At 46.2% G+C, this 123,112-nt stretch overlaps 2 protein-coding genes and 8 non-coding genes across 10 annotated transcripts; 1 reads left to right on the top strand and 9 right to left on the bottom strand.

Moving 5' to 3' along the window:
* Positions 1-3,609: 3,609 nt before the first annotated feature.
* LOC147863351 (proline-rich receptor-like protein kinase PERK15) lies at positions 3,610-26,600 on the bottom strand. Its single transcript, XM_087321798.1, has 10 exons — positions 26,306-26,600; positions 12,430-12,541; positions 11,466-11,827; positions 8,605-8,997; positions 7,821-7,907; positions 7,663-7,733; positions 7,507-7,583; positions 6,940-7,087; positions 6,202-6,363; positions 3,610-4,315 (listed from the first exon to the last, which is right to left on the bottom strand). The coding sequence occupies exons 1-10, from the start codon at positions 26,598-26,600 to the stop codon at positions 4,070-4,072; spliced, it is 1,953 nt and encodes a 650-aa protein (XP_087177924.1). The 3' UTR covers positions 3,610-4,069.
* On the bottom strand, positions 18,574-18,647 carry TRNAT-AGU (transfer RNA threonine (anticodon AGU)). The gene has a single exon. It is a non-coding gene; the product is annotated as a tRNA-Thr (tRNA).
* Positions 24,568-24,641, bottom strand: TRNAT-AGU (transfer RNA threonine (anticodon AGU)). Its single transcript has one exon. It is a non-coding gene; the product is annotated as a tRNA-Thr (tRNA).
* Positions 26,601-59,568: 32,968 nt separating the features above from the next.
* TRNAK-UUU (transfer RNA lysine (anticodon UUU)) lies at positions 59,569-59,642 on the bottom strand. The gene has a single exon. It is a non-coding gene; the product is annotated as a tRNA-Lys (tRNA).
* A 524-nt stretch (positions 59,643-60,166) lies between these two features.
* On the bottom strand, positions 60,167-60,240 carry TRNAT-AGU (transfer RNA threonine (anticodon AGU)). The gene has a single exon. It is a non-coding gene; the product is annotated as a tRNA-Thr (tRNA).
* Positions 60,241-60,579: 339 nt separating this feature from the next.
* On the bottom strand, positions 60,580-60,653 carry TRNAT-CGU (transfer RNA threonine (anticodon CGU)). The gene has a single exon. It is a non-coding gene; the product is annotated as a tRNA-Thr (tRNA).
* A 34,649-nt stretch (positions 60,654-95,302) lies between these two features.
* On the bottom strand, positions 95,303-95,376 carry TRNAT-AGU (transfer RNA threonine (anticodon AGU)). Its single transcript has one exon. It is a non-coding gene; the product is annotated as a tRNA-Thr (tRNA).
* A 6,931-nt stretch (positions 95,377-102,307) lies between these two features.
* Positions 102,308-104,158, top strand: LOC147863346 (uncharacterized). The gene is made up of 2 exons (XM_087321797.1): positions 102,308-102,498; positions 103,138-104,158. Exons 1-2 carry the CDS (start codon positions 102,308-102,310, stop codon positions 104,156-104,158), a joined length of 1,212 nt encoding a protein of 403 aa, XP_087177923.1.
* A 2,486-nt stretch (positions 104,159-106,644) lies between these two features.
* Positions 106,645-106,718, bottom strand: TRNAT-CGU (transfer RNA threonine (anticodon CGU)). Its single transcript has one exon. It is a non-coding gene; the product is annotated as a tRNA-Thr (tRNA).
* Positions 106,719-120,595: 13,877 nt separating this feature from the next.
* Positions 120,596-120,669, bottom strand: TRNAT-AGU (transfer RNA threonine (anticodon AGU)). Its single transcript has one exon. It is a non-coding gene; the product is annotated as a tRNA-Thr (tRNA).
* Positions 120,670-123,112: the final 2,443 nt, after the last annotated feature.

Below are 123,112 nucleotides of genomic sequence, written 5' to 3'. Positions count from 1 at the left end.
ATATTTGAACTCGAGACCACGAGAACAAATACATTAAACACTTGAGCCAACCAAGTAAGTTGCTCTTCTCGAATGCTTAATGTTTGATGCGTATAAGAGATATGCGAGGCAATTGATCATATATGTTTTTTTAAAAGAACATATATGTCAAGGGTCCTTATTTCGCCCTCATTTACCAAAACTATGTTGGTACGTTACCTAACCTCAAGTCTCGTAATTACGATGGCATACGCCAAAGTGCAACCTAATGGTCAAGCCAAATGAGCCCTTGTTTCGTAGTAGGCTCACGTGGGCCATCACATGGTCACGTCATTACGAATGCCTCTCGTAAGAACGAGCTCATGGTGGCATCGTATCCATGTAACGAGGGGGGGATGTTGGATACGTGCGTCATTGGAGCGACCTCACTTGAAGTGGGTCAAGCCCTACGTACTCAACATCATTTTGGCTATTGGCGTTTCTTTACGTAACGAAATCAAGGTCGTCAACGGGGTTATCAACAATAAAAAAATGTTGAAAAAGGGATGGTGACAACGCCATTCTCACAAAAATGTGAGGATGGCCACCAACATCCTTTTCCCGACAAGGACAACTTTCGATATAATCACGTAATAACGAATATACACATATGTTTACTTATCACATATATACGATCAAATACGTATATATGTGACCACATATGCCTATATTAAACATATCGTTATATTAAATAGCCACAAATGATGTGATCGAGATACGTAATCGAGGTATATACCTCTACGCACACGAAACATCCACAAATAAGAGATCATCGTAATACGCAATGGAGGTATTGACCTCTTACGCATACAAAACCAAACGCATATCGTTTACAAAAAATCAAGGTATTAAACTCATACGCAAACGTAACATATGTTCGTGAACGTAATACGTAATTGAGGTATTAACCTCGTACGCATACGACACTCATCACATATTATTAATATGTCAAACGAGGTATTGACCTCGTGCACATATGTAAACGTTTTAGATAATCAATTAAAGACCACTACAACATCATTGCTTAATGAAAAAAATTACATATAAACTAAACACATGATTAGATGGGAGAAGAGAGAATACAAAGAAAAATTATGGAAAGAGTTACCGAAGTTCTTTGTTGATCGTTGTCTGGATCAAGGCCAACCGCACAACGATCGATCAGCATCAATCAAAAGACAAATGAAAAACAAAGAAACATTAGTACAAAAATCTGATACCAAATATTATAGATCTTAGTACTAAAGTAAGCTTAAGATAAGGATAAAGAAATGAAAGATAGAAAGGAGAAAGAGAAAGAAGGGTGCCGATCCACCCGACCACCCCTGAGCGAAGGGATCGAGACGGACTCGAGCCTCGATCGGCGTCCCATACCACCGCCGTGGCGTTGAGTCGTACCTAGTGCTGGCGCGCTCGCTACAAGAGTTGACCCACCACACGAGCAGAGTCTCGATGTAGTCAAAAGATGATCAAATGAGGGTAGCTAGGCCTCTTATTTATAGCGATACCCAAGGCCCCCAGGCAAGTTCACACTTGACCTAATGGGTTGTCTCAATCCCGAGGATTAAAAGTAATCCTCCCCTTCTTTACACTCTCATTTAACCCTCACACTTATCCACGTGTATAGATTACTACGGTAAATTCTTACCACGGGATATTATATGGTCATGCCCGTAACATATCCGAAACCAAACTGACTCGGGTTCAAATCGACTAGAACGATATCGGGTGAGCTGACCGGTTGCACCCCACTAAGGTTCATAGTCAACTCCGAACCGAGTCTTACCAACCGAAACCGAAGCAAATAGCATCAACATCCGGCTCATCGGAGATGAGTCTAAGGAGGTTCAACGGTTCAAACTTCAACTTCTAGAAGGAACAAATGCAGGACTATCTCATAGTCAAGGGTCAGATAGACCCGATTGAGAATGAAAATCCTCCAGAAGCATACAAGGCAAACGAATGGCTAAAGCTGGACAGAATCGTCCGCGCCACGATTTAGATGCACTTGTCGGAGTCAGTGTACTTCACAATGCAATCGTGCTCGACAACTTTTGAACTTTGGAAAACACGGTCGGAAACTTATGAAAAGGTCGCCGCAACGAAGATGTATCTGATCCGGCGCCTCTACAACTTGCGGATGAAAGAATTTGATTCGGTTCAAGCACACCTCAACGAGTACGAAAGCATAAGCTCCCAAATCACGTCTCAGGGGACGGCAATCGAGGATGAACTCAGAGCAATGATACTTATGAGTAATCTCCCCTCTTCATGGGAAACTTTCGTTAGAACCGTGTGCAATGCTTCAACAAATGCCGTTAAGTACTCCGAAGTCATGAGCGCAATCCTGACTGAAGCAACTCAGAGAAAGTCTTTCGCCAAAGACTTGGCAGATGAAGCTTACGTAGTACAAGGTTCGATCGACCGATTGAACAACCGGGGAAGAAGTTCTTCCCGACCACCGAACAATCAGCGAAGTTGGAGCAAGTCCCGGGACAACCGAATTTGCAATTACTGCAAGAAACCGGGACACATCAAAGCCGATTGTCGGGCACTCAAAGCAAAAACTGACAAAGCTCAGAGAGCAGATCAAAAGAGTAGCCGGCATGAGGAGGTCAACTACGTCGGCTCTTCAACCGAAATTTTGATGACCGACCCGAACATATTGTCCATAGAGAACCCAGTCAAATCAGAAAAGTTCTGCTTACGATTGAGGAATCGAGCACATGGCTCCTAGACTCTTAGGAATTGGATTCGATTGACAATGTGTAGAAAGCAAGCTCAAATGTGGTCAAAGGTGGAGAATTATAGCAATGTATGATACTCAAACTCATGACCTAGTTCAAGCCAAGTATGCATATCCAATTAGTCTCCCAACTATATTACACAATACATAGTTTATTTGTATGTTGAGTCTTCATGTGTGTAACCCTTTGTTTTAGAGCTATTAACATTCAACTTACTCAAGAAAAAGCTTTCTACTAGCATCACATCACTTGTATGTACGAAAAGAGTCCAATAATTACATTCCTAATGGTAATTTCTTGAATATCGTCTTGCTTCATAAACTCAAGAACTATTTATTTCAATTAAGGAATGCATAAAGTACACAGAGTTGGTGGACCTTGATTAACACCAATAGCGCTCATGAGAAATTTTTTAATTCCATCTTCCACATGCACATGAGATATTTCTCATACATTTGAAAAATTGCAAGCATGTATTCATGTCCATAGATACTTCAATTTTTTCAAAGTCTCTCCAAATATGTCTACAAGCCACCATAAAATAGTTTCCATCTCAAAGAGTGAGAAGGTGATTGATGTGCTAAGGTATGTTCAGAATACCGGCTTATTACCTCTTACCATATTTTCAACCCACATGATGTGCTATGATATCTTCAAATACCAGCTTATTACCTCTTACCATTTTTTCAACCCAGATGATTGATCCAATTTGTACTCAATTATGGGGCACATCATGTTGCAATCTATGATTAAACATACCACTTATCATAGAGGAAGGACTATTGAAAACAAATAATCAAAAAATTACCAAAGATTATTCATAAAGTCTTTGTTAAGAACTTACAATCATAATCTCTTGCCAAATTATCAAGGATAAAAAACACAATAAAATTTAAAGAATTTTCAGGTCTACCACCTCATAATGTACACATCTCATGAATGGCACAACAATACCCATGAAATGATTCAGTTTTCTTCTTTGTTTTACCAATTTCGCTTATTTCATTTGTTTTGCTCCTGATTTTGGCATTTCTATGTGAAGGAAGAATATACAATAGAAGTAAATTCGTCGAATTCCCAATCCATAATCTGGCCATTGTTTCACAATCACTCACTCTTATATACAGAAACAAACAGCAAGATTCACTCCAATGAGTCATATTGCATCATTTGTAATAGTTCACCAACAATGCCTTTGGATTGTATCAAGCATAATGAGGTAAGGAAGAAAGCTCTTACCCAAAGAAAACTCTTACCCTCGCAATACAAACTCATTTCTTGATTTCTTGTCATTTCTTTTGTGGTTAATAATGCTCACTACTTGAGGTCAATGGATTTGCTCCATAATCACTTGTTGCTCCACCACTATATTCACTACTATAGTCGGGACCTTCAATATGGGTTCGTTGAGGTTTCTTCATGTCAAAATCAAAGGGTGAACTATCAAATTCTGTGCTTGCAAAGGATGAAGTATACATATGACTGTATCCAGGCTTTACACCTTGATGGAGATCTGAAAGAGCAACATCATCTTCCAGTGCTCTCAAAGCCTTGCCAATCCATATTGAAACAAAAGTCAATACTGGGATAAAATCTTAAGCACAAACATTAATAGCAAAACATTATTGAAATACCCCTAACATTTTGCATGTTTACCAAGATATTCCTCAGTTTTAATAGCTTGCAGACTACTTTGAGTCTCCAAAATTACCAGAATACCCATGTAGTGCAAAAGTTACAACTACAAACCGGGGTGTTCTTGTGACTTTCTGTGCTCTCAAAGTCTTGCCATTACATAATGAATCAAAAAGTCAACATTGATGAAATCTTAAAGATAAAAATTAATAGCAAAAAAATTACTGAAATATCGTTAGCATTTTGCATATTTACCAAGATACCAGTTTAATAGCTTATAGAATACTCGAGTTCTCAAAAATTACCAGAATACACATGTAGTACAAAAGTTACAACTACAAATAGGGGTGCTCTTGTGACATTTTGAAATTCGTTGTTATTCAGTGAAATGTCCATTAAATTAGGGTGTTTTGATGTGTGATTTCTCATTTAAAGTTACCCCTCAAATTTAATTGTGCATACATATACGCATCATACATCAATAACCAGCCCATGTAAACCATGCAGCACTCAGTGCCCTTGAGAGACACTGGACACAAATATGGTACGTAGAACCACAGATAAAATTATGAGTGTTCAATGTATTTATAGCACCATTTCTTCTATATGATGTTGAAATTGGGAGACCCAATCTTTGGAGGACACATTACTTACAGATATGGAGAGGCTAGTCTCAGTGATTGCCTACATGACATAGATCAACGCATCATAACCCCATGGGAGACTCTGTGCTGACACAAAATAGTGACCGAGTCACTTGAATCTAACAGAGTTGAAAGCTCCCAAGGAAAATAGATCAAGGTTGGAACTTATGTCATTATTTTCTTTTGGATCCTGAAAGGCAGGAACGGTTCAAGCCACATGACAAAAAATTAAATGCATTATGCTCATTCAATAAAGTTCCATTCATTAAGTTTGGATGGTTCAAACTTGGACACAAAGCAAGCAGAAGAGAATGGACTGACAAAGCAACTTGGAATGAAGATGGTACAGTGTAAGGCCCTACATTTACATGTGTCACCTGATGGATTAATCCAGCTCACACTGATGTGCTACATCGTGTGATGGGGGAGGGGCAGCTCAGCACCTTTTTGCAATTGTAAGAGATAAAGATAGGCAGATATGCATGAAAAAGCTATGGACAAACGGATATGACAATTGTGTCACTAGGAAGTGGAATTAGAGGAAAATCGCATTTGTCATTGTACTGTCCCTTCATACAAAGCTTTAGTCAACTTCACAACCAATGGAACATGGAGACCAATGATACTTGTGATTGTCATTGCGGGGAATCAACAGATTTAGAGAAATGTTGTGGGATTAATACTTAAGTGGATTAATAATTTATCTTGTTTGATTTGTCACTTAGTATTTCACCAGTGATCACACTCCATATTTTGAAGTCAAATTTCAGTCCATCTAATCTCATAATGTTATATGCTTAGCATGGAATTTCTATGTGTATATCTCTTAATCAAATTAATAGCCAGACGCCGTTTTCCTAGTTTACATATATCAATTTGGTTTCATCATTCGTCAAGCGAAGACAATTATTCAGTTGTAATCACACGTTAGGTCTTGTTGGCCATTTTTGTCATATTATGATACAATAATATTTCTTTCTTTCTACTATTCCTTACAATTTAGGGCAGACATCATCATGGCATGTCAGGGTTTGTTTCATCTTATTAATTTGAAAGTTCTGTTGCCATTTATTCCATTGCAATCAAAATAGTTATGCATCAAAACACAGATTAATAATTTTATAACCAGTTAATTACACATTTATTGTAAACCTCACCTGTCCCATTGTCGGGCGCTTGGCAGCAGAATGACGAATACATGCTGCAGCAACCAAAACCATTCGTAACATTTCTTTTGCGTTATAAGCACCATTGAGAAACGGATCAGCAACATGCTCTAAATCACTTTCTTTATTCATCCTTGTAAGTATCGGGCGAGCCTGAATCAACAAATAAAACATCAATATGACTATTAAGGAAATGTTCCGAGAAATATGCCTTCATTGGTTACTTAGTCAAAACATTCTGAATAAGATATATGATAATTCCATATTTTCTCTGTGATAATGCTAATAAAGATTATCGTTAATCAATTAAGTGGGTTAAAAAGAGATTAATGAAGGGGTTAAGATGAGATAACTGAATTAAAAAGCGAGTAATGGCCATGTTGCTAGAAAGTTGGATTAGAAAGAGATTATGATAAATATAGAGTTCTATTAACGATTAAGGGCCCAATGAGGGATTTTAATGAATGCAAATGATTTTTTTGAGTTTCTTGCAATTAATTGTTTTCTGTTATTTCCAGTTAGCATGGTTCTGGCAAAATAATTTTTCGTTCATGAAGCTCTTCCACTTTTTCCAGATTCGAATCTTCAATCCCAACAGAATTTAATCTCTTTGTTACATAAAATTTTCATACCTCATCATATTAAAATATCCAGAAGCATTTTCAGACATATTTTCAAAAAGATTCCAATATAATATTACACTTCTCCTTGTGCACTTATCAGACATACCCACTCAACCAAACTTTCTTCACCGGCAGACTGTTTCATATCCACAGGCTTTCGTCCTGTCACCAACTCCAGAAGAACAACTCCAAATGAAAATACATCTGACTTATCTGTGAGCTTTCCACTTGCTGCATACTCGGGAGCCAAATACCTGAAACAAACCATCACATGTTGTGGAAGCATAAAAGCCACTGATCAGCAATATGATATATGTCAAACAGGGGAAAATACTCCAAAATATCACCAAGGTTAACTTTATTCCCCAAAATGCCCTTGAGTTGAAGAGAGAAAATGCAGCAAAAATAGCTCATAGAAGAAGGGAATGAATTGACCATATAATTAATCAAATAGCATCATATAATTGCTCTTTTGGGGGATGACCAAGGGAATTTGGGGAGAGTAAAAACACAGGGCATTTGGTAAATAAAGAAAAATGTGTGGTTACTTTGGAGGTTTTCCCTGTATGGAAAGGGAACTGTCGCTATACAATAAATTGCAAAAACAATGTCTATGAAAAAGAATATGATCATCATGTGTGATTGCATTGTATATAATGGATCCAAACTTTACCCAAATGTCCCAACAACCCTGGTTGTCACATGAGTCATTGCGTCTTGAGTTGGTTTTGCAAGACCAAAATCTGACACCTGATACATAGGTTTTTCGCAATTTACTAATGATGAAAGGAATGGTGAACATAAGAGATCAACTACAAGGACACTTTACTTGTGCATTAAAATTCTTGTCCAGGAGTATATTGGACGTCTTTATATCACGGTGAATAATTCTAGGATGGCCTACAGGGTAACATCAGAAACTTAAGCGGCATGCAGAACTAGTTAAACAAGAAATTATGGGTGTTATGTCATCCTGAAGTGTATTACAATCTTCATGAAGGTACGCTAAACCCCTCGCAGCCCCTAGCGCAATTTTCATTCGTGTCGGCCAAGGCAAAATGTTACGCCCTTTCCCTACAGAGAAAGAAAAACATGACATCTTGTCCCAATCAGATACTGAACACACTATATGCTAAAGCATATTGCTTTTATACATCATAAGGAGATCTAAACATCTCCCTCAACTAGGTATAGAGTAATCATTAAAACTAAACATATAAGCATGATGGTATAATGGTAGAACTTGTGCTTTGCAACATCATATTTTCAGTTTCTAATCAAGCACACTGAAAGTTTGCTCCTGAAAATATGGCTTTACAATACACAAAAAGTTTGCTCCTTGGATTTACAAACATTTGAAGCAACCCTCAAAATGATACCATTACCTAAACAATGCTTATAGAAAAAGTGAACCTTCTCGAGAACAAATATGACACAAACCATGTAAACTTCAATAACAATGGTTGAAGTGAAAATATAAAATTACAAGACAAATTCTAATTTAATTACATATGAACAAATATTTTTCTTCTTGAGCAAAAAAATGCCCCTCAATTTTCATTTTTCCCCAAGACCCTGGTCAGCCTCTGAAAGAGAGAAAAAGGGACCATATAATTGCTCAAATCACACATATAACTGAGAAAAAGGAGGAATCAACTATATATTTATCAAATAGTCCATGTAATTGCCAGGGAGGGGTTGTGTCCTAACAAAGTCATTTTACAAATAGAAAAACTTATCCTTCTTAAAAATCAAATGGGCATATACGTACCATGTAAATGATAAGAAAGGTTGCCATTTGGAACATAGTCATATACAAGCATCCTCTGACTATCTGAGATACAAAACCCAACTAAAGTCACTAAATGCCGATGATGAACTCGGCTAATAATCTCTATCTCTGCTTGGAACTCTTTGTCTCCTTGACCTCCTCCCACTCTAAGTTGCTTCACAGCCACAACTCTTTTATCAGTTAAAATTCCTCTGTATACACATCCAAACCCCCCTTCTCCTATAAGATTATTTTTCGAAAATCCATCAGTTGCTATTGCCAACTGATTGTAGCTGAAATTCATTTTTGAGAAACCAAGGGAATGTGACCCTTCATTCTTATAGTCGCTGTCATACAAGGGAAAAAATGCCTTAGGTGAATTTGGAGATTTTCCTGGCCATAGTTAAAAAAGCAAATAGTTAGAGATCATTTTGTGCACAAATGAATTTGTATATTACCATCTTCAAAAGGCTAAAGTGACCAATGAGACCAAAAGTTACATCCTTGTGAATCTAGCCAAGAAATTTAGGCTGGCTACAAAAGTTACAATGCTTGATACATCACAAGATAGAATTACATGCGGACATGGAATAGAAACAGCACTTTCTAGAAGAGCGAAAAGAAACTACAAAAGCCACTATTTTGGTGAACAAGAATGAAATCCTTGATACACCACAAGATAGTATTACATGGGTACATAGTGTAAGAGTAGTAATTTTCTAGAATAAACTCCAAGCAAAAATAATCTATCAATATCCAGATGTTTGTATGTGCACAACTAGATCTTCTTCAGAGAATTTGTGCAAAATCTAGCCCAAAACAAACTAAACAAAAAATAAAATAAAAAAGATTGAAATTATTGATACATCACAGAATAGAATCATATGACAACCTTATGGAAAGTGAATACGCAGATTTTTGTATCTGCATTATCATTGAGCTCTTAAAAGTGAATGTATAGATCTTCCATGATTTCTGATTTTCTTTTATAGGATAACGAACATTATCAGGCACATGTGCACCTCATCTATTTTCACAAGATTTTAGCCTCTATTTTGTGAACATCGAGGAAGAATTAGGTGGTATGATTTCTGATCTCATTATAAGCAGTCTTTTATTTGTGAACATCAAATTAAACCAAGCTAATGGACATTTTCCCTGTTCAAAAGTAGGTTTTTAGTCTTTTACTTGTGAACATCCAGGAAAACCCAGTATAAGCTCTAATGCCCAATTCCTGTTGAATCCTAAATTTTTTGGGCTTTATTTGTGCACATTTTTAAGGAAGACTCCACAAACTCTTGTTGGACATTATTCCTGTTCAAAACAAGATTTCTGATCTTTTATTTGTGAACATAAACCAAGACCTAGTAAAACTCCTCTTTAAAGGCCACTTACATCTTCAAATCTATTGTTTTTAGTCTTTTCAACTGGCAGGACCGTCGCGCATTAATAGGATTTCAGCATTTACTCACTTTGTGTCTGGACCAAGTTATAATACCCATGCTTTTTATCTGTTTAGGTCAAGGCACATCATAGGAGCAATTCTCTAGGTCAAGCTGTGGTTACTTATCCCTAGCAATCCACTTTATTGGCATCTCATATCGGAAAGCACCAAATGTGGAATTAGATTTTGGCAGGTAGACGTCTCTCTAGGAACGAGGTTGATTCTCGCAAATACAAGAGTGATGCCACCGATGATCAGGCAGCCTCTACCTCCAAGCACAATGATTATAGAGGAGTAGTATGTTAATGCACTACAAGACCAGCTCCATGACAGCAAATGCTCATTGCTTGTGGAAGTTTTACCATCTAACACGAAGTTGTTTAGCCTTTCATTTGTGAACATCAAGCAATACCTATTAAATGCATATTGATACTTTTCCCCTTCAAATCTAGTTTCCTTGTGTAACAACAGAGATACAAAAAGAAAAACATCCAAAACAAACATTTGCATTTAAGATCAGATTGACAGAAATAAAACACTTGAATTTCTAACAAACGATTCTGCACTATGTGCATATGAACCATGACTTTCTTATTCAAGAAAACTAATTTCTTAGTATATCATACAGGTAACAGAAACGCATGCAAATTGAATCGAAAACAAAACCAGTTCTACCTGTGGACATCAACCAAGAATAAGATGTTCAAAGAATGGACTCTTTCATAAACAGAAACAAATCTAACCAACCCAGACAAATTTAAAACAACATAGAGAGTATCAACAAAAAACAAAACAAAGATAGAACTTGGAATGGATTACATGTCCAAAAGTCCCCCTTCTTTGTATACAATCAAATTTGAATCAGCGCAGATGTACATAAAAAAAGCAAGAAATCTAATCAAGGAATGTAGAAAGAGAAAGATTGACAAATACTAGACCAAGATACAAATTCAAATCTGCATAAAAAATGAAAGATTCATGTCTGCATCAATATATTTGATGATACTTACAAATTGAAAAAGAAGAAGATAAGGAGACTCCATCTATTGATGGATGAATATAAGAAAGAATAGAAAGATAGAATCGACGGATAAGAAGGAACCAGAACAGAAGAAAATCCAACAGACCTAATCCAGAGAGAGAGAGAGAGAGGGAGCGGGGAAAGATACATTCAAATCTGGTTACAAAATGAATATAATATTGGCGAGTCGATTATTTAAGACTATAAGAATTAAACAAAGAAGAAAGAATCAATGTTAGATTGGTTCATATGGTAAAAGAACAGAAAAACAATCGAAAGGTAAGAAGTCAAGTGGACGTATCCGCCAAAGAAGAAGGAGAAGGAGAAGAATGGAAAGATCTATTGATATGAGAGGAGAAAAGGAAAAGAATAAAGGAATGTTTTTTTTTTTTTGACCTGTTAACGTCGATGGATAGTTACTAGAATAAGGAGGATTCTGGAGTGGAGACTGATTATAGTGGGAGACATAACGATTTCTCTTCTTCTTTTGGTTGGTATTGCAAGGACAGAAGATGCAGATGATCAAGGTTAAGATCGTAGCTATGGCGACCACAGCTGCAGCTGCGATTCCGATCAGACCAACGGTAGGGATATCAGATGAAGAAGAAGAAGAAGACGAAGGAGGAGGAGGAGACGAAGAAGAATTTGAAGATCCGTCAGTCGTCGTCGTTGATGACGATGACATTTCTGCACAGAGCGAGAGCGAAGAAGAAGAAGCAGAAGAAGAAGAAGAAGAAGAAGAAGACGAGTTTCTCTCTCTGTATTTTTGTATTTTCTTTGCAGAAACAAAAAACAAAGAGCATTTTATCCTTTTGCTTTTTGCTTTTTGCTTTCTGCTTTTTGCTTTTTGCTTTTTGCTTTTTGCTTTCTGCTTTTTGCTTTTATCGTCCTGTCTTTTTTTTTCCTTCTTTTCTGTTTTCTGGCTGTCTAGGCTTTCCATTTCGCATAGCGAATACACAGTGTCTTCTTCTGGGTTTGGGGACTTCTATATGTATGTATGTATGTATGTATGTATGAATGAAAGAATGGATGTATGTACATGTATGTATGTGTGTATGTATGTATGTATGTATGTATGTATGTATACGAGTCCCATGTGCGAGCTTGAGTTGGGTTGGGCTCGACTCCAATGGTACCGCTTGCCCATCCTCTCATAAGTCTCAGAGGTTCAGGTGCGAGTGGTCTCCACGTAAACTTAGAGGCTAGCGAGAGGTGTCAAACCGAGTGCACACTTACCCGAGGATCAGTTAGATTTAGGTGTGAGTTAACTCCATGCATTATAGGTTATCGGCTGTCAGGGCTCCCCCAATCCTAATGTCGAGATAAAGCTCTTGCACACTTACCTAATGATAAGTCTCACTTGAGGTAGAAGTTGTATTCCACCACACACATGGGTAGGAACACAATTGCTTGTTTTTTCTCATTCTTGTGTTCCTTTTGACCCTTTTCACACTCATTTTCATATAAAATGACTATCAAACCAAAAACGAACTGATGTTTCACCTATGCAGGAGTATTTTATATCAAGGGCCTTCCCTAAGCACGAGACCCATCGGCCAAGGTACAAAAAGAAAACAATAAAGAACTTTCCTCTTTTCTCGTATCCAGAACTGCACGTACGTTCCATGAAGGGTTTTTTTAATGCCTTATACATTCCGGCCTAATTTTATTTTTCCGAAGAAAAACAATCCAGTTTGTTTTTGTTGCATCATACGAAGATGAAATTCAAGAGGCTCACGAGTCACTACCTCTCCGATAACAATAAAAAAAAATCTATAAAGTTCACAATTGGCATTTCAAGGACTTAAAGTCAAAGAGCAAATCCTTATTTAATATTCAACATTTATTATAAAGTGTTTACAAATGCTATAGATTTTATGATTCTTGTGTCATGTTTGATGGAATTAGTCTCACTGCATCACATGGCAATCGAAGAAAAGTCCTTGCATCTCTAGTATGTGAGGTGAACATCTTTGTGCAAGCTACCACTCAAGTCAAACTATCGAGTCACTAATGGTGTTTGAGGGATTGGACACTAATGCAACACCCAAATAATTGCCCCTACTATATAAAGAGCGTTTACCTACAAGGTTCCTCGGTGATGTCAATCCTTTGTTTCTTACATGTTATAATTTACAAGTATTATTGCATTTTCATATAGTTCTTCCTCAATACAAAAGAGGGCATGCTCATGCTTCACTAGCTTCAACTAAGTATGACAAGGAATTGTACTAATCATTAAATTGAGGATGGTGATATGGTGAGATAAAAAGGTGCAACCAAGAATTTGGTAAATTTTAAGTGGTTTGAGGAACAATATCAAAACCTTGAATCAATACAAACCTTCTAACAACTAACTTTCATATAAATTGGAAAGATCTCAGTCAACATTTATCGTAAAGAAATGATGCTTAATGTGGGTATAAGAATGCATGTATAAATGTCATGGGCTCATGATGGTAACCATAGAACATAATATTCGTGTTTGTGCAAGCATTCACACGTTTGGAAACGAACACGTTTGAAAAGGAAAAAATACGTGCTCCTTTTTCTTCTTCTTTTTTCATTTATTGTCATTATAAATATAGCTCACCTTAGTGGTAAGGAGTCATTGTTGTTTATGTCTTCGGATCTATTCCTAATTTTCTCATATCTCTCTCTCTCATTACTACCATGTCATAGCAAAATTTTATGTTAGTGTTATAATAGTTTTTTTCTTTGTTCTTATTATTAGAATTAAGCACAACCTAGTGGTAACTTGTAAATTTTTGTGCTACTATTATGTACTTGTGTCTTGGGTTCAATTCCCAATTTTCTCATATCCTCTTGTTAGTGTCATGTTCCTTTTTCTTCTTTTTCGTTCTTTCTTTGTTATTAGAAATTAGCTCACCCTAGTGGTAAGTTGTTATGCTACTACCGCCTATGTCATGGCAAAATTTTATGTTAGTGTCATGTTCCTTTTTTATTTTTCTTTCTTTCTTTGTTATTAGAAATTAGGTTACCCTAGCGGTAAGTTGTTATGCTACTACTGCCTATGTCATGTTTTATTCATATTCTCGAATATACGTTTTATGAGTTTTTTATCGTTTCTTTTTTCTTTCTTTCTTTGTTATTAGAAATTGGGTCACCCAAGTGGTAAGTTGTTATGCTACTACTACCTATGTCATGTTTTCTTCATATTCTCGAATATACGTTTTATGAGTTTTTGAACATTTGATTATAATTTACAATGACATATTTTGATTCAATCTCTATAGTTCATACTCATTTTTTTGTAAAGTTCTAAAGTGAGGATGATAGAGATGTCTTGATTCTTAAGAAGCATCCCAAAACTATGCATGTGATACAATGCAAATATTGCAACCATACTTATGTTGGGGGTTCACAATGGATTAGAGTCCACTTATTGGGATTGAGAGTGAATCAATATATAATATAGACCATAGTCAATCCAATTCAACTTTGAGATGATTTACCATACATGTTTGATTGAATCATTCTCGAATGCGAATGCACGTATGATACGTATGGTTCATTCTATGATGGTAACCATCTCGTAATCTTTCAAGATTCTTGATGTGAGCACCTTCTTATAAAGAAAATGTATGTTAACAATGCACATTGATGAGATATGTTGTCACAATCAACTACTTTATGCAAATATTATCCATAATTGTTAGTCAGTGTATTTTGGCAATGTTAAAATATATGCGTGCTTCCATCATATGTACAATTCAATGTTTGAAATCTTGACTAGAATGTTACGTTTGCACTCGAGTTAAAACTATGTTCAACGCTTCATTGAAACATAATCCATCATATGCAAATCATATTCAATGCGCCTCTTTTCACGTACTATGTCAATATCTACTTTTTGTCAATGTTATGAGAAATCGCTTAAGTCTTAAGCGTTTTTCAAGTTGTGATTCATCTCATGACTTAGAAGTGGTCAAAAATTGGAATCTCCAATGTGGAAGAAAATATATATGTTTTTCTATTAAATTTTCGAGGTGTATTATGCCAATCCCTAGCGGCACTACTCAAGGGTGCTTTTATAGGAACATAGTTTTTGAAAAAGGACTGAGAAGCTTGTTTGAGCAAACAAGACAAAAGATTTGCATGGTTTACTGCTTATATAATTCAACGTAGTGGCGCTAGAAGATGATAGAAATGAAACAAATTATTGTAATGAAGAGAGAAACAAAGCATGGTTTTAAGAGGTGACCATAAAGATGATGGGGGCATGAAGAACAACACTTGAAGGCAATTTTCTAGAGAAACCTGATTACATTTGGTGTTCCTAGTTAGCGTCCATATATGTAATGTCTTCGTGATACATTTTGCTAGGAACTTAGAAAATAAAGTATGTCACAAAGACGTATGAGAGAGAGAGAGGAGAGTAATCTATACCTATAGAGAAATGTATACATTGTTGTTTGATATTGATTTAAAAAAAGCACATTGTGAATTTGTATACGAGGATTTCATTTTCTATTCTAAAATTGGACCCATCTTGTGAAGCTATGCCAAAAATGTTTCAAGGATTTGGATGTACTAAGATGGAACGCGACAATTAAAATATATAAATACTGCTCCTCTATTGATATTTCGTGAACCTTAACTAAAAGCTAACAAATGCATAAAATGGAAAAACTACAGAGCTTTGATGGTCACCCCAAACCGCTATTATGCATGCAATTTGTAGGCATCAATCAATGAATAATAATATCACCTTAAAAGCCCTCTTTACAGTAGACATCTCTTTTTTCATAAAACTTTAAATGTGGAAAGATTTAGGGTTACTACCTTGATTATTCACATCAAATAATAATACCACATTAAAAACCCTATGTAGGGTGGACATTTCTCTCACTATAAAACTTTAAATGGGGGAAATTTGAGGGTTAACACCTTGATTTTTCAAGACTCCTCTCGTTTGTATAATTTTCCTCCGAATTTACAATTTCTATGTAGAAAAAGAGGTGTTTGGGCCATAGTTGAGATGGTTATGTCAATATGTAGTTTGAGCAAATGACATGTGGCACGGTCTTGAATTATGTATATGATGAATCCTTTTTCTCCCTTTTATAGAAATGAACTAGGATTGTGGTTTCCACATGCTAGTGTATGTAGAGATAATTACATAGATTTTATTACCATAATTGGAGATCAAATATGGCTTATGGGACCAAAATTGGATCATCTTTACACATTTTATATAAATTCAAGCAAAAGTGCACATGTGATTGTCAAACGGATGTGTAGTGAGTAGACTAGATTGACAACCTGTGGAAAGCAAGCTTGCTTGTGGTTGACAAAAGTATGCATGGTCGATGAGTTTCCTCACTTCTTGTTGCGAGAAGGTTGTGAAAGATGCAAACATACTGGCATGGTTTTGAACTAGGTGAGACAGATTTGGTGGCATTGTTGATGAAGGTTTGTGTCAGTCAAACGTTATATTGACACATGGTTGTGCTCTTGGTATTTTTTTCATTCTTAATTCTCAAGAGTAATCTTGTAAAAATGTATTCTAGTCCAACCATTTGTGGGCAAGATCTTACGTCTTCGAGTTAGCCTATTCTTTTTGAAGAATCTTAATGTACTCACGAGCATACAACTTAGCAAGCCTTCAGTTTCCAGAGTTTCATGGGTGTTACGGTTTACCCTAGTTTCTATGTATGGAAAATGGTGGGCTTTCCATGTAGCAAAACCATAGCCTTAAACTATATGCAAAAACCATGGTCGTAATTGACAGTTTTTTTTTTCTAAAAGTTTGTGGTTTAATATTATCATTATATTGTGAAATGCACATAAGAGATCAAAACCAACCTAGTTAGTTTCTTACTTCTTACTCAATTTATAGTTCATACAAAGGTACCCATTTGGGTTGGTTTAGCTAAAAAGGGTGTCCTAAAAGGGTGGCATAAAGGCACACATGCACACCACATTTTCCCCTTGAGAGAAACAAGGAGGTTTACAACATGGGGAAAGGACGAGGGTCAGAAGATGGGCCTAGGGTGGCATGTTGGCAAGTTTTGGAATGGACATCAATGGACGATTTTGGTGGGAGGCGAGGATCACCCCCATAGAGTGCTCGGAAAGTGCTGATTCGTGTTACTTGAGGGTCTTGTTGAGGCGTTCGGTGAGGCCATTTTTCTGAGGATGGTATGGGGACGTAAACATCAGTTGGACATTGAGTTGAGCTGCAACAATGTTGAGGACATCCCCGTGGAACTACCGGCCCTGATAGTTGGACGGGGCTAGTGATGGAAAACGAGCTAGCAATCGGTGATAAAGATCAATTGCTCCTATGGACTGAGGGCCACTTGGACTTGGTTGAGGTGGGGGACAGGAGGGCTACCGTGTATGAGCTAACAATCAGTGGCGAAAGATCAATTGCCCTTGTAGACTAAGGGCCACCTGGACTGGTTGAGGTGGGGGACAGGAGGGTTATATGTAGATAGAGATCAATCGCTCCTGTGGGCTGAGGGCCACCTGGACTTGGTTGAGGTGGGGGATAGGCGGGCTATAGGAAGATAGAGATCAATCACTCCTGTGGACTGAGGGCCACCTGGACTTGGCTGAGGTGGGGGACAAGAGGGCTATCGTGTAGGAGGGGGATCAGGGGAAGATCAATTGGCGGAAAAAGATAAATCGCTCTTGTGGACTGAGGGCCACTTGGACTTGGCTGAGGTGGGGGACAAGAGGGCTATCGTGTAGGAGGGGCATCGAAGAAACTCGTGGGACAAGAAGTTAGTGAGAAACCTAAGGTGAGGGGGAAACCCCACCAATATACCAACTATGCTCTAAACGCTTATAAATAAAGTATAGGTAATCAGATGAAACGAGTTATAAAAGCTTTTAAATATTTCATATGCTCAACACTTCTAACTAGATTCTATCTAGGTAACTACGAAATTACATGGTTGACTAACTAACTAAACTAAGTTGAGCTTGATCTCTCAACAACTACTTTCCATTGAATAGGTTAGATATTAACTAAACGAAGTGTTTGCATTCATTGAGAGTTCAACTCAAGACCTCATGTTTACGAAACAAGTGCTCTAACCAACTGAGCTATGAAAACTTACATTTAACGTTACTCAGTAACATTCCTCTCCAAAGGTGCAATAAAAGCTTACATTCAAACTTCTTACAAAACAAATTTGTTTACCAACTATGCTATGACAGCTTATAAATAAACTATAAGTAATCAAATCAAACGAGTTATAAAGGCTTAAAAATATTGCATATGCTAAAAATCTATGTTTAAGCGCAATGTCAACTATGAGATTAGAATAACAATTGGATTACATCTATTTTCTAAAGTGGACTAATTTAGATATCACGTAAACAATGTTTTTCCTCTCATGTACTGCTGAACTCAAGACCTCCAGCGAAAATATATGTTTTAGTACTATGTCAAGTATTTAATAACATCAATAATTGGATTTTGTCCATTTCCTTCTATGCACTAATTTAGATATCAAGTAAAGAAAGTGTTTGCTTTCATTGAGAGTTGAACTCAAGACCTCCCACTTACTAAACGGGTGCTCTAGCCAACTGAGCTATGAAAGCTTATATTTATGTTAATACCAACTAGCTTATTCATCAGATGTATGCGATCAAAGCTTACATCCGAACTTGTTACTAAATAAGCTTGCTTTACCAAAAACAAGTGCTCGAACCAACTAAGCTATGAAAGCTTACATTCAAGGTAATTACTAAGTAACCTTATTGATCAAATCAGCTATATATCAATTATGCTATGTGTTGAGAATCAAGCTCAACTTGGTCTAGTGTGTGAACTCACCTTGAGAGTGAATAGACACTCCAACGGTCAAGAGTCACCATTATGTCACCATGAATTCGAGAAACCCATGGGCCGACATGTACGATGCCTTCGATCAGATGGCGGCAAGGAGTACTTCTTGGACGATTTCACGGTGTCGTGAAGATTTTCGGCAATGGTGTGAAAATCACATAAGATGTACGAAATCAAGTGTCAATCATATAAAACAATAATAGTGAATATACTGATTCTAAGTAAGTTTAATATCTTAGTACAAAAGACGAAGATCTTGAAGAGATACACTTTACTACATAAGAAACGAACATCTAAGTGACAAGTTATGTGGGAGTGAAGTATGAGAAGTAAGAAGAGAAAAATAAAACTGTGAGATATCCCACATAGACAGGAAATAAGGATCTCACCATATATAAGGTAGAACAAAAACTATTATCTTTGTGTCTATGTGTGGAGCATAGAGAGTTCAAGGTGACTTGAACTAAGCTATTGGATGAATGGGTGTGGCCTAGTACTTGCAAAGGTTTTGCCCAACCAAAACCAGACCGACAACGTAACCGGGACCCGGACCTAGTGACCGAATGGTAACCGGCGTCATCCCGCAACCGAATAGATATATAAATAAATATATGTATACATATATATATACACAAGGAGTGCAAGTGTGGATTCAAACCTTGTACCTCCTAGTTAAGAGTCAGTAGGCTTACCACTAAGCCATTACATTTAGTTGAATTTATATTTCTATCATTGTACTTTTATATGTAAATTCTCATACATGAGAGCTAAAATGAGTGACATGGTTATCATGCACCACATGTAATACATGAGCGCCAAATGGCAAGCATGCATTTTATGCATGTCTTGTACCCTCACATGCATCATATGCATGAGAGCATTTATAAAAGAAGGGGTGGAAAAAGAAGAAGGGTTAGGCTCTTTTGGTTATGAAATTAAGAAGAAGAAAATTCGTTATCGAATTAATTGTGTAACTTGTTTCTTAAATCTAAAGATAAAAGTAATCTCAATCTCTCTCTCTCTCTCAATCTCTCTTAAATACTTTCTCGCTAAAGCTTGTACCGTCTTCGAATCCTTCTGGTCTAGAACCCTGGCGGTTTTGCCTCACGATCCGCGCCTAGTGACGGATCTTCACGACAACGACGTATGTCCAAAAGGAAGGAATTCGGCGAGAATTCACTTGCGGACACACTCCGCAACAAAACGGAGTAGCCGAGCGCAAAAATCGGCACATCCTCGAAGTAGCACGAGCCATGATGAACGAGAAGCATATGCCCAAGTCTTATTGGGCCGAAGTTGCAAATACGGCCGTCTACCTAATGAACCGGTGCACAACATCCGGCATGCATGAGGTCACTCCGCATGAAAAATACTTCGGAAAGAAGCCGGACTTATCGCACATCCGGATATTTGGTGCGATAGCGTATGTGCACATCCTCGACGAGAAGCGTCAAAAGCTTGACCCAAAGTCGGAGAAATGTATCCTTGTAGGATACTCATTGGAGCAAAAGGGGTACAAGTGCTACAACCCCTCAACTCGAAAATCTCGCGTAAGTCGAGACATCGTTTTTGATGAGTTCGCATCCTGGTACGCACCAGAGGCAACTTCGACTCGGAATCTGCCGAACAAGAGATAGAGGATGAAGATCGCCTTATGCGCATGTTCGAAGAAAGTCCGATCACGACCTGACTGAGCGGACCACAAGAGCCTTTGAGTGATCAAAGCACATCACGGCCTAGCAGGAAGATGGACAAAGGCAAGGCGAAAATGTCGGACTACGAAGACGATCGCTTCGACGACGACGAGTCGACTCACTCACTCGACAGTGAGTTCGGCGGCTTCGATGTACCAATCGGGGCTAAGAAAGCCCTCATCTTTGCAAATGAAAAGCTCCGTCGCTTCACCCATGAAAAGAATCCGGTTAGCCGATTCGGCTACAACGACTACATGGCATATCACTATGCCTTTATGATGAAGGTGGCGACAGTACGCAAGCCAGAAACTTTTTCCGAAGCAACCAAGGATCCGTGATGGATCGAAGCCATGAATGAGGAGATGTAAGCACTATGCAAGAACGAGAATCCGGTTAGCCGATTCGGCTACAACGACTACATGGCATATCACTATGCCTTTATGATGAAGGTGGCGACAGTATGCGAGCTAGAAACTTTTTCCGAAGCAACCAAGGATCCGCGATGGATCGAAGCCATGAATGAGGAGATGCAAGCACTATGCAAGAACGAGACGTGGGATCTTGTTCCCACCTCACCGCACAAAAAGGCAATCAGATGTAAATGGATTAACAAAGTGAAGTACAACGCCGACGGTTCCGTCAACCGCTACAAAGCGCAACTCGTAGCGAAAGACTACGCCCAAATGCACGGAGTTGACTACGAGGAGACCTTTGCCCCGGTGGCAAGATGACGACGGTACAGACCGTAATTGCACTTGCCGCAGCGAAAGGGTGGCACCTCCATCAAATGGACGTCAAGAACGCCTTTCTACAAGGCGAATTAGAAGAGAAGGTGTACATGATACAACCACTCGGCTTCAACTCGAGCACCCATCCGAAAGTTGTATGCCGACTCAAGAAGCCACTCTATGGCCTCAAGCAAGCACCATGTTCTTAGCATTCAAAGATAACGCAATATCTTCATCAAATCGGCTTTCGTATGTCAAAATCAGACAACTCCCTTTACATACGACGCGATTTTGCAAGTCCGATTGTCATCATCTTATATGTGGATGACCTAGTCATTGGAGGTGAGCACCTCGTCGAAATCAATAAGGTCAAATCCCTCCTTTCCGACAAGTTCGAGATGACGGACATGAAGGAGCTCCACTACTTCCTCGGCATCGAGGTAATTCGGACTCTGGCCGGAATCATGATCTCTCAACGACACTACATCCTCAACTTGTTATACAAGTTTGGAATGGATGAGTGCAAATCCGCAACAACCCCGCTCGATTGCAATCTCAAACTAGATGCGAACTCCGGCACCAAAGCGTGTGAACCGACTCAGTATCGGCAACTCATCGGGAGTCTCATCTACCTCACGATCACTCGACCCAATCTCAGTTATCCGGTCGGTCTCCTTAGCCACTTCATGCAAACACCGTGTGATACTCACTTGGATTGCGCTAAGCGAGTTCTACGATACGTGAGCGGCACAATGGATTGTGGCATCCTCTACAAGACCGCGATGCCAATACGACTCGAGGGGTACACAGACGCCGATTGGGCCGGCTACAAAGCCCATAGAAGATCAACCTCCAGATTTGTTTTCTCCCTCGGCAGCGGAGCAATATCCTGGAGCAACAAAAAGTAACCAACTGTCGCTCTTTCGAGCACAAAGGCGGAATACAGGGGCACGACAGTGGCCACATGTAAAGTCGTATGGCTCAAAAGAATACTCAAGGATCTGGGTGTACCCATCAAGGATCCGACTTCCCTTTATTGCGACAACATGAGCAGTATCTATCTGGCTCGGAACCCGGTGTTCCACGCGCGGACAAAGCACATCGAAGTGCACTATCACTTCATCCGAGAGCGCGTTCTAGTTGGCAATGTCGACCTACAACACATTATCACAAATCTTCAAACGACCGACATCTTCACTAAAGCCTTAGGAGCCGACAAGCTGTGGCAATTCATGAACGATCTTGGATTGATGATCCCTGACTTGCCAAACTTGAGGGAGAGACTGAAGACACTACGCAATAACACGTAGATTCCGCAACCGCGCACTACGCAATAACGCGTGGATTACGCAACCACGCAACGAAGCCGCGAACGCAATAATGCGTGGATTACGCAACCGCACAACGAAGACGCAAAGAGCCGATCTACCGCGCAAAGCCGCGAAGAAAGATGCAAGCCGAAGCACAAACTTCGCAACTACGCACAACGCAAGCTGGAGAACGGATTCCGCAACTCTGCATAAACGCGAGTCGACGCAGACTCTGGAACGCGAGTTGAAGCGGATTTCGGATACCGTCTGAAATCGACCCAACTTGAGCTTGAGGGGACGTGTTGAGAATCAAGCTCAACTTGGTCTAGTGTGTGAACTCACCTTGAGAGTGAATAGACACTCCAACGATCAAGAGTCACCATTATGTCACCTCTTTGTATTCTAGCATTTAGTATGAGTCATAGAATCATATTCTATGACACATAACTTATGAGCTTTCACATTCCCCATGCTCCATGAGTCTTGTAGTTAATGAAGAGAGAGGGTGACTATATAAAGCACCCTCCTCCCACCTTGTATTAAGTTAAGTCTTTCTCCTTTGTTAATATACTTTTACCTTGCGTATTCTCTGTGTCTTACTCCTTGTCTCTCTCACTCTCTCTCTCTCATACACACACATAACTCACATCTCTTCCGCTTCACAAGAATCATATCTGATTCTTTACACTATGAAAACTTACAAATAAAGTATAGGTGATCTGTGCAAACAAGTTATGAGCGTTTACAATATTTGGATATGCTCATAAGATAGGTATGACACCTTCATCAAGTTTCATGTAAACACAACAATTGGCTTCTATCGACTACTTTCCATGGAATGAATTAGATATTAAATAAAAGAAGCATTTGCGTTCATTGAGAGTTAAACTCAAGACCTTTCGCTTACGAAACAAGTGGTCTAACCAACTGAGCTATGAAAGCTTACATTTAAAATTACATAGTAACAATCCTCTACAAGTGTGCAATAAAAGCGTACATTCAAACTTGTTACTAAATACGTTTGTTTACCAAATATGCTATGAAAGCTTATAAATAAAGTATAGGTAATAAGATGAAATGAGTTATAAAAGCTTACAAATATTGCATATGCTCAAAACCTGTGTTTGAGCGCACCGTCAAATATCAGATAAACATGAATGATTGGATTAGGTCTATTTCTTACCAATTTAGATTACAACTAAACAAAGTTTTTGCTTTCATTTAGTGATGTACCCAAAAACCTCCCGCAAAAATCTATCCTTTAGTGCAATGTCAAGTATTTAATAACATCAATAATTGGATTTTGTCCATTTCCTTCTATGCGCTAATTTAGATATCAAGTAAAGAGAGTGGTTGCTTTCATTGAGAGTTGAACTCAAGACCTCCTGCTTACTAAACAAGTGATCTAACCTTTTGAGCTATGACAACATTTATTCAGTTTATTACCAACTATTTTATTCATCAGGCATACCATCAAAGGTTAGAACCAAACTTAGTACTAAATAAGCTTGTTTACCAAAAATAGGTGCTCGAAGCAACTATGCTAACTATGTTATCTCCCAATGTGCAATAAAAGCTTACATTCAAACTTGTTACGAAATAAATTTGTTTACCAACTATACTATGAAAGCTTATAAATAAAGTATAGGTAATCAAATCAAACGAGTTATAAATGTTTAGAAATATTGCATATGTTGAAAATATATGTTTGAACGCAACATCAAATTTGAGATTAGAATAACAATTGGATTCGATCTATTTTCTGCAATGGACTAATTTAGATATCACGTAAACAATGTTTTTCCTTTCATTTAGTGATGAACTCAAGACCTCCAGCAAAAATCTATGTTTTAGTACCGTGTCAAGTATTTAATAACATCAATAATTGGATTGTGTCCATTTCCTTCTATGCACGAATTTAAATATTAAGTAAAGTGAGTTTGCTTTCATTGAGAGTTGAACTCAAGACCTCCTGCTTACTAAACGGGTGCTCTAACCAACTGAGCTATGAAAGCTTATATTCAAGTTAGTACCAACTAGGTTATTCATCAGATGTCTGCTATCAAAGCTTACACCCGAACTTGTTACTAAATAAGCTTGCTTACCAGAAACAAGTGCTTGAACGAACTAAGGTATCAAAGTTTACATTCAAGGTTATTACTAAGTGACCTTAATAATCAAATCGGCTATATATCAACGATGCTTTGAAAGCTTACAAATAGAGTATAGGTGATCTATGCAAACAAGTTATGAGAGCTTACAATATTTGGATATGCTTAGCAGATAGGAGTGACACTTTCGTCAAGTTTTATGTACACACAACAATTGGCTTCTATATACTACTTTCCATGGAATGAAATAGATATCAAATAAAAGAAGCCTCTCGCTTACAAAACAAATGCTCGAACCAACTGAGCTATGAAAGCTTACATTCAAACTTGTTACTAAATACGTTTGTTTTGCAACTAGGCTATGAAAGCTTATGTTGAGAATCGAACTCAACTTCCCATAGAAATAGGATTCACACTAGCCATGGACATACCAGGCTAGTTTTGTAAATAGTCAAAAGGGCCCTTTCCCTAATTTAGTTGGTATTTGAACCATCCCTTTGTAACTTTGTTATTGTTGGATGTAATATATTGTTATCTCTGTCTTAAGCTGTCTCTCACTGTGTCTCTGTTTTTCCTTACGTACACATAGTCCTTCCGATGCATCTCACCCACTTGCTCCTCGTTACATAGTATCAGAGCGTGTGGTTGCTTAATCATCCTCCTCATTTCTTGTGTGGTGCTACACGCCGAAGAATAATAGAACCGGCTCATCAACAGAGAAGAAACCACCATGAATTCTCATATGGGAAGCACTCTTTCAACGGAGAAGCTCGACAGAACGAACTTCGCATCTTGGGAATACAAGATGCATCAATACCTTGTCGGGCAAGACTACTGGAGCTACATTGAAGGAGCTCACAAAATGTGTTAATCCTTAGGGCCGGACAATGGCCTAACACAGGGTGTCTTTGGAAGACACTTCACCAAAGGGGTGTTACAGCGAGATAACTTAAGACACAACGATTAATCAGACTTAATTGGTTACTTAGCAATATGGCATTAAACTCGATACACGCGTACGATAGAACAATTAGTACAGAATGGTAATCAACAGTTAAAGATAAAACAAAAAGCTCTAGTAATTATCTGTCAAAGTTTTACATTGTAACTGGGCCTTTATATAGGTCACTGGTGCTGAGTACAAAACGGTGCCAACCGGCACCTATTCGGAACCGGTCCGGATTCGGATCGGTATACCGATTCTGGTTTGTCCGTTCACGTCTCATAAACTACTTAATGAAAATAGATTCCGAATAAATAATCCGTTTCATATTCTGGTCTTTAACTCCTTTGCTGGCGGGTAACACATGGCACGCTCGTGGGACAATACCTTGTATATCAAATCCCACTATCGGGCCCTTAGCCTTCGTCCAAGATATCCAGAATACTTTGCTCCAGGGTGTCCAATGGTTATTCGGGAATCTGTTGTTGTTGCTGTGGTTGCTGCTGCTCCGGCTCCGGCTCCTTCGACTGTTACTCCTTAGGCGGCGTCTGTTCGGCTCCCGGTACCGGCGGTTGTGGCGGTGATTCCTCTGTCAGCTGCTCTGCCGGATTTGACTCCGGTTCACTCGCCCCGGCCTTGTTCCCGTCCAGTCCTTGCCCTGGCGATGGCTCCTCATCGCTGAGGTTGACGGTCGTCGCCTGCTTTGCTCCTTCTTGCCGTAGCCTGGTCCGCTCATAGCTTTCAAACAGGATTTGAGCATCCAGTTGATCATCGTCCAGCTGTGCTACCAGTTGCCGGACCACTGTTGACTGTTCCTCCGCCAGAGTTACAAAGTCTTCTGCTAACTCATCTCTTACGGCGGTGAAGTCCTCCTTTGTTAGCATGTAGCAGTCGTCGCCATCCTTCTGCCAGTTTTCCATGTCCGCCCTCAGCAATTGGAGCTCGGCTGTGTGCTTTGCCCATTTGTCCCACCATTGCATGGAGCTTTCGTCAATCAAGCGTTTTGTCTTGTTCCTATATGCCCGGACAATGAACTGGATCCACTCAAGTCCCATCTTCGCTTTGTCCTCTGTGGCTTGCCGTTCTTCCTTCAATTGCTTGATCAACGCCACCGTGTCCGCCTCCTGCTCCCGGTAATGTGACAATTGGTTTTGGTAGGTGGTCAGCAACCTCTGCAATACCATTGTCGCTCTTTCCTTTTCTTCATAATGTTGATTATGGAGCTCCATACGTTCCAGTGCGGCTTCCTCTAGTAGCGTTGTTCTTTCCGCCCGTTCTTCAGCCAACACTGTCTTGGCCTGATGAACTTCCTACCGGAGCTCTGCCATCTTCTCCTACTGCTTCTTATGATTCGTATCCAGGTGTTTATAGTCCTGGTGTAGGTGCTCAAAATCGTCAGTCTTCAGCTTCAGCTTCTGGGTGAGTTGCCTGCGAGCGCGGTCTTCCTGATCTTTCTGTTGATGGAGTTCTTCCTTAAGTCTTTCAATCTCCGTTTCCGCCATTTGTCGCAGCTTATCCTTTTCTTGTAGCACTCTCTCTTTCTTTTCCTTAAGCCGGTCATATGCCTGATGTCCTTTCCGCAGATTCTCTTCTGCCCAGCGGAGGTTCTCAACAGTCTTTCTTAGTTCTTCTTCTGCCGCTTTCTTCAAGTCCCTTTCGCGGGTGCGTAATGCTTCTTGTGCCGCCAATTCATCTTTCAACTCGGCAAGCTCTTTTGCTTGCGTTGCCACTGTCTCCGAGACTGGTTCCGTCTTCGGGATCTTATTACTATGTACAGGTGCTGGTGTGTCTTTATTCCGTACATCTACCGGAGTCACCCGTGCTTCGATCTATGGTTCGGGTAAGGCCATTTTGGCCAATTCTTCTGTGGTTAGGTCTAAGTGTTGTTCTAGGCTCCGGATCCTCGACCAAGCCGTCTCTAGTTGTCCGGTTGTGACTAGCAACCAGTCCATATGCGCTTTCTCTTCCTCCTCTATGTAGTGCACCACTCCGGCAATCTGTTCCCCAATCCATCGGAGCCATTGGCTACCGGTACCCTGTTGTTGCGTCTGCACGGAGGGTTGGCTGTTGGTTCCGCTAGCCAGTGGTCGGTCTTGTCCGGTTGCGTCGAGCTGCAACTCTAGCTCTGGCTAGTGACCACTTTGCCGTTCTGGTTCTGGTTGCACCTCCGTTAGCCGCTCCGCCTCTGATTGCTCTTGACCTGCCGATGCGGGAGGCAACTGTACTACTGACGCTTGACTTTCGAGTCTTGTCGTATCCTGACCCGCCGGTATAGCTTGTTATCTAGGGAGCTCTATGACCGGTTCTGTCCAAACCGGTTCTGGTTCCACCCTTGGTGCGGGGTGCTCAGTGCGGGGTAGAGGCGTTCCATCCTTCTTTGGGTCCGAACGCTCCCCCACCTGTTCTAAGGTGCTTGCCTTCTGGCGCCGCTGGAGGTGCTCTAACGGTTGCTCCTCCGCTTCCTCCTCTTGAGTTCCGATGTTGATTTTTGCTGCCAAGGGGTCTGGCTCTTGTTGCACCGGTCGGTGAAGTCTGATCTTGGTTGGCTGTGCCGATGTCTCCTCCTGCGTTTCCGTCTGCCGCTTCCGATTGGTGCGCTCTTTTGCCGCCTTGTCCATGTCGGCTGCCTTCCCTTTCGATGCCTTAGAGGCCATTAACTACTGCCGTTTCGAAGCCGTTTTTGGGGTGCCTTTGGTAGTTCTCCCCCACTTTGTGGTCTTGGCGGGCTCGATAGGTGGCGCCAGTAGGGTGAGCCATTGCGCCACGACCATCCATATTTTCCGATCCTCCTTGCCTCTTACAGAGTCGATGGCCGCACAGAGGCCATCCGCAATTAGTACCGCCCAGTCCACCTTCACGTCTTCATACGTTGCTATGATTAAGCTGGCTCGGTTCTGAGGCATGCACGGGGGTCGAGGGTATACATGTCCAAATTCATGGAGTACACGGGCAATTTCCCGAAATAATGTATCTTCGCCGCCCTGTGTCTTGTAGGCCTTGTTGGCCAGAGAGTATTCGCCAAAATATTTTCGGAGCTGCTCCGGGGTAGGGTTGTCGATCGTGAAGATGCCCCCCTCCGGAAGGCCGATCAACGCATGGATGGCCTGCTCCGTGATCAGTTCTGTGTTGATTTCTTTTACTATCTTCTCCGCCTCCCGATGTGGTGGCGCCTCCATGATCGTGAGGAACCCTTCTAACCCGTGTTGCCTTAGCCACTTCTTGGCTGCTTCAGAGAGTGCTTGGCAGTCCATGTCTTCTTCGAGGTCGGTGAGCGTTGGTGAGGGGTGTGTGTGAGGAGGCTCTGTATGCGTGGGCTCGCGTCTGATGATCTTCAATCGCCTGTCTGCGTTTGTGCTCCTCTGTTCGCGAAATGTCAAGACATCTATGCGGTGGGGGTTTTCTTGCTGCATGTTAGCGCCTGTTTTTCTTACCCGTGCGTGTGCACGTCGTGTACTAAAATAGAATGTCGTGCCATGTGGCGGCGGTTTAATACCCTATTAATAGTCCACTACGTTGTTGTGTGAATCTTCACACACTATGTAAAAAAATAATGAAATAATTATTATAGATTAGATTAGTAGCTTACTATAGAAAGATGGATATACTCAAGAGCTTCAAAACGTTTTTACTATATACAAAATGGAGAAATACATATCAAGTTATGTGAAAATAAAGTTTGAGAAGATAGGGAAATTAGAACTATCCCACATAGATAGGAAAGTTAAGGCCCTGGCTATATAAGCACCTTGAGCTCCCTCATTTTTCATTTGTGCTAAGAGCACTTTGGCCACTTTGTCTTAATGGATGATGGTGGCCAGATTCCCTAAAATCGGAAACCGGTCGGTAAACAAATCCGGAAACCGGCCGGTAAGCAAATCCGGAAACCAGTCCGGTAAGCAAACCCAGAAACCGACCGGTATGCAAACCGGAAACCGGCTGGTAAGCAAAACCGGAACCGGAACTGGCAAGCAAACTAGCACTGGAATCGGCCGGAAAGCAAAATCGGAACTAGAACAGGCAAGAAAACCAGAATTGGAACCGGCAAGCAAAACCAGAAACCGACCGGTAAGCAAAACCGGAACCGGAATCGGCCGACAAGCAAAATCGGAACCGGTCGGCAAGCAAAACCGGAAACCGGCCGATAAGCAAAACCGGAACCGGAACCGGAATCGGTCGGCAAGCAAAACCAGAATCGGAACCGTCTGGCAAGCGAAACCAAAAACCGACCGGTAAGCAAAACCGGAACCGCAACCGGCAAGCAAAATGGAACCGGCTGGCGAGGGATTCGGCGATCGGGCGGAACCGGCTACCGGACGAGGTTGGACGCGGACGGACGGAAGATTAGATCATGCAACAAACTAAAGTAAAATGAAGAGAACTAAAGTAAAGGCCATGTGGACGCAAGCAACTAAAGTTGGAGTGCATGCAAAAAGTAAAGGTCATGTGGACGGTCACATGCAACTAAACGAAAAAGCCATGCAACTAAAAATAGATGCAACTAAAAGAAAAAGCTAAGCAACTAAAAGTAGAGGCCATGCAACAAAAAGTGGAAAGGCTATGATCAAGGGAGAACTCCATATAAAATTCCATTTTTTTTCCTACACTCAGGCTCTCCATTATTTTGCTTTTCCTTCTTCGTTCCCTTATCTTAGGGAAGCCATAACACTCAAAAACGCTAATCCATAACTCATATAACCTAATCCTAATCTTCCCTACGGAAGCCATAACACTAAAAAACGCTAATCTTCCCCACGGAAGCCATAATACTCATATAACCATAATCTCTTATCAAAGCCAAGAACCCTAAATCTCTATGGAATCCATATCTTAGTTTCTTCTAATATATTATTCTAGCAATCTCCTTAAGATAAAACTTTTGTAATCTCAATCTTGAGATTGATTGTAATCTTTCTTTCCCTTTATTAATGAAATTAGTGAATCTTTATCATTTTGTATTAATTGTTTAATATAATCATACGAATCTGATATCTTCCGGTCGGAGGCCCCGGGGTCCTGCCTCAAAGTTCACGTATCCTCGTTGTATTTCCGCGACATCTTTGGTTACCTCGACGTGGAAGGCGGCAATGGAGGATAGAGTCCGAAGACGATGACCTCGCGGCGATGGTGGTCGAAGTGGTGTTGGAGTCGGCACGAGTGGTGATGAGGCGAGAAGCAGCGCAACAAGCAGTTGAGCGAGTGGTCGAAAGAGTCGTCCGTTTCAACGGGGACAAAGTCCCATCTTACTTGGAAGCCTACAACATGGAAATGGAGGAGCGAGACGTGGACGAAGCGTTGAGGCTGGAGTTCTTTTGTCGGGCTGTCGCCGTCTGTACGCACGCGGAAGTGAAGGAGCTCCGACAAGCTCATAGTTCGTGGGAGGCCTTTGAAGAGGCGCTCCTACAGGCATATGGAGGATGGCGGAAGAGCCGGGGACGGCACGACTTCGACCAGTGGGTAGCATTGGCAAAGACCCACCGGGGAGCGACGAAGGCGTTCTGAGAGTTCAAGCGACGGCTTGCTCGGCTCCCGAAGCGGGAACAAGGTTTGGTGGGGGCAGACAAAGTCCTATTGTTCGTCAGGTCGATCGATCGAGCGGAATGGGAGGCCACCAGGATAGAGCTCGAAGACGATGACGGAGCGAATGGGCTTACAGAGGACTGGTCGAAGGTCGGAAGGGTGTGCCAACGGCAAGAGTCGGAAGAGTCGAAGGTCGGAAGAGTCGGCAAGAGTCGGTGTTGGGGCCAGGATTGCGGAGGTGTACGCAGCTCTCGAGGCGATGCTCGAGGAAGAGGAAAGATCGAGGCCGCAAGCTGAGACTGAGGAGACGGACTTGCCCCACGCGATGATGGAAGATCGGTACGACGGTACCACGGGAGAGGGTGCGGAACAAAATGCCCTCTCAACTTGCGGAGATAGAACGGTCAAGGAGGAGGCCGAGATACCGATCGCGGGATCGGAACGTTGGAACTAGCGGTGTCGAACGTGTCAGACCGAAACTCCGGTCATTGGAGAAGCAAGCCCAGACGGGGCTTGCGCGATCGGTAAGGAGACGACCGCCGACCACGAAGAGCCGGTGGCTACGGACAAGGGCGTAAACCGGATGGGCGATTCTTTGAGCCTTCCCACACTTGCTCCCGAGACGATGGCAGTCGGGCCCGAGTGCCCACGTGAGTCCCAAGCAGAGGAAGGCGACGGCGAGAGACCAAGAATCACCGACGAGACGATACGGGGAAGGAGCGGACGAAAGCCCCCAGACCCGATTCCGGAGAACTCAGCATTCGAGCCCGTATTCCCATGTAAGACCGAGGAGATGGATGGCGGTACTGAGGAGTCCTGGCACGATGTCAGCGAAGATGGATTGGAGATGGCCAGCGACTAGGTCGACGAAGAGACCAAGGAACGACCCGACCGGGGACCGAACTGCGCGATGCTCCGATACGGGTGGAGCGTAATCCGGTCGTGGATTGTTTGATCGGGGCCGGATTCGGCATAAAGGTGCCAATACGGGAGAGGGTGTGGGATGAGCCGCCCTCTTTTACATGGGGAGAAAGACCGATCGAGCGAAGGTCGGGAATTGGAAGGAAGGTGATCAAAGGTTCGGAACGAGTCTGGCAAGGTCGGCATCGGAGCTGAAACTCCGGACATTGGAGAATCAAGCTCAGGTGGGGCTTGATTGATCACAGAGCGGATGCTATCCACCGACACCACTAAAAGGGGCGGTGGCCCGGATGAGTCGCCGAAAGACGTTGAGAAATTAGTTACGACCACATCCTATCCAGAGACTTCGGCAGTTCGGCCGACGTGGCAACGTGAGACCGAAAGAGATGGAAGATGGAGGCGGGAACGCAGCAAGGAGAGTGCCGACGAGTTCGGGAGAAGTACAGGGGATGAAGAGGAGAATGAAGGCCGGTCTACGAAGTTCCTTACACCGATCTGGCTGTCGGCCCGAGTGCCGGCGTGAGTCCTATAGGAGAGATCGGTGGCGACAGGAGAACGGGACCCGGCAATCCAGAGAATGACGGACGGACCCGGACGAGAACCGGGGGGAGCGGACTTCCGGAAAACCATTCCGGGAGGGAGTAAGAGAGCAGGCCCACGAAGAGGCTGGGAACACGGTATGTCGGTACCACAGGAGAGGGTGTGGAGCGAGCCACCCTCTCGACTTGCGAAAGAAGGAAGACTCGGATAAGGGTCAAGGATACGACGAGCCCGAGGAGGATCCTTCACACCGGATCCAGAGACTCCGACGGTTGGCCCGAGAGCCGGTGTGAGACCTAGAGTGACGATCGGTGGTAGCGAGGGGACGAAGGCAAAGGGCTACGAATGGGCGGTCTACGGAGATCCTCACACCGATCAGGTTGTCGGCCCGAATGCCGGCGTGAGTCCAATAGGAGAGATCGGTGGCAGCAGGTGGACGTGACCAACAGAAGAGGACGACGAACGCAGAGCGGTGCAATTGCGACCTTATACACACCGGTTCTAGAGACTCTGGCAGCCAACGACAAGAGGAGGCGTGAGACCTAGAGTAAGGAATGGTGGCGGCGGCAAGGTGGGCAACCGAAGCCAGAAGGTTGGAGGTCCCACGAAGATCCTCACACCGATCCGGCGGTTGGCCTGAGTGCCGGTGTGAGTCCTATAGGAGAGATCGGTGGTGGCAGGTGAACGTTATCGGACGACAGGAAGCGACGAACGACAAGGAGGTATGAGGCCGGCGAGGCAGCTACGGACCATCTCAAATCTTCCGGCAAGGTCAGTGGGCATAAGGAAGTCAAGTCCTACGGGATCCCCACACCGAACCGGAGACTTCGGCAGTTCGGCCAACATGGCAACATGAGACCGAGAGAGAAGGTTGGTGGCGGCGGGAAACGGGACCCAGCAATAGGAAGGCGGGACCCGGCTACGCGGAAGACACGAGGAGAGTTGCGAAGGACTCTGACAGAAGACACCCGAATTTCGGCAAGCAGAGAAATGGAGTCCGGTCCTATGGGACCCTCACACCGATCCGGAGACTCCGATAGTTCGGCCAACGTGGCAACGTGAGACCTAGGGAGAAGGACGGTGGCGGTAGGGAACGGGACCCGACGACACGAGATAACGGATCGGGAGTCGGTAAGACGGGGGGCAGACAAAGTGCGAAACCCTTACCGGCCGGCTATGGTTTCGGAAAGAGCCAGATCGAAGCGTGACTACGGGACGGTGTTCGGCACGAACGGTGCCGAACGAAGGAAGCGGAAGACTCAGGACCTGTTGCAGCAGCGCAAAACGGGAAGGGCCAAGCGGGCTACTACGGGGTGTTCCTCGGATGCGGAGGACACCGGTATGCGGATGAGCAGCAATGCACGATCTGGCCGGGAAAGGGGCCGACAAGGCGTGCAAAGAACCGGAGTGCGACACAGGCAGTGCCAAACAACGGAGGAGGATATGTGGCACATGGAGGTGCCGGATCGGAAAGACGAGCGTGAAGATGGGTAGCGCGGTTCGAAGGTAGCGCGTAGAAGGCCAAAGAAGGATCCTCTACACCGTTCCGGAGACCATGGCGGTTCGAGCCGACACGACGACGTAAGACCATGGAGAAGGAAGGTGGCGGCGAGAGGACGAAGGCAACGTGAAACAACATGGGACGGCAATCAGGACAACACGAATGGTCAACGGAGGCCATGCGGGCCACCACAGGCGTTCCTCAAGCGGAGGACATCAGGCATACGACGGAGAACGGAGCGTGCATACGGCCAAACAAGGGCCAGCGGAAGTACACGTACTACAGAGATCGCGGTGAAGGACCCATCGACGGGTCGAACGAGCCTACGGGGAGGTAAGCGTGAAGGGAGAACCGAAGCCGACGGTTCAAACCGACAGCGAGCCGGGATGTAGATTACGGAAGATCGGTTTCTCACCGGCCGAAATCTCTTACCCTTCACCAGATTTGGCACGTACCGGTGGACGTGCGGTTAGGTGGGGGTGGATGTCGTGAAGAATTTCGTCCAGAGGCAGAAACTGGGAAATATTGGCTACATCGGCGAGGTGCACCATGTGCACTCACCCTCGTGTAATTGTGTGAATAATAGGAGTTAAGTCGGGACGAAGAATCCCATGTAAATCGGGATTTATCCCACATTGTAACGCATCCCTCTCCTTATTCTATAAAAGGAAGGGATGGTCCCTTGTAGAAGGGTTGCCCATTTTGTATTAGCAGGGTATACCGTTAGACGGAGAGACATTCTCTCTTTCTCTCTCTTGTTTTAGGGTTTCTTCTTCTTCTTCTTCTTCTTCTTCTTCGTCCTTCCGTGCGTCGAGCCTTGGCATCTAGCGTCTAGTTTTCTGCCCTGTACTCTGTGCAAGACCCCGCTCGGCACGACAAGCCCGAGAGCTCCCCGACCGGCGGCTTGGCAGTAGACAACGGTTGTATCTCATGCGACCTAGGTCCGGCTTGAAGTCGGTGTTGAATCTCGTGGTCTTGTAAATACATATACATTTGGTTGTGCATATTCGGGTCTCTGTTGGTGTGCGTGTGTGTGTCTTAGTGTTTCTCTCTTGCTTATGTACATGTTCGTGCGAGAGTCAATGTTGCCTGCCTGCTCACTCACTCTCTCTCCCTTCGGTTGCTTCCGGTGTGCTCCTAGGGTGCCTCGGAAAGGGTGAAGCATGACTTCCTACGCTCCGTCACTCCCTAGTCCAAGACCCCCATGGTCTCGCCTTTCTACACGCACGCGCGTAACAACGCGACAACGTACCTTTTCAAAGTGCATGTTCACTCCTTGTTCTTGCATGTGTCCGTTCACACCTCGCCCTTACATGATTTACTTTGATTTGATTTGATTTTTATTTTTTTATTTTTAACAACTGTTTGGTTAATTTGCCTCCGGTCCCACCGGACCCCTATCCGAATTGTGGGACTTGTTGGCCTCTGGACTACTCGCCGTCGCGTCGTTCTTGCCGTTTGTCGGCTCATGCTCCCTCTTACCGGCTTCGCGCTTGCCGATTGCTACACGTGTTGTCGTCTCTTCTGACTTACCGGTGTTCGGTTCTGTTTCGGTCTTTACTTGTTCAAATGGGTTTCTAGGCATGGGTCCCTTGTATGGTTTGAGTCGGAACCCATTGACCCATTTACCTAGAACCTCGCCGACGAGTGTCCCTAACTGGTAGGAACCGTTGAACTCACGCGTGATCTAGTATGGTCCGGTCCACTGAAACCGTAGTTTCCCCGGGAATACTAGTACCAGCTTACTGATTCCGAACATCTTTTCGTTCCTTTTTCGGTGACGATCCACGAACGCTTTCCTTCGCCGCTGCTCAAGTTCTAGGTGCATGATGCTGGCTAGTCGGCGTTCTTCCAATTCGCACAATGCGGCTAATCGGATCGCTTCCGATTCCTTCTCATTTAGGCGTTCCCGAATCTATATTCGTAAACTCGGTACCTGGAACTCGACTGACATCACTGTTTCCAAACTGAATGCTAGGCGAAACGGTGTTGTGCGGATACTTGTCTTATATGCCGTTCGATAGGCCCAGAGTGCATTGTGTAGCTTTGTATCCCAATCCGTCCGGTTCTCAGTGACGATTTATCGAAGGATGTTCTGTAGTGTTTTATTTGTTGACTTGGCCAATCCGTTGGCTTGCGGATAATAGGGAGTGCTCCGTTTGTGCACCACCGCATAGAATGTTGTCAAACTTTCCACTACTTGCCCTAACAAGTGCCCACCTTGGTCACTTATTAGCTCTATCGGACATCCATACCGGCACCAGATGTATTCATGTAAAAATTTTGCCATGGATGCCGTGATGTTGTCGCGTAGTGCTTTGGCTTCCACCCATTTTGTGCAATAATCCGTAGCGACAATCACGTACTGGTTGCCGGTTCTCACTTCTGGTGGTTTGAATGGACCGACAAAATCCAGCCCCCATTTTTGAAATGGTTCTAATGGTAGCACGGGGTGGTGAGGCATCCTGGCTTGTTCGGTTGGTTGGCCCATTCGCTGACATAGGTCGCATTCTTTAGCGTACCGGACTGCATCCTTCAATGTTGTTGGCCACCATAGTCCACTCTGCCATATTTTCCTTGCCGTAGCGTCTTTGGCATAATGTCCTCCAGCCACTCCGAAGTGTGCTTCACGCAATATTATCTCCTTTTCGTCGCTGCGCACTGCACGCCGGCATATGCCATCTGCGCCTTTGTGGTACAATGTGTCCTGTAATAGACAGAAGTGCCGGCTTTGAACCGCTAAGCGTTTCCTCTCGTCTCTGTTCATCTGCTCCAGAGGTAAGCCGGTGCTCAGAAATTGGTGCATGTTGGTGAGCCACTTGTCTTCCTCTGCGACCGTACCATCCGTTGTCGTTTCTGTTGTGACTCTAAACATCTCTGTATCCGGGAAGTCGTCTGGCATGCTGTCACCGGTTTCGCCAGAATCTAACCGGCTCAAATAGTTTGCTACTGCATGTTGTATGCCGGGTCGGTGGAATATCTCGAACTCAAATTCTTGTAATAGTAACGTCCACCGGGCTAGCTTACCGGTGAGTGATGCTTTGGACACCAAATAGAGGAGCACCGAATGATCCATGTGAAAGGAAAATTTCCTTCCCAATAGATAGTGTCTAAACTTGGTGACACTGTAGATCATACCCAATGCCTCCCTTTCCGTTGTGGAATAATTACGTTCTGCATGGGACAGCTTCCGACTTGCATAATACACTGGCCGGTACCACTTCGGTACCTGATTGTGATGTGGAACGCGTCAACGAACACATGGAATTCTTTAGACCAATCCGGAGGTTGCACCACCGACGCTTGTGACAACAATACCTTTAGTGCCCGGTAAGCCTAGTCTTCTGTGTCCGTCCATCGGAATGGTGTCCGATGTACCGCGGCATGCAATGGTGTAGCCAAGTCTGCCAAATACCAGAGCATTCGGCTATGCCACTGAATTTGTCCTAAGAACCGGCTTAATGCCTTTGCCGTGGTTGGTGCCGGTGCCTCCAAAATAGCTTTGACCTTGTCCGGATCCATTGCAATACCATCCTTGCTCACGATGTGGCCAAGTAACGCTCCGGTGGACACTCCGAACACGCATTTCGCCGGGTTCAGGCTTAGTCAGTAAACCCTACATTTCTCCAAACATAGTCAGAGGTGCTGAAGGTGATCCCCTTTCCGGCTATAAACAATGAAGTCGTCCAAGAACACCTGCATGAATGCCGGAATGAATTGTTCGAAAATTTCCATGATGATCCGCTGGAAGGTTGCCGACACCGTTTTCAGTCCGAACATCATAACTATGACAACAAAGACTCCCCATTCGGTGACAAAAGCAGTTTTCTCCTAGTCCTCGGGGTGCATCCGGATCTGATTATAGCTGTTGAAACCGTCTAGAAAACTGTACACCTCATGACCGGTGACCGCATCCAGGACTCCATCCGTGAATGGAAGTGGGAAGGCGTCCGTTACCGTAGCCGCATTCAATTTCCGGTAGTCGATGCAAACTCTTATCTTAACGTTCTTTTTCGGTACTACGACTATCGAACTGAGCCATGTGGCTTTCTTTACCGGTCGGATGAAGCCAATCCTTAGCAACTTGTCGATTTCTTCTTTGACTTTTGCTGCGTGCTACCGGTTTGGCGTCTTTACTTAGATGTATCTGGTGTTGATACAACTGAGGATCGAGTCCCCGCATGTCCTCACAGGACTAGGCGAACACATCGTGAAATTCTTTTAGGAGTGCGAGCATTGCCGTTTTGTTCTCCGGGGTCATTTCCTTGGCGATGTGAACCGGTCTTGCGTCCTCTGTGGTACCTAGGCTTAGCTCTTCAAGTTGGGATGCTTTTATGCGCTACGGCACTACCATTTCTCTTTCTAGTGCCTCTTGTGCTTGATGTAACTCCCGAGTCGCTTCTTTATCCGGTTTAGGGTCGGTCCCGTCCGGTTGTAGTATGTACCGTGATACTGCTTCTGCTACATCAATTTCGAACAGAGGTACAATCTTCAGATTTTCCTGTAAGTATTGATCGACCTCTTCATCCGCCAATCCTTCCAGCATGTTGACACATTCCGCATATAGTGGCGTGAATTCCTTGCTGGCACCCGACCGTGGTTGAGTCGGTACTCGCACTTTCGCTTTTCCACGCCGGAACGTAATTATATTCTTCATCCAGTTTTGCTTGATGTGTGCTGTTTTTAACCAAGGGCGTCCCAACAATAGTGGGTACACTCCCTGAGCCTATAGTTGGAGAACTACTACGGAAATGCGAAATGTGTGACCCCCGATGGTCACTTCCAGATCATGTATTAATCCGGTCAGCCGTACTGAGCTTGTGTCCGCCATCTGAAGCCAAAATGGGCATGGTTCCCAGTCATGGATTCCTAGAGTGTTACACGTTTGGAGGCTGATCACGTTCACGCCGGATCCTTCATTGATAATCGTGCCAGGTAGCTCTTTTCCTTTCATAATGGCTGTGATTGCCGGACTGCTCGTGTCTACTACCGCCGGTCCTTCCTTCAGATTTGAAAAGAACGCCGGAGCCAGTGGTGTGTCGGCTACCGTCCTTCCTGTCTTCAGTCCTTCCGTGAAGCGTGGTACCAGTAGCAATAGCCGTCCTAACGACAATGTTATTTGGCATTCTTGTAACGCCTGCCATGTTGGGTTTTCGGGCTGCCCTAAGCCGATGAGCTCTTCAGCATTCTCCTTTTGTTGTTCGAGCTCTGCCGCATTCCGCTCGTTTGCCTTCTTCACCCATTCGGTTGCCTATTTCCCGATGGCTTCTTGAGTTTCCCATTCCGTGGCTTTGCCTTTTGATCTTATAGTGACTTGTTGTAAGTCCGCGACTTCCGCGTCTACCATGTTCACCGCTGGTTGCTTGTCGTAGCTCTTCGACAGACATTGGTTACTATAGTGGCCTTCTTTCCGGCAATAATAATAGTACGCCTTCTGGGTGTTGCTGGATTCGATGTTTGTGCCCACACCTGGTTGAGGTCCTGTGGTAAGTGCTTGGTTTTGGTCCAGTTGGCTGCTTGGGGCGCCCTTTTCCGGTTCTCATGGATGACCCCCTTTTTTGTTGAAATGTTGTTTCTTATTGAAATGCTTTTTGTTTCGGTAACCGTGACGGGGCTGGTCGTCATACTTGCCATAGTTGTCCCGTCGTTGGTTGTAACCAGGGGAGTGATCCTAGTTGTATCTCTCGTACAATCCATTATGGTCCTGGCATCTATCCAGTCTGTCATACCGGTCATAAGTGTCTCTTCGATCGCTGTGCCATACATCTTGTGCCGGCCGGTAGCGCTCCTCTCGCCGCCATCATTCTTCTTCTTCTTCCCGGTTGTTTCGTGGTTCAATTTGCCGGACCGGTGGTGCTTGCCGATTTAACAAGTTATACTCACACCGTTCCATTGTGTGACTTCTGGAGTGGCAGAGCAAGCATTGGTGAAAAGAATGGCGTGCGGAAGCAATATAGGAAACAGAACAACAGAAAATGCAGGTTTAATGGAAAGCTTAGGTTTGCACAGTACGCACGAGAGAGACAGAGAGTAAAGACAAGAACTTAATTCAAAAATAATACTCGATGTGTACATCGTGTGTTCAATGAACACTTTTATACAAGTCCTTTTCGGACTGACAGAAGTACTGACAATACTTCAATGCTCATAAGGAGCCCCTATACTAACTCCTAAATATATTCCTTGCGGAATATCTTTCCGATGGCCTCCCGGTTTCTGCACTGATCCGGCCTTCCTACACACCGGTCTGCATAGTGGTTTCCAACCGATCGGTCCCCACCGATCCGGTCCTCGGCTTGCTCAGCCGATCCGGCCGATGTTGAGCTTGTCTCTCAACACTCCCCCTCAAGCTCAATTTCAGGCTCTTCGGGATCTTCCGGATCATCGCTCCGGTTCCTCCTAGCTCCACGCCTCGCTCGTGCTCCTCAGCCTGTTTGACTCCGCGCGTTTCGACCCTTCCAGTCGGCTTGTCTGCTCCCATGGCCCTTCACAGCTCCCTTGCTGTTACGGTGTTGGCGCTTCTCCTGCTGCCTTCTTTTCCGCTTGGCCCTCGGTTGATTTAGTGTATCCGAATCAAACATTCGAACTGACTCGGCTACCTCCGATCGGTTTTCGCTGTCGTCCGAGTTGGCTGTCTCCAACTCTTCTTCGGTCTTCTTGCCCTTGACGGTGTCATCTCCCCCATGCTTGGTTGGCTTCGGCTCTTTCTTTTGGCTGCTCCCCTTATGTCCGCTTTTGGACCCTTCCGCGGATCCTCCCTCGTCTTCTTCAGCCGATCCGAAGTTGAATTCGTCATCCGACTCATTGTCGCGGCCTCTTCCGCCCCCTTCTTGCTCCCTTGCTTGGTCTTTCGAGACTGTTCTCCGCCTCAAGTTTGGCACGTCGAGGTGACGCAACCCAAGCGCACCCGAGAATTGCTGCAATTTGTCCAGACCAAGGGGCTTGGTGAAGATGTCGGCAGTTTGCCGATCCGTCAGAACATACTGAAGTTCGACTTCACGAGAAAGGACACGCTCACGAACAAAATGGTAGTATACCTCAATGTGCTTGGTCCGTGCGTGGAAAACGGGGTTCTTCGTGAGCTGGATGCTGCTGAGGTTGTTGTAGTAGATCGTCGTCGGATCGGACACCTCCTCTTGCAGGTCCTTAAGTAGTCGCTTCAACCATATGGCTTTGCATGTCGCGACAGCCGCTCCTCGGTACTCAACTTTGATGGTCAACAGTGCAATTGTCGGCTGCTTCTTACTGCTCCATGCTATCGTGGCACTCCCAAGAGAGAACACGTATCCGGACGTGGATCGGCGATCGGCGGTGTTGCCAGCCCAATCAACATCGGTGTAGCCGACCAACTGCGAGGCTGTACCGGTCCGATAAAGCAGTCCCTGGTCCTTTGTGCCGCTTACGTACCACAGTACGCGTTGCGAACACTGAAGGTGCTCCTCAGTAGGTCGCGCCATAAACTGACTGATCACCTCGACCGGATAACTGAGATCGGGTCGGGTGATTGTGAAGTAGATAAGGCTTCTGACGATCTGTCAAAACCTCGTCGAGTCGCATACCTTTCCGGAGTCGGGGCGAAGCTTGACTGTTCTATCCAGAGGAGTCGAGACAGACTTGTAGTTTGCCATCCCGAATTTGAAGAGCATACTCGGTACTTAATGCCGTTGGCTGATCAATATGCCTTCGGGGTTGCGGATCACTCTAATCCCGAGGAAGTAATGAAGGTCCCCCAGATCCTTCATTTCGAACGATGCCGCAAGCTGAAGCTTCGCGCGGTCGATTTCACCTAGGTCGGCGCCGGTGATGACCAAGTCATCAACATATAGTAAAATACTGACCGGACTGAGTCGACCTTTCCGGATGAACAGTGAGGAGTTCAATTTCGATGTCGCAAAGCCCAGCCGACGCAGTTGCTGCGTGATCTTTGCGTTCCAAGCACGCGGGCCTTGCTTCAATCCGTAAAGGGACTTCTTCAATTGGCACACTACCGACGTGTTCGTTTCGGAGTGAAATCCGGGGGGTTGTACCATGTACACCTGTTCCTCAAGCTCACCTTGCAGGAACACATTCTTTACATCCATCTGATGTAAGTGCCACCCCTTTGCTGCGGCTACTGCGAGCAAAACACGGACGGTCGTCATCTTCGCGACCAGCGGAAACGTTTCATCGTAGTCGATGCTGTGTTTCTGCGCGTAGCCTTTTGCCACTAACCGGGCCTTGTATCGGTTGACCGAGCCGTCGGTGTTGTACTTGACTCTGTACACCCACCTACATCCGATTGGCTTCACACCCGTCGGTGCCGCTTCCACAACCGACTGAGTTTTCCTCTCGGCCACGCCGTTTTGCTCTCGCGTCTATCTACAACTGAATTCGCGCCGACTTCCCATCTGTTGTAGATAACCGTTGAATTGACCGGAAAAGTATTCTTTTTCGCCATCCGACCGTAGGCACTTGATCTTTCTTCCTGTTTCCGTTTCCACGAACTTTTTGAGGTCCCGGAAACAGTCGAAGACTTCATTCTTCCTCTCGATGAGGTAGATCCACGTGTGCCACGTGTAGTTGTCGATGAAGGAGACGAAATATCGGCTCCCGCCAAGACTAACGTTTTGTGCCAGCCCCCACACATCGGAGTGTATCGTGTCGAGCTTGTTCCGGCTCCGGTTACGCTCGTTGGGGAATTCGGTGTTGCTTCCCAAGCTGGCAGGGTTCACAAATTTGTGCCTTCCGGCCACTAAATTTGGGCAATCCGAACACCACTTGTTTCGATTGCAGGTCTTGAAGCCGCTGGTAGTTGATGTGGCCTATCTGCTTGTGCCATAAGTCGATGTCCGACTCGACTTTTTGTCCCTTCGCGAACATTGCGGTGCCACCGTTAGTAGAGTCGAGGATGAACATCCTCCCATCTTTGTGCCCTTGCGCAATAACCCGACCTTCTTCCTTAATGAAGCACCTGAGGTGTGTAAACCGAACCTGCATCCCCTGGTCCATGATCTGACTGACTGACACCAGATTCTTCGTGATTGTCGAGACGTGTAACAAGTTCATAAGTTTCCCTTTCTGCCCGACATGGCTCAAGGGAACTTCACCGACATTCGCGATCGGATGAAGAGTGTCGTCTCCAGTTGCGATTACTCCTGGTTGCGTCGGTTTCTCAACGTATGAGAACCACTCCTCGTGGCACGTCATGTGGTTTGACATGCCGTAGTCAACATACCACACCTCCTCTGACTTCGGGGTGATCTTCATTGAGTTTGCTTCGTGTCTCATCACGAAGACTGACCCTTTTCCGGCTTCTCTGGATCCTTCGGCGTAGTGTGATTGTTGCCCATTTCCTTTGTCGGTTTGTCCGAAACCTGTTCCGGACCCGGTTCTCTCCGAATCAGCGCGCTTTTTCCAGCACTCGCTCTCCCTGTGGCCTTTCTTGCCACAATACTAGCATTCCGCGGCCGATTTCCCTTGCCGGTTCTCGTCGCCTTGACTCCCCCTGTTTCCCGAGGGTCCGGAATTGCTATCGACATCACTTCGGTGCCTCCTTCCTTGATCTCGTTGGCCGCCTCCATCGCGCACCGACTCGCCTCGTCCTCCATGTCCACAGGGCCTATCTCCCTCTGTGTACAACATCTTGTTGTCGGCGTGCGTGATCGTTTATGCACCCGCGTGGTTCTCCTCTACCAGGAGCATCAACTGTAAGTCGAAAAAGCACGGCGTATTCTCTCGGGTACACACAACAGTTCGGAACGCTCCGAACTTCAACGCCAAACCCCTGAGATAGACTTGGACCATCTCGCTTTCCTCGATGTTCACATCGATGGAAGCTAAGGAGTCGCATATGTCCTTGATCTTCGAGGTATAGTCAACCACCGACAAATCGCGTTGTCGTAGGTTGCTCAACTCCTGTTGGAGCTGAAGCTTCCTGGTTATGGTGCTCGCAGCCAAGATCTTCTTCAGATTTTCCCACGCACCCTTCGGCGTTTTCGCATCCCGGACGTAGCTTAATAGCTATTCGCTCACACAAGACGCGAAACAGTAGAACACTCTGCTCGCCGCTTGTTCCCACGCCGGGAAGTCTTTGTGTGTCGATTCGGGTGCTGTGTCATTTGCTCCGTTGACATAGCTCCAGTAACTGTGCTCGAGCAGGTACTGGTGCATCTTGTAGGACCAAGATGCATAGTTATTTCTTTCGAGCTTTTCCGTCGGAAGCGAGCTAGCCATGCCTCTATCCATCGAATTTACCTGTTCTTCTCGGTTGGTTTTTTTCTTTTCAAGCTATGTCGGCTGCAGAGGCTCTCAACCCTTGCGCTTTGATACCATGAAAAGAATGGCGTGCGGAAGCAATATAGGAAATGGAACAACAGAAAACGCAGGTTGAATGGAAAGCTTAGATTTGCATAGTATGCATGGGAGAGACAGAGAGTAAAGACAAGAACTTAATTCAAAAATAATACTCGATGTGTACATCGTGTGTGTTCAATGAACACTTTTATACAAGTCCTTTTCGGACTGACAATACTTCAATGCTCATAAGGAGCCCCTACACTAACTCCCAAATATATTCCTTGCAGAATATCTTTCCGATGGCCTCCCAGTTTCTGCACCGATCCGGCCTTCCTACGCACCGGTCTGCATACCGGTTTCCAACTGATCCGGCCTAACTGATCGGTCCCCACCGATCTGGTCCTCGGCTTGCTCAGCTGATCCGGCCGATGTTGAGCTTGTCTCTCAACAATTGGGAACGCATTGTGCATTCCAGTGCCGAATGTCCGGTATTCAAGCATGTCATACATTGAATTGCTTGTTGGAAATGGAGGTCCTCATCTGTCGGTAGTGCACGCTGAAGTGCGCCCATGGTTAGCCATGAACTTTAGTTTTCCATTTCCTGAACTCGGTCGATCACTTGATCTATGTTGCTAGTGCGGAAATGAATGATGGTGCACACCATTCGTAAGGGCTCCCGGAGTGCTGCTAGGAATATGGCCTTTGTTTCTTCCTCCGGTGGTGTCCGGCTGAGCTGACTGTGGATCCACTGGGACCGGATGACAAACTGTTGAATGTTCTCCGTTGGTTCCTGCCGGATACTCTAAAACAAGCCTACCATTTCCTGTTGGTCCATCTCCTTGTGAAAGAAATGCAAGAATTTTGTCTTTAATGTTTCAAACGTGGGGATGGTGCTGGGATCTTGTGTTCGGTGCCATCTGGCGGCTGGTCCCTCCAGGGTCATGCCGAACTCTGGCCTTTTTGAGCCTTCCTCTTGGGCCGCATTTAAGCGTTGGGACACATGATTTTCCTCCCAGGTTTGCTAAAACGCATGGACGTGGGCTTCCGCGTTTGGATCATCCCGGTAATTGGGATATTGGAACAACATATCGTTGTCTGGTGTCGGTACGCGGGCTGGTGGTGTCGGTGGTCTTTCCTCCTCTGCTGTCGGCGTCAGAGGTCTTTCCTGCTCCTCTTTTGGTGTCGGAGGCCTCCCCTCCTCGACTGCCGATATCGGAGGTCTCTCTTCCTCGATTTCTGGTTCTGGTGTGTGCTCGACTTCCGGTGTCGGAGGTCTCTCTTCCTCGACTTCTGGTTCCGGTGTGTGATCGACTTTCGGTGTCAAAGGTCTCTCTTCCTTGACTTCTGGTTCCGGTGTGTGCTCAACTTCCGGTGTTAGAGGTTCCAACCTTGTCAATTCTAGTCCTGGTGTCAGCAAGGTATCCGACTCCTCGTCCTCCGGTCCGTTCGGGGTGTCGTTACTGCTACGGTAGTTCGTATGCGCGCTGTATTCCCCTTCCGAATCCGATTCAAAAGACGAAAATGCTTCGGATTCGCCTTTGCCCGCTGCCAATGCCTGGAGGAGGGATTCCGTTTCCCGAAGGCTGCTTAGGCTGCTTCCTTCGTCCAAGTAATCGTTTTGTTGTGAACGCAGTGACTCCTTGGCCACTCGCCGGATCACCTTGGAAAATGAGCGATCCGCTTTGATTTTTTTTGCCGCTTGCTGGAAAGCCTCTCGCTTCCTTAGCCGTTCAACAAGTCTCTGTGCTCACTCCGTAACCGGGTCGTTCGTTGGTCTAGTCATCCATTCCCGCCGCTGTTCGCTGCGATTGTGCAGGAATCGTGGTCGCCAAAAATTGTGTTAATCCTTAGGGCCAGACAATGGCCTAACACAGGGTGTCTACAGAAGACACTTCACCATGGCGAGATAGCTTAAGACACAACGATTAATCATACTTAATTGGTTAGTTAGCAATATGGCATTAAACTCGATACACGCGTACAATAGAACAATTAGTACAGAACGATAATCAACACTTAAAGATAAAACAAGAAGCTCTATTAATTATTTGTCAAATTTTTACACTGTAACCAGGCTTTTATATAGGTCACCGGTGCTGAGTACAAGACGGTGCCAACCGGCACCTGTTCGGAACTGGTCCAGATTCGGATCGGCATACCGATTTTGGTCCGTCCGTTCACATCTCATAAACTACTTAATTAAAATAGATTCCGAATAAATAATCCCTTTCATATTCTGGTCTTTAACTCCTTTGCCGACCGGGTAACAAAATACAACCCAACTCAACACATGCTGACTATCCCGCTTGGGAGTAGGCCGCATGCCATGTGTTGTATTGCTTGGCCTCATGCGTACATGATCATATGATGGGATATATCAGAGAGGCAAAAACGTTGAAACAAGTGTGGGAAAACCTCAAGAAAATCTTTGCGGCCAATATGGCTGCACGAAAGCTCCAACTTCGACAGGAGCTAAACAATCTGCAACAAAGGGATATGTCGATTACAAGTTACACCTGGAAGATCAAGGAACTATGTGACGCCCTCAGTTCGATCAATATCATCATTGATGATGACGAGATGGTGCAAATATGCCTCAGTGGCTTAGCACCTCGATTTTGCTCGATTAGATCGGCCATCCTTGCGAGAGAGAATCATCCTTCCTTTTTTTTTATCTCCAATCGTTATTGCTTGTCGAGGAGAATCATGTGCGTCAAAGGAACAACACGCGTGACGGATTGTAAAGAATCGGATATGATTCTTGTGAAGCGGAAGAGATGTGAGTTATGTGGATATGCGTGAGAGAAGAGAGGAGAGGAGAGAAACACAAGATAGATAAGAGACAATATGAAGTACTCAAGAAGAAGAAGGAGATGTATATTAACAAGTAGAATATGAGATACAAAATAACGTTACAAGGAGTCACAACCGACTTAATATGGAGTAGGAGGAGGGTGCTTTATATAGAGTCACCCTCTCTCTTCATTTACTCACTACAACGTTCACTCTCTCACTAGAGACTTGAGGAATGTGAAGTCTTACGGTCATGGGGAATGTGGAACCATTAGTTATGTGTCATAGAATATGAATCTATGACACATAGTTTAATGTGTAGAGAGTGGTGGTGGGACTCTTGACCTTTGAGTAATCATAGATTCTCAAAAGGTGTGTTCACACGTTGCTCTATGTTGAGCTTGATTCTCAACACGGACAAATGTTGTATTCAAATTTCGATGGAGGAAGAGGATGACGGGAACCCAACGTTCCTTATGCACAACGCTCGGCCACAACCGAGATTCTTTTCATACACAGAAAAACGGGAAATAAAACACGATACAAAGGAGAGGAAGATACGCACACACTACACAGGAGGTTTACGTGGAAAACCCCAAACTAGGGGGAAAAACCACGGCAGCCCACAGGCTGCAAACTGTCACTATGTATGAATGTACAAAACAGTGAGTTCTCGGAGGCAACGACCTCGGACTCACGCTCTTTGCCACAGGCGACAGTTACAACAGAGGCAACAACCTCTTTCTCTCTCTCTCACTCTGTACACTATAACGTGCTCTCTCTTCTTCTTGCACCAACAAGAAAAGTAACAACAACAACTAATTAAAAGTTTGCCCTAAGTCATATTTATACTAATATGACTTTTCGGCTATTTACAAATGTAGCCTCGATGGGCTCTCAGAAACATATTTACGAATCTGTCTCTTCATCCGGTTCTCACCGGGTCTGTACCATCCGGCTCTCCGTAGCCAGGTACTCCTCATCCGGTTCATACCGGGCCTGCACCATCCGGCTCTCCGTAGCCGGGTACTCCTCATCCGGTTCATACCGGGCCTGCACCATCCGGTTCTCCGTAGCCGGGTACTCCTCATCCGGTTCATACCGGGCCTGCACCATCCGGCTCTCCGTAGCCGGGTACTCCTCATCCGGTTCATACCGGGCCTGCACCATCCGGCTCTCCGTAGCCGGGTACTCCTCATCCGGTTCATACCGGGCCTGCACCATCCGGCTCTCCGTAGCCGGGTACTCCTCATCCGGTCTTCACCGGGTCTATATCATCCGGCTCTCCGTAGCCGGGTTCTCCTCGTACCGTTTCGGCCTCGGCCGAGTTTATTCGTCGGCACTGTTCTTCTTCCTTCCCATCCGGAGGGACCTGTCTCCCAACAAACTCCCCCTTCACTCCGACATGGGGTGTCTTACCAGTCCGATCCTCTTCCGGCATGCGTCTAGCTTGTCGGGTGTCAGCACTTTGGTCAGCATATCTGACCCGTTCTCGGCCGTGTGGATCTTCGTCAGTGCGAACTCCTGGTCATCTACTCTTTCCCGGATCCAGTGATACCTCCGCTGGATATGCTTCGTCCGGGAATGGTAGGCCGCATTCTTAGCAAGGTGGATGGCACTTTGACTGTCGCAATAGAGTCGGTATTCCTCTTGCCGTTTACCGAGCTCTCCGATGAAGTCCTTCATCCATAAAATTTCCTTGCCGGCTTCCACAACCGCCATGTACTCCGCCTCCGTGGTTGACAATGCAACCGTCTTCTGCAGCCTCGACTGCCACGAAACAACTCCCCCTGCATATGTCATTACATACCCGGATGTAGACCGGCTGGTATCCACATCAGCCGACATGTCTGAATCGGTGAAACCGTCCAGTTGAGGTTTTCTGGAGCCGAATCGGAGACACATATTTGAAGTGCCCTTAAAATACTGGAGTATCCATTTGACCGCGTTCCAGTGCTCCTTGCAGGGATTGCTCATAAACCGGCTCACCAGTCCGACTGCGTATCCTATGTCCGGTCGGGTACAAACCATTGCGTACATCAAGCTCCCGACGGCAGAGGCATATGGAATCTTCATCATATCCGCCTTCTCTGCTTTCGTCTTCGGCCTTTGCTTATCGGATAGCTTGCAGTTTGCCGGAAGTGTCGATCCGACTGGTTTTGCTTCTGACATGTTGAACCGGTGAAGCACCTTTGTCACATACTTCTCCTGTGACAACCATAGTTGCTTCTTTAACCGGTCCCGAATGATGTGCATCCCCAACATCTGTCTTGTTGGACCCAAGTCTTTCATTGAGAAGGTTCGGTTGAGAGCCTTCTTCAGCATCCGTATTTTTACTTGGTCTCGTTCGACGATCAACATGTCATCCACGTACAGGAGGAGTATCAGGAAGTCTCCTCCTTCGAACTTCTTCACAAACACGCAGTGATCGGCCTGCGTCTTGTGGTACCCTTGATCGGTCATGAAGGAGTCGAACTTCCGGTACCATTGCCGGGGAGCCTGCTTCAGTCCGTACAGGCTCTTCTTCAACCGGCATACCAGGCGCTCCTTCCCTTTCTCCACAAATCCTTCTGGTTGCTGCATGTAGATCTCCTCTTCGAGGTCCCCGTGAAGGAATGCCGTCTTCACGTCTAGCTGCTCTACCTCGAGGTCCATGCTTGCTGCTATACTCAGCACTGTCCGGATGGAGGTCATCTTTACTACCGGGGCAAATATCTCGTCGAAGTCCACGCCCTTCTTCTGCTGGAACCCCTTCACCACGATCCTGGCTTTGTATCTCGGGGGGTTGCCGGCATCTCCCGGTTTCAACTTGTACACCCAGTTGTTTCGGAGTGCCCGCTTTCCTTTCGGCAACTCCACCAATTCGTATGTATGGTTCTCATGCAGGGAATCCATCTCGTCCTGCATGGCACTTGACCATTTTCGGCTGTGGGTGTCTTCCTTCACTTCTTCGAAGCTTTCCAGCCCCCCCTCATCGGTCAGTAGAACGTGCTCTGCATCCGGAAATCTCCGGGGGGCCCTTCTTTCTTTGAGAGGATATCTACGTCTTCGCGCTTCGGTAACCGGATCCTCCATTTGCTCTTCATCCGAATCCGATTCGGGGTCTTGGCCAGTTCCGGTCTCAGCTTCCTCTACTTCTTCTTCTGCCGATTCGGTATCCTCACCGTAACCGGCTGGTTCCTCGAGTGCTAACCGGTCTCTTGCCGGTTGGGTCTGCTCATCGTAGAGTCTATCCTTACCGGTCGACTCAGAGTTCATTATCTTCTTCTCCGACTCCCAGTCGGCGAGCGTCTTGTCCTCCATGAAGGTAATATCTCGACTCCGGACTACCTTCTTGTCGACCGGGTCCCACACTCGGTAGCTGAACTCATCGTCACCGTAACCGAGGAATATGCATGGCCGGGTCTTTGGATCTAACTTTCCTCTCCGGTCCTTTGCTACATGCACGTACGCGAGACACCCGAACACTTTCAGATGCCGGTAGGATACTTCCTTACCGGTCCACACTCTCTGTGGCGTGTCTCCATCCAAGGGTACTGAGGGTGATCTATTTATCACGTATGTCGCCGTCGACAGTGCCTCAGCCCAAAACTTCTTGGGTAGTTTTGCATGCGCTAGCATACTCCGGACCCTCTCCATTATGGTCCGGTTCATCCTCTCGGCCAGTCCGTTTAGTTCCGGCGTCTTCGGCACGGTAAATTCGAGCCGGATTCCCTTCGAGCGGCAGTACTCCTCGAACTGCCCCCGGTACTCTCCTCCGTTGTCTGCTCGAACAGCCTTCAGCTTCCGGCCGGTTTCTCTTTCCACTCTTTGAAGACGGATAACACCTGATCCTTCGTCTTCAGCGGTGTAGCCCACAGCTTCCAGCTCTGGTCATCTATGAACGTTACAAAGTACTGCGCTCCGGCATGTGACTTCGTGTCTGCTTGACAAACATCCGTATGCACCAACTCCAGTGGTGCATTACGTCTCATCGGTGGCCTTGGTCGGAAGGAGGTCCGGTTCTGCTTACCGGCCAGACAATCAGTGCACTTCTCTAAGTGCACGTTCTTCACTGGAATGAGGTTGTCGTCTGCAAGCCTCTTCATCCCCTTCTCACTCATGTGACATAGCCTCTTGTGCCACAAGTCACCGGCAGTGTCGGAAGCCACGTTCACTTCTTCCGGACATAACCGGGCATTCATCAGGTACAGTGTGTTTACCTTCCGGGCCCGAGCCACAATCAGGCTCCCTTTGCTGAACTTCATGACACCGTTCCGGATGCTACCCGTGTAGCCTTCATCATCTAGCCGACCGACTGATATCAGGTTCAGACGAACTTCCGGAACGTGTCCTATGCCGACAATTTGGCATGTACCTTCATTCCCCATCCGGACACAGTCGTGGTCACCGACTGAGTAGGATGAGAAGCATTTCTGGTCCGGGGTAAGGTGGAACGACGCTCCGGAGTCTACCACCCAGGTCATCTCGTCGCCGGCAAGGTTTATCTCACTCTCCTCGGTGATGAGCATCAACTCCTCTTCACTTGCCGCGATTTCCGTCGTTCCCTTCCAGTCCGGCCCCCTCCGGTCTTTACCGTTTCGGTCTTTACCGTTTCGGTCTTTACCGTTCCGGTCCGGGGTTTGCTTCGAATCGGTACCGTCGGTTTCCTTGTCTTTACGGTAATGCCGACAGTTCTTTTGGAAGTGTCCCGGCTTGCCGCAATAGAAGCAAGTAGGCCTTCCCCTTGACTTTGACCGTGTCCCCGACTTCTCCCGGTTCTGGGGACTACGGTTTCTTTGTCTTCCGCGTTCCGATTCGGTAAGAAGCGCTTTGGAGTCGGAGCTCGTATCTTTGTCTTTCCGACGCGCCTCCTCATCTAACAAGCTCGACTTTACTCTTGCTAGGGATAACCGCTTTCCTTCCGGCCCGGCATTGCCCAAAGTGACAACCAACGTCTCCCAGCTATCCAGGAGGGAACCGAGCAGGAGTAGCGCTAGTACCTCGTCGGCAAGAGGTACTTCCAATGACGTTGCCTGGTGGATCAGCCCCTGGAAGGCATTCATGTGCTCCGCCATGCTGGAGCCATCTTGGTACCGGAGTCTTACTACCTTCCGGAATACTGAAACCTGGTTAACAGCATTTTTGTTTTGGAACATTATGTTGGGATTACGGTCCCTTCGGATGGGATGATCGGATGTCGGACAGAATGCCGACGAGCCCGGTTTCGGTTTCGGAACCGGATGATGAAGACCCCGGCTTCGGAGCCGGATGACGAACGTACCCGGAGAGCGATCCGGGTACAGGGACATATCCGTGAATATGTTTGCTAAGGGCCCCTGAGGCTATAATTGTAAATAGCCCCAAAGTCATATATGTATAAATATGACTTAGGGCAAATTGTTTTAGTGTCGTTGATCATTTTTCTGTTTTTCCACTCAAGAGGAGTGAAGAGTGAGCAGCCGTGAGAGAGAGAGAGAGAGAGAGAGAGATAGAGCGTGAGAGAGGAAGAGGACGACGCCTCTCTGTATTTTCCGCCGCCTGTGGCGAGGACAGCGAGCTCAAGGTCGTCGCCTTGCAGCTCGCCATTGTATACTTCTCTGTGTATAGTGGTGGTTCGGAGTCTTGTACTCCCGTGGTTTTTCCCGTTTAGGGTTTCCACGTTAATCCCTGCGTATTTGTGTTTCTCTCTGTGGTTTCCTATTTTCTGCTGCATTGATTCGTGCTTACTCGGTTGTGGCCGAGAGAAGAAGGAGAATCGAAGCGTCGATTTCACAACAAATTGGTATCAGAGCCAGTTGCTGCAGAAAATGGAAGGCGGCGGCAGCGGGCAGCCGGGGATGATGGTGCTGACTGCGCAGAATTACGCCAACTGGAAGATCAAGATGGAGGATCTTCTGATTGTTCGGGACCTGTACGAACCGATTGACAGGTCGGAAATACCGAAAGGGGTACTTGAGTCGGAATGGAGGCTTCTGAACCGGAAAGCCGTTGCAACCATTCGGCAATACGTCGACGTGAGCGTTCTACAACATGTGGCGAACGACACCAACGCATATGAGATGTGGCGGAAGCTGTCGGGCCTCTACGAGAGGAAAAATGCGTTGAACCGGACCTCCCTGATGAGGAAGATAGTGAATCTCAAGTACCGGGACGGCGAGAGTATGGTGGAACACGTAAGCACGTTCATGGGATTCGTGAATCAGCTTGCGGCGATCAAGTTCCCGTTGGAGGATGCAATGCAAGCCATCATCCTGATGTGTACATTGCCGGAAAGCTGGGAGAACTTGGTGGTGACTCTCAGCACCTCCTGCACGGAAGATAACTTGTCCTTACAAACGGTAAAGACAAGTATTTTGAACGAAGAAGCGCGTCGGAGAGATAAAGAACCGGCCTCCGACTCGAAGGCGCTGCTCACCGAATCGGATCGGGGAAGACAATGGAACCGGAGTCCGCAAAGACGGGAGAAGCCGAAGACCCGGTCGCAGTCAAGAGGAAGGCCCACATGCTTCCACTGTGGGAAGCCGGGGCATTTCCGAAAGAATTGTCGGCATTACTGAAAAGACAACGGAGCCGACGACACCGATTCGAAGAAGTCACCGGAGAGAAACGGTGCATACCGGGGAGCCACGGACCGGAGAGGTTCGGATCGGCGAGGGCAGGACCGAAAAGGAACAGCGGCACTCGCGGCAAGTGAGGAAGAAATCATGCTCATCACCGAAGAAAGTGAAGTAAACATTGCCGGCGATGAGACGACCTGGGTGGTCGATTCCGGAGCATCGTTCCACCTGACCCCGGAGAGAAGATACTTCTCATCCTACACAGCCGGTGAGCATGGCTGTGTTCGAATGGGAAATGAAGGTACGTGCCGGATTGCCGGCATCGGAGACGTGTGGTTGACAACCCCGACCGGATGCAAAATGCTGCTGAAGGATGTCCGACACGTTCCGGAGGTTCGATTGAACCTGATTTCGGCCGGGAGGCTAGACGATGAAGGCTACACAGGTAGCATCCGGAACGGCGTAATGAAGTTCAGCAAGGGGAGCCTGATAGTGGCTCGGGCCCGGAAAGACAACACACTGTACCTGATGAATGCCCGGTTATGTCCGGAAGAGTTGAACGTGGCAGCCGACACTGTCGGTGAGCTGTGGCACAAGAGACTGTGCCACATGAGTGAGAAGGGGATGAAGAGGCTTGCAGAAGACAACCTCATTCCAGTGAAGCATGTGCACCTGGAGAAGTGCACCGATTGCCTGGCCGGTAAACAGAACCGAACCTCCTTCCACTCAAGGCCACCGATGAGACGTAGTGCACCATTGGAGTTGGTGCACACTGATGTGTGTCAGGTAGAAACGAAGTCACATGGCGGAGCCCAGTACTTCGTAACATTCATTGATGATCACAGCCGGAAGCTGTGGACGGCACCGTTGAAGACAAAGGACCAAGTGTTGTGCGTCTTCAAAGAACTCCACGCGAGAGTGGAAAGAGAATCCGGCAAGAAGCTGAAAGCGATACGAGCGGATAACGGAGGGGAATACCGGGGGCAGTTCCAGGAGTACTGTCGCTCGAAGGGAATCCGGCTCAAGTTTACTGTGCCGAAGACGCCGGAACTGAACGGGTTGGCCGAGAGGATGAACCGGACCATAATGGAGAGGGTCCGGAGTATGCTGGCGCATGCGAAATTACCCAAGGGGTTTTGGGCTGAGGCAATGTCGACGGCGACATACGTGATAAACAGATCACCCTCAGTACCTTTGGACGGAGACACGCCGCAGAGAGTGTGGACCGGTAGGGAAGTATCTTACCGGCATCTGAAGGTGTTCGGGTGTCTCGCATACGTGCATGTGGAAAAGGACCGGAGAGGAAAGCTAGATCCGAAGACCCGGCCATGCATATTCCTCGGTTACGGCGACGACGAGTTCGGCTACCGAGTATGGGACCCGGTCGACAAGAAGATATTCAGGAGTCGAGACATCATCTTCATGGAGGACAAGACACTCGCCGACTGGGAGTCGGAGAAGAAAATGAAGAGCTCCAAGTCGACCGGTGAGGATCAACTCTACGAGGAGCAGTCCCGACCGGCAAGGGACCGGTTAGCACTCGAGGATCCGGCCGAAGACGATGAAGAAAGAGAACCGGCCGAAGAAGATGAAAATGATACCGGAACCGGCCCCGATCCCGAAATGGATTCGGATGAAGAAGAATCGGAAGAACCGGATACCGAAGCTCCGGAACGGAGATATCCTCTAAGAGAGAGAAGGGCCCCCCGGAGATTTCCGGAACCAGAGCACGTGCTGCTAACCGACGAGGGGGAGCCAGAGAGCTTTGAAGAAGCAAAACATGACACCCAGAGCCGCAGGTGGTTAAGTGCCATGCAGGAGGAGATGGATTCCCTGCATGAGAACCACACATATGAACTTGTGGAGTTGCCGAAAGGAAAGCGGGCACTTCGAAACAAGTGGGTGTTCAAGCTGAAACCGGGAGATGCCGGAAACCCCCCGAGATACAAAGCCAGGATCGTGGTGAAGGGGTTCCAGCAGAAGAAGGGCGTCGACTTCGACGAGATATTTGCCCCGGTAGTGAAGATGACCTCCATCCGGACGGTGCTGAGCATAGCGGCAAACATGGACCTCGAGGTAGAACAGATGGACGTGAAGACGGCATTCCTTCACGGTGACCTCGAAGAAGAGATCTACATGCAGCAACCGGAAGGATTCGAGAAGAAAGGGAAGGAGCACCTGGTATGCCGGTTGAAGAAGAGCCTTTACGGTCTGAAGCAGGCTCCCCGGCAATGGTACCGGAAGTTCGACTCCTTCATGACAGACGAAGGGTACCACAAAACGCAGTCCGATCACTGCGTGTTTGTGAAGAAGTTCGAAGGAGGAGACTTTCTAATACTCCTCCTGTACGTGGACGACATGTTGATCGTCGGACGAGACCAGGTCAAGATACGGATGCTGAAGAAGGCTCTTCACCGAACCTTCTCAATGAAGGACTTGGGTCCGGCGAGACAAATACTAGGGATGCACATCATCCGGGACCGGAGCAAGAAGCAGTTGTGGCTGTCACAGGAGAAGTACGTGACAAAGGTGCTTAAACGGTTCAACATGTCAGAAGCAAGACCGGTCGGATCGACCCTCCCGGCAAACTGCAAGCTGTCCAGCAAGCAAAGTCCCAAGACAAAGGCTGAAAAGGAGGATATGATGAAAGTGCCGTATGCCTCAGCCGTCGGGAGCTTGATGTACGCCATGGTGTGTACGAGACCGGACATCGGATATGCAGTCGGAGTGGTGAGCCGGTACATGAGCAATCCCGACAAAGAGCATTGGAACGCGGCCAAGTGGATACTCCGATACCTGAAGGGCACGGCAAACGTGTGCCTCCGATTCGGCTCCGGTAAGCCCGAACTCGACGGCTTCACCGATTCGGATATGTCGGCTGATGCAGATACCAGCCGGTCCACATCAGGGTATGTGATGACGTATGCAGGGGGAGCCGTCTCGTGGCAGTCGAGGCTGCAGAAGACGGTTGCGTTGTCAACCACGGAGGCGGAGTACATGGCAGCTGTTGAAGCCGGCAAGGAAATAATATGGATGAAGGACTTCATTAGAGAGCTCGGGATCCGGCAGGAGGAGTACCGACTCTACTGCGATAGTCAGAGCGCCATCCACCTTGCAAAGAACGCGGCCTACCATTCCCGGACGAAACACATCCAGCGTAGATACCACTGGATCCGAGAAAGGATAGAAGACAAGGAGTTCGTGCTGACGAAGATCCACACGGACGAGAACGGGTCGGATATGCTGACCAAGGTGCTCACACCTGACAAGCTGGAAGCATGCCGGAAGAGGATCGGATTGGAGAGACATCCCATGCCGAAGTGAAGGGGGAGTTTGTTGGGATTACGGTCCCTTCGGATGGGATGATCGGATGTCGGACAGAATGCCGACGAGCCCGGTTTCGGTTTCGGAACCGGATGATGAAGACCCCGGCTTCGGAGCCGGATGACGAACGTACCCGGAGAGCGATCCGGGTACAGGGACATATCCGTGAATATGTTTGCTAAGGGCCCCTGAGGCTATAATTGTAAATAGCCCCAAAGTCATATATGTATAAATATGACTTAGGGCAAATTGTTTTAGTGTCGTTGATCATTTTTCTGTTTTTCCACTCAAGAGGAGTGAAGAGTGAGCAGCCGTGAGAGAGAGAGAGAGAGAGAGAGAGATAGAGCGTGAGAGAGGAAGAGGACGACGCCTCTCTGTATTTTCCGCCGCCTGTGGCGAGGACAGCGAGCTCAAGGTCGTCGCCTTGCAGCTCGCCATTGTATACTTCTCTGTGTATAGTGGTGGTTCGGAGTCTTGTACTCCCGTGGTTTTTCCCGTTTAGGGTTTCCACGTTAATCCCTGCGTATTTGTGTTTCTCTCTGTGGTTTCCTATTTTCTGCTGCATTGATTCGTGCTTACTCGGTTGTGGCCGAGAGAAGAAGGAGAATCGAAGCGTCGATTTCACAACACATTATGCCGATCTTCTCCCAGAGCTCATGAGCCTTGCTCTCTTCATTGAAGTTGTTGCATAGGCTCATGTCGATGAAGCACCGTATGTACGCCGTTGTCTTCATGTGCATCACCTCCCATATCGCGGCGTCGATTTTGTCCGGTCTCTTGTCCCCGAACTGAACCGGCAGCCAGAGGTCTTTAACAACGAGCATGTCCCTCATCTTTGACTTCCATACTGAATAGTTGGAGCCGGTTAGCTTGAACATGCCGCCAAATGATTCGTCCATTTTCTGTGTCGATTTTGCTCTGATACCACTTGACGGGAACCCAACGTTCCTTATGCGCAACGCTCGGCCACAACCGAGATTCTTTTCATACACAAAAAAACGGGAAATAAAACACGATACAAAGGAGAGGAAGATACACACACACTATACAGGAGATGTTTACGTGGAAAACCCCAAACTAGGGGGAAAAACCACAGCAGCCCATAGGCTGCAAACTGTCACTATGTATGAATGTACAAAATAGTGAGTTCTCGGAGGCAACGACCTCGGACTCACGCTCTTCGCCACAGGCGGCAGTTACAACAGAGGCAACGACCTCTTTCTCTCTCTCTCACTCTGTACACTATAACGTGCTCTCTCTTCTTCTTGCACCAACAAGAAAAGTAACAACAACAACTAATTAAAAGTTTGCCCTAAGTCATATTTATACTAATATGACTTTTCGGCTATTTACAAATGTAGCCTCGATGGGCTCTCAGAAACATATTTACGAATATGTCTCTTCATCCGGTTCTCACCGGGTTTGTACCATCCGGCTCTCCGTAGCCGGGTACTCCTCATCCGGTTCATACCGGGCCTGCACCATCCGGCTCTCCGTAGCCGGGTACTCCTCATCCGGTTCATACCGGGCCTGCACCATCCGGCTCTCCGTAGCTGGGTACTCCTCATCCGGTTCATACTGGGCCTGCACCATCTGGCTCTCCGTAGCTGGGTACTCCTCATCCGGTCTTCACCGGGTATGTATCATCCGGCTCTCCGTAGCCGGGTTCTCCTCGTACCGTTTCGGCCTCGGCCGAGTTTGTTCGTCGACACTGTTCTTCTTCCTTCCCATCTGGAGGGACCTGTCTCCCAACAGAGGACACGGTCGCGGAAGGAGAGGCCGATTTGGCCAAGGTCGACACAATCATGAGTGTAACCCCCATCACTGGCAAGCGGACAGATCCGGTCCGAGAGAGTTCGGCGGAAGGGGGAGTCATCATGCAAGACCAAGACCAAACAAACCTACCTAAAGAATGTATTGAATCTCCCCACCATCACGAAAGACCTAGTCTCAGTCGGCCAGATTGTCGAACAAGGAATGCAAGTACGATTCAACAAAGATCGGTGCTTCATCGAAAGAGGCGGTCAAGTCGTAGCTCACGGTCGATGGGAAGGTCGTATGTTTATCCTCGAATCAAACGAAGTAAAGTTAGCCATGTTCGCAAAGGGCCTCAAAGTTGAAACGGACTTAAATTTGTGGCACAAAAGAATCGACCAGATCAATCCCCAAAAACTTCAGAACATGCATTTGAAAGGAGTCGTAATTGGACTCCCGAACTTTATGACGAAGGAGATTACAGGCGTATGTGAAGCATGCCAATTCGGAAAGCAAGGTCGTCACCCATTCCCAAAAGAGAGGAATGTGAGCAAAGGAATCCTGGATGTTGTCCATTCAGATGTGGGGACCAACCCAAACAATTACATCTTGCGGTTGCCGGCACTATGTTACGTTCATCGACGACTTCTTCAGGAACACAACAGTTGGCATATATCTACTACTTTCCATGGAATGGATTACATATCAAATAAAAGAGGCATATGCTTTGATTGAGATTTGAACTCAAGACCTCTCGCTTAAAAAACAAGTGCTCTAACCAACTGAGCTATGAAAGCTTACATTTAAAATTACTCAGTAACAGTCCTCTACAAGTATGTAATAAAAGCGTACATTCAAACTTGTTACTAAATACGTTTGTTTACCAACTATGCTATGAAAGCTTACATTTAAAATTACTCAGTAACAGTCCTCTACAAGTATGTAATAAAAGCGTACATTCAAACTTGTTACTAAATACGTTTGTTTACCAACTATGCTATGAAAGCTTATAAATAAAGTATAGGTAATCAGATGAAACAAGTTATAAAAGCTTACGAATATTGCATATGCTCAAAATCTATGTTCGAGTGCACCGTCAAGTATAAGATAAAGATCAATAATTGGATTAGGTCTATTTCTTTCCATGCACCAATTTAGATATCAACTAAACAATGTTTTTGCTTTCATTTAGTGATGTACCCAAAGACCTCCTGCGAAAATCTATGCTTTAGTGCTATGTCACGTATTTAATAACATCAATAACTGGATGTTGTCCATTTCCTTCTATGCACTAATTTAGATATCAAGTAAAGAGAGTGTTTGCTTTCATTGAGAATTGAACTCAAGACCTCCCGCTTACTAAACGGGTGCTCTAACCAACTGAGCTATGAAAGCTGACAATTTTGTTATTACCAACTATCAAACCTTACATCCAAACTTGTGTCTAAATAAGCTTGTTTACCAAAAACAGATGCTCGAACCAACTGAGGTATGAAAGCTTACATTCAAGGTTATTACTAAGTAAGCTTATTGATCAAATATCCATTGTATCAACTATGCTATGAAAACTTAGAAATAAAGTATAGGTGATCTGTGCAAACAAGCTATGAGAGCTTACAAAATTTGGATATGCTTAAAATATATGTATGACACCTTCTTCAAGTTTGAGGTATACACAACAATTCACTTCAATTACTACTTTCCATGGAATAGGTTAGATATCAACTAAACGATTGCTTTCATTGAGAATTGAACTCAAGACCTCTCGCTTACGAAACAAGTGCTCTAACCGACTGAGCTATGAAAGCTTACATTTAAAATTACTCCGTAACTTTCCTCTCCAAATGTGCAATAAAAGCTTACATTCAAACTTGTTACTAAATATGTTGTCGTAGTGTAATTCACACACTACATGGAAAACTGCATTTTTGGTCTCTCCAGATAGGACATGGAGTACCCAGTGAGAACCGGAAGGAGGAACCGGTAAGGACTGAACCCGGTAAGGAGACCCGGTGAGAACCGGATGAAGAAGGCCGGTGAGAGTCTCTCACCGGATGAAGAGACATATTTGTAAATAGAAGAAAGTATAAAAATATATATTACATGCATAGGGCAAGATTCAAACCTGACACCTCCATGTTTATAATGTAAAGCCTTACCATTACACTAACATATCATTAGTATTAAAAAAGTAAACATCCCTCAGGTGTAAAGAGTATCGTATATTCCTCTCAAGCGACAGAGAATATCCGCCTTGAAAAAAGATTAAACTGACATAGATACTATGGATACTTTTATTCGCAATAACCTTATAAAAAAAGAGGTTCATTGAATAAGAGAATTTTTTAAGTGGGTGATGCGAAATGACGAATGTCATAAAATCTCCCCGGTTCCACTCGGAGTTGTTCCCCACCGATTCCGATTATTGCATATCTATTCATCACGATTTCAAAAAATGGTTGGTTCTATCACTAGTAGTATCCATTGGTTTTGGTAAAGTGAGCTGTTCACCCGTCTCAAACGCATATCCGATATTTGCACAGCAGAATTATGAGAATCCGCGCGAAGCTACAGGGCGCATTGTATGTGCAAATTGCCACCTCGGTCTCAGTTCGGATTGCAGGCTGCAACTCGCCTGCATGAAGCCGGAATCGCTAGTAATCGCCGGTCAGCCACACGGCGGTGAATCCATTCCCGGGCCTTGTACACACCGCCCGTCACACTATGGAAGCTGGCCATGCCCGGAGTCGTTAGCTCAACCGCAAGGAGAGGGATGCCTAAGGCAGGGCTAGTGACTGGAGTGAAGTCGTAACAAGGTAGCCGTACCGGAAGGTGCGGCTGGATCACCTCCTTTTCAGGGAGAGTTAATGCTTTTTCGGCTAGAAAGGTAAGTTCACGCTAGGATAAACTTTAGTTAGAAGAAAACGAATGATAAAAGAAAAAGCGACGCATGCACATGTAGGGTGCATGAACACCATAGTCGATAAAAACACATCAAGTTAGAAAAAGTAGGATCACTTTAGAAAAAGCATGTTAGAGAAAACATAGAGTCTATCTATAGAAAAAGCATGGATTGTTAAGACTCTCTCATCACTATATAAGGATGAGGAGCACAATGTAATAGGGGGGTGTGTGAAATATTTGGGAAATTGGATATATTTCTTAAAACACCTATAATTAATAAATTATATTCGTGGGATTCACGAAGGTTTCCATATCTCTCGCTTCCAATCTATGATAAATTGTAATTAGGATTCTAAATATTAATAAATCTAATAATCTGTACTTGTGGGATTCACAAGTTTCTTATATCTGTCTTTCAATCTAAATTCATATAATTCTTATCTAAATATTGATTAATCTAATACATTATACTTGTGGGATTCACAAGTTTCTATCTCTCTTTCTGATAATCTATCCATAACTATAAACTTGTCTCAAATTCTTCTTCCTCCTAGTCCAAAACCCTAGTGGTTCCCACCCAACTCACGCAAACCTCGACAATGTTTGTTTACCAACTATGCTACAAAAGCTTATAAATAAAGTATAGGTAATCAGATCAAGTTATAAAAGCTTACAAATCTTGGATATGCCTAAAATCTATGTTTGAGCGCACTGTCAAGTATGAGATTAGAATAACAATTGGATTAGGTCTCTTTTCTTCAATGCACTAATTTAGATATCACATAAACAAAGTTTTTGCTTTCATTTAGTGACGAACTCAAGACCTCCAACAAGAATATATCTTTTAGTGCTTTGTCAAGGATTTAATAACATCAACAATTGGATTTTGTCCATTTCCTTCTATGCACTAATTTAGAGATCAAGTAAAGAGTGTTTGCTTTCATTCAAAGTTGAACTCAAGACCTCCCGCTTACTAAACGAGTGCTCTAACCAACTGACCTATGAAAGCTTACATTCTGGTTACTACCAACTAGTTTATTCATCAAAGCTTACATCCAAACTTGTTACTAAATAAGCTTGCTTACCAAAAATAGGTGCTCGAACCAACTGAGGTATGAAAGCTTACATTCAAGGTTATTATTAAGTAACCTTATTAATCAAATCGCCTATGTATCAACTATGCTATGAAATCTGACAAATAAAGTATAGGTGATCTGTGCAATCAAGTTATAAGAGCTTACAATATTTGGATATGCTCAACATATATGTCAGACACCTTTGTCAAGTTTCACGTTGTCGTGAAGAAAACCGCCCCTTAGCGCAATCGGTGTATAGCGCGTGAACCGGCTCTTCACGCGTGCACGCCCTTTAATGTATATAATAGGGAATTAGGTACATGGGCATATCCGGGGGTAGTTAGATTCGGTAGGTAGGAAGTAAATGAGGGAGACACGGGGCTTCATGGAGTGGGTGGAGTCCCCCGACAAAGGAAGAAATGCGTCGGCACTCATCTGGGAGTTTGAGGATCGCTTTGCGTGCCTTTCGGCGCTCGATCGGACCGTTCTGGACACAAGTCGTGTCCTACTGTTTGTCAAATCAGTTGACGCACGGGATCGGGAGCAAGTGGGCTCCTTACTGGAAACCGAAGACGGGCTGACGGCCGACTGGGCCGCGGTAAAAAGAGTTTGCGGCCATTTTGACAAACGGTGGGAGTGGGCTGATACAGGGGCGACCGGGGCGGGTCCTGTCGCAGCAAGGAAGCTCGAACCGATATCGCAGGCGCGACGGGAAGAGACCCGGGAGTGGCTCGAAACCGGTTCGGCTTCGACCGGCGTGGTCAGAGGCTCGTCCGGGGGGACAGCTTTGGAAGAGTTGACACGGGCGGTAAAGGATCTCCAGATCGCCCAGGCTCGAAGGGAAGGCGGCGATCAGGCTCGTGACCGACGGCCTCCGGCAGGAAATAGGTGCATGTGGTGCGACGAGGTCGGCCACATCCGGAAAGACTGCGGGGACTTTGCGGAGGCTTTGAGAAGCCGGGTAGTGTACCTGTGGGAAGGTCGGGTGCAGACCAGCGATACCCGGAGGGCCCTGAACCGAAACGACGGGCGAGGAGGAATGAAAAGGCTGATGGTGTTGTCTAGAGGACAGAAATGTAAACTTAGGAAATTAGCAAATGCCGAGTCCGAGTATCACGGGCCACCGATGGCTCGGATGTGTGTAAGGGGAAAAGTTATTTAAACGAGAAGCAGTACCTCAGAAAGGGAGAGAAAAAAATTATAGGCGGAAACACTAGCTTAGTCATTCGAAGTAGATAAACTCGTAAGGTCACCGGCCATAGGCCGTGTTCTGTAATCCTTTTCTGCCATAGTAATATATTTTAATTGTGCCTATTTTGCTGCATGAGTCTGTGGTTTGATCTATACCTATGAGTTTCACGCCGCCACGTCTATCAAAACCTCGCTAGTGTTTTCTCTCCGAGCCCTGTATCTCTCTCGACGCCTTTGTACGAGCCTTCACATACCACGCCCTTGAACACCGATAGACGCAGATCTATCGAAGGTGTTCACCCAAAGGAACGGGTAACACAATTTGGCACGCCCGGTTACAACTATGAGTGCACAGCGAACTTCGTTGAAGGTAACCACCAGCCGCCGTTACGGCGCCCTCTCGCACCATGAGGTCTCGGCCACCTGCCCGACGCCCCGAGCCAGTCGAAGGAACTTCTGACTCGGCGGTCATTGACCAGTCCTTTCCCGAACAATCGGGGGCTTGTCCAGTGCAATCCCCGCCACCGGACACTCGATCGCGAGTGGATTCACTACCAGCGCCCCCGTCGAGCCCTCCGGAGGTCAATCAACCGGAACTCAACCCTCTTCCGGTGCTACCAGAAGAACCACAGTACGACATCATGCCGTACCCATACCCACGATATGCCGACGGACCTGACGCGGAGTCACACGTCCGTGCCTTCATATCCACGTGGCCTCATATCCACGCACCGCCTCACACCGGCCAAAATCAATGCATCGAAGATTGCCGAGTTCACACTCTCCCTCGAGGGACCGACCGCACGATGGTACTCTCGTCTCGAAATAGGAGAGGCCACCACTTTCCAAATCGTGCGCACAAAGTTCCTTGAACTTTTTCATCGCGAGGTGCCTAAACAGGAACTGCTATGGCAGTTCTTCTCTATATGCTAGGAACCGCACGAATCGGTCGCACAGTTCACGATCCGGTTCCAGGATCTCTACAGACAAGTGGCCGATGATGTCTCGGCACAACATATACTAGACACTTTCCTATCCAGTTTACGAGTGCCTCTACGAACGACTCTCACACTTACAAATTTCGCCAACCATATTATCGAACAAGTCATAGCACGCGTTCTCGCCCTCGATCGGAACCAGCACGGCACGGCCTTCTCGATGACATCCTTGCAAAACGCTCTTCCCCAAGAGAACAATCGCTTTCGCCAAGCCCTGCAATGCACTGCGTGTTCAGGATCAGGGCACCTAGCCCTCGAATGTCCCCACCGACCACAGTGTCCGATCTGTCAGTCTTGAGCTCACACGGTCAAGCAGTGTGAATATAATATGCTGAACTGCACAACGGTGACACCGGTCCGCCAGATCGAGCCACGAAATACATACTCTCGGCAAGACGAGCGATATATCTACCGCGACCAGGATAACGACCAACCGCGATCCCCGGATCGATGGCACCGAAACGACAACTACCAACGTGATCATCGCCGTGATTATTATTGCGATGACCGGCACGACGATTATGCTCGATACGATGACGATCGCAATGATCGGTATGACCGAAGGAATTCACGCATGGATCGGCGAAACGGCAATCGCAACACACGCAACAACAGAAGACCTAATCACAACCGCCGACGGGATGCTCCTCAACATGACCGGCGCAACCCCAACGCACCTCGGAACAACCCACCACCAAACGAGACCGAGGATCAACAACAACAGCTTCCACACACAGACCGACCGGACACCAGCAGCTCGGCCAACGTGACATGTTTTAAATGTAACCAACCAGGCCACTACGCCACGCAATGTCCGACAACCAACCGTGGCAAGGCACCTGCGGTAAACAATATCATGGCCGATGTTCAAACGGTCACTACCCGGAGTAAAGCACAGACTACTTAGTGGCAAATCCAGGATGAAGTATGACAGGCAACAAAAGAATGGGTCGACACGGCCAATAAAAATAATGCCGCACGCATGCAAACTGACATGAAGGACGGGCCCAGTGAAGTATCACAAACCCCGGAACAATCCACGTCGTCGGAGGACAACCAGCTATGGGATGTTCTTACCAACTCCTGCATCTCGCTGCCCCTACATAAACTGCTACCACTCATGCCGAGATTTCGGGACACCCTGGCGGCACTACAGGCCAATACTACGACCGTGACACCACCGGTACACCTCACCGAAGCCGGAACCGGTCCACCACTCATGGATTCTTAGAACCCAGCCATGCGAATCATCATTAAGGGACAAGACCTGCACGGATGCATCATCGACGGCAGATCCGGCGTAAACGTTATTAGCGAATCAACGTGTCTCAAACTCGGCCTGAATCAATGGGAACCATGCCCCTTTTGGCTTAGGATGGCCAACACCCGCTCCGTTCGCCCCATTGGTTTAATCCGCCATCTCGACTTCACAATCGGAGGCCACATGTTCACGATCTCGGCAGTCGTGCTACGACTGGAGACACAAGGCGCCTACCCAATGTTACTAGGTCGACCGTGGTTGCGTACAACGAATATCAAGCAACATTGGCAACGCAACATGATCTCGTTCCAAAGAGGGAAGACAAAAGTCCGGATCATCACTGAAGAACGAGTCCCCGTCGCTCTCAATACTTCGCCGTTATACGTGGAAGGGGTCCATATGCTCGACGGATTGGCCGATGAGGAGGTCAATGACTTCCTAGATGATCATCCCACGATCATTCCTCTCTTCGAAATCAATGTCTTACCAACCATCGAGCCATCTAAAGACGAGGGAGTCACGGAGGAGTCACCACCCCAGGATGAATGCGATGCAACCACAGGTTCCGAGCTACGTCATGCTCGGGAGGCTTTTGAACGCGAACTCGCCGTTTCACAATGAGTGAAAGCATCAACCCTGGAAACAATAAACCTCGGTTCGAACGAGAATCCCCGTACGGTACAAATTGCCAATAATCTACCAACCGGCGAACGAGCATGCCTCGTAAAATTACTCACCGACTACGAGGATGTTTTCGCTTGGTCTTACACCAATATGAAGGGGTTGGATCCTCAATACTACCAACATCAAATTCACATCTTACCCGACACTCGGCCGGTTCAGCAGAGGCGCTACAGGATGAACCCCAACTACGCCGCTAAAGTCAAAGAGGAAATTGACAAGTTACTTCGAGTGGGCTTCATTCGCCTTGTTAAACGGGCTACATGGTTGAGCCCGATCGTAGTGGTCCCAAAGAAGAACGGAAAAATCCGCGTCTGCGTCGAATATCGGAAGCTTAACGCGGCAACAGTCACCGACGGTTTCCCTCTCCCATTCACGGATAGCGTCCTCGACACGGTAGCCGGCCACGAATGCTACAGTTTCCTCGACGGGTTCAGCGGCTATAACCAGATAAGAATGCACCCAGAGGATCAGGAGAAAACGGCTTTCGTCACGGAATGGGGTGTTTTTGTAGCAGAAGTTATGATGTTCGGTCTAAAAACAGCGCAAGCTACGTTCCAGTGCATCATCACTGAAATCTTTCATGACTACATCCCGACGTTCATGCAAGTTTTTCTCGACGATTTTGCCGTGTATGGCCATCGACGGGAACACATGATCTAGTTACGACTCTACCTGGACCGATGTCGCCAAGCTCGATTGAGTTTAAACCCAGCGAAATGCGCATTCTTAGTCACCAGCGGCAACCTTCTCGGCCACATTGTTAGTCAAGAAGGCATCGCTATGGACCCGGATAAAGTAAAGGCAATCCTGGAGGCCACTGCACCCTCGAACGCTAAGGCACTAAGCCGTTTTTTGGGACAGATCCGGTGGCACAGCCGAATGATACAACACTTGGCCGATTTCGCGACACCCTTACACGCGGCAGTCCATCGCCTTCCTTTCCAATGGACGTCAGTCGAGGACACGGCCTATCAGACCCTCAAACGAATGCTGTCACATGCCCCAGTGGTCTAGTCTCCGGTTTGGTCCGAACTGTTTCATGTCTTCGTGGATGCTTCGGACATCGCCATCGAAAGTGCTCTAATGCAATGCACACCCCCGAATTGGTATAGGCCCGTGTACTATGCCAGCCGACGGCTCTCGACCGCGGAAAAGAATTACTCCACCACTGAGCGGGAGGCCCTCGGTATGATTTATAGCATCAATAAATTTCGGCATTACCTCTTGGGCCGAAAATTTACCTTTCACGTAGATCACTCGGCCCTTCTTTATTTGGTCAATAAACAAGCCCTCACCGGACGGTTGGCTCAGTGGATGCTCCTACTACAAGAGTTTGATTTTTAGATTCAACATCGACCCGGAGTACAACATGCCGTCGCCGACTACTTGAGCCGTCTTGAGTCAGGAGAACCGGCGAAGACAACGTACGACGAGCTACCGGACGCCAGCCTATTTAACCTGACCACGGTACTAGACGATAACGGAGATGAATGGATCACGGAGATGACCCATTTTCTCACTATCGGTGTACCTCTCGAGCACATGACCCTTGACACGAGGAAACGCCTAGCAGTGCGTAGCCGGAATTTTTGCCTCGTCTTGAACATTCTCTACCACAAAGGCTTGGACGGCATATGGCGCCGAGCGATTCGGCAGTTCGAGAAGAACGCCATTCTTTAGGAAGCCCACCAGGGAGTAGCTGGGGGACACTACGCCGGGGATTCCACGGCAAGCAAAAGTTTGGCAAAGTGGATTATGGTGGCCGACAACAAAGAAAGACGCTCACGAGTTTTGCCGGCAGTGCGATTTGTGCCAACGACTGGGGCAACCAATGGAATAGTCACGGATGCCACACCAGCCGATTCTTCCGTTGGACCCATTTCAAAAATGGGGTTTGGATTTCATAGGCCCTTTCAAACCACCCGCGGCCCGAACAGGGAATAGATATATTATCGTTGCCACGGATTACTGCACCAAATGGGTCGAGGCTAAGGCACTCCGAGATAACACGACGACATCCACGACTAAATTTGTGTACGAGCACCTCTGGTGCCGTTACGGATGTCCAATCGAGCTCGTTAGTGACCAAGGTGGGCACTTCATCAATCATATAATACGTGAGCTTACACACCACTACACGGTGGTGCACAAGAAAAGCACACCATACTAACCGTAGGCGAACGGCTTGGCAGAATCGACCAATAAAATCCTCCAAACCATACTAAAGAAGATCGTCAATGAAAACAGGACCGATTGAGATGACAAACTCCAGAGCGCGCTGTGGGCGTATCGTACGACTTTCAAAACAAGCATCCAATCGACCCCCTTTCGAATGGAGTTTGGGTTAGAAGCCGTAATGCCCGTCGAGTTCCAAGTTCAAGTCAAAGCACGGCTCCCTGAGGCCGAATCCGAGCAATACCAGCTGGAACAACTCCTCGAACTCGGGGAAGATAGGCTAGAGAGTATGTCCCAGCTTGAACAACGCCAACGGCAACGCAAGGCTGTCGTGGATCGACATCGACATGGGCTGGAGAAGGAGCTCACCATCGGCAAACCAGTTCTTCTTTTTCAAACACGACTCGGGTCAATGCCGGGAAAATTAAGATTTCGGTGGACCGGTCCATTCTGGATTATCGACGAGTTCAACGGGACGTTCCAGCTCGGCACACTCGCCGGCGATACGGTCAAAAGCTGGGCCAATGGTTTTCGGCTTAGACCATATCGAGGGACTATACCATCCAACCCGTTTACCGAGCCACACAACACCAACGAGACTCGAGAGATCACAATGGAGGATGCCACGTGTCCCCCTGAATAAGGACTCACCCACCTCCTTGAAATTAATAAAAGTAGTAGTAGGTAGGATTAACCATAGTTTAGCCACTGTTTAGCTACACCTATACCACCCACTTAGGCACCCAATTTTAGGAGCACCCCTCGCCATCACTTAGTTAGTACCTATTTAAGCTGTTCACACATGCAAACCACATGCAAAGCACACTAGAAGCACCCCACTCACCTTCGGGACATGTGGTGCTACTCACTTATTATGGCACCCACAACTCAGAATCTCCAGGATTCGCTGTAGGTACAAAACCCTAGGAATAAGTTACCAAAACCGTTTCCAAAACGCAGCACAGACCATTATCGCTTTCCATCTCCATTGCTCTCAAGATTAGAAACCCCATCTCGCTCTCAACACGCGAAGCGCTCTTGCTCTCAAGCCCTCTTCCGCTCTCATAACCTCTCTGCAGGACTTCCACTTCCTGCTGCTCCTGCTGTAGCTCGCCCTCGCCTCATCACTTTGCTTCACGCTTCCACACAATCGAACCCAACCTCCATCTCCACTATGCCTCTTACCGCCTCGGCAGAAACCCGCGCCTGGCTCCAGGAACGAGGAATGGGCGGTTACTTGAAGATCATTGATGCCCCCGCGCACCCAGATGCCCAAACTGTGGCGAAACGTATAAGTCCCGAAGCCATCACCAACAATGTGCTTCGGGCTGTTTTGGACCTGCAACGGGGAGTGGACCATGAGGTCGACATACCCCCGGCATCAAAGATGAAGGAGTACTTCGGTGAGTACTCAGCCACAGGGAAGGCATATCGCACGTATGGCGGGCCCAACAAAGCTTTCGGGGAGATTGCTCGTATCTTGATGGAGTATGCGTTCGTGCATACGAACCCAACGAGCATGCCGCAGAACAAGGCAACCATCATCATCAACGCTTATGAAGGAAACAAAATCGATTGGGGAATCATCACAGGCGAAGGACTCTGCGCCGCCTTAGCTTCATTTCAGTCCGGTAAGAAGATGTTGTCTGTTCTCACCCAGTTTTTGATGGTGCTATACCCACCCTCTTCGCTTCCTTCCCCTCGCGCACTCACGTCCCCACCATCACCATGGAGGCAGAGAGAGAAATTCGTGGCCATCAGCCACGAAGCATGGGAGGAGCCCACATCGCCTTCACCCCCTGCCGCCGACCAGAAAACCGCATCTGCACCACCACCCGCCCAACCCCAACAAAAAAGGGTAGTTTCCGAGACTTGCCAAGAATGGGAGGAGGAGGTAGCCGCGGAAGACAACACGACCGATAACATCACCATTCGACAGCCAACGTTGCGGCCCTCGGTAACGTCCCCAGGACCTAGCCCATGCCCCAACACACAGCAGGCTGCACCACCACGACCCCAGAAAAGGAAGCAGGCGGAGGAAACGACACCACCGGCCCCGGAACCCCAACCACAGCCAAGCAAAAGAAGACGACTCAACCGCGAGTCCTCGGAAGAACAGAAGGAGCCACATCAAGAGCAAGCCTTAGTGGTCAGAGAGAGCAACCTGGCCATCACCCCTGCGGAGGCATCGCTGAACCAGGGAACGATCAAGCATGGGCAGACAACACAGATCTCAGAGGATGAAGTCCTCGGGTATAAGGACCTCCCCGCGGAGGCTTACGAACTTAGTGCGCTCCTACGCCTTGGTACGTCATTCGAGCTGGTCGACTTCCTCGCCAGAGCCCAAGTCGCGGCAGCCGCTTGGATGGCGGAAGAGCACGCCGAAACAAAAATGATTCAACGCGCGCTAATAGGTGAAATTGAGCCCCAGGAGGACAGGGCTTTACAAAAAATCGGGAGGAAGAAGCAGGCAAAACAGGCCGCTCTCCTCATGGAGGTCCCCGAGTTGAACACGGCCCTTATCGAGGCATATCGGGACCTAGATCGTACTACGCGGGCAGCCAAAGACATGGCCCGAAAGATAAAAGTAGCCCAAAAACAGGCTAAGATGGCTACAGAACTATGGCACGCTGCGAACCAGAAGCTAGCAGCCTGGGAGCAAAACCGGCTGGAACAAGAAGTCCCGAGCCTTCCAGTAACGACCACCGAGGCCCTCCCAGCGCCTCCACGCATAACGATGATGGATGAAAGCACCATCAATGACTCCATCCTGAAGGTGCAGGCCAGTACACAAACGGACTCGTTACAAATGGTCGATGCCTGCACAACAACCGAGGTGGCCACGGCCGTGGAGCAAACCGAACTACCCACACCGCGTGCAACCAAGGAGGTGGCAACCCAGACAGAACCCTCGCTTCGGGATTACCGTGCGGAGATTAAAGAAGAACAACGGCGAACCGAGAGACACGAGCAACGACATCAAGAGGCGATGGCTCACCTAAAAGAAGAAGCTTCCAAGCAGATGGCCGAGATGAGAGCCCAGGCCGACCGAAGGATACACGAGCAGAACGAAGCACTGGGCCGGGTAGAAGCGCAAGCTGCGGCCAAGGACGCCGAACTAAAAAGCAAGCTGGAGGAATACGCAGCCACAATGGTGAAGAAAGAGACGGAGGTTCTAGACCTACAGGCCGCGCTCGACAATGCACACGACTGGAACTAGCGGCAGGAGGAAAGAAATCGCGAACTGGGAGGAGAGGATGAACGCAGAGAATGCCGAGCTGCAGAGTCAGCGGATGACCCTTAAAGAGATGGCTGACGAATTTTTCATCAAATGCAAGCTACTTTCAGAGCAAAAAGACGCCTTATCAGATTCCTACTTCGCCCTACAAGAAGAGAGAATCGTCGAACGGGAACAAATCCGGGCCACGTGTCAGAAAGAACGGGAGCAGGCCACCAAAGAACTCAGCAAGCGTTACGAGCAGGCTCTCTAGCTTGTAACCGCGGATGCAAAGAACAGTCAGACCATCTATGAGCTAAGGACACAGAAGATTCAGGCCGAGGTCGACGGCTTAAAATAGGAATTAGTAGCCATCCAAGCACAACCCGGCATGGATGAGACACGCATCCGCATACTGCTCGAGAAACAGCGCCACCACCTTACCAAAAAGGTCGAGGAAACATTAAGTCGCGTAGGAGACGAATGGGCAGCCCAAGCTGCCGAATTGCATATTTTACACGCTGACGCCGAGAACCGACGGAAGGAGGGCCGCGGCTTCTACAAAATGGACGAAGCTAGCATTCAAAACCTGCGTGCAGATTTAACTGAGGATTACCAGTCCTTGGCAAAATCTCACACCGCGGAAATCGAGCAAATAATGGAGGACTTCAATGACGGTCAGATGCTGTTTCGCCTGGAAGCAGAAGCCTTCGAACGAGAACGACTCACAGCCATCCCCACCAGCCCTCCAACGGCTACAGAGCAGACAGAAGAACCTCCTAGCGAGGAGATCATGGACACGGCACAAGAGGAATTTGCCCCGGCCAACAGACATCCCATGGACGTCCACACGGTACCAGAGCCTGTCGAAGGAGAGGCCAGCGCCCATGAACCCACACCCCCACCAGAAGAATCGGCCGCACCCGAGGCGGACGCCTGAGAAGCTATGCCACCCCCGAACCGAACTCAACCCCCCGCACCGACAGTTCAACTAGACCACCCTGCTACCACCCCAGACCCCGAAGTATTTTGTAAGTCGTGGGTCCGACGGACAAGGTCCTGTCCCACGGGCGTGCCAGGTGTTGTCCAGAGGACAGAAATGTAAAATTAGGAAATTAGCAAACGCCGAGTCCGAGTATCACGGGCCACCGATGGCTCGGCTGTGTGTAAGGGGAAAAGTTATTTAAACGAGAAAAAGTACCTCAGAAAGGGAGAGAAGAAAATTATAGGCGGAAGCACTAGCTTAGTCATTCGAAGTAGATAAACTCGTAAGGTCACTGGCCATAAGCCGTGTTCTGTAATCCTTTTCTGCCATACTAATATATTTTAATTGTGCCTATTTTGCTGCATGAGTCTGTGATTTGATCTATACCTATGAGTTTCACGCCGCCACGTCTATCAAAACCTCGCTAGTGTTTTCTCTCTGAGCCCTGTATCTCTCTCGACGCCTCTATACGAGCCTTCACGTACCACGCCCTTGAAGACCGATAGACGCAGATCTATCGAAGGTGTTCACCCAAAGGAACGGGTAACAGATGGAAGAGGCGGCGGCCGGCACGCGGAGACCGTCCACTACTCAGCGTCAGCCGGCATTCGGGTCGGAGGCAGCGAGGCCCGGAAGGAGAGCAAAGCCGGGTTCTGGCCGACGGTGCTGGAAGGCCTCACCGGTGCCCGACTAAAGAAAGACGAGGCGGACCGCGTGGAGAAGCGGGTCCAGGAGGTAACCGGGTGGAGTGACCCGGTCGAAGAAAAGACGGGGTTCGTCGAAGTAGCTTGCCAGAACTACGAGGCTCTGGTTGAAGACAAACGGGTAGGTAAAACCGGAGGGGCTGGACCCTCACCGAGATACGAAACCCGATTCGGGCCGAAACGGAACGAGGCCAGTGAGTCCAGTGCCCAGGATGACTGCAAGAAGGGCGGATACCGTTTGGGCACGAAGATCGAAAGGACCACAGACCTACGAAAGGTCCTGGAAGAATGAATCCTCGACAGCAAGGTGGAATTATCGTTGCGGGAGGTGCTCGGAATCGCCAAGAAGGAGTTCCACGACTCCATCGTAGACTTGGTGAAGAGGAAGAGGCTGTCGACGGAGGCAGAACCGGAAAGGCCGGTGGAGGTGCGGACGACGCACATGGAGGACATGGCGATGGAAGATGAGTGGGTAGAGAGCCACTATTCGAGGCCACACTAGGCCCGAGCGACCACGGAAACCCCGGTGAAGATCGGAGATGTTCAGGAACCGGTGGTGGCGCTGGTTGACCACGGTTCGGAAATAAACCTGATGTCCATGGACTTCTACAAGAAGGGGAAATGGCCAATCAACACCAAGCACGGGTGGAAGATACGGGCGGCGACGCGCGCCACCGAGGAGCTACATGCGGCCTGCCCAAACGTGCGAGCCAAGATCGGCGACGTTGAGATAGACCAACACTTCTTTGTGCAAGAGACGTCCTTGCACCCGGTCATACTGGGAGAACCGTACATTACGGCAGCGCGGATGGAGACCAAGGTGCTGGACAACGGGTCAGCTTACGTGAGGGTCAAGAGTCAGGACGGGCGTCATTCGGTCTAGTTCCTGACGGTGTGACCGAACCACGAGCGAAACCGCGAGTCCCTCGGTGGCAAGAACCGAGAGGATTTTTAGAGAGGGCTATCAAGGCGTGGGGCCGCGACAGTCCAGACACTCCGGGAAAACCCCACAAATGTACGAGAGAGGCGAAACCGAAGAAACCTTGTACCATAAGTAAACGGTTCGGAAATAAACCTTATGTCCATGGATTTCTGCAAAAAGGGGAAATGGCCAATCAACACTAAGCACGGGTGGAAGATATGGGTGGCGACGCGCGCCACCGAGGAACTACACGGGGCCTGCCCAAACGTACGAGTCAAGATCGGCGACGTCGAAATAGACCAACACTTCTTTGTGCAAGAAACGTCCTCGCACCCGGTCATTCTAGGGGAACCGTACATTACGGCGGCGCGAATGGAGACCAAGGTGCTAGACAACGGGTCGGCTTACGCGAGGGTCAAGAGCCAAGATGGGCGTCATTCAGTCCAGTTCCTAACGGTACGACCCAACCACGAGCGAAACCGTGAGTCCCTCGGTGGCGAGAACCGAGAGGATTTTTTGAGAGGGCTGCCAAGGCATGGGGCCGCGACAGTCCGGACACTCCAGGAAAACCCCACAAATGTACGATAAAAGCGAAACCAAAGAATCCTTGTACCATAAGTAGGAAGTTTTGTTTCTCCGACAACGGAGGGTGTACGATAGTCGGCGTCATAGGCCGAGAAAGGACAAGGGCGGAAGAGTGACTGCGGGCGTGCGGAGTTCTCGGGCCCAGCGAGGAAATCAACGGAGCCGTGGAGGCGGTCTCCTTCGACGATACCTTGGGAATACTGCGAGAGGTGGTCGGAGAGGGCCTTAAAGAGGACCGGACGATACCAGTTTGTTCAGAAGAGATGTATGAAGTCATTGCGGACTTCAGTCGAGGGCTCGAGTCGGATCGGACGGCCCGGGTTAACACGAAGTACAAGACTGTGGACCGGAAGGTAAGGCCAGTCGCGGCACCCTTACCGGAGGGCAGTGAATTGCGAATCAAGGGGCTCGCGTCGGACTCCAGTTTACGAGATCCGGCCTGCATAGGACACGCCTTCACCGACAGAACGCTATGGGAGCTCAAAATCGGTGGGGGCGGGTTCCTACTACCAGTGGAAGAAGACCGATTTCGAAGAATGCTCGGAAGGCACGGGAAAGCCTTCGTATTCTCACCGGGAGAGATCGGGTGTGTAGACCCGACGGTCGTGAAGCCGATGGTGATATTCACGGTACCGCATGTGCCGTGGAATCTCAAACCAATTCCGGTACCAAGAGCTCACATCCCGGAGCTGATGGAGCTGTTAAGGCAGAAAGTCGATATGGGCATCCTCGAACCGTCGAGTGCCCCGTACTCGAACCGGTGGTTTACTGTACCGAAGAAGAACGGGACGTTGCGCTTCATTCAAGACCTGCAACCGGTCAACAGAGTGACCATTCGGAACGCAGGAATTGGACCAATGATAGACGAGTTCGCAGAGGCCTTCGCCGGAAGGTCGATCTATTCGGTCGGTGATCTGTACTCGGGGTACGATCAGTTCCAACTAGCCGTAGAGAGCAGAGACATTACGACGATGCGGACTCCTCTCGGCCTAGTGCGGATGTGTACCCTGCCACAAGGAGGGACGAACTCGGTGGCCCACATGGTGAATGCGATGAACAAGGTGCTGAGGGATTGCATCCCGGACATCACCATGCCATTCTTGGACGACATCCCGATCAAGGGATGTCTGGTGGAGGAAAAGGACGAAACGATCGGACCGGTCAGATGCCGGAAATTCGTGGCGACACACATTGACGACTGCGAGAGGGTGCTGCAGAGGCTAGAGGATGCAAGGTTCACCTTCTCCGGGGAGAAATCTGCCTTCAGGCAATCGGAGATCATGGTCGTCGGACATCTATGCGGACCGTATGGCCGGAAACCGTCTCCGGCTAAGGTGGAAGCCATCTCCGCAATGAAGCCCGACTGTAACTCGGTCACGGAGGTACGGAGGTTCTTGGGAGCATGCGCGTTCTACCACATATGGATCCCGCATTACGCCCACGTTGCCGAGCCGCTATACGGGTTGCTGAAAAAGGGGCGAAAATTCGAGTGGCGAAACGAGCATACGGAGTCGGTCCGAAAGATGAAAGAGGCTCTTGCTGCAGCTCTGGCACTCCGGAAGGCTGTCTACGAGAAAGGCACTCCCGTCTACATAACGGTAGATACGAGTCCGACCGGGATCGGATGGGTTGTCAACCAAGAAGATGAGGACGGCATTCGGTTCCCAATCTGGTTCGGTGCGAAGGTCCTGAGCGAGCGATAGCGAGGATACGCCCAGGTTAAACGCGAACTCTGGGGTATCGTTTCGGCGGTGAAGGCCGATAAAGACTATCTGATCGGGACAGAGGTGATTATCGAGACGGACTGCCTGCCGATTCTCGGCATGGTTTCCGGATGCGCAACCCCGGACCTGGCAATGCTCAGGTGGATAGCGTACATCAAGTCCCTGGATCCGGAAATACGACACATTTCCGGGAAAGATAATGCCATGGCCGACATGCTTTCGAGGGCGCGATTCGACGACGAGGGCGGCATGGTTTCGGAGGACGAGGAAGTCGGCGTGAACTTCTTCGAGGCGGCATGGTTTCGGAGGACGAGGAAGTCGGCGTGAACTTCTTCGAGGCGGCTTACGTAACAACCGAGGGGGGGAGCACTCCGGCGCTTAACGATTTTAACGAAAGCAAGTACGATGGGGAGTGGCTGCAGATTGGAGGATTCTTAAGGATGATGACGCCGGACGCGTCATGAACACAGGACGAGGCCAACCGGATCCGGAAGAAAGCGTACCGATTCTTTCTCCAGGACGGATACTTGTGGAAGCACCCAAAGAAGAGAAACGGCATCCCGCTCCGAGTAGTGGCGATGAAGGAGGAACAAGAGGAGTTACTGAAGGCCTACCACGACAGCCCCTGGGCTGGACACCGTGGGACGTGGGCCACGTTCGAGAAACTAAAGGGGAAGTACTAGTGGCCAGGACTGTACCGGGACGTGCATCGGTTCGTGATGACTTGTGAGAGCTGTCAGATACACTCCATATTCCGACATCGGGACGAGCTTCACCCTACATACCCTCCGGCCATCCACTTCAAATGGATGGTAGATTTGGTGACGATGCCGATGGGCGTAGGGCAGATGCGATATCTGGTGCTGGCCCGGGAGGACCTGACGAACCAGGTGGAAGGCCGAGCCCTGCAGAACAAAACGACCGCGGCCATGTGTCGGTTCCTGATCGAGGACGTGATATGCCGATACGGGTGCGTCGGGAAGATCGTGGCCGACCGCGGGGAGTTGGACGCTGAAGAGGCCGAGGAGTTGTTCGACCGGTTAGGGGTTAAGCTCTCGCTCACCACAGCGTACAATCCGGAGGCGAACGGGAAGGTGGAGCGCGGACACGGACCGATCGTCAAAGCGTTAGTCCGGGCATGCGGAGGCCAGGTCGGGAACTGACCACGACTGTTACCTTATGCCTTGTGGGCGGACAGGACAACACATAGTTCGGTAACCGGGTTCATGCCGTCAGAGCTCATGTTCGGACAGAAGCCGATCATGCCGATGGAACGGACGATCTCCTCTTGGGCGACAGTGAACTGGAGAGACGAGATGAGCCGGGAAGAACTGCTAGCGGCGCGTATACGGCAGCTCGAGCGGAGGCCAGAGGACGTGGAACGAGCGGCGGAGAGACTTCGGACGGCGAGGATGAGGAACAAAGCCCGGTTCAACAGAACGCACCGGCTCCGACCAAAGAAAATCGAGGAAGGCGACTGGGTGCTAGTCTACGACAACAACCTCGACAACCAGCACCGGGCAACACGGAAGTTTGCAAAGCGGTGGTTCGGGCCTTACGTGGTAACGAGCGCCAACGACAACGGGACGTATCACCTGGCGGAACTCGACAGAACGAGGATGGTGATACCGGTAGCAGGGAAGCGGATCAAAGCGTTCAAGAAGCGCCACAACGGTGAACCGGATCTAAGAGGCCTGGACAGCGACGATGAACAGTTTGAAACGGAGGACGAACCGATAGACGAAGAACCGAAACTCGGACCGGTTTTCTCCAACCAGAGCACAATTTTGGTGCATACCGGTGGATGCGCGGTTAGGTGGGGGCGGATGTCGTGAAGAAAACCGCCCCTTAGTGCAATCGGTGTATAGCGTGCGTGAACTGGCTCTTCACGCGTGCGCGCCCTTTAATGTATATAATAGGGAATTAGGTACATGGGCATATCCAGGGGTAGTTAGATTCGGTAGGTAGGAAGTAAATGAGGGAGACGGCTCCCTTCCTGAAGCTATAAAAGAAAGGGAGACGCGGGGAGAAGGGGGGATAGCGCATTTAGGAGGACGAAGTGTTGTCAGACCGTAACCGAACGCTTCTCCTCTGTTCATTCTCCATCGCTCTTCTCTGCAGGATTTCGGGAGGCTCGCATTGCTTCGAGGAACGCCTGTGTGCTTCCGGCAGCACCTCCATCCTATCCCCTTTCGTGTGCAGACGAACAGGCATCGTCATCTATTCGCCGGCCTGTTCGGTTGTAACCGCTCGCGTGCTCTGTTGTTTTGTGTCGTTTGTTAATATACAATCATTCGTGTCTCTCTGTCCATTCGTGTTTTCTGTGTTGACGGGCCGTGCCCCTGTGTCTCTTTGCTCATACGTTACCGGTCGTCTCTCTCTTTCTCTTTCCCCTCCTATCAGCTGCTCTTCGGTTCAAGACCCCGGTGGTCCCGCCTCGTTTCTCCACGCACGCGCGTAGTAACGCGACAACGTAAACACAACAATTGGCTTCTATCTACTACTTTCCATGGAATGACTTAAATATTAAATAAACAAAGTGTTTGCTTTCATTGGGAGTTAAACTCAAGACTTCTCGCTTAGGAAACAAGTACTATAACTAACAGAGCTATAAAGCTTACATTTAAAATTACTTAATAACTTTCCTCTCCAAATGTGAAATAAAAGCTTATTGTCCGCCTCTACCTAGGGAGATGCTTTCTCCTTAGACAGAACCCTTCGATCGTGTGATCAATAATATTTTGATACTAAAATCTTTTTAGATAGAGAAAACAACTATTCTCGATATTCCGACGCAGCTTAGGTGAAAGGCGGAGAGGGCCCCTCTCCGGAGGGGCCTGAGGCATTAGTGATATACTACTCTGGAGGGGTCAACATATGAATGAATCCTTCGAGCGAGCAAACCTTCTGCAATAATACCTTCAAAGCTTCGGGATTTGTTGCAATTGTCATATGTTAAATTATGTCGAACTTTGATTCATCCACATGAAATCTTTCTTGGCACACCACATTCTCCACACTACCTTGTTTTGTATAAATGACCATCTGATCTAGAATCTCATCTCGGAAAGGAAGTGAAAATTGGTCTTGTTTGGTTGAATCAATCAAGTGTTTCAAATCGATCTCATTCTTCTTTGGAACGAAGACCATACGTGACACACACTTAAAATCCTCCAGCTTATAATTGCAATGTATTTGCAACAATGTCTTCCTTATGTAAACACCCAATTGCCTAAGTTTTAGGGAAATTGGTATACTTTCCTTCAACTTGATGCAGTGTTTGATATCATCTTCTCCTCTTATTCTGAAACACTCTACCACTATGCTAATACAATGTGCCACTACACCATTTGCTACAACCACTGTTGTTAAAGATGACCGACTAATAGGAATTCCCACTTTGTTTACTACAAATTTTGAAATCAAGCTTACCCTAACACCACTATCAACCAAGACATCTTTGATGTGAAACCCCTTGATGGAGAAGGGGATGGTTGGCCATATGTCCTTTTGATCTTCTACTCACACGATCCCCACATAATGCACGGTCTTTCGGCTTTGGCGAATACTTGTAAACTTTCCCCACTCCTTTCGTAATGTGGGAGATAATTGAAGAAGTTGTGGCCATGTTATCCTTGGTCCACTTAATATAAACTCTTGTTAGAACTTCGTCCCTCCGGATGGGATGATGAAGACCCGGTGTCGTGTGAATATTCTCACACTATGTAAAAAATAATAATAAATAATAAAATAAGTACTTTATATTAGCTTAATGGCATGTTATAGAAAGATGGATGTTTGAGAAGATAGGGAAAAAAGAACTATGATTTATCCCACATAGATAGGAAACTTAAGGCCCTGGCTATATAAGCACTTTGAGACCCCTCATTTTCATTTGTGCTAAGAGCACTTTGGCCACTTTGTCTTGATAGATGCTGGTGGCTAAGTTCCCAAAAACCGGAAACTGGTTGTTAGTAAACAAAATCGGAAACCGGCCATCGGTAAGCAAAACTGGAAACTGGCCGGTAAGCAAAACCGGAAACCAGCAGGGAAGCAAACTGAAACCGGTCGGGAAACAATCCAAAACGGCCGGTAAGCAATCCGGAACGGGCTGGTAAGCAAAACCGGGAACCGGCCGATAAGCAAAATCGGAAATCAGCCGGTAAGCATAACCGAAAATCGGTCGGTAAGAAAATCAGAGGCGGCGACAATCGGCGACTGAACGGAACTGGCGACTAGATGAGGCTGGACGCAAACCGAACGGATAAAAGGATCATGTGGCTAATTAAAGTGAAGTGAAGAAAACTAAAGTAAAGGTCATGTGGATGGTCGCATGCAACTAAAAGAAAAAGCTAAGCAACTAAAAGTAGAGGCCATGCAACAAAAAGTGGACATGCAGATGATCAAGGGAGAACTCTATATAAAATTCCATCTTTTTTTTACACTCACTCTCTCCCCATTAATTTTCTTTTCCTTCTCAGCTCCCTTATCTTATCAGAGCCATATCTCTCATAAACCCTAATTTCCTTACGGAAGCCATAAACCCTAAATTTCCTTACGAAAGCCATAAACCCTAATCTTCCCTATGGAAACCATAACACTCAAAAACCCTAATCTTCCCTACGGAAGCCATAACACTCAAAAACCCTAATTTTCCCTACGGAAGCCAAAAACCCTAATTTTCTATAGAATTCATATCTTAATTTCCTCTTATCTATTACTCTAGTAATCTCCATTACTTAAACTTTTTGTAATCTCAATCTTGAGATTCATTGTAATCTTTCTTTTCCTTTGTTAATGAAAATTATTAAATTTCTTATTTCCGTTAATTGTTAAAAATATAAACACACAAATCTGATATCTTCCGGTCGGAGGCCCCGGGGTCCTGCCTCATGTTCCCGTATCCTCGTCGTATTTTCGCGACACCGGTGAGAACCGAATGACGCAGGCCTGGTGAGAACCTCTCACCGGATGAAGGGACATATATGTAAATATGTTTCTGTGAGCCCATTGAGGCTATATCTGTAAATAGTCCTAATGTCATATAAGTATAAATATGACCTAGGGCAAACACTTAGGGTGTTGTCATTTATTTTGTATAGTGTTATGGTTAACTACTGTACAGAGAGAGAGAGAGAGAGAGAGAGAGAGAGAGAGAGAGAGAGAGAGAGAGAGATACAGAGCGAGTTTGTGTTGTAACTGCCGCCAGGCAAAGATTGTGAGCAAGAGGTTGTTGCCCCTTTGGTCACCTGTTGTATTCCTCTCGATATAATGATCGTTGGAGTTTGTGGACTCCCGTGGTTTTTCCCATTTAGGGTTTTACACATTAACATCCTGCACACTCTCTTCTGTTTGTATACTTACTTCCATTTCTCATCTTTTTGTGTTTGATTATCATTGAAGTGACCAAAGTCTCGGTTGTGGCCGAAGATTATTCCGCACAGTTCCTGTTAATCTGGGATCAGAGCGAACACACAGAAAAATGGACGATTCGTTGGGAGGCATGTTCAAGCTCACCGGCTCCAACTACTCAGTGTGGAAGTCGAAGATGAGGGACATACTCGTGGTTAAAGATCTTTGGTTGCCGGTTTAGTTTGAGGACAAGAGACCGGACAAGATCGATGCTACGATATGGGAGGTGATGCATATGAAGACAACGACGTACATACAGTGCTTCATCGACATGAGCATGTACAACAACTTCATTGATAAGAGCAAGGCTCATGAGCTCTGGGAGAAGATCAACATTATGTTTCAGAACAAAAATGTTGTAAATCAGGTTTTGGTATTTCAGAAGCTGGTGAGGCTCCGGTACCAAGATGGCTCCAGCATGGCGGAGCACATGAATGCCTTCCAGGGGCTGATTCACTAGGCAACATCGTTGGCAGTACCTCTTGCCGATGAGGTACTAACATTGCTCCTGCTCGGTTCCCTCCCAGATAGTTGGGAGACGTTAGTTGTCACTTTGGGCAACGCCGGGCCGGAAGGAAGAGAGTTATCCCTAGCAAGAGTCAAGTCGAGCTTGCTGGATGAGGAGGCGTGTCGGAAAGACAAGGATACTAGTTCCGACTCCAAATCTCTCCTTACCGAATTGGAACGCGGAAGACAAAGGAACCGTAGTTCCCAGAACCGGGAAAAGTCGGGGACACAGTCAAAGTCAAGGGGGAGGCCCACTTGCTTCTATTGTGACAAGTTAGGGCACTTCCAGAAGAACTGTCAGCATTTCCAGAAAGACAAGGAAACCAACAGTACCGATTTGAAGCAGTCACCGGACCAGAACAGTAAAGACCGGAGGGGATCAGACCGGAAGGGAATGACGGCAATCACGGCAAGTGAAGAGGAGATGATGCTCATCACCGAGGAGAGTGAGTTGAACCTTGCCGCCGATGAGACAACATGGGTTGTCGATTCCGGAGCGTCGTTCCACCTGACCTCGGATTGGAAATGCTTCTCATCCTACACGGCCAATGATCACGGCTATGTCCGGATGGGGAATGAAGGTACATGCCGAATTGTTGGCATAAGAGAGGTGTGGTTGACAACACCAACCGGATGCAAGTTGTTGTTGAAGGATGTCTGACACGTTCCGGAGGTTCGATTGAACCTGATATCAGCCGGTCGGCTAGATGATGAAGGCTACATGGGTAGTATCCAGAACGGTGTCATGAAGTTCAGCAAGGGGAACCTGATAGTAGCTCGGGCCTCGAAGGTCAACACACTATACTTGATGAATGCCTGGTTATGCTCGGAAGAAGTGAATGTTGCTTCCGACACTGCTGGTCAGATGTGGCACAAGAGACTGTGTCACATGAGCGAGAAGGGGATGAAGAGGCTTGCCGATGACAACCTCATTCTGGTGAAGAACGTGCATCTTGAGAGGTGCACCGACTATTTGGCCGGTAAGCAAAACCGGACCCGCTTCTGATCAAGGCCACCGATGAGATGTAATGCACCATTGGAGTTGGTGCATACCGATGTGTGTCAAGTGGACACGAAGTCACATGCCGGAGCGTAGTACTTCATGACGTTCATAGACGACCACGGCCGGAAGCTGTGGGCCACACCGTTGAAGATGAAGGATTAGGTGTTATCCGTCTTCAAGGAGCTCTACGCGAGAGTGGAAAGAGAAACCGGCCGGAAGCTGAAGGTGGTTCAAGCAGATAACGGAGGCGAATACGGGGGGCAATCTGAGGAGTATTGTTGCTCAAAGGGAATCCAACTCGAATTTACCATGCCAAAGACGCCGGAACTAAATGGGCTGGCCGAGAGGATGAACCAGACCATAATGGAGAGGGTCCGGAGTATGCTAGAAGATGCAAAGTTACCCAAGACGTTTTGGGCTGAGGCACCGGGGACAATGACGTACGTGATAAACAAATCACCCTCAATGCCCTTGGATGGAGACATGCTGCAGAGAGTGGACCGGTAAGGAAGTGTCTTACCGGCATCTGAAGGTTTTCAGGTGTCTCGCTTACATGCATGTTGCAAAGGACCGGAGAGCAAAGTTGGATCCAAAGTCTCGGCCCTGCATATTCCTCGGATACGGCAATAATGAGTTCGGCTACCTAGTGTGGGACCCCATCGACAATAAGGTGTTCCGGAGTTGAGATATTATCTTCATGGAGGATAAGACCCTTGCCGACTGGGAGTCGGAGAAGAAGATAATGAACTCTAAGTCGCCCGGTAAGGATCTCTTAGATGAGATTCAGACCTACTCGGCTAGGAGCCGGTTGACACTCGAAGAACCGGCCGGTTATGGTGAGGATACCGAACCGGCAAAAGAAGAAGAGGAAGCTGAAACCGGAACCGGCCAAGAAGCTGAATCAGATTCGGATGAAGAACAGACGTAGGAGCCGGTTACCGAAAACTGAAGTCGGAGATATCCTCTCCGAGAGAGAAGAGCCCCCCGAAGATTTCCGGATGCAGAGCATGTGTTGCTAACTTATGAGGGGGAGCCAGAAAGCTTCGAAGAAGTAAAGGAGGACACCCACAGCAACAAGTGGTTGAGTGCCATGCAGGACGAGATGGATTCCCTACATGAGAACCACATGTATGAATTGGTGGAGTTGCCGAAAGGAAAGCGGGCACTCCGGAATAAGTGGGTGTACAAGTTGAAACCGAGAGATGCCGGAAACCCCCCAAGGTAGAAAGCCAGGATCGTGGTGAAGGGGTTCTAGCAGAAGAAGGGCGTGGACTTCGATGAGATATTTGCCTTGGTAGTAAAGATGACTTCCATCCGGACTGTGCTGAGCATAGCGGCAAGCATGGACCTCAAGGTAGAGCAGTTAGGCGTGAAGTCGGTGTTCCTCCACGGCGACCTTGAAGAGGAGATCTACATGCAACAACCAGAGGAATTTGTGAAGAAAGGGAAGGAGCACTTGGTTTGCCGGTTGAAGAAAGCCTCTACGGTTTGAAGCAAGCTCCCCGGCAATGGTACCGGAAGTTCGACTCCTTCATGACAGATCAAGGATACCAGAAGACGCAGACCGATCACTGCGTATTTGTGAAGAAATTCGACGGAGGGGACTTCCTGATATTGCTCCCATATGTGGACGACATGTTGATCGTCGGACGAGACCAAGTCAAGATACGGATGTTGAAGAAGGCTCTGAACCGGACCTTGTTAATGAAAGACTTGGGTCCGGCATATCATCCGGGACCGGTCAAAGAAGCAATTGTGGTTGTCACAGGAGAAGTATGTGACAAAGGTGCTTCAACGGTTCAACATGTCACATGCTAAACCGGTCCGATCGACACTCCCGGAAAACTGCAGGTTATCCAATAAGCAAAGCCCGAAAACGAAGGCAGATAAGGCGGATATGATGAAAATACCATCTGCTTCTGCCGTCGGGAGCTTAATGTACACAATGGTGTGTACCCGACCGGATATCGGATGCGCAGTTGGAGTGGTGAGCCGGTTTATGAGCAATCCCGACAAGGAGAACTAGAATGCGGTAAAATGGATACTTCGGTATTTGACAGGCACTTCAAGTATGTGCCTCTGATTCGGCTCCGGTAAGCCCTAACTTGACGGTTTCACCAATTCGGATATGTCGGCTGATGCAGATACCAGCCGGTCAACATCCGGATATGTCATGACATATGCAGGGAAAGCTGTTTCGTGGCAGTCCAGGTTGCAGAAGACGGTTGCGTTGTCAACCACGAAGGCGGAGTACATGGTGGTTGTGGAAGCCGGCAAAGAAATACTATGGATGAAGGACTTTATCGAAGAGCTAGGGATACGACAAGAGGAATACCGGCTCTATTGCGACTGTCAAAGTGCCATCCAACTTGCGAAGAACGCAACGTATCATTCCAGAACGAAGCACATCCAACGGAGGTACCATTGGATCCGGGAGCGAGTGGAAGATTGAAAGTTTGTACTGACGAAGATCCACATGGAGGAGAATGGATCAGATATGCTGACCAAGGTCCTGACGCCCAACAAGTTGGACGCATGCCAGAAGCGAATTGGACTAACCAGACATCCCATGCCGGAGTGAAGGGGGAGTTTGTTAGAACTTCGGTCCTTCCGGATGGGATGATGAGTACCCGGTAAGGAAGACCTGGTGAGAACCGGATAACGTAGGCCCGGTGAGAACCTCTCACCGGATGAAGGGACATATATGTAAATATGTTTTTGTGAGCCCATTGAGGCTATATCTGTAAATAGTCATAATGTCATATTAGTATAAATATGACCTAGGGCAAACACTTAGGGTGTTGTCATTTATTTTTTATAGTGTTATTGGTTAACTGTTATACAGAGAGAGAGAGAGAGAGAGAGAGAGAGAGAGAGAGAGAGATACAGGCAAAGATTGTGAGCAAGAGGTTGTTGCCTCTGTGGTCACCTGTTGTTGTATTCCTCTCGATATAGTGATAGTTGGAGTTTGTGGACTCCCGTGGTTTTTCCCATTTAGGTTTTCCACGTTAACATCCTGCGCACTCTCTTCTGTTTGTGTACTTACTTCCATTTCTCATCTTTTTGTGTTTGATTATCATTGAAGTGACCTAAGTCTCGGTTGTGACCGAAGATTATTCCACATAGTTCCTGTCAACTCTTGCTTCAAATTGAAAGCTTCTACACCTTCACCCATAGGAATATCCTCCATCTTTATCTTCCTTTTGGAATGTCTCCTTCTGAATTTCTCCTGTTCCTCATTCTCCTTAGACTTCTTCTTTTGTCTCGAGGAACTAGATTCTCCTTCAATTTCTTTCTCCTTTTGCGAGGGTCTTGTCCTTTTCATAGGAGCTACTTCACAAGCATTATCACTATCACCAATAAAATTAAGAAGATTGACATTATGAGGAATTGTAGGAACCTGAGCCATAGGAAGTGTTATGGCTTCATCTCCTTCGACTCCATTGTTGTTAGGTCGTTGTCCACTCCTCTCCACTTGATACATGTGCCTCTGCGCATACCTCTTTGTTGTCGATGAGGACATCTTGCTGAGATGTATCGCTCCTCTTGACAAGAATAACAAGTTATTCCTTGATGCCCTCTAGAGCAACCACCCTCGCGAATAGAGTTCTGAATTGCTTGGGATTGTCGCAAATGAGCCATCACTTTGTCAAAGCACCGATTCACCAAGGACATACATAGTACCTTGTTCACTTTTTTCTTGCTCCACTTCTTGTAATACACTTGTTAGATTTATTATTGTGGTAGTATACACATTTGGAAACACTTGTCCACCATGCACAATTGAAGATGAGCTTTGAAGATTGGTGTGAGGCATCAACTTTGCATCCAAACCTATCATTTGGGGGAACCCCATGGAACTCATCATCTTCACTTGTCGATCATAATCTCTTATTCTGAAACACTCCACATCCACAACTATGCTAATACAATGTGCCACTCCACCATTTGCTACAACCACCCTTGTTAAAGATGACCTACTAATAGGAATTCCCACTTTGGTTACTACACATTTTGAAATCAAGCTTACCTTAACACCGCTATCAATCAAGGAATCTTTGATGTGAAAACCCTTGATGGAGAAGGGGATGTTTGGTCGTATACTCTTTCGATCTTCTACTTGCACGATCCCCACATAATGCATGGTCTTCCGATTTTGGCGAATACTAGCAAGGTTTTCCCACTCCTTTCGTAATGTGGGAGATCATTGAAGAAGTTGTGGCCATGTTATCCTTGGTCCACTTGATATCAACTATTGCTTCAAATTGAAAGCTTCTATACCTACACCCATAGGAATATCTTCCATCTTTATCTTCCTTTTGGAGTGTCTCCTTCTCAATTTCTCCTCTTCCTCCTTAGACTTCTTCTTTTGTCTCGAGGTACTAGATTCTCCTTGTTGTTAGGTCGTTGTCCATTTCTTTGCACTTGATACATGTCTCTGCACATGCCTCTTTGTTGTCGATGAGGACATCTTGTTGAGGTTTGTCCTTGGTGCCCTCTAGAGCCACCACCCTCGGGAAATGAGTTGTGAATTGCTTGGGATTGTCGCAAATGAGCCATCACTTCGTCAAAGTGCGGATTCACCAAGGACATAGTACCTTGTTCACTTTTTTCTTGCTCCAGTTCTTGAAATACACTTGTCAAATTTATTATTATGGTAGTATACACATTTGGAAACACTTGTCCACCATGCACAATTGAAGATGAGATTTGAAGATTGGTGTGAGGCATCAAATTTGCATCCAAAGCCATCATTTGGGGGTACCTCATGGAACTCATCATCGTCACTTGTCGATCATAACCTTAACAAACTTGGAGAAGATCTTGAAAAATTGTTGGATCCTTCAAGCTTGCCTCAAAATGGAAATGCATGTCAAGGCCCATCTTTAATCATTCTATCTTAAACCACTCGTCTTCAATGCCACCACGAAGACGAATCCACATCGTCCACACATCCTTGAAATTTCTTTTTATACTGTATGAAACCAAAAGGTGATTCCATCTTTAGTCGAAAAAGCTCCTCTCTTCCAATGCACTTCGTCGTGGAATCTATCTGGAACGAAACTGGTGTACCAACAATTGATATTCTCCTTGTTCGTTTGGTGGAAGAGAGTCATACCAATCTCAAGCTCGATCATAAAATGTAGCTACCAACAAGGGCAACTTTTCGTTGTCGGTGACGCGTCCAATAGAGATGGCATGATGCTCAAAGGATGCCAAAAAGGCACAACATCTTGTGTTCGTTCACCCAAAAACGAGAACTACATAGCTAAATTAATGTAGTATAGTAACACAAAGAAAGGATAGGTTATCCCTACTATGCGGAAAGGATCGACCCTCCCTAGAGCGTCAAAAATGATAGTGTGTATAAGACAGATGATAGTAATTCACAATATAGGGCTTGATCAAACCGATTAGATGGAGTTGTGAATTATAATGGTTTTTATAGATCAAGATAACTACAAATTAGAGAGGGAGACTCAAGAAATTACACAAAAGATAGAGAAGATGAGAATGGGGTAAGAATGTTATAATATTCAATTATCAAGACCATACAAAGGGGATAAACTCAACATTGAACTAAAAAACCAAAGACCTTCTTACTTCCAATCACTCAAACCCACTACTAAGATCCTTCCTTTTCCACTAAGACACCTCTTCCCAAGACTCCTCCTTCTATATTAGGACCCCTCCTTTAAGACTATCACTTCCTGATTTAAAATTTTCTTCTTCTTCCTCGCTCACGCTATTTTTAGAAGCTTTTTATCTCCTATTTTTAGTTAAGACACAATGACCTTCTAATCATCATATCTCCCTCAGACGAGCTCCAAATTTAGAGATTGAAACTTGTATAGATAACACTCTTTACAAGATTTCTAACATATATTTAAACATGATATTTGGGTGACAAACGAAAGAGATATGACCATTTTCGACTGTTTTTGGGTGGCTTGCTTTTTCTCTTTTTAATTTTATCTGTGTCTCTTACTTTTACTTTTGACTTCTTCTTAAGTGTAAATAAATGGAGCTAGTGGTGTAATGCAACAGAAGATAATTGAGTATGTGTGTGTATGCCCGTAAGGCAAAACACACACACACACAGAGCTTAAGTCAGAGATCAAAGCCTCGATGTTACATTAAACAAAATACTTCCAATAGTAACTAAGTTATAAGGGGTTGGTTTAAATACCAAGTAAACTAGGGTAAGGACCTTTTCTACTATTTACAAGACTAGCCTGGTATGTCCATGAGCTAGTGTGAAACCTATCTCTATGGGAAGTTGAGTTTGACTCTCAACACGCCCCTTCAAACACAATTTCCATCTGTCAAAAAGTTGTTTCGGTTCGGTCTTTGGAATCCGGCTTTTGGCGTTCATAATTCTCGAACTAGATTGTTTGTCTTTTCTTCTTCGTGCTCGGTTCCATTAACTATGTGTTGCGTACACACGTATCATTGCATGTGGCGTATCGTTCTGTGTTACGTCCATGTCGTCTCAAGCTTAGCAATGTCGATGTTGTGAGACCAAGGTCCGATGCAAATCGCCCGAGCTTGTCGACTCCTAAGGCCTTTGTAAAAATATCAGCAATCTGGAGGGGCGTATTGAGATGTTGTAGATCAATATCTCTGGCTTGTACGCGCTCATGGATGAAGTGGTAGTGCACTTCGATGTTTTTAGTCCGCGCGTAGAAGACAGGGTTTCGAGTGAGGTAGACGCTACTCATGTTGTCACAGAAGAGGAGAATTGGATCCGTAATGGGAACGCCCAGATCCTTCAGTATGCACTCAAGCCATATGGCTTCGCATGCGAGGACTGCCACGCCCCTGTATTCGGCCTCCGTGCTTGACAGTGGGACTGTCGGTTGCTTCTTACTACTCTAGGAGATCGCTCCGCTGCCGAGGGAGAAGACAAATCCAGATGTGGATCGTCTATCCCCTTTGTATCGTACCCAGTCTGCATCTGTGTATCCTTTGAGTCAAATGGTTGTATTTGACTTATACATAATGTTGTAATCCATCGTAGTACTGACATACCGGAGTATCCTCTTAGCGCAATCGAGATGAAGGTTTCACGTATTCTGCATGAATTGGCGAAGTAGGCCGACCGAATAACTAAGATCAGGTCACGTAATGGTTAGATAGATTAAGCTGCCGATTAGTTGACAATACTGAGTTGTCTCGCACACGGTTGTGCCGGAATCGACATCCATCTTGAAATTACGATCAAGAGGGGTGGACATAGTTTTTCATTTGGTCATTCCGCCATATTGAAATTACAATAAAGAGGGGTGGGCACAGGTTTGCATTCGGTCATTCCGAACTTGTAGAGCAAGTTGAGAATGTAGTGTTGTTGAGAGATCATTATTCCAACTGGTGTCCGAATTACTTCAATGCCTAGGAAGTAATGGAGCTGGTGCAGGTCTTTCATTTCAAATCTATCGAAGAGAAGTGATTTGACTTTGTTAATCTCGGCGAGATCCTTTCCTCCAATGACCAAATCATCCACGTAAAGGATGATGACAATCAGGCTATCCGACCTGTGTCGGATGTACAGGGAAGTATCTGATTTTGACATTCGAAATCCGATCTGATGAAGGTATTGCATGATCTTCGAGTGCCACGCATGGGATGCATGTTTGAGGCTGTATAGTGGCTTCTTGAGGTGGCACACGACGTTCGGATGATTGCGCGATTCAAAACCGGGTGGTTGGATCATGTACACCTCCTCTTCCAATTCTCCTTGAAGAAAGGTTTTCTTGATGTCCATCTGGTGGAGGTGTCACCCTTTTGCTACTGTGATTGCAATTATGGTCCACATAGTTGTCATTTTTGCCACCTGGGCAAAGGTCTCTTCATAGTCTACGCCGTGCGTTTGCACGTATCCTTTCGCAACGAGCCGTGCTTTAAAGCGATTTACGGAGCCGCCGGCATTGTGTTTCACTTTGTAAATCCAATGACAACCAATCCCTTTCTTGTGCGGTGTGTGAGAGATGAGATCCCATGTCTCATTTTTGTATAACGCTTCCATTTCCTCATTCATCGCATCGACCCATCACGGCTTCAGAAAGCGTCTCCGGTTCCCGTACTAACCCTACCTTCATCATGAAGGCGTAATGGTACACCATATAATCGTTGTAGTCGAAACGGCTTATGGGGTTCTTTTCACAGGTCGTTTAGAGGAGTTTCTCGTTTGCGGATACTAAAGCTTTCTTCGCTCCATCTGTCTGGATGATTGGGATGTCTAGGCCTTCGAAGTCACTGTCGAGGGAGTGAGTCAACGCGTTGTTGATTGGATCTTCGTATTCGGACATCTTGGCCTTTCCTTTATCGAGTTTCGGACTCGGTCGAAATGTGCTTTGGTCACTCGGGGGCTCCCGTGGTCCACTAAGTCGTGTAGTAATCGGACTTTCTTCGAACATGCGTGTGAGCCGATCTTCGTCTTCTATCTCCATTTCGGTGGATTCCGGGTCGAGCGGAGTCAGAGTCGAAGTTGTTTCTGGTGCATACGAGGATGCGAACTCATCGAAGAATACGTCTCGACTTTGAATCTCTGGACGTATCCGAACACTTCGCTCTTTTGGTAGATGAACGTGACAAAATATTGGCATCCGCTGAGTGTGCTTATCTAGGCTGGTCCCCATACATCTGAATGTACGACATCCAAGATCCATTTGCTCACATTCCGCTCTTTCAGGAATGGATGTCGGCGTTGCTTTCTGAACTGGTATACTTTGCATACGCTCGTAATCTCTTTTGTGGTAAAATTTGGGAGTCCTATTATGACTCCTTTCGATTGCATGTTCTGAAGCTTCTGGAGATTGATGTGACCAATTCTCTTGTGCCACAAGTTTAGGTCGGTTTCGACTTTGAGGCCCTTTGCAAACATGGCCGATTTTACCTCGTTCAATTCGAGGACAAACATACGACCTTCACAACGGCCGTGAGCTACGACTTGATCTCCTCTTTTGATAAAGCACCCATCATTGTTGAATCATACCTGCATTCCTTGTTCAACAATCTGGCCGACCAAGACCAAGTTTTTCGTGATGGTAGGTACATGCAGTACGTTCTTGAGATAGGTTTGCTTGCCATTGTTCCCGAATGGGATTTTCCCGATATGTTGTATTGGATGAGTCGTGCCATCGCCTGTCTCAGCATATTCGAGTCATTCGGGTTTTTGTAATTCCTGAAACCAATCTTCATGAGACATCATGTGGTTGGATGCTCCCGAGTCAACAAACCATACGTTATTTGAGGTGGAGGCGCTAGTTGAGGCCTGTACTGACATCAACTGTGCTTTGTGCCTCATTACGAACATTCTGTCACGGTCACCGTAATCAGAATTCGTGGCGTAATTTGTAAACATTCCACTATGATTGTTGTAGTCAGAATTCGATGCGTAATTCGTGAGCTGTCAGATACCCGCATTCGATCGGGGTATTACGATTGCTTGGTTCGGCGTGATGACTCCCCCTTCTACCAAACTCTCTGGGACCGTTCCTGTCCCATTGCAATTGGTGGGAGTTACGCTCTTGAGTCTGCCAACAATTACGGCCTTGTTCGAATAGACCTCTATTTCCATGGACGAAATTTCTACTATCATCCGACTGGGAGTAGAGCATATGACCCTCTGGTGTGTTGCTCTTTTTTCGGGTGTGATTTTCCTCAACCAACAATATTGATTGGAGATCAAAAAATGAAGGAGGGTTCTCCCTTGCAAGGATGGCCGATCTAATCGAGCCAAATCGGGGTGCTAAAGCATCGAGGCATATTTGCACCATCTCTTCATCGTCGATTACGACATTAATCAAACCGTGGGCATCGCACAACTCCTTGATCTTTAAGGTATAGCATGTGATCAACATGTCCCTTTGTTGCATGTTGTTTGGCTCCTATCGAAGTTGGAGCTTTCATGCAACCGTGTTGGCCACAAAAATCTTCTTGAGATTTTCCCAAGCTTCTTTCATTGTTTTCGAATCTCGCATATAGCGAAGCATATGATCATGAACACATGATGCAAGGCAATACAATACACCACTCATCTTGTGGCCTGCTCCCAAGTGGGATAGTCGTCATGTGTTGGGTTGGGTTAAGTTTCGTGAGCTGCTTCAATGTAGCTCCAATAACCTTGTTCGACAAAGTATTGATGCATCTTGTATTCCCAAGATGCGAAGTTCGTTTTGTCATGCTTCTCGGTAGGAAGAGCGCTTCCCATTTGAGTGTTCATTATGTCGATTTCTTTTCTGTTGATGAATCAGTTTTGTTGATCGTCGACGTGTATCACAACACAGTTGAATAGATTCGATTAAGCAACCACACGCTCTCATGCCATATAAATAAATGGAGCTAGTCGTATAATGCAGCAGAAGATAATTGTGTGTGTGTGTGTGTATGCACGTAAGGCAAAACAGAAAGAGAGAGAGAGAGAGAGAGAGAGAGAGAGAGAGAGAGCTTAAGTCGGAGATCAAAGCCTGTATGTTACATTAACCAACATACTTCCAATAGTAACTAAGTTACAAGGGGTTGGTTTAAATACCAAGTAAACGAGGGCAAGGGCCCTTTCTACTATTTACAAGACTAGCATGGTATGTCCATGACCTAGTGTGAAACCTATCTCTATGGGAAGTTGAGTTCGACTCTCAACATTAAGGTTCTAGTTCGTGGTCTTAGCCTCAAAATGTAAATGCTACATACTTTATATTCTTCTAATTTTCAATGGCTTGAATTCTAAAAACACTTTCACACTTACATTCAAACTTGTTACTAAATACATTTGTTTACCAACTATGCTATGAAAGGTTATAAATAAAGTATAGGTAATCAGATCAAACGAGTTATAAAAGCTTACAAGTATTGGATATGCTCAAATTTTATGTTTGAGCGCACCGTCAAGTATCAGACCAGAATAACAATTGGATTACGTCTATTTTCTTCAATGCAGTAATTTAGATATCACCTAGATAAAGTTTTTCATTTCATTTAGTCATGAACTCAAGACCTCCATCGAAAATATGTTTTAGTGCTTTGTCAAGTATTTAATAACATCAATAATTGGATTTTGTCCATTTCCTTCTATGCACTAATATAGTTAAATCAAGTAAAGAGAGTGTTTGCTTTCATTGAGAATTGAACTCAAGACCTCCCACTTACTAAACAAGTGCTCTAACCAACTGAGCTATGAAAGCTTACATTCAAATTATAACCAACTAGCTTATTCATCGATGTGCTATCAAAGCTTACATCCAAACTTGTTACTAAATAACCTTGCTTACCAAACATAGGTGCTCGAACCAACTAAGCTATGAAAGCTTACATTCAAGGTTATTACTAAGTAGCTTATTGATCAGATCTGCTATGTATCAATCATGCTATAAAAGCTTACAAATATATAGTATAGGTGAAAATAAAGTATCGATGATCTATGCAAACAAGTTATGAGAGCTTACAATATTTGGATATGGTCAACACATATGTATAACACCTTCATCAAATTTCACGTCTACAACAATTGGCTTCTATCTACTACTTTCCATGGAATGACTTAGATATCAAATAAACGAAGCGTTTGCTTTCATTGAGACTTGAGCTCAAGACCTCTCGCTTACAAAACAAGTGCAATAACCAACTGAGCTATGAAAGCTTAAATTTAGGTTATTACATTCAAACTGAACTACAAAACAAGTATGCAATAACTTTCCTGTCCAAATGTGCAATAAAAGCTTACATTCAAATTGCTACTAAATACGTTTGTTTAGCAACTATGCTATGAAAGCTTATAAATAATGTATAGGTAATCAGATGAAACGAGTTATAAAAGCTTACAAATATTGGATATGGTCAAAATCTATTTTCGAGCGCACCGTCAAGTATGAGATCAGACTAACAATTGGATTAGGTCTATTTCCTTCCATGCACTAATTTAGATATCAAGTAAACAAAGTTTTTGTTTTCATTTAGTGATGAACTCAAAGACCTCCCGTGAAAACTATGTTTTAGTGCTCTGTCAAGTATTTAATAACATCAATAATTGGATTTTGTCCATTTCCTTCTATGTATTAATTTCGATATTAAGTAATGAGAATGTTGCTTCATAGTTTCTAATATTCGTGTACGTCCAATTTACTAGACGTACGCGAACGTTTGCAAACGTACGCGTATGATACGCGATATTCGTTTGGTTTTTTTTTTTGCTTTTTTGGGAGGTTTTTTTTTGGGGGGGGGGTTTCTGACGGGTTGTGAGGAATGACGAGTCTGAGAGTCTGAGTGTTCATGAATCTGAATTGAGAGTCGAGAGTTGAGAATCGAGAGCTGTGAGTGTTCGTGAATCGTAATTGAGAGTCGAGTGTAGAGAATCCAGAGCTCTGAGTGAGTAGTGAGGAGAAAATCGTGAGAATCAGATTTCTGTGAAGGATGAAATGAACAGGGCGCAATCTTCCATCAATTCTAATTTCTAATTTTTGATTCCTCAGTGCTCGGTGCTACTTCTCACCGTCGACCCGCCTACAACTTGCCGCCTTACCAAATTGTCCCGTTTGATTCTTCTTGGAAGCGTGAAGGTAAATTGTTGTCAAATTCATGTATTTCTAATGTCTATACAATTGTTAAATCATGTGTTTCCAATGTCCCATTGATCAATGAGCATGAGATCAAAACCTAAAACCAATTTTTGGGAAAAAACCAAAGAACTCATAAAACACTAAATGGGATTATGGAATTATGGATGTTTGCATGTGCAAATGAGCTTTAATTTGAGGCTGTACATACTACAAATGCATGTTTTTCTCAAATAATGGATGCATCATTCAAGGGATAAGAAAACTAGACATGCCGCCCTTCCCCGCCCCTTCACTACCCATTTTTTTGGTTTTTTTAATCGAATAATTGAAAGAGGAAGAGAAACAACAATTTGCATGATGCATATTTGTCATAGGTTTGTGACTTGTCTTGCATGGGATTGAGAAGGTTTTAATGTGCTGAAAAGTGATACCTCTTGGCCATATAGGATTTGTAATAATGTAGAGAATTTTACTAGTTGTCCACGTTTTTCATCTAATTGAAATTTGGCCTCTGGAGAGAGATAATCACCATTGAACCTTTTGGCTTTCAGCCATAGAAATTCTTGATATTGAAATTTGAAACATAAGATGGAAAGTAACATAGAAAGTGACATAGAAATGAATTACATTGAGGCAATGTTGCTCGAAATCGAATAGAACTTAATAAACTCTGATAAGGAAAAGCACTTCAAAAGGAAACAATTGAAATCAAGAACAATGAATTAAGTGTACGTCATACCAACTATGTGATTGTAGTTTTATTAAATCAATGTAATTGTAGTTTTCTAATGTTTTTTTGTATATTCATATCAATGTGATTGTAGATTGTAGATTTATTAGCTCACTTCCTAAATTGTTGATTTATAAATCAATGTGATTGTAGTATTGTGAAATGCTCTCAAGAATAGCCCCCCTTCCATTACCTTCCAAGTTACATTTTATAGACTACTCTTAGCGTGGAGGGTGTTCTCCCGCTCCAATTAGCTCTTCTAATTATGGGGGCTTGGTAGGGGCCTAATTTGGGTGTGGTCCGTGTGACCGCCACTGTTCCCCCTTGTACAAAAAAGTTATTGTGCGGTCGGATTGCGACGAGGCGTGAACAACGGTTCTAGGCGGGCGGATGACACAGGCGTGGGCGTGGGCAGGGGCAATGGTAGCTGATGGAAGGGCTTCATGCGAGACTGGTGGGCAAAGGTAGAGCGGTTGTTGGAGGCGCGGCGGAGCAGATATGTAGTTTTGCGTATCTGCTTTTGAACTTCAAAGGGACCGATCCATCGGTGCATGAGCGACTCGCTGAGGCCGTGGTATTGATGGTCGGCGCGGCCTGCGTCGTGTTGTCCTTTTTGGCATAGCTGTGCTTGGTGTAGGTTGCTCGTGATGGCTTTGCGGAGGAGGGGTTGGAGTTGTTGCAGGTGGGACCACCAGGACACTGTGTCAGAGTCGAGTCACGTGATTGGTTGCGGGACTGCCACTTCTGGGGGGTAAGCGCGGGTCCCTTCCGTAAAGGGCCCAAAATGGGCTAATGTGGGTGGAGGCTTGCACAGTTGTGTTGTAGGCATTCGTAACGAAGGCCAAGATCCGGTTCCAAGTCGAGTGCAACGGATCGATGTAGGCCGAGATTTGTTGTTTTAAGGTTCGATTGAGGCGCTCCGTCAATCCATTCGTCTGCGGATGGTAGGGTGACATGAATAATTGTTGGATTCCTAATTGAAATGAGGCGTAGGAGGTCACTGTTGAACTGGGGTCCTCGATCAGACAAGATTGGGAGTGGGCAACCGTGGGGGAAGATGATTTTCTCCAATAGTTTGGAGGCGATGGTCATAGCCTTCGCATCTGGGATAACGACCATCTCAGCCCAACGCGTCAAGTACTCAGTTATGACGAGGATGAATTTGTTCCCTTCTTGTGACTCGGGAAAGGGGCCCATAATGTCCCATCCGACGATTTCAAATGGAGCTTGAACATGTATCGGATGTAAGAGGCCTAGAGCAACTTGAGGTGATTTGATGGCCTAACATAAGTTGCATGCTTTGATGTAGGAGGCAACCTCGTGGCGTAGCCCCGGCCAATAGAATTTGCAACAGATTTTGTCTAGCACCTTATGAAAACCCAAGTGGCCAGACAACGTGTTATCATGGAAGAAACGAAGGTAAGACAGGCGCAGTTGCACAGGCATGTTGTCGTTGTGTAATTCGCACACTACGTGAAAAATTACATTTTTTATCTCTCCGGATAGGACATGGAGTACCTAGTGAGAACCGGAAGGAGGAACCGGTAAGGACCAAACCCTGTAAGGAGAACCGGCAAGAGCTGGATGAAGAAGGCCGGTGAGAGTCGGTGAGAAACGCACGAAGAGGACCGGTAAGGAGGACCGGTAAGAACCGAATAAAGAAAACCGGCGAGAACCGGATGAAGCAGACCGGTGAGAACCGGATGAAGAAGGCCGGTGAGAGTCTCTCACCGGATGAAGAGACAAATTTGTAAATAAAAGAAAAGATTGTTACATGCATAGAGCAGGATTCGAACCTTGTACCTCCATGTTAATAATGTTAAGCCTTACCACTATACTAGCATATTATGAATTTTAAAGTTATACTAAACTTTATCCCATGTAAATATTCTAGATATGCATGGTACAAAAAGTTATTCATGCATACACACTCGAGTTAAAAGAAAAGATGGGATAGAAAGCTAATCATGCACGTGTAGTGTGCATGAAAACTAAAGTTAGAAAAAGCATGTTAGATAAAGCATATAGTCAATAGTTAGAGAAAAAGCATGGATTGTGAAGACTCTCGAATCATTATATAAGGATGGGGAGCACAATGTAATGGGGTATGTGAAATATTGGGGAAATTGGATATATTTCCTAAAACACCAATTAATAAACTATACTCGTGGGATTCACGAGATTTCTATATCTTTCTCTATCAATCTAAATACATATTCTTACATAAATATTAATCAATAAAATACATTATACTTGTGGGATTCACAAGCTACTAATAATCTATTCATAATTAGAATCGTCTCAAATTCTTCCTCCTCCTAGTCCAAAACCCCAGCGGTTCCCACCCAACTCACGCAAACGATCTGGCACCAAAAGGCACGACAACGTAGACCCGGGGTTCCTTGCCTACTTGGCAAAAAAGCAAGACATTATCCTGGATCATGAATTTCTTGGTGAGGGATGATGTGGGCTCGGCTCCTAGGCGGTGACAAATGTCTTGGATTTTTGTGTGGTGTTGTTGCATGTTTGCCATTTGGAACGAGGATATGGGGAAATCAATTGTGTCAGAGGAGATCTGGTTCGCCTGAAAGGATATGCAGGATAATCCATCGGCAAAGATGTTCTAGGGATCACGGCGATAGCGCAGAGTGAATGTGTAATCCTATAGCGCCAAAGCCCAACGGAGTAAGCGACCGGGTGGATGAGCCTTCTTTATGAGGGAGAGCAATGGCTGATGGTCGGTTTTGACGAATGTATTTGATCTGTGTAGGTATGGGTGGAAACGATGGAATGCCCAGATGATGGCGAGCAACTCTTTTTCGGTTGTCAAAAAATTTTGTTCGGCTTTGGTAAGTGACCAACTTATGTAGGCAATTAGGCAGAGTTGGTCGTTGTCGTCGGATTGGAGCATGACCGCACCAAGGCTGACATTGGAGGCATCCGTCTACAGATAGAACGGCTTCGTGAAATCAGGGTGGGCCAGGAGGTTAGAGGCTTGGAGTGTTCGCTTGAGCTGCAGGAAGCTAGATTCGCAGGCTTCAGTCCATAGGAAGGGTGCGTCTTTTTGCAGGAGTGCGCGTAGTAGGGCTGACAGGTCGGCCAACTGTGGGATGAAGCGGAGAGAGAACGTGAGGAGGCTGAGGAAGCGTTGAAGTTGCTTGACTATGGTGGGGCTTAGGAATTTTTGGACTGGTTCCGTTTTCTCTGGGTCCATCTGTACTCCATCGATCAGAGGAGATGACATACCCGGGGAAGCGGAGGTGCGTACTACCCCATCGACAATTCTTCCATTGCAGCTGCAATCGATAGCGTTGAACACAAGTTAGGATCTCCCGAAGGACTTGAAGGTGTTCCGCCCAAGTGCTTGTATGTATCAGAATATCGTCTAGATAGACGATGACGACGCAGCCGGTGATGAGATCATCGAAGATGGTGTTAGCCATTCGCTGGAATATGCTCCCAGCATCGGATAGACCGAAGGGCATCCGTGTGAACTGAAAAATGCCTTTCCTAGTGCGGAATGCAATTTTGTGGGCATCTTTAGGATTCATAGGGATCTGCCAATATCCCGAGGCCAAATCGAGGGAGGTGAAGTACTTTGATTTGCCAAGCTGGTCGAGGAGGTCATTGATACGAGGGAGAGGATACCAGGTATTGTGTGTTGCTGATGTGGGTGGTATCTCGCAGAGTAGTGAAGAGCGCGATCGGAAGGTGATTGGGGAGGATGAGCTATTGTGAGGAGAAATCGAGACAGGCTCAACTATGGAGGAACCAATCACAGCCCAGGGTAATTGGGAACAACTAGCGCGGGAGGACGTAGAAACGATGTTGGATCTGGGCGGAACTGATGGTGAGCATGCACATGACTTGCATATGTGAGTGGTACAACCGTTGTTGGTCGCCGAAGAGGATTTTAATGGGCAGTGCGTGGCTCATGGGAAGTTTTGTAATTGGGTGACTAAATCTGCGCTGATGGAAGAGATGTTGTTGCTGGAGTCGAGGAGAACTTCTTGGGTCGTGTGCTGGAGGCGGGCGATTGTGGTACAAATGGGCGAAGTTGATGACGTAGAGGCGTGGACATGCGGGGTCGGCTCGATCATGGTATAAACAGGAGAAGTTGATGATGTGGAGTCGTGGACGTGCGGGGGCGGCTCAATCATGGGAGAAACGGGAGAAGTTGATGACGTGGAGGCGTGGACGTGCGGGGGCGGCTCTCCCTGCGACACCCCGCACATTAGTTTTCCAGGAGCTCAGAGAGCGAGGCAGCATCGGCTAATTGGACGTTCTACTTCTGTTGGTGATTTTGCCACTTTTGGCAGTGACGCCGAATGTGGCCATAGTTGTTGTAGTAGAAACATTTGGGGCGTCCTTGGCTGTCTCGTTCGGGCAATGCATGCTTGGCACGTAATTGCGCGTTCTAGACGTCGATGTCCATGGGAGTGGCGGCTGACATAGTGTTTGTATAATCATGACTAAGATTACCTGGTGTGTGCATGTCGTGCGCGTCTGCAGCTTTGATGCGTTGGGCGGTGAGGATGGCTTCGTGTAGTGTCGTCAGGCCTTGATCGCATACACGATGGTGGAGGTCATGTCGTATACGCGGCCAAAAGAAAAACAACTTCATGTCTTCCGACATGTTGGCGTCAGCCCGGCGTAGGATCTGCACAAACCGAACCACGAACTGGGTGATGGGTTCGCGTGGTTGTTGGGCAATTGACTCGAGTTGTTGTAGGGTCGTCTAGCGGGAGTCTTGATGAGCAAAATTCCGAATCATGGCTACCCGTAACAGATCCCAGTCGTTGCGTGTCTCTTCGGGTTGTTGGACGAGCCATGTTGCTGCGATATTCTCAAGGAGTGTCATCATTTCCATTGTCTTCCGGGGGTGTGGCCACTGGTGGTAACTGGTCACCATTTCGAAATGATCCAGCCAAGAGAGGACGTCTTCTGATGGTAGGCCGGAGAATGGTTTTGGGGGAACTCAAGGGTTTGGGAGATTTTGTTGTGGCTCGGATCGAGTTGTGGTTAGTATGGTTAACTTGTAAAATAATGTTGGACAAGGCTTGAACTAGTTGGTTGATTGGCGATGTGGGTTGATGTTCTTGAATTTGTTGTTGTAGGAATTCCGGATTCATTGAGTTTGCGTTGCCGCCGTTGTTGTCGTGTTGCATCATGGCGTGTGTTGTTGGGGTCGTGAGTTGGGGTTGCTTTGCCCGTCTTCTCCACCAAGATGTGAAATGCTCTCAAGAATAGCCCCCCTTCCATTACGTTCCAAGTTACATTTTATAGACTACTCTTAGCGTGGAGGGTGTTCTCCCGCTCCAATTAGCTCTTCTAATTATGGGATCTTGGTAGGGGCCTAATTTAGGTGTGGTCCATGTGACCGCCACAGTATGGGTAAACCAAAGAGCTTTTTATGGGACCACATTACTGTCTTGAAGAGAAACGAGAAAGGAATGCATATAAATGAATGCAAACATTACAAGCATGTATTTGCTGGTGGTCCACACCGAATTAAAGCCCATCTTTTGGGGCTAAAAGGACAAGGTGTGGATAAATGCCGCAAAGTCACTAGAGCAATAAAAGATGAGATAAAAAAAATTGATATCGGATGTCGATGCTCATGAAAATACTAATGCTAATGAAAATTCTATTGCAAAAAGTGAGAATAATGTTGATGTAAGTACATCTAATGCCAATGTTGGGCCATCTACTTGTGCATCTATAGTTGACATGTCATCTTCATCATGTAAGAAGAGGACAATTGAGAATACTAGTGGATCCCTGCAAATCTCTTGGCAAAAAAGTTTGAATAAAATTGCCGATGAATCAGTGAGAAGATTCTTTTTTGTAGAGGATATTCCACATCTTAAGGTTGATAGTTCATTTTTTCATGATATGGTTCAAGCAATTGCAAAGGCTAGTCCGTCATATACGCCACCAAGTTCTTTCCAATTGGGAAAGAGGCATTTAGATGAAGAAGTAAAATTTGTTGAAGATAAACTTTCATGCATTAAAGAGAAATGGAAAATATATGGATGCACTATAGTCAGTGATGGTTGGTCAGATACTAGAAATAGGCCAATAATTAATGTTCTAGCTTCATCAATGTTTGGTTCAGTGTTTTTGAGGTCCGTGGATACAAGTGGAGAATGTAAAACGGGGGAGTATATCTTTAATATTCTAAAAGCTACTATTCTTGAAATTGGCCCAACAAATGTTGTGCAAGTATGCATGGATAATGCATCAAATTGTGTGGCAGCGAGACATATGATAGAGAAAGAGTGGCCCATGATATTTTTTACTCGATGCACATGTCATTGCCTTGATTTGTTGTTTGAGGATATAGGAAAATGTGCTTGGGTTAATGATGCTTTGAGATTAGGTTTGAAGGTTACTACGTTCATCACAAGAAAGCTATATGTGCTTGCAATGTTTCGCAAGTTTAGTAAAAAGGAATTGTTGAAGCCTCCAACTACAAGGTTTCCTTATAGTTTCATTGTGCTATCAAATTTGTTGGATGATAGAGTGTATAGTGGTTTAAGAAGAATGGTAGTTAGTGAGGAATGGTGCCAATGGAAGGGATCTAAACCACAACAAGCAGAAGAAGTAGTTTTGATAATATTGAATGCTTCCTTTTGGTCAAATGTAAAGATGATAGTGGAAATATATTCACCAATTTAAAAAGTGTTGTGATTGGCGGATAGAGAAGGTGCAACCATGGGGTTGATATATGAATGTACACGACGAATGATAGAAGAAATAAATAAAAGGCAAGGAATCAATAACATGTTGCTTGATGAAATTAGAGGATTATGCATGGATAGATGCAAAATGTTACATTCACCATTACATGCAATTGGATATCTCTTACATCCAATTTGGTGGGAAAATGTTCAAGTTTTTGATAATGTGGTGAGTGCTTGTTGGATAGACACCATTATGCGATATGCAAACGGTGACATTAAGATGCAAGGTAATTTATTAGATGAGTATCATGCTTATAAAACTAAAGAGAAGGGTATTTTTCAACTTCCACCTTCAAATGATCCTACTAGAATGAAAGATGGTGTTAAGTGGTGGGAATTATTTGGAGGAGAAACACCAAATTTAAGTAAACTTGCGATACAAGTGCTTTCTCAAGGTAGCATCTCCATGTGAGAGAAATTGGAGTACCTTTTCATTGATACACACTAAGAGGAGAAATAGGTTGAGTCATGATCATATAGAGAAGCTAATATACTTGCATACAAACCATCGTCTATTAAAGAAAGTCAAAGAAAGAGATTCAAGCTGTATAGAAGTGACATTGGATATGATTAATAAAGAAGAAGATAATGATAGGCTTTTGCTATTGCAAATACAACATGCAACTATGGTTAATGAGGATTTTGAAGAAGATGATGATGATGGGCAATGTGTTAACATTGACAATGCACCTCAAGAGTAGAGATATGAGATTAACTATTAGTACTATGAATTTAGAGCTACTTTCTAGGTTAATGTTCATGTTTGAACTTTGGATAAATTTTAGTTCATGTTTAGAACTTTGGATGCTACTTTGTTAGTTTTCAATGAATTTATGGTCTTGATTTTTGTCTATAAAAATCTTGTTATTTTTTATTTTTCATATTTTAAAAAAAAAATTAGAGTAATAAAAATAAAAATAAATATAGACGAATGGATTCCGATCATACTTGGAGCCATTTCACGTATGAGTATGACACGTTTGAGACGTATGGCTAGAACTATGGTTTGCTTTCATTGAGAGTTGAACTCAAGACCTCCTGCTTATTAAATGGGTGCTCTAACCAACTAAGCTATGAAAGCTTACATTTAGGTTATTACCAACTAGGTTATTCATCAAATGTGTTATTAAAGCTTGCATCCAAACTTGTTACTAAATAAGCTTGTTTATCGAAAACAATGAAATCTTACAAATAAAGTATAGGTGATATGTGCAATCAAGTTATGAGAGCTTACAATATTTGGATATTGTGAAAATATATGTCTGACACCTTCAAGTTTCACGTAAACACAACATTTAACTTCTATCTACTACTTTCCATGGAATGACTTAGGTATCAAGTAAACCACGTATCTGCTTTCATTAAGAGTTGAACTCAAGACCTATCGCTTACGAAGCAAATGCTCTAACCAAATGAGCTATGAAAGCTTACATTTAAAATATAACTTTCCTCTCCAAATGTGCAATAAAAGCTTACATTCAAACTTGTTACTAAATAAATTTGTTTACCAATTATGCTATGAAAGCTTATAAATAAACTATAGGTAATCAAATCAAACGAGTTATAAATGCTTACAAATATTCCATATGCTCAAAATCTATGTTTGAGCGCACCGTCAAGTATCAGATAAAGAGGAATAATTGGATTAGGTCAATTTCCTTCCATGCACCAATTTAGATATCAACTAAACAATATTTTTGCTTTGAGGAATAATTGGATTAGGTCTATTTCCTTCCATGCACCAATTTAGATATCATGTAAACAATATTTTTGCTTTGACTTAGTGATGAACACAAAGACCTTCCATGCACCAATTTAGATATCAACTAAACAATATTTTTGCTTTGACTTAGTGATGAACACAAAGACCTCCCGTGGAAATCTATGTTTTATTGCTATATCAAGTATTTAATAAAATCAATAATTGGGTTTTGTCCATTTCCTTCTATGCACTAATTTAGATATCAAGTAAGGAGAGTGTTGACTTTAATTGAGAGTTGAACTCAAGACCTCCCGCTTACTAAACAGGTGCTCTAACCAACTGAGCTATGAAAGCTTACAATTTTGTTATCACCAAATAGCTTATTCATTAGATGTGCTATCAAAGCTTATATCCAAACTTGTTACTAAATAAGCTTGTTTACCAAAAACAGATGGTCGAACCAACTAAGGTATGAAAGCTTACATTCAAGGTTATTACTAAGTAAGCTTATTGATCAAATCTCCTATGTATCAACTATGCTATGAAAACTTACAAATAAAGTATAGGTGATTTGTGCAAACAAGTTATGAGAGCTTACAAAATTTGGATATGCTTAAAATATATGTATGACACCTTCTTCAAGTTTGAGGTATACACAACAATTGGCTTCTATTACTACTTTCCATGGAATAGGTTAGATATCACCTAAACCAAGTGTTTGCTTCCATTGAGAATTGAACTCAAGACCTCTCGCTTACGAAACAAGTGCTCTAACCAACTGAGCTATGAAAGCTTACACTTAAAATTACTCCGTAACTTTCCTCTCCAAATGTGTAATAAAAGCTTAAAATTACTCAGTAAAATTACCTTCAAAGCTTTAGGACTTGTTGGAATTGTCATCTGTTGAATTATGTTGATCTTTGATTCATCCACATGAATTCCTTCTTGGCACACCACATTCTCCACACTACCTTGTTTTGTATAAATGACCATTTGATCTACAATCTCATGTCGGAAAGGAAGTGAAAATTCATCTTGTTTGGTTGAATCATTCAAGTGTTTGAAATCGATCTCATTCTTCTTTGGAACCAAAACCATAGGTGACACACATCAAATCCTCCATCTTAAAATTGAAACTTTCTTGCAACAATGTTTTGAACTTTTGTATAAGATTTTCCTTGTGTATAACACCCAATTTCCTAAGTTTTTGGGAAATTGGTATGCTTTCCTTCAACTTGATGTAGAGTTTGATGTCATCTTCTCCTCTTATTCTGAAACACTCCACATCCACGACTATGCTAATACAATGTGCCACTCCACCATTTGCTACAACCACCCTTGTTAAAGATGACCTACTAATAGGAATTCCCACTTTGGTTACTACACATTTTGAAATCAAGCTTACCTTAACACCGCTATCAATCAAGGAATCTTTGATGTGAAACCCCTTGATGGAGAAGGGGATGTTTGGCCGTATGCTCTTTCGATCTTCTACTTGCACGGTCCCCACATAATGCATGGTCTTCCGACTTTGGCGAATACTTGCAAGGTTTCCCCACTCCTTTCGTAATGTGGGAGATCATTGAAGAAGTTGTGGTCATTTATCCTTTGTCCACTTGATATCAACTCTTGCTTCAAATTGAAAGCTTCTACACCTACAACCATAGGAATATCTTCCATCTTTATCTTCCTTTTGGAGTGTCTCCTTCTCAATTTCTCCTCTTCCTCATTCTCCTTAGACTTCTTCTTTTGTCTCAAGGTACTAGATTCTCCTTGTTGTGGGGTCATTGCCCAGTTCTTTGCACTTGATACATGTCTCTGCACATGCCTCTTTGTTGTCGATGAGGACATCTTGTTGAGGTTTGTCCCTCCTCTTCACAAGAATAACAAATTACTCCTTGATTCCCTCTAGAGCCACCACCCTCGGGAAATGAGTTGTGAATTGCTTGGGATTGTCACAAATGAGCCATCACTTCGTCAAAGTGCGGATTCACCAAGGATATAATACCTTGTTCACTTTTTTCTTGCTCCACTTCTTGAAATACACTTGTCAGATTTATTATTGTGGTAGTATACACATTTGGAAACACTTGTCCACCATGCACAATTGAAGATGAGCTTTGGAGATTGGTGCGAGGCATCAAATTTGCATCCAAAGCCGTCATTTGGGGGTACCCCATGGAACTCATCATTGTCACTTGTCGATCATAATCTTAATAAACTTGGAGAAGATCTTGAAAAGTTGTTGGATCCTTCAAGCTTGCTGCCAAATGGAAATGCATGTCAAAGCCCATCTTTAATCGTTCCATCTTAAACCACTCGTCTTCAATGCCCCCACAAAGACGAAACTACATCCTCCACAAATCCTTGAAATTTCTTTCATATTGTATGAAAGCAAGAGGTGATTCCATCTTTATTTGAAAAATCTCCTCCCTTACTTCCGTTGCACTTCCCTGTGGAATGTATCTGGAATGAAACTGGTGTACCAAAAATTGATATTCTCCTTGTTCGTTTGGTGGAAGAGAGTCATACCAATCTCAAGCTCGACCATAGAATGTAGCTACTAGCAAGGGTAACTTTTCATTGTCGGTGACGCGTCCAATAGAGATGGCATAATGCTTAAAGGATGCCAAAAAGGCACCAGCATCTTGTGTTCTTTCATCTGGAAACGCGAACTACATAGCTAAGTTAATGTAGTATAGTAACACAAAGAAAGGATAGGTTCTCCCTCCTATACGGAAAGGATCGACCCTCCCTGGAGAGCTAAAAATGATAGCGTGTATAAGGCAGATGATAGTAATTCACAATATAGGGCTTGATCAAACTGATTAGATGGAGTTATGAATTATAATGGTTTTTATTGATCAAGATAACTTCGAATTAGAGAGGGAGACTCAAGAAATTAACACAAAAGATAGAGAAGATGAGAAAGGGGTAAGAATGTTATAATATTCAATTATCAAGACCATACAAAGGAGATAAACTCCACATTGAACTAAAAAACCAAAGACCTTCTTACGTCCAATCACTCAAACCCACTACTAAGACCCTTCCCAAGACTACTCCTCATCTATTAGGACCCCTCCTCTAAGACTATCACTTCCTCTTTTATAAATTTCTTCTTCTTCCTCGTTCACGCTATTTTTAGAAGCTTTTTATCTCCTATTCTTAGTTAAGAGACAATGATTTTCTAATCGTCATATCTCCCTCATACGAGCTCTAAATTTAGAGATTTAAACTACTATGGATAACTCTCTTTACAAGATTTACATGATATTTGGGTGACAAATGAAAGAGTTATGACCATTCCTTTTCTACTGTTTTTGGGTGGCCTGTTACCGGCCGGCAAAGGAGTCCAGAGTGGGAAACGGAGAGCTAATTAAGTAGTAGGAATGTGGTTGTAATTAAGCTATGAGTGTGGACGGATGGACCGGAATCGGTATGCCGTTCCGGATCCAAACCGATCCCGAACAGGTGTGGATGGCACCGTTTTGTAATACAGACCGGAAACCTATTTAAAGGCCCGGATACAATGTAATAGTTAGCGATTAATTAATGAAAGCTTAAGTGTTGTTATCTCTCTGTGTTAATTGCCGTTCTGTCTTAATTGTTATATCTTACGCGTGTTATGAAAGACGATCCTAATAAGTAACTTAACTAAGTCGGATTAAGCGTTGAAGTCTAATCCGGTTGCCATAACACCCTTTGGTGAAGTGTCTCACGTAGACACCCTGTGTTAGGCCATTGTCCGGCCCGAAGAGTTAACACAGTTTTTGGCGACCACGATTCCTGTTTTTGCAGCGAACGACGGCACGGATGGATGTCTAGATCAACGCACGACCTGGTTACAAATCGAACTCAACGCCTTGTCGAAAGGCAAAGGAGACGCGAGGCTTTCCAGCAAGTGGCGCAGGAAATTAGAGCGGATCGCTCGTTTTCCAACGTAATCCGGAGAGTAGCGAAGGACTCCCTCTGGCTACAGCAAACATCGCACCCGGACGATGGCAGTAGCCTAAGCAGCCTCTGGGAAACCGAATCCCTTCTCCACGCGTTGGCAAATGGAGAAGGCGAAGCAGAGGCCTTTTCAGCATATGAATCGGACTCCGAAGGGGAATACAGCGTGCACACGAACTACCGTAGCAGTAACGAAACCCTGGGTGGACCGGAGGACGAAGGATCGGATACCTTACCGACACCGGAACTGGAACCGGAAGTGCTAACGCTGGAACCCCTGGAACCAGCAGAAGAAGAACGACCTCCGACACCGGAAGTTGAAGAGGAGAGGCCTCCGTCACCAAAGGAAGAGAAACAACCAACACCGGAATCAAATCGGGAAAGACCACCGACACCGGAGAAAATTTCGGAACAAGCACCAACACTACCAGCCCGCGCACCGATACCGGACGACGACATGCCGTTCCAGTACTCCAAGTATAGAGATGATCCGGACGCGGAAGCTCATGTGCACGCCTTTGAACAGACATGGGAAGCCAACCATGTGTCCCAGCGACTGACACCGGAGGAAGAAGAACGCTCTAAGATAGCAGAGTTTGGCGTCACATTGGAGGGACCGGCAACAAGATGGTGCCGGACGCAGGACCCGTCTACCATCAACACCTTTGCAGATTTAAAAGCTAAATTCATGCATTTTTTTCAAAAGGAGGTGGACCAGACCGTAATGGTAGGCTTATTTTATACCATCTGGCAAGAGGCAGGGGAGAGCATTCCCCAATTTGTCATCCGGTTTCAACGGATGCATAGTCAGCTTGCCCGTGCACCCCCGGAGGAGGAATTACGGACGATATTCCTAAACGCGCTCCTGGAACCCCTACGCACGGTTTGCACGGTAATCGATTTCCACACAAGTACCGTCGACCAGGTCATTGACCGGGTGAAAGAGATGGAAAAGACAAGCTCCTGGCTCACACTGGGCGCACTTCAACGGGCGTTACCGTCCGATGAGGACCTCCGGTTTCGGCAAGCAATACAATGCACAACCTGCTTGAATTCCGGACACTCGGCTCTAGAATGCACTATGAGGACGCAATGTGTAATCTGTCAATCCAAGAGCCATACGACGGATAGGTGCGAGTATAATCTGTTGACTCGGCAAGCACCGCTCGTCCGACAAATTGAGCCACGCAGCAACCAGGATGAAGAAGACGAACGCTGGCGGCGAATGGACCGTGACTGACCGGCACAGGATGTCCGGTATGGCGAGCGACGGGAAAATGATGTCCGGTATGGCGAGCGACGGGAAAATGATGTCCGGTACGGTGATCGGCGAGATAACTATGACCGGCATGATCGGTACCAGGATTACAATAGACGATACGAACAGTACGACCGGGAGCACTCCCCCGGGTATCGTCAGCAACGGGAGGAATACAGCAGATATAACGGGCAACCCCGTCAAGAGTATCGTAATAAGAAGAGCTTTAACAAAAAACGGCATTTTAAAAAAGGCGGCTACCCCCGGGATCCGGAACAAGGCGCTCCAAGTAACCAACCGGTACAAAACCCCGCGCGTACCGTAGGACCTGCCCCGGGTACAACAGACAAGGCCGAATCTAGCAATGCCCGGAAAGCCTACTGCTACTACTGCTGACAGGAAGGCCATTATAGTAACCAATGCCCGGTGAAGAGCTATGAAAAACGACCGGCGGTAAATATGGTAGTCCCTAAGGTGGCAGACCTGCAGCAGGTGACCACAAGGTCGAAGGGCATGGCCAAAGAATGGGAGACACAGGAGACCATCCGCAAACAAGCAACGGAATGCGTAAAGAAAGCAAACAAACAGAATGTCACAGACTTACAGCAGCAAAAGGAGAACACCGCAGGGCTTGCCAGCGGTAGTCACTCCGAGAACGAGACATGGCAGGCGTTGCAAGAATGCCAGATTACGTTACCACTAGGAAGACTCCTACAACTCGTGCCTAGATTCACGGAAGGACTGAAGACGGCCATGACGGCAGGAGAACCATCACCGGCACCGGTACTCTTCTCGAATCCGGAGGAGGGACCAACAGTGGTAAATACCAGCAGTCCGGTAATCACTGCCATTGTAAAAGGGAAAGAACTCCCCAGCATAGTTATAGACGGAGGCTCTGGGGTAAATGTAATAAGCCTCCGGACGTGTGATGACCTAGGAATCCACGAGTGGGAGCCGTGTCCGTTCTGGTTGCGGATGGCCGATACAAGCTCAGTGCGGCCGACAGGATTAATACGGAAATTAGAAGTCACCGTCGGCGGGCATACATTTCACATCTCGGCCGTAGTGCTACAATTACAGGGACAAGGCGCATACCCGCTATTGCTGGGGCGGCCATGGTTGAAAACGGCACATATCTAACAGAATTGGCGAAAAAATATAATTACCTTCCGGCGAGGAAAAGCCAAAGTACGGGTACCAACACAGCCAAGGACGAGCACTGGCAAGGAATGTACACCGTTGTATGCGGAATGCATCAACATGCTCGAAGGGTTAGCGGACGAAGAAGAAGCTCAATACCTGCAGGAAAACCCGAAGATCATACCCCTCTTCGAAATTGACATTGCCGAAGCCGTAGCACCATACTTACCGCAACCGGAAGAGGCGGAAGCAGAACTGGATAAAGACGCAATCCGGGAGTTACGGCAAGCGCAAGAAGCGTTGGAACGGGAAATGGCCGTTTCACAGCGCGTAAAAGCATCGCAACTGGAACAGGTGAATTTAGGCACCATGGACGAAGCAAAACCGGTGCACATCGCCAAGGAGATGAAGTCCACAGAAACGGCGATGATAACACTTCTCACGGAATTTCGCGACGTATTCGCCTAGTCATACGAAGACATGCGAGGACTCGACCCTCAGTTATACCAGCATCGAGTGCACTTGAGCAAGGACGCAAAACCAGTGGCACAAAGACAGTACCAGATGAATCCCAATTATGCTGCCAAGGTCAAGGAAGAAATCGACAAACTGCCACAAGTTGGCTTTATCCGTCCGGTAAAGAAAGCGAATGGCTGAGCCTGATCGTAGTCGTACCGAAGAAGAACGGAAAAATTCGAGTTTGCGTGGACTACCAGAAACTCAAGGCGGCTACGGTAACGGATGCGTTTCCACTTCCGTTCACAGATGGAGTGTTGGATGTCGTCGCCGGCCACGAGGTCTATAGCTTCCTAGACGGATTCAGCGGGTATAATCAGATACGGATGCACCCCGACGACCAAGAGAAAACGGCATTCGTCACCGAATGGGGGGTGTTTGTGGCCGTGGTGATGATGTTTGGACTCAAAACGGCACCGGCAACGTTTCAGCGAATCATCATGGAAATCTTTGGTGAATATATACCGGCTTTTATGCAGGTTTTCCTTGACGATTTCGCCGTCTATAGCCGGGAGGAGGACCATTTTCAGCACCTCCGTCTTTGTCTAGAAAAGTGTAGAGCGTACCGGCTAAGCTTGAATCCGGCAAAGTGTGTATTTGGCGTGTCGAGTGGAACTTTATTAGGACATATCGTGAGCCAGGAAGGTATTGCAGTCGACCCGGACAAAGTGAAAGCCATATTAGAAGCACCGGCGCCGGCAACAGCAAAGGCATTAAGCCGGTTCTTAGGCCAGATCCGGTGGCACAGCCGGATGCTCCGATACTTGGCCGACCTGGCTACACCGTTGCATGCCGCCGTACATCGGACACCATTCCAGTGGACCGATACTGAGGATAGGGCGTATAAGGCCCTCAAGGTACTATTGTCGCAGGCACCGGTAGTACAACCTTCAAATTGGAGTAAAGAATTTCACGTGTTCGTGGACGCCTCCAACATCGCAATCGGAAGCGTACTGATGCAGCTTACGGAACCAAAGTGGTACCGGCCAGTGTACTATGCCAGCCGGAAGCTATCCCAAGCAGAACGGAACTACTCTACTACGGAACAGGAAGCTCTAGGAATGATCTACAGTGTGACAAAGTTTCGGCACTATTTATTGGGAAGGATGTTTTCCTTCCATGTAGATTATTCGGCACTCCTTTACCTGGTGTCCAAGGCGTCACTCACTGGCAAATTGGCCCGGTGGACCTTATTGTTACAGGAGTTCGAGTTTGAAATATTCCACCGACCCGGTATACAGCATGCCGTAGCGGATTACTTAAGCTGATTGGAGTCCGGAGAGACGGGTGACGGAGTACCGGATGAGTTTCCGGATGCGGAGCTGTTTCGAGTCACTACGGAGACGGCAACAGATGAGATAGTGGCCCAGGAAGACAAGTGGCTCACAAATATGCACCAGTTTTTGAGCACAGGACTGCCTCCGGAAGAGCTGAACCGGGACGAACGGAAACGCCTGGCGGTACAAAGCCGACATTTCTGCTTACTGCAAGACACACTGTACCACAAGGGCGCTGACGGCATATGGAGACGAGCGGTGCGCAACGATGAAAAGGAACTGATATTGAGGGAAGCCCACTGCGGACTTGCCGGAGGTCACTATGCCGGAGATGCGACAGCCAGAAAAATATGGCAAAGTGGCCTATGGTGGCCAACGACATTAAGAGATGCGGTACGGTACGCAAAAGAATGTGACCTATCCCAGAGAATGGGCCAGCCAACAAAGCAGGCTCGTATGCCACACCAACCGGTACTACCACTCGAGCCATTCCAAAAGTGGGGGCTGGACTTTGTAGGACCGTTCAAGCCACCGGCAATGAGAACGGGTAATCGGTACGTTATCGTTGCTACGGATTACTGCACGAAATGGGTGGAGGCCAAAGCTTTACGGGATAACACCGCTGCGTCAACGGCAAAGTTTCTATATGAGTACATCTGGTGCCGTTACGGATGCCCCATTGAATTGATAAGTGACCAAGGGGGGCACTTTCTCGGACAAGTAGTGGAAAGCCTAACGACCTTCTATGCCGTGGTCCACAAACGAAGCACACCTTGCTATCCACAGGCGAACATATTAGCGGAATCAACAAACAAGACGCTCCAGAACATCCTTCGGAAGATCGTCAACGAGAACCGAACGGATTGGGACACAAAGCTACATAGCGCGCTTTGGGCATACCGGACGGCATACAAAACGAGCATCCGAACAACACCGTTCCGGTTGGTGTTCGGACTCGAGGCGGTCATGCCGGTAGAATTTCAAGTACCTAGCTTACGGATCCAGCTACGAGAACGGCTGAACGAGAAGGAGTTGGAGACAATAAGGTTGACAGCGATGTGTGAGCTGGAGGAACAACGGTTGGCCAGCATCCTACATTTAGAATTGGAGCAACGGCAATGGAAAGCATTCGTCGACCGGCACAGGAAAGGTAACGAAAAAATCTTCGCAATCAACAAACCAGTGTTAGTATTCCAAACCCGGATGGGCAAGATGCCGTGTAAACTAAGGTTTAGATGGACCGGACCATATTGGCTAACACAGGAGTATAATGGGTCCTACCAGTTGGGGACACTTGCCAACGAAGTGCTGGGCAAATGGGTCAACGGATTCCGGTTAAAGGCATATAGAGGACCGATGCCTAAGAACCCGTTTGAGCAAAGGACCAACGACAACCACCAAGACGGCAGAGACGGCAAGCCGGGAACCGGAGAGAATGAGGCCGGTAAGGGTCCGGGAGGACCAACGGACATGTGACGTCACACTAAGAATAATAATAACTGAAAAGAAAAAAAAAAAAAACAATCATGCAAAAGCGAATGAATGGAGGAAAGAGCGTGGAGCGAAAAGGTACGTGGTGGGCATTTAAAGCGCCATCACAGGACATAATGCTATTTTAAGTACGCGACATGCACAAACTCGAAAAAGGCGCCAGAATGCACAGACAAAAACCATTGCGCGTAGAGACCCTCTACTTTCGCGAACCCAGGAGCACAGAAGCACCGAAATGCTTCAAGATCATCAGACGAGAACCTGCACACAGAGAACCCCCGCCTTCTGAACTCTCTCTTTCTCAACCCCACTCTCATCACCATCCATCCTCGCTACCACAATCTGACCCCGACACAGAGATGGACCCGCAAACGCTGTCGGAAGCCGCCAAGACATGGCTGAAGCAACACGGGCTCGAGGACTTCTTGATGATGATGGAAGTACCGCCACACAAAGAAGCCGACAAAGTGATCAAGGAAATCGATACAGAGGTCATAACGGCAGAGGCGATTCGAGCGTTAACATGCCTTCTGGAGGGAGGCATACTCACGATCGACAATCCAACCCCGGAGCAACTCATTAGGTATTTTGGTGAGTACTCTCTAGCCAGCAAGGGCTACCGGACACAGGGCGACGGGGATATGCTGTTCCGCGAAATTGCTCATGTGCTCCATGAATACGGCCACGTGTACCCTAGACCCCCTGTCATGCCGCAGAACCGGGCAAGGATGATCATCGCCACCTATGAAGGGATCAAGGTGGATTGGCCGGTATTGATTACAGACGGGTTGTGTGCGGCAATTGAGATCGTCAGAGGCAAAGACGACAAAGAAGGCCGAGACAGACGAAGGATATGGCACGCCGTAACGCAGTGGCTCAGACCCGTTCAGACCGTCCAGCCCAAGAAGCGAGGAAGAGTGCCGGACGGCACCCCAAGGACGGCTTCGAAACGGCAACAGCTGTTGGCCTCTAAGGCCAGTAAGGGAAAGGCGGTGGATGCAGAATAGGCAGCAACAGGAAGCGGAAGCCGGAAGCGCCCAACGGAGGCGCAGGAGGAACCACCGGCACGGCCCGTAAAGGTCACACTCCGCCGACCGGTGATTCGAGAAGTGGACCCCTTGGCGGCAAAACTCAATGCCGGAGCTCAGGAGGAGGAAATAGAGGAGGAGCCTACGGAGCACCTCCAGCGACGGTCGTCGGCAAGGACCGTTGAGACAGCCGGGAAACGTTCGGACCCTCAGACGGAGAGAACACCGGCTCCCCAGACTGAGACTCCCACGCCAAGGAAGGAACCGGAACCGGTGCAGATGGCACCAGAAACAGAAGCCCCGGCACCACCGGCAACACCGGCAAGTCCTATCCCGCCAGAGCCGAAAAGGTCACTACAGCCTCCCTCAATCAGCCAAGAAGAAGCGCAAGGGGAACCAGGACAGCAGGATGGTCCACGAGCAGAAAAGGAACTGCAACTCGGCGCAACCAGGCGGGACCACCCCTCTACAAGTGAGCCCATCTATCAAACCTCTGTGCAAGCACAACAAGGCACCGGTAGCCTGTGGCTCCGGTGGATAGGCGAACAGATAGCCGGAGCAGTGGGGTATATAGAGGCGGAAGAAAGAGCGCAAAGAGAACGGTTGCTCGTCACAACCGAATTACTAGAGACGGCCCGGTCCAGAATCCGGTGCCTTGAAAAAGATTTGGATCAGGTCATGACAGAGATGGCCAAAATACGGATCCAATCACCGGTGACTCCGGTAAGTGTACAGAATAAAGAAACGGAACGACCTGTACATAGCAATAAGACCCCGGTAACGGAAACCCTTCCGGCGAGAGATGCGGCGCAAGCTCGGGAGCTTGCGGAATTGAGAGAGGAACTTGCCGCACAAGAAGCGCTAAGGAGCCGTGAACGAGAATTGAAGACGGCGGCCGAAGCCGAATTAAAGAAGACTGCTGAGAACCTCCGCTGGGTAGAGGAGAGCCTCCAGAAAGGCCATCAAGCGTACGACCGGCTAAAAGAGGAGAAAGACAAAGTGCTACAGGAAAAGGACAAGCTGCGAAAAACGGTGGAAACAGAGATTGAACGGCTAAAGGAAGAGCTCCGCCAACAGAAAGACCGCGAGGACCGGGCCCGTCGTCAGATCAACGCACGGCCCAAGCAAAAGACGGATGATTTTGAGCACCTGCACCGGGACTACAAACGGCTGGAAACGGAGCATAAAGAACGGATGGCCGAGCTCCAGCAGGCAGTTGATCGGGCCGCGACGGCGATCGCCGACAAACAGGCGGAAAATACAAGACGCTTGGAAGAGGCGGAGAAGGTCCGGATGGAGCTCCAGAGGCAGCAGCAAGAAGACAAAGAGAGAGCGTCAACAGTATTGCATAAATTACAAAGTACATATCAAAGGCAATTGACGCATTACAAGGCGCAGGCGGAGGACAACGTCAAAATCATCAAACAACTGAAGGAGGAACGGCAAGCGGCGGAAACCAAATCGCAATTGGAAACGAGCCGGATTCAGTCCATCCTCCGGGCATGGCTGAATCAGACGAAACACTTGATTGATGAAAGCTCCGTAAAATGGTGGACAAAGTGGGCACAAAACGCGGTGGAACTCCAGTTACTACGGGCGGATGTGGCAAACCGGCGGAAGGAATGAGATGACTGTTATACGTTGACTTCCGAGGACTTCACCGCCATACGGGACGAGCTGGCCGACGACTTCCAAGTCCTGGCAGATGAACAGCTGGCGCAGGTCAGGCAACTCGTAGCTCAGCTGGACGATGATAGGCTGGACGCTCAAATCCAGTTTGAAAGCTACGAGCGGTCCAGGGAAGAAAAAGCACGGGAAGCGACAACAGTTAACCTTAGTGATGAGGAACCGTCGCTGGCTGAGGGCCTGCCGGGAACCAGTCAACCGGAGACCACTACGACGCAGGGAGCAACAACGGAGACGCCGGTGTCAGAGCCACAAACGGAGGAGCAGCCGCAGCAACCACCAACGGACCCGTCGCAGCAGACAACAACAGAGCAGCAACAACAACAACAACAACAACCACTTCCAGATGAACCATTGGAGCCTCTCGAACAAAGCATTCTGGACATTTTGGACGAAGAATAGCAAGGGTCGGTTGTGGATTCGACGTACAAGGTACTGTCCCACGGGCGTGCCATGTGTTACCGGCCGGCAAAGGAGTCCAGAGTGGGAAACAGAGAGCTAATTAAGTAGTAGGAATGTGGTTGTAATTAAGCTATGAGTGTGGACGGACGGACAGGAAACGGTATGCCGTTCCGGATCCGGACCGATCCCGAACAGGTGCGGATGGCACCGTTTTGTAATACAGACCGGAAACCTATTTAAAGGCCCGGATACAATGTAATAGTGGGCGGTTAATTAATGAAAGCTTAAGCGTTGTTATCTCTTTGTGTTAATTGTCATTCTGTCTTAATTGTTATATCTTACGCGTGTTATGAAAGACGATCCTAATAAGTAACTTAACTAAGTCGGATTAAGCGTTGAAGTCTAATCCGGTTGCCGTAACACCCTTTGGTGAGGTGTCTCCCGTAGACACCCTGTGTTAGGCCATTGTCCGGCCCGAAGAGTTAACAATTATATGTTAATATATTACAATTATATTATGTTAACAGCTATGTCAACCAAAAGAGGCCACATATATGGTGATGCGTGATTCATACAAAAACACATACTTTCTTAAACCTTATATTCTTCTAATTTTCAATGGCTTGAATTCTAAAAACACTTTCACACTTACATTCAAACTTGTTACTAAATACATTTGTTTACCAACTATGCTATGAAAGCTTACAAATAAAGTGTAGGTAATCAGAACAAATGAGTCATAAAAGCTTACAATAATTGGATATGCTCAAAATCTATATTTGAACGCACCATCAAGTATGAGATCAGAATAACAATTGGATTAAGTCTATTTTCTTCAATGCATTAATTTAGATATCACGTAAATAAAGTTTTTCCTTTCATTTAGTGATGAACTCAAGTCCTGCATCATAAAAATATGTTTTATTGCTTTGTCAAGTATTTAATAACATCAATAATTGGATTTTGTCCATTTCCTTCTATGCAGTAATTTAGATATCAAGTAAAGAGAGAGTTTGCTTTCATTGAGAGTTGAACTCAAGACCTCCCGCTAACCAACTGAGCTATGAAAGCTTATATTCAGATTATTACCAACTAACTTATTAATCGAGGTGCTATCAAAGCTTAAATCCACTAAATAACCTTGCTTACCAAAAACAGGTGCTCAAACCAACTGAGCTACGAAAGCTTACAGTCAAGGTTATTACTAAGTAAGCTTATTGATCAAATTTGCTATGTATCAACTATGCTATGAAAGCTTACAAATAAAGTATACGTGATCTGCGCAAACAAGTTATGAGAACTTACAATATTTGGATATGGTCAACATATATGTATAACCCCGTCATTAAGTTTCACGTAAACACAACAATTGGCTTCTATCTACTACTTTCCATGGAATGACTTAGATATCAAATAAATGAAGTGTTTGCTTTCGTTGATAGTGGAACTCAAGACCTCTCCCTTACGAAACAAGTGCTCTAACCAACTGAGCTAGGAAATCTTACATTAAAAAGTAGTCAATAACTTTCCTATCCAAATATGCACTAAAAGCTTGCATTCAAACTTGTTACTAAATACGTTTGTTTAGCAACTATGCTATGAAGGCTTATAAATAAAGTATAGGTAATCAAATCAAACGAGTCATAAAAGCTTCCAAATATTGGATGTGCTCAAAATCTATGTTTCAGCGCACCATCAAATATGAGATCAAAATAACAATTGGATTAGGTCTATTTCCTTCCATGCACTAATATAGATATCAAGTAAACAAAGTTTTTGTTTTCATTTAGTGATGAACTCAAAGACCTCGCTTGAAAACTATGTTTTAGTGCTTTGTCAAGTATATATTAACATCAATTTTTGGATTTTGTCCATTTCCTTCTATGCACTAATTTAGATATCATGTAAAGAGAGTGTTTGCTTTCATTGAGATTTAAACTCAAGACCTCCCGCTTACTAAACGGGTGCTCTAACCAAATGAGCTATGAAAGTTGTAAAGAATCGGATATGATTCTTGTGAAGCGGAAGAGATGTGAGTTATGTGTGTGTATGAGAGAGAGAGAGAGTGAGTGAGAGAGACAAGGAATAATACACAGAGAATACGCAAGGTAGATTGTATTAACAAAGGAGAAAGACTCAACTACATACAAGGTGGGAGGAGGGTGCTTTATGTAGTCACCCTCTCTCTTCATTAACTACAAGACTCATGGAGCATAGGGAATGTGAAAGCTCATAAGTTATGTGTCATAGAATATGATTCTATGACTCATACTAAATGCTAGAATACAAAGTGGTGACATAATGGTGACTCTTGACCGTTGGAGTGTCTCTTCACTCTCAAGGTGAGTTCACACACTAGACCAAGTTGAGCTTGATTCTCAACACGCCCCCTCAAGCTCAAGTCGGGTCGGTTTCAGACGGTATCCGAAATCCGCTTCAACTTGCGTTCCGGAGTCCGCGTTGACTCGCTTTATGCGGAGTTGCGGAATCCGTGCTCCGGCTTGCGTTGTGCGTATTTACAAAGTCTGTGCTTCGGCATGCGTACGTAGTTGCGAAGTCTATGCTTCGACTTGTGTCTTTCTTCGCGGCTTTGCGCGGTAGATCGGCTCTTCGCTACTTCGTTGCGAGGTTGCGGAATCCACGCGTTATTGCGTAGTGCACGGTTGCAGAATCTACGCATTATTGCATAGTGTCTTCAGTACTCCCCCTCAAGCTTGGCAAGTCAGGGATCATCAATCCAAGATCGGTCATGAATTGCCATAGCTTGTCGGCTCCTAAGGCTTTAGTGAAGATGTCGGTTGTTTGAAGATTGGTGCTAATGTGTTGTAGGTCGACATCGTCAGCCAGAACGCGTTCTCGGATGAAGTGATAGTGCACTTCGATGTGCTTTGTCTGCGCGTGGAACACCGGGTTCCGAGCCAGATAGATACTGCTCATGTTGTCACAGTAAAGGGAAGTCAAATCCGTGATGGGTATGCCCAGATCCTTCAAAATCCTCTTGACTCATACGGCTTCACACGCAGCTACGATTGCGCCCTTGTATTCCACCTCCGTACTCAAAAGAGCGACGGTTGGTTGCTTTTTGCTGCTCCAGGATATTGCTCCGCTGCCGAGGGAGAAAACAAATCCGGAGGTTGATCTTCTATCGGCTTTGTAGCCGGCCCAATCGGCGTCTGTGTACACCTTGAGTCGTATTGGCATCACGGTCTTGTAGAGTATGCCGCAATCCATTGTACCGCTCACGTATCGTAGAACTCGATTAGCGCAATCTAAGTGAGTATCACGCGGTTTTTGCATGAATTGGTTAAGGAGATCGACCGGATAATTGAGATCGGGTCGTGTGATCGTGAGGTAGATGAGACTCCCGATGAGTTGCTGATACTAAGTCGGCTCACATGCTTTGGTGCTGGAGTTCGCATCTAGTTTGAGTTTGCGATTGAGCGGGGTTGCCGCGGATTTGCACTCAGCCATCCCGAACTTGTATAGCAAGTTGAGGATGTAGTGTCGTTGAGAGATCATGATTCCGGCCAGAGTCCGAATTACCTCGATGCCTAGGAAGTAGTGGAGCTCCTTCATGTCCATCATCTCGAACTTGTCGAAAAGGAGGGATTTGACCTTATTAAGTTCGACGAGATGCTCACCTCCAATGACTAGGTCATCCACATATAAGATGATGATGATCGGACTGGCGGAATCGCTTCGTATGTAGAGGGAGTTGTCCAATTTTGACATACGGAAGCCGATTTGATGAAGATATTGCGTTATCTTCGAATGCCAAGCACGTGGTGCTTGCTTGAGGCCGTAGAGTGGCTTCTTGAGTTGGCATACGGCTTTTGGATGAATGCGCGATTCGAAGCCGGGTGGTTGTATCTTGTACACCTCCTCTTATAATTTTCCTTGTAGAAAGGTGTTCTTGACGTCCATTTGATGGAGGTGCCACCCTTTCGCCGCGGCAAGCGCAATTACGGTCTGTACCATCGTCATCTTTGCCACCAGGGCAAAGGTCTCCTCGTAGTCAACTCTGTGTGTTTGGGCGTAGCCTTTCGCTATGAGTCGCACTTTGTAGCGGTTGACGGAGCCGTCGGCGTTGTACTTCACTTTGTAAATCCATCTGCATCCAAATGACTTTTTGTGTGGTGAGATGGGAACGAGATCCCACGTCTCGTTCTTGCATAGTGCATGCATCTCCTCGTTCATGGCTTCGATCCATCGCAGATCCTTGGCTGCTTCGGAGAATGTTTGCGGCTCGCGTACTGTCGCCACCTTCATCATAAAGGCATAGTGATATGCCATGTAGTCCTTGTAGCCAAATTGGCTAACCGGATTCTTTTCACGGGTGGAGCGGCGGAGCTTTTCATTTGCAGAGATGAGAGCTTTCTTAGCTCCGATTGGTACATCGAAGCCGCCGAACTCACTGTCGAGTGAGTGAGTCGAT

Source organism: Azolla caroliniana, unplaced genomic scaffold, assembly GCF_043228905.1.
Source record: "Azolla caroliniana isolate FFs.n. ecotype wild unplaced genomic scaffold, voAzoCaro1.0.p SCAF_6, whole genome shotgun sequence".
NCBI lineage: Eukaryota > Viridiplantae > Streptophyta > Polypodiopsida > Salviniales > Salviniaceae > Azolla > Azolla caroliniana.
The sequence above is the reverse complement of the archived record's forward strand: the minus strand, read 5'-3'. Positions and strand labels throughout refer to the sequence as shown.

Excerpts from the sequence above, each read along its gene's own strand:
- LOC147863351 (XM_087321798.1), bottom strand. The coding sequence starts at position 26,600 with ATGGAAAACTGGCAGAAGGATGGCGACGACTGCTACATGCTAACAAAG. Across the intron at positions 7,908-8,604 it reads CCTTTCTTATCATTTACATG|GGAAAGGGCGTAACATTTTG; the intron begins GTACGTATATGC and ends CTTTCTCTGTAG. Across the intron at positions 7,734-7,820 it reads AGCGTACCTTCATGAAGATT|GCCATCCTAGAATTATTCAC; the intron begins GTAATACACTTC and ends GTTACCCTGTAG.
- LOC147863346 (XM_087321797.1), top strand. The coding sequence starts at position 102,308 with ATGTTGCTGCGATATTCTCAAGGAGTGTCATCATTTCCATTGTCTTCC. Across the intron at positions 102,499-103,137 it reads GTGGCTCGGATCGAGTTGTG|TGAGAATAATGTTGATGTAA; the intron begins GTTAGTATGGTT and ends TATTGCAAAAAG.